Source organism: Mytilus californianus, unplaced genomic scaffold (genome assembly GCF_021869535.1).
Source record: "Mytilus californianus isolate M0D057914Y unplaced genomic scaffold, xbMytCali1.0.p SCAF_22, whole genome shotgun sequence".
In the NCBI taxonomy this organism is placed as follows: domain Eukaryota; kingdom Metazoa; phylum Mollusca; class Bivalvia; order Mytilida; family Mytilidae; genus Mytilus; species Mytilus californianus.
The window spans coordinates 1,319,107-1,463,285 of record NW_026262671.1 but is presented as its reverse complement, the minus strand read 5'-3'; the positions used below and the strand labels follow the sequence as shown (position 1 = coordinate 1,463,285).

At 31.7% G+C, this 144,179-nt stretch overlaps 1 protein-coding gene and 1 long non-coding RNA gene across 2 annotated transcripts; one reads left to right on the top strand and one right to left on the bottom strand.

Moving 5' to 3' along the window:
* Positions 1–40,552: 40,552 nt before the first annotated feature.
* On the bottom strand, positions 40,553–83,950 carry LOC127732233 (uncharacterized). The gene is made up of 9 exons (XM_052241314.1): positions 83,935–83,950; positions 83,116–83,175; positions 81,191–81,250; positions 62,156–62,215; positions 58,336–58,395; positions 56,229–56,288; positions 48,204–48,263; positions 44,016–44,063; positions 40,553–40,807 (listed from the first exon to the last, which is right to left on the bottom strand). The coding sequence occupies exons 1-9, from the start codon at positions 83,948–83,950 to the stop codon at positions 40,797–40,799; spliced, it is 435 nt and encodes a 144-aa protein (XP_052097274.1). The 3' UTR covers positions 40,553–40,796.
* A 13,524-nt stretch (positions 83,951–97,474) lies between these two features.
* Positions 97,475–112,433, top strand: LOC127732078 (uncharacterized). Its single transcript, XR_007996049.1, has 8 exons — positions 97,475–97,568; positions 98,913–98,990; positions 99,816–99,864; positions 103,427–103,494; positions 104,582–104,662; positions 107,171–107,224; positions 108,695–108,744; positions 112,261–112,433. It is a non-coding gene; the product is annotated as an uncharacterized LOC127732078 (long non-coding RNA).
* The last annotated feature ends 31,746 nt before the right edge of the window (positions 112,434–144,179 follow it).

Genomic DNA, 144,179 nt, shown 5'->3' with positions numbered 1-144,179 from the left:
GAAGAGTGTACAATGGACCAAAAGTATGGAATGCTCTTCCTAATTCAATTAAAAAATCAAACACAGTATTAGAATTTAAACATAACTACAAATCTATGTACTTTTAACATTACCATGATATTTGTACTGTAATGCCATATATAATAATTGTTTATTGTATTTAAATTGTATTACATCTTTATTTATCATTATTATTGAATATGTATTGTTTATTTTTAATGTAATTATTATTGTATTAAGAGAGCCTTATTGAAAATTGGTGTAATCCAAATGAGTTACTCTCTCTAAATAAAGATATTATTATTTAATTATTATTAGTGTGTGAACGCGATTAGCGAATTCGATTCGCATTCGATTCGAGTTCAATTCGAATTAAATGTACGTGTGAACGAGGCACTAGACTACCATTAGAAAATGGGGGAATATTGGATAGGGACAGAAATTTCGCAACAGGCCACCTTCTGACCCCTCAAAGAGTTATAACAAGGGTTCTTAGTGTGTAAAAAGCGTGTTTGATTGATTGTTTGGTGTTTAACGCTACTTTCAGCACTATTGTGCTATTTCGTAGCGGTCAGCTTTTATTGGTGTAGGAAGCCGGAGTGCCCGGCGAGAACCACCGACATTCGGTAGGAAAACTAACAATACTAGCCAATTAAGATTGCAGTCGAACGCACCTGCCACGTGCCGGATTCGAACTCACAACCTCAGTATTGACAGGCTAGTGATACAGTAGTTCAACTACTAAAACAACTCGGACAACAAGACCCCTGCAAACAAAGACAAACAACAACGAACAAGAAATAGTCAAGAATCCATTGGATGTTGGATGCGTACTGATTGATATGTTAGTCTTAGATGCATGCTTTTTTTATTAGTTGTTATTGGCTTTGAACTAGCTGTCAGTAACTGCGAGAACTCTCAGATCTGTAATTAGTGTCTTTTCGTTGTGGGGATGTATAAGTAACCTGCCCCGTCCACTCTGTGTTTTTGTTAGATGTATTTCTATTTGTACCCATCTGATGAGTTAAGCCTTTGTCAACTAATTTTTAAGTTTGTTCTTATGTTGTACCGTTATACCACTGTCCCATGTTAGGAATGGAAAGGGGGAGAGGTGGGGGGTTGCGCCCCGCCATATTCTGTATGTGCCTGTCCCAAGTCAGGAGCCTGTAATTCAGTGGTTGCTGTGTATCATATTTGTTCTTCGTTCGTTATTTTGTACATAAATTAGGCCGTTAATTTTCTCGTTTGAATTGTTTTACATTTGTCATTTCAGGGCCTTTTATAGCTGACTATGCGGTATAGGTTTTGCTCATTGTTGAAGGCCGTACGGTGACCTATAGTAGTCAATTTCTGTGTCACTTGGTCTCTTGTGGATAGTTGTCTCATTGGCAATCATACCACATCTTCTCATTTCTATAAGAACACCAGACATGGAACAAACACACAATGCTATTAAATCCGAGCATCCGAATCAGTTGTTAACTAAATTTCTAAACGACGTAATACGTATTGAAAATACTATTTATATGATCAATAAACATGGCGTAACATGAAACGCTTTATTTGAAAGTTTCTAAACAATAGTAAGGTTCGAAACAGTACAATCAATTGCAATATAATTAACCGCTAAAACGTTTAATTAGATGATTCTAATGAAAGGAGATACGCAATGTTTCCTCTATACTCTAACTGTAAAAGTGTATTTGTCTGATAAAAAGTACAAAATACAAATAGTAACAATATGATTAGAGCAATAGGAATATCATAACGATTGGTAGATTACAATATAAATGAGTAAAATCACATACTTTACATTCATTAATTTTCTTAGCTTTCTTTTCATACATTTATAGTATATTAGTAAAGGTTCATAACGATCTATTAGAGATATTCACTTTAGATTTTTTTTCAATTGAAGCTTAATGTTTAGGTATATGAGTATAATTTGTCTTTTTTATGGTTAGTTATTGACTACTGCAATGTGTCATTGAATAATCTGAAAATGTACATTCGTTGCTATCTTCGAAGTTTATCGATGATTCAAAGTTGATTGAAGTCATGTTTTGAGATTTGCACTTCATGTACTAGTGTACTGGTATTTGTCCGTCAAAGCACTTAGGTCATTTAGATCTGTTCATTAGTAATTATCGAAAGATGATTATGTCTTTTTTCTTTTTTAGACTGAAAACGTATATATTTTCACAACTTCTTCGCATTAACATTTCTAAGTAAAGCATTCTTAATTTCATTTATCAAAATAACATAGGAAATTACATTAACGATCCAAATATTTACAGCTAAATGACATGGAAATAACTATGATGCCGTATATCCAATAGTATGTCAATTTAATATTTTATATAGGAACAAACTCCCACATCTTTCATTATCATTATCAGATTAACTAGTACAAATGAACTTTTTTGCCAGGTTGTGGTCGCTGTTCGATTGACTTCTTCTACTGCAGAGAGTTGGACATTTGTTATCAGTTTGGACCAACGATTCAAGCAATTGATGCTCATAATACTTCAGTATGTCCAGGAAATGATCTCCTACGCATAGATTCAAAGAAAAAGAAAGATTATATTAAGCTTGTCACAGGTAATAAAAGGAATCGTTTAGAATAATGTGTATAGGAGTAACAAAATAGAGACGAAAGATAACAAAGAGATAATCAAACTCGTAATTCGAAAACAAACTAACAAGATCAAAGCAAATAAAAGAGAAGAAAACCGACCAAAAAGACAAACAACAGTGTACAAAACTCGACACAATTAGATATCAACCATTATCTATTCTATGTGTTTGTCACACTGAGTTAAATTTTTGTCGTTCATTTTCTTTAACCATATTTTGTTTTGTTTAATATTACACATTCAACTCAATACGGTTTTCTCGGGGCTAGGATGAAATTTTGAAAAAAAAGGCAGGACAGGAGTTTTGAGTAAACAGTAAAAAGAAGTCAGGATAAACTAATAAAAAAAAAAAGGCAGGACCGAATAGAGTGAAAAATAAAAAAGGCAGGACAGAGATTACAACTAAAAAAAATGCAGGACAAAATTTTTCATCCTAGCTTACGGCCTTATGTATGTACAAAACAATGACGAGAAACAATTATGATATACAGCAACAAACGACAACCACCAAATATAAACATAAATGAATTAAAAGTTTTCAAAGATATCTATAATCGAAAACAGAAGGACACATACATTATCGATCTTTAAACATTTACTAGAATTCGTAACTTTAATTATCTTTAATATTTTACATTAGCCATTACTTTATAATGAAGAAGAACAAAACATTCCGGATAATTCTTTAGTTAAACACATTTTGTTCTTCAGAAAATGTCAATTTAAATGTTACTATGACGTCTAACAAATATGGGACTTAAAATCCCATTTTACACATAGTTTTGGACCATACAACCAATCAACTAAAGAATGACATTTTATGCACAGTAACATTTTGGAATAAAACATCCTGTAGCAAAAATATATTTTTTTTGTTAAGGCCTCAACTCAAATCTTAAGAAATACAAATGAAAATAGACCTAACAGGCTATTTGAGCAGTTGCTGGTAGTTTTGCATTTTATAAAAGAAGTCTGAAGCCTTTCACGCAAATAATCAAGACATAATGCCAATTTATAAATACTGGCAAAGAAAAACAAACGACAAACAATAGTCTACAAAACTCAACATAGAAAACAAAAGCCTGAGCAACATGAACCCCACCAAAAACCGAGGATGATCTCAGATGCTTATTAAGGGTGAGCAGATCCTGCTCCACATTTGGAACCCGTCGTGTTGCTCAGTTAAGTACACTTTGGTGATAAAACTCATTAGGTGTTGTCACATTCGAAAAAAATAGGACGGAATTTTCGTTACGACAAATGAAACATATCCGCCGTTATCTCTAACAGATATTAGATAATGGTCAACCAGCTCATGATGGTGTCCTTGACATTTTCGAAGAGATGACTTCAACTTCATCGCAATGTTTGATAGCTTCCTTGTCAGCAGCAACCTTTTATCAAGGAAATCATGATTGGAAATGTAAGCTCTGAAATATCTTATCAACTGGGAGATATAAACTCCATATGCAGGCGTTGATGGAATGTTGCTACATAGCAATGGTAAATTCACAATAGTGAAGTTGAAATTACTGTATTTTGCATTCTTTTAGTTGCATGTTTGACTCACTGCTCCTGTTTCATAGATTTGCTTGCATGCATCACAAATTGCAATGTCAAATAAACTTTCGACGTTGCAAATATTATTTGTCAGATAACGTTTATTTTATCATTGAATACATATAGAATTTTTGACATTACTTGTTCCAAATTATTTTTCAAAGAAACTGACAACTTTATGAAAACCTCGTGGAACTGAAGTTCCAACCCATCACGCGAGAAGCTGAATTTGTATACGTACTGCGTAATTCCCATTATTGTAGAATCAACCATTTTGAAATATAATGTAGTCTGCGTAATATTATCAAAATAAGTGATGTTTAACCAACTGCTAGACGTTATTTTCATTGTGGAATTTCCAATTGTCTTTAGATTCTAAACTGGTGATTTGTTATCCGTTTTATATAGCAATTACATTAATTACAGCTGATATTGGATTAGTGTATCGTGCTGGAATTTGCATACAAGGCAAAAACACAGGAACAGGATGGGTGTACAACGATGGTTCTCCAATGGAGTATTTTGATTGGCTGAGATCTGAACCTAGTGGATTATCTAACGTCATCATGGTGCATCGGTATGTAAACTACCAATGGGCCGTACCTGGTCATGATAGCGTGTGTAGCTATATTTGTGAGCACATTTGAAAGACTTTACTGCTGTGCCGTTATTGATGTTTCAAGACAAATTCTTTAACGGATATTCACATTCCATATTGATTAAACATATCATGAAATGATTGTAAAATGTATACATTCTATACTGAAAATAAAAAGAACTTCGAAGCTGTTTAAAAAAACATATGGTGTTATTAACTTTTCTATAAGTTCTTCTACTGGAACAATTCAACTATTTAACACTTCAACACAATGTCACCATTTGGTTTAACTGTTCATATTTCGAAGAAGAACATGCAGACACAGGGATATTAAAACCTGAAAAGACGAACACAAACTAAATTAGGTGTTTCGGTATAAATGTACTGTTTGTGAATAATTCATTTTGAGTTTAAAATACTCGAAACAGCATCTAGAAGCAATTAATCGTGTCCTACCGTTTCATCACTTATTTTATAATTTAACACTTATTTGGGCATTAAACATGCTTAAGAAAAAAGGAAATTAACAAAAATACCGAACTCCAAGGAAAATTCAAATCGGAAAGTCCCTTATCAAATGGCAAAATCAAAAGCTCAAACACATCAAACGAATGCAAAACAACTGTTATATTCCTGACTTGGTACAGGCATTTCTTTATGAAGAAAATGGTGGATTTAACCTGGTTTTATAGCTAGCTAAACCTCTCACTTGTATGACAGTCGCATAAATTTCCATTATATTGACAACAATATGTGCACAAAACAAACAGAAATAATAAGTAAAAATGTCAAAAATAGGGATACAGCAGCCAACATTGTGTTTTAATCTTACTCACTACTAAAAACATAATTAAAGTCCAGGCTTAAACAAAAATAACGTACACTTATCACGCATTTACAACAAAGTATTGATTTCTTTAGCCTACGGGTTCATATTTCTGTGTAATGTTATGTGGATTGTTGTCTGTTCGGCTGTTTTCTGTTGGTCGTGTTATAGACGCTAATCGTTTTCTTGGACCATTAGCATCTCCTCTAATTTTTCGTCATAGATTATTTGGAAGTATGTCAGGGTACGTGTTTTTAAATTCATAAGTAACAATAGAGATTTCCAATAAAATGACATACTTACGTAACTCGAAGTACGGACCTAATGGGACTAGTTATTGCCAACCATTGAATTTGATTAAATACTTTGCTCAAGTTCAAACAAAGTATTCCAAGACTTTCAAAATTACACACTAGAATTTTCGTCCATAAAAAATAATTTTATCATGACAAAAATGATAGAAATCTAGCATGTTTATTTATCACGTGGTTTTCTAGATTCCCGCCTTTATTTTCACTGACATAAGATCACGTATTAACACACGTATCCAATACCTATCATACGTAAGTTTTGAATGGTTTTAAATATGACAATTATTTTTCAATATACTTTGCAGGTGAACGCCCCATTATATTTTTTTTTCTGTCTTTCTTTATAGTTTATCTTATTTTTATTATATTTGTTGTGGGGAAAATTTTTTAGAAGGATATTTTCTGACAATTTCAGATATATCGAAACTAAAAGTATGTCAGAATCTGTCTCTCTATAAAAGTTGAAAATTGAGATAAAACAATCACTTCCGTTCAATGTTCAATCAAAAGTATTTTTCATTTATGATAAACTGTATTGATAAAAAAAAATCCCTATATATGTTTTTTATTTTAGAACTAAGGTGTGTTCGATTATGGATTGTTCTGTTCTGCTTTGTTTATCGGGAATGCTATCGGAGTCCAAATACAAAAGACATTCCCAGGAAAATTTGTATGTATCCCTTGAAGTAAATTAAATTATAGTATGTTCATTTCATTGATAAACAATTAAAAGAGGGGGTCACCGAATTCATTGTACTGAATAAATCATTAACGGAAATATGTAAGGTAAGTAACATTGAACAACATAATATACTAGTAATAAGATATCCTTACCAGATGCTGATTTACGATTTTGAAAGGGGGAGTGGTATAGGCAACGTTAGAAGTGGAACACAAAATAGAAGTATTTATAGGATGTAGGGCCATATATATCCGGTTCGTTGCATATGTATTTAACATATACATATTTAGGACGAGAAGATGAATATGAACCATACTTTGTATTATACCGCAGGAAGACATGGCATCCTACCCGGACACATAATTTTGACCCCGGACCAATCTTTGCTCTAACTCCTAAATATTGCGTGCTTGGCAGATAGGCAGCAAATCTTCGATTTGAAACGGCCGAGGATAGAGCCCAGTACTTCTCGCACTCGAGCAGTGGTGTAGCTTTGATTGACACAATGAGGCAACCGCCTCACCAAATTTTTGACCATTAAAAAAAGAGATAAATTGAATTATATACCATTTAGGTCATAGTATAAAGTATACTGAGTGACGACTGTTCAAAACGTTGACTGCTTTACTCTTTACTCACTCATTCCTCATTACGAAAGTCTTGAAAAATTTCTTTCATAAAATGAACACGGTAGATGCAAATATCTTTTTTAAGTAAAAAGACAAAGTTTACCTCGCAAAAAACTGATTCAAACAAGAGGTCATAACTGTGAAACTGATATGATGCTTGTTTTGTTTTTGAAAACGAACTTGTTACTTTTGGTGGACACAGTTTTCAACAGACACTTGGCATTACAACAATTTATAAAGTACTCTTCTACATATGAATATATCAGGAATACTTCATAGTTCACCCAGTTATTATCATCCATACAATTTGACAAAATATTAACGTATAAAATTAAAAGACATAGTGGATCCTAAACTTACTATCCCCAAATCTGTACAAAAGCATTATAGAGGAGGCTACACATATAATTATGTCAATTATTTTGGTTTTGATCAGGACCTGAATACTGAGAATTTAACCTTTAACCAGCAGTTTCATCGAAATACGTTGATTACATGCGCACTAGAAATGTTATTTCAGGATGATATTGCACATATCTGGATTTCTCATAGACCGGATCATTTTGAAAGTGTGTGACCTATCAAGAGCATGATCACATACACCTATTTGCCGATTCGCATTTTCAATTAACCGTCCATTCCCTATTGGCATTGGCGTCTTTTAACCAAGCGAGGCTTTACTGCCAAGATTCAGATCATTTGCCTCGCCAGAAATAAAATTCAAGCTACGCTATTGTCGATTGATTGATGATAATTGGTTGATTAACGTCCAGTGGCAAATATTTCATGCATTATTAACGTGCAGAGAGCTTGGCATTATCTCTACAAGGTGCATCTGATTACACGTCCCCTCTCTGACCGGACTGGACTGCGTACTTGTACATCCCGCACAATCAAACGGACTCCCCACTTTTGCCATGGTTAAACTGCCGATCGGAAAAAGACCAATCGTGACCATATTTCTATTCCCCAGATCACCTCTGAGGGGTGTATTACTGTCGAGGCGATCGCGCGACAAAAAGATACAAATATGAATATGGAAGATACATATACATGTACGTGTATTACCTAAACCATTTGCAACAGGAATGTGTAGCCTAAAGACACCGTGCCCCGTCACATGATTATATCTCCATGTTCAGTGTACCACTTAACCCGGATCAAATTCTAATTTGGTATAATTTTCAACGTTTTATAGTTTGTACGGGCTCTTCTGATAATCCATGCATCATTATAATTAAAGACAAGATATAAAAAAAAATATGATTCAGTAAAGTGTATCATATTTTTTCTTGAAGATGCGTCCTCATAAATTCCATTTAATAAAATTCAACGGAAAGGTGACAAAGTATTATCGGAAAGATACATCAGTGATCTGAATTTTACCTTTGTCAAAGTATCTTGAAATAAAATATAGAAATATGCAAAAAACAAAGAAGAAGCAAGGCGGGTACACCTTTTACTTTCCGGCGTGTATGAAACTCTGGTTTTATCTTATAACTTTTAAATCAAAAATGAGAATATGATCTCGCTTCAGATTCCATTATTTTTATTTTTTCAAACTTAATATCGTTTTAGTGGCTTTAAGAATTCATCGTTTTAGTGATAAATGTATGGGTCAATTGAAATGACGAAGTAATGATCGGTGCTTTTGAACTAAATATTCCCTTTAAATGTTGTTGTCTAAGAAATCATCTCATATTTATTAACAAAATATGTAAAGAATTAAAATAGTAGTTTGTGATAATTTTTAAACAGCATCTATTCCAACAAGTATGTATATTCAACGAGCCAAAAATCAATGCAGTCTATGCTCCCCTCCGTCGTCCTTCACTGCAATAGTTGAGATACGGTCAGATAGGTTGGTTATGTCGAGTAATGTCATTTTATTGGAAATCTCTAGTATGACGTAACTTTAATGTAAAGACCATCGAAAAGATAGCAGTAAAAACTACTTTTATATTAAAGTCACACATGGAAACTTGATCCTATAATGGAAAGTTCGCATATAAAACTAAATTCCCTCATCTTATAAGCACGCCCCTCTTGAATATATCAAAGATGATTTTTGAAGATCAAATATAAATTACATCTTGAGAAGAAACAAAAAAATCATCGATTGATGAAATCAAATGAATAATATGTCACTTTCATATTGTTACTTTGTTATTCTTTTAAAACTGTTAAGTTTATTCCCAGCAACAGAATGATTTAATTTGACTTGACCAGTTTTTGGTGGGGTCTTTAGCATGTTTAGTTTTCTATGTTGTGTTTTGCGTACTGTTGTTAAGGGATCTGACTCTGAAAATCCAACAATCTTATCTTCCAAAAACTCCTTTAATTCTGACGCGTTGTAAATCTGGGCGTCCGACATGGAACCCTATTCTCATACATCTATCCATAAAGATTTATAGTCTGCATCCACCAAGACAAGGACATTAACGAAAAAAAACACCTCTATAGGTATGAAACAAGGATCCGCGATTAGGCCCGGCTTCTAATAGCAACATGCTTTCCATCGAGTGCGCCACAAGCGTGTGGCACGTTCCATCTTCACTGAAATTCTTTGGCAATAGCTGGCCGTTCATTTGGTTCTGTTGGACAGGATATAACTTCATCTTTATATTCCTGTACAATTGCCTGGCAAACCTCAGGAGTAAAAGTACTTATAGTACTGCGCGCGACTCTGAAATCGTACTGAAGGGTTGGATACCTATCGGCAGAAGCTAAGTGCCTAAAGGTAATAGTAACTTTCAGACCGGGATCTAGTGCCTTTCTGAATCGGGTGTCAATCTTCTGAATTCGAGGACTTAATCTGTTAAAAGTTCATCAAACATTTCTGAAGAAATCCTTAAAAAATTAAAGAATGACTGTTTTCTCTATCCTAATATGCATGAAACATTTGCCACTGGATGTTAAGCAACCAACAATCAATCAATCTATCCTAATTAATTCTTTCATTTCGGTCGTAATGCCCAAACTGAAGTTAGAAAGCCAAAGGCGCATCCAACAGGACCTACGCTGTCTAGTATGTCTTCTCCTTCTTATAACTTAAAGTGTAGCCTGATCAGCCAAATCGATACAGTGCAGCTGAATTAAAGACTGCAGAAGTAGGTTTTGCTCATGTGTGTCCATGGTTGAACAACAGGTAGAAGTTATTGCATCCTTTTTTTATATCAACAGAATGAGGTCGTGCAATTGTCGTGTCTAGAACGTATTAAGGTCGTACTAAGGACGGCAAGCGTGTAGTAGCAGCGTACTATTGTCTTCCTCATTGTAGTATAATCGTATCAATATCGTAATAGAAGCGTAATAAAGACGTCGTGTAATCGGGATAGTCGCAGAGAAATCGTAGTAAGGTCGCAGCGAAATTTTTTCCATTTACTTCCCGATTGCACCACGATTTCCAAAACAATGCTTCTACGCCCATCCCGATCTTGCTACGTCCTTACTTCGACCTACCTACGCTTCTACTACGACTAGTGTTGGCCACGACTGCACTACGAATGTTTTGAGCATGTTCAAAGTTGGTCATGGACCTCCACGATCATGAAGACCTAGACACGTCCTTACCACGACCACCACGATCTTACTACGACTATCAAATTTTTTCATAATTTCTGAGGTCGTAGCGGGATCGTGGTCCTAGTGATGGGGGTATTATATAAAATGGTTTATGTTTTTCTCATAATGCCTTATCATTCAGTGATGAAATTCTATAGAAGCCAAATACACTATTTAATTGCTTATGCATTACCTGTGCTGTAGCTGCTTGCAGTCTTTTGTATGTGCTTTATAGTGTTTAATTTTGCATGTGCTACTTGGATACACATATTGTGTGTTACTATGTGCTAATATTTGACATTTGGTTTAATATATATCTTTCTTAGCTTTTATTTTGCATGTGCTATCTATGTATTAATACATGTATGTGCTGTCTGTATGTTTGTGTTGTATATGAATCGGATGTTATTACATGTATGTTTTGTTTATTAATATCAGTCGGTTAAAGAGCTCTTAAGAGCTCATGTTCCTTGTTATTATGTATATCTGCAACCCGACTTTAAATAAAGATTACTTACTTACTTACTTACTTACTTACTAAATCTGAATAATTTTACAAAGTAAGAACAGTTACCTATCATATGAAAGCAACACAACTTTTACGTTGCTTTCAATGTCGTAAAAAACATCTTTTTTGAATTTTTTGTATGGTAAGACCAATCAAAATAATCAAGGTAGTTAAAATTCAAACAGTTAGGTCTAAGTTATGTCTCTTTGTTCGATAGCCATCACTGTTAAAAACTAAGACTGATGAGAAATGACAAATCGCATTGGGACAACATGAACATGATGAAGAATGCTTATCTTAGCAAACATGGTAGAACAATTAAAAATAATCCACTTAATACACTAATATCGATAAAAGAGCTTTCACTCTTCCTTGAATGATCTATACTTGGATTTTCTACATGACTACGAGGGTCTTTGTAAAATTAATGAGATGTAGCATAATTGCAAAATTAGACAATTATCCACCAGAACCAACGTGCATATATGTAATACGTCTTTACCTTAAATTTGTTGAATCTGTTCTGGTTGATATTTTAGTCCAAGAACGAATAGTTGTAACAAAAAGTCGACTCGCTTCGTGCAGGCATAAAAGTGATAAGTGTTATTTGAAACTCTCGTACAAAAGAAAATGCCAGTCCTGGTATTAACTATCCAACTAAAAATGTAATAGATAATCAACAGATATGGTGTATATATCCATGACACAAAATCAGTGCATGCACAGCAAAATAAAAAATCACAAAAACACAAAGGACCAGCGAGCGCTTTTATTGCTGTTCTTCATCATCCATAATGCTTATTTAAGATACTGATCACAGTGGATATTTTATAGGTACATGTCTTTTACTATATCGTCTAAGATATAAAGTGGTATCAATAATTAGAAGTATGATTGTTTTACATAAATATTGTAGGCATACATTTTCTGTGTAACTTGACCTTCATCGTTGTTGATAATCTTTGCATAACCTAGTTACTGTTGTATTCGTGTTTGTCCTGTAAATGCATGTAATATTTCCAACATACTAAAAAAAGTGAACAAAAAGAATGTTGCCTATTGTCTAAATTACCATAAAGTGGTACCAGTAAAAATAAATGTGTGTGTTACATGGACAAAGGACTAAAATGTTTCTAACATTTTATGTATAACTTGCCCTTTCATCCTTGTTGACAAACTTTGCAGACCCTATCGGACCGAGCTACAGTTTCATTCGTGTTTTTTCCCTGATAATACATGTATAATGTTCAGCCATGCATTATGATAACGCCATAACATAGAGAAATGTTACATGATAGCCATTGAGGAACTAGGACGTATATGTAAGCAACGATAGGCCAATGTACGGCCTTCATTAATAAGCAAAAACGCATACAGCAATGTAAGCTTTAAAAAAAAAAAACAAGACAAAAGACAGGACAAAATGTAAAACGATATAAACTAGAAAGCTAACATATCAAGAAATGGGTAATTTGATGTGTATTATTGTCAAGAACATACATAAAAAAGTCACAATTTAAGTATCAAATTACAATATATGATTTTTTAAATTTGCACAGTAAACGTTTTTTTTCTCAAAAGAATCGTGTTGTTACTAAATCTGAAATATTATTCTATAAGTTTTAATGTTTAATGAGGAAAAAAGGACGAGAAAATCATCGAACAAGTCAAGCAACAAATAACGCTAGAAAAAAATCCAACATGAATTGATTCCTGTATCGCAACTGACCAATTAGTATTGACACAAACACGTGATAAGTCAATGCCACGCTTCTGACCAATCAGTATTGACACAACCACGTGATTAGTCATTGCCTCGCTTCTGACCAATCAGTATTGACACAAACACGTGATAAGTCAATGCTTCGCTTCTGACCAATCAGTATTGACACAAACACGTGATAAGTCAATGCCTCGCTTCTGACCAATCAGTATTGACACAAACACGTGATAAGTCAATTCCTCGCTTCACGTCCAAAGAACGATAGATTTATCATTATAGTATAACAGATAATGTACACATTCAGAATTCCATGATGAAAATATATTTACCGTTTTGTATTCTCTACATCCAAACCGCATTCATATCGGCAATCGGGGAATCTGCGATCAGGCTGATCTCAGCAGACTATATGCCCGAACATGACAACTACTATGAAGAAATGAATTCCGTTGGAATATACAATGACAGTTCCTTCTTTGAATGCGCTTTGAAATGTTCTTCAGATGAGCATTGTATATCGTTTTTTTACAATAACCTGACAGGATTATGCGTCCTGCACCAAGATCCATTTACTTATACTGTCATGTCATTGAGAGGGAATGGATGGAAATTTTACCTGACGCAGGAACGTAAGTTCAAATTTTCCCTAATACGGAAACGTAATTTCAAATTTTATCTGAAGCGGGAACTTAAGTTCAAATTTTACCTGACGCAGGAATGTAAGTTCAAATTTTACCTGACGCGTGCATGTAAGTTCAAATTTTACCTAACACGGGAACGTAAGTTCAAATTTGCCCTAACACGGGAACGTAAGTATAAATTTTACCTGACGCGGGAACGTGAGTTAAAATTTTACCTAACACGGAAACGTAATTTCAAATTTTATCTGAAGCGGGAACATAAGTTCAAATTTTACCTTACATCGGAACGTAAGTTCAAATTTTACCTAACACGGGAACGTAATTTCAAATTTTACCTGACGCGGGAATGTAAGTTTATATATTTTTCAGAACTGTAAACATTGTTTCCCACCTTAATAACTAAGGTTTCAACTCCCTCAAGCAAAGTTGACCTTAAATTGATTTGGCTATTTTTTAATGTCCTTTTTGGCCATATAGCTCCTCAACTGTTTCGATTCTTATAGATCTTTGGCTTTCAAATATTCGGCATTGAGCGTTCCTGGTGAAGGTAAATCCAGAACGTTATGGTTTATTTGTCCATAGTGTATTCAGTGTAATTATAACAATATGCGTAACCGATAACATAAAATAAAACAACAAAATCAAAACATTTACCACAAGCAAAACCAACGCAGACAAAGAAAAAAAGAGAAAGGAAGTAATACATAGAAATTATATATTTTAAAGAAATATAGAGAATTTGTGTGAATTTGGAATTTATATGATAGAAAATTATCTGAGCAAATGATTCAATATTTATTTAAACATGAAGTTAACGAATGACAGAGTCAATATTCAGATGCCATCGCTCTATTCAATGTTTTAATTATTCTCCTAGAAACTATGAAGTGGATTACAAATATGATGTTGAAATGGTCAGTCAAAATTAGGAAATAAAGAATCTGCACTATTATGATAACATTGTGCAGAACTAGAATATGTGGAGAGGGTGCCGGGGTTAGAATAAGCCTCACTTTCCACAAGCAAGTTAATGTCAGCCATTATCATAATCTTCTAAGGAACACATGTAGAGATTGCTGCTACTCTATTTTACAGGATGAGATAACAAGCAACGAGTATATGGTTTTTACATACGTATTTCTTGTGTAAGAGTTATCTCACTCAATTGAGATCTACCCTTTTGATCTAAGAATTCATTGTACAATGTTTGTACTCCATATTTTTGACAAAGTGTAAATCATATTTTACAGGTTGTGGTCGCTGTTTGGTTAATTTTCTTTGCTACAGACAGCTTGACCTTTGTTATCAGTTTGGTCCTGTAGTTCAATCGAATGATGCAATGTGCATAACAAGTAATCTCCTTCGTATTGATTCAATAGAAAGACACCAGTACATTCGACTTGTAACAGGTAATGAAGAATCGTAATCTTGAAAGCTGAAACCACATTTTTAAGCCTATTTGTCCCGATAGATTGGACACAAAATAAAACAAAAAATAAGATGACACCATTCTTGGCTACATATTAAACCTGCTTAAAATACACCTGTGACGTAAATCTTTTGTTCAAACTCTCCATTATTTTTCAGGAATGGAGAGTTATTTTGTATAGTTCGTCTTCATTCATCCGGACGTTTTGCCCTTTGGATATTTCCATGAGCAATTTCTTAAAAAGTGATCACCCATGGAAATAATTCTAAAGGACGTAAGGCGATATTGAATGAAGATGAAATCTTACTAAAACGACTGACACTGGATTTTTTAAAATTGGGATCGTAGTAATACAATGAACACTAAATATCTCATTATTAACAAACAGCTTTTATTTGCGAGTTGTAATTCCATCGTGTAAATATAGTATCATATTCACTAAAACTCAACAATATAATCCACAATTTGTTTTTCCGATGCAAATCTTGACTGAATTTTTGTCACGGATAGTATCCAAGTGGGTAAAAACGAATATTTTCTCTTGAGTCCCATTCCTCTTCTGTGCATCTACAAAATATCAAATGTGTTTACTGTGTGTGTGAGTCAGTGAATTTTATTGTAATATTGAACACATCAACATTAATTAATAATGAAATTAAGATTGATTGATTGATTGATTGATTGTTGGTTGCTTAACGATGAAAATAAAAGAAAAACATATTTCACATAAAGATTTGATTTTAATTTTAGCGTTTAAGATATCATTTCCTTGAGATATTTTTATTTTGTACAGCAAAAATCGTTTGTTGCATTTTTATATATAAATTAAAAACACAAAAATTACTCGAATAGTTTCTACAATAATATTGTGGTTTAATAGGATAATCAGATAAATAGTTCAAGAAACTCAAATGGTCAAAATGGCGTATTCGGTATTTTATTTGATTGTTCGTTGTTATAATTTAGATATAGTACTAATGAATAAAATTGGAGGGGTATGGATAACATTTAAATAAGGATTGTGTTAAATATTGGAAGGGTTTTTTATTCAATTTTCAACAGAAACGCGTAACATAATCGAATCCATTCACTGTTGTTATATGTCCAGTGGAAAATATAACAGTTATATCGGCAGTGCAAATAAACGGCGTTAAGCTTGAAATAAATGTTTAAATGAAATGAAAAGGTAGTTGTCTTCTTAAGTTAAATACATACAAAACGGAATCTAGAAAATCTTTTAATCATGCGGATTTTTGTTTCTAAAACTTTTTTGCTTCCTTTCTAATAATAGAGAAGAATGAAAAATACTTTCAGTTTGCTTGTATTGCTATTTTAAGAAAATGCATAAAAGTTTTGTTCGTTGTAATTAGCAAAGGGAAAGACAAAATATTGGGTTGTGCATGAAATACTGTTTTCTTGTTTTATTTTATTTCGTCGAATAAAATGGTTTGAAATATAGAATCACATTTTGTTTTCGATATAACTTAAAATCGAGCACACCGTTATTAGTTAAATAATCTATACTAGAGTGTTACATACCTGGAAATTCATTCTAGTTGTACCATTTCACTTTTCTTAGACGATTCTACATCCAATATTTATCAATCGAAAAACACACATAATCCATTAACATCTATGCATATATTCTTCTCTCTCGAAATACCACTTACAGACACAAATAAATATCCTTTCAATCCCACTACAAGAAAGACGTGCGTATCCAATGAATTTAAACATAAATCTGAAAGAACTTTGTTCAAGATCTTTTTATAGTAATTTTTCTACTGTTCATAAATACTTCATTAAGTGAGTAGATGGTCAACCTGATCTTAAATTTTGCCTGTGGATTCTTGGGTACAACACGGGGAAAATGAAAAGAAAACCATTACAAAATTAAATAAAATTCTTTAAAATGTTTTAATCTGAAGATTCGTTTTTAATATTTAAGGTGTATTTTAAGTTAGCGAAAGTCCTAATAACTGTCCATTCCTGGAAAATAATGCGCGTCGGCCCTACGGGCCTCCGCTCCATTATTTCCCAGGAATGGACAGTTATTTGGACTTTCTCTATAACTAAAAATAGGCTTTTACCATAAATTTGTGCTTTCATTTTCTCCATGAGTTAAACATGTTAAAAAAATAAAGTGTTTTGATTTGTCATATTTTAATGTTTTGAATATTTTTATTTGATCTTTCAGATAACCAAATAAAAAAAAAATTAAGCAGGACAAAAGAAAGACTACTTCTACTTGACTAAAAGGTGTAACGGGAGTTGTGACAAAAAGATAGAATTATTTGTATTTATGTTAAATATAGTTCATTTTATTGTAAGGAATTCACATTTAAACGCTGTTTCAAGATTGTCTGTTTATCTTCTATAATTAAAAATACATTCATTGCAGCTCACATAGGGTTAGTGTATGATGCTGGAATTTGCATACAAGGCAAAAACACAGGTGCAGGGTGGATGTACATTGATGGTTCTCGAATTAAGTTTAACAGATGGATTCAAGATGAACCAAATGGATTATCCAACGTCATCATGGTGTATCGGTTTCCACACAACGGATGGGCAGTCCCTAAGAATGATAGTGTGTGTAGCTATATTTGTGAATACTGATGATTAACTGTACACAATGGGTTTGACAAACTCTCATATTTTATTGTAAATATTCTGAATGAATAAAAAATTGTGAAGATAATCATGATAATTGAAACCTTAATAATAAAGCATTGACATAGAATGTAACTCAAAATAATAGAAAAGAAAGAAAAAGCTCTTATAATTAGATATTTTCAGTAAACAGAAGAAAAATGGCACGATCCTACTATATTCTAGTCACATTAAAAAAAATGATCATTTCTATCTATCTTTCAAAACTTTGCCTATCATAAGCAATAAATGAGGGGAAAACCATAATTCTATACAACCTTTTAGTTTTGATTTGTAGTTAAAGGTCTTTTTTGTGTCTTCAAATTTCTCCTATTCCTTTAGACCTTCTAATTATTTTTGTTTCGAGGTTTTTTTAAAGAATATAATCACATTGCAAAATCCAGGAACACTGAATTGACTTTGCCATGAAATAAAAATATTGTCATTATTAGAAACATTTTTATTACATGAAAGTAAAGAGAATGAAAACAAACTCTTCATGAGGAGTAGAATTGCGTTTTATTTATTCCTCATACTTTAATTGTCAAGATTTAATTTATATGAATAATGTCCTTGAGTCACTTGTTTCTGGATTTCCTCTTTCTATTTAATTATGATTACAGAAATATATTAAGTTTAGTTAAAATTGGTTAGTGTATCAAGCTGTATTCAGCCTACTTTAAATTCAGAAAATATTGCATGCATTTATTATTTCGATTTTTTGAAGAATGGACAAATGCGAGATTACTTATAGCGATTTCAGAAAAATCTACATACAGATATATGTATCAGATATCAGAGTGCGAGTTCTTATTATTGCAATACTTACACAGTCGCTTTATTCGCATTAATAAAAACCTCGCAATAATTTCTGAATTGACATTATATAGTAAAAACACAAGAGAAGGATGGATCACAACGATGGTTTTCCGATGAAGAATTTCATTTTGATGAACTCTGAACCAGTGGGATTATCAAACTTTATCGTGATGCATCGGTATGCAAACAACAGATGAGCTGTACCTTATTATGATAGTATGTGTAGCTTTGTTTACAGAAAATGATGTTGGACTGATGTTATTCGAGATGTAAAGATTGTTTTTCTCAAATCTTAGACTTAAGTTGCCTTTCAATTGTCGGACCACATACCGACTGTTTTCGGGGTTGTCCGTTTTGATCAATTTTTTGTGTTCTTTGTAGTATTTGATTTTTCGTTTTGCGTGGCAAATGTTGGTGTCTATCTCTTCGATGTATACTGTTTTTGATTCTCCTCTTATGATCTTCTTATAAAAATAAGAAGATGTGGTATAATTGCCGATGAGACAACTCTCCACCAGAGACCAAATGACATAGACGTTAACAACAATAGGTCACCGTACGGCTTTCAGCAACGAGGAAAACCTAAACCGCATAGTCAGCTATAAAAAGCCACGAAATGACCAATGTAAAACAATTCAAACGAGAAAACTAACGGCCTGGTTTATGTAAAAAAAAACAAGGAACGAAATACAAATATGATATACAGCAACGAACGACAACCACTGAATTACAGGATCCTGACTTAGGACAGGCACATACAGAATGTGGCGGGGTTTAAGAAGTTAGCGGGCGCCCAACCCTTCCACTAACCTGGAACAGTGGTGTAACAGTGCAATTTATGAAAAAATATAAAAACCGGTTGAAAGGTGCTCAATTCATCAGATCGATACAAAGCGGGAAAACAAGTAACAAAAACACAGACCGGACGTGGCAGGGTATTTACATCCCTACAACAAAAAAAGACACTAAGTAGAGATCTGAGAGTACTCGCATTTACTGAGAGTTACTTTAAAGCCAATAACAACTAATAAAAAAAATCATCTATCTAAGAATAAAGTATCAGTTCGGGTGCATTTGTAACTAATCGAGAGATACATACAAATACATACAGTTTAATGCAAATTGTAAACCATACTTTTCTATATGACTAGAAGTGTCTTTATACAATTAATGAGATGTAGCATAATACAAAATTAGACAATTATCCATCATAGACCATGTGTATGTATATGTAATACCTCTTTACCTTACATTTATTGACTGTGTCCCGGTTGATATTTAAATCGAAGAACGAATACTAGTATTTGTAACTAAATGTCGATTCGCTTCGTGTAGGCATCAAAGTAAAGGGCTTTTTAAACTCTCAAACAAAAGAAAATGCCAGTCCTTATATTGGATATCGAACCGAAAATGTTATAGCAAAACAAACGATATTAGGTATCCAGCCATGACTCAAAATCAGAACATGCACACCAAAAAAAAAAACCGAACAAACAAAAAGTAAAGAAACAGCTCTTTTATTGCTGTTCTTCATCATCTATAATCTTTAGTTAAGATACTGATCCCAGTGGATATTTCATAGGTACATATCTTTTGCTATATCGTCTAAGATATAAAGTGGAATCAATAATTAGTAGTATGTTTGTTTAACATAAATATTATAGGCATACATTTTCTGTGTAACTTTACCTTCGCCGTTGTCGATAATCGTTGCATAACCTTGTTGCTGTGGGATTCGTGTTTGTGCTGTAAATGCATGTAGTATTTCAACCATACTCATAAAAGTGGAGTTGCCTATTTTTCGAAATTACTATAAAGTGGTACCAATAAAAAAAGAATGTGTGTGTTACAAGGACAAAGGACTAAAATGTTTCTCACAGCATGTACAGTTTATATATAACTTATTATTATATAATCGTCCCTTCATCCTTGTTGACAAACCTCTGCAGACCCTATCGAACCGAGTTACCGTTTCATCCATGTTTTCCCTGATAATAAATGCATTAGGTTCTGACATATATTATGCTAACGCCATAAAATAGAGAAATATTACATGATAGCCATTTGAGACACGGCCTTCAATAATAAGCAAAAACTCATACAATATTGTAAGCTATAAAAAAACAACGACAGGACAAAATGTAAAACGATATAAACTAGAAAGTTAACAATTCAAGAAAGAGAAAATTTGATGTGTATTATTTTCAAGAACATACATAAAAAAGTTAAAATTTAAGTATCAAATTACAATATATAACTTTTAAAATTTGCACAGACATTTTTTCTCTCGAAAATATCCTGTTGTTACTATATCTGAAATATAATTCTATAAGTTTTAATGTTTAATGAGGAAAAATGGACGAGAAAATGATCGAACTAGTCTAGCAACAAATACCACTTGAAAAAAATCCAAAATCAATTGATTCCTGTATCGCTTCTGACCAATCAGTATTGACACAAACACGTGATAAGTCAATGCCTCGCTTCTGACCAATCAGTATTGACACAAACACGTGATAAGTCAATGCCTCGCTTCTGACCAATCAGTATTGACACAAATACCTGATAAGTCAATGCCTCGCTTCTGATCAATCAGTATTGACACAAACACGTGATAAGTCAATGCATGCTTCTGACCAATCAGTATTGACACAAACACGTGATAAGTCAATGCCTCGCTTCTGACCAATCAGTATTGACACAAACACGTGATAAGTCAATGCCTCGCTTCTGATCAATCAGTATTGACACAAATACGTGATAAGTCAATGCCTCGCTTCTGACCAATCAGTATTGACACAAACACGTGATAAGTCAACGCCTCGCTTCTGACCAATCAGTATTGACACAAACACGTGATAAGTCAATGCACGCTTCTGACCAATCAGTATTGACACAAACACGTGATAAGTCAATGCACTCTTCTGACAAATCAGTATTGACACAAACACGTGATTAGTCAATGTCTCGCTTCTGACCAATCAGTATTGACACAAACACGTGATAAGTCAATGCCTCGCTTCTGACCAATCAGTATTGACACAAACACGTGATAAGTCAATGCACGCTTCTGACCAATCAGTATTGACACAAATACGTGATAAGCCAATGCACGCTTCTGACCAATCAGTATTGACACAAACACGTGATAAGTCAATGCCTCTCTTCTGACCAATCAGTTTTGACACAAACACGTGATAAGTCAATGCACGCTTCTGATCAATCAGAATTGACACAAACACGTGATAAGTCAATGCCTCGCTTCCCGTCCACAGAACTATATATTTATCATTATTATATAACAGATAATATACACATTCAGCATTCCACATGTTCCATGATGAAAGTATTTTTACCATTTTGTATTCTCTACATCCAAACCGCATTCATACCGGCAATCGGGGAATCTGTTATCAGGCTTATCTGAGCAGACTATATGCCCGAGCATGACAACAAATACAAAGAAATGAATTCCGTTGGAATATACAATGAAAGTTCCTTCATTGAATGCGCTTTGAAATGTTCTTTAGATGAGCGTTGTTTATCGTTTTTCTACAATAACCTTACTGGATAATGCGTCCTGCACCAAGATTCATTTACTTATACTGTCATGTCATTGAGAGTAATCGGATGGAAATTTTACCTAACATGGAAACGTAAGTTCATATTTTACCTAACGCGGGAAAATAAATTCCAACTTTACCTGTCGCAGGAATGAAAGTTTATATATTTTTCAGAACTGCAAACATTGTTTCCCACCTTAATAACTAAGGTTTTAACTCCCTGACCTTAAAAACCAAACAGCCTATTGTTTATGCTCATTAGCTAACGCAGCTTGACTGTGACGTGAAAGCTCTATCACGTGTCCAGCTCGGCAAAATGCGGCAGATAAGAATGTCACATTTTGCGAATCCAATATGATGTATGCGTCAAAATACGAAGAAAAATGAAATTTAGCAGCCTCAAATATTTAGTAAAAATCAAACAAAAATGAACACAAAAGACTAACGCTTAGAATTTCGAACTTTTGTGATTGCACAATTAAGCTTTTAAAAGTTTAGGCCGTTCGATCTACTAGCACCAAATTAATTTTGACTTTAACTGATTCCCGCAAAACATTGTTCGATCTAGTATTGATGTTCAATTTTGTTTAAACTGAACTGACAAAATCTTTGAAAGCAAAAAAATATATATGCATTGCATTATTGCCATTGCCGATAATTGGTATAAGGGGAAAAATTATAAAGATTTCGCTTGCTCTCGCTAATGTATAAGGCAAAAAATTTAAGAAATCAATAATTGAATGTGAATTAAAATTAAATTTAAAGTTTATTAACTTATTAAGTAAAAATGACCCAGGAATAAAGTCAACATTAAATGCTCACTTTGAAAAAGCTACAATGACCGGAAAGATTGAAAACAAATTTCGGTACGTTGTCATTCTTTAAAATTTCCAAAATACTAATCTTTCACATTTATTCTGTTTTGAGAAATACTTTATAGTTTCCAACAGAAAATTATTTCTTTCAGTTCAACTGAAAACTGTTTTTTTCTTATCTAGACTTCTTTTCCGTCAGCACTCTATAGGCTTATGAGAAGATGTGGTATGATTGCCCAGGGCGGGTCCAGAACCTTGATGTCTGGAGGGGGACCATGAAATCAAAATTAGTAATTGTCTGGATGTATATGGATTTATATGTATCTGCAAGTGTGGGTTGTAGTGGTTGGGGTTGTGGGAAAAAAAGGGTGGGGGGGGGGGGGGGGGGGGGTCGGATCTTCATTTCTGTACTTCTATATCCTTTATATTTTTTAAAACTTTTCCCTCTACACCCCTTTATTCTGTTTTCTACATATTTCCGTCTTGTTTTTTCTTCTTCTGATCTTTACTTGTTTGCCCATTATTCTCCAATTTGTAAACCCCTTTCACACCCTCATACCTGGTAACCCATTCAAACCCTAATATATTGCAACTGAAACAAGAAAACTATACACACAGTACTGTTTTATGTTGTGAAGCAGGTCTTATAAAAATGCAATATCATTTAATTAAATATTTAGATTTAGGGGGGACGTGCCCCCTGTGTCCCCGATAAATCCGCTATTGGGCATTGCCAATGAGACAACTCTCCATCAGAGACCAAATGACGCAGAAGTTAACCGTACGACCTTTAACAAGTAGCAAAACTATAATACTAATAAAACTAATAGTCTAGATTTAGCCAGTGTCATCTTTCATTTTCAATTTTTGATTTCCAATAATTCAAAGAGAGGGAGGGAAAAAACTTACTTTCCTTTTTAGAGCGGAGATAAGAACAATATCACAACCTACGGGCGGTGTTTCTGAAAGCTGAGATTAACAGTTTTGTGAGGCAACAGAATGAGGTCAGACAAATACTGATGCATAAAATGTGATATCTTGTATTATAGATAATAAAGAAGATGTAAATTGTTGCTATTATTGGAAATTTGAATGTGTGTTTGAAATGTCCAATTTGCAATATTTGCGAAAATTACGGGAAACTTGTATTATGACGTCAGATTCAGTGTTCTATAGAATTCAAAGACAACTCTTTTCTAAAAAACAATGAGTAAAAAAACATGAAAATTACTCATAACCATTTTGAAAGTCCGGTGACATATAGTGTTTTGGGCTTTATTTTGAAATAGAACACAAAGCAATTCCTTTCTTGAAATTTTTAAGAAGAAATGAATGGTAGATATTTTTTAATACTGATAACTTTTTTCATTCTTATGTATTATTTTTGGCGGGAATTGAGAAAAAAATCATTCTTTTTAAGATCAAAACACCAAGAATCTTTAACTCTAGAATCTTAAATTGATAGATACAAATCTACTGTTAAATCCGAAAAAAAGAAATATGCTTCTAGGTTCGGTATTATTGGATCATTTGAAATTTTAAATAACAACCAAATAATGTTCATATTGCGGAAAAACACGAAACTGAGGTCGCTATAATGACGAAACGAAGTCGGTGACCCCCAATTTTTTTCATCCTATTTTATTTCCAAAATAATGAAATACCTTCACACAAAATTTAAAGCAAAAATCAATGGTAGAAATTAATAGGCTGCTTGGTCTTTAAATTGATTTCGCTATTTTTTAATGTCCTTTTTGCTTTTCAAATGTTTCGATTCTTATAGATCTTTGGCTTTCAAATATTCGGCATTGAGCGTTCGTATTGAAGGTAAATCCAGAAAAGCGCTTCGGAAGCATGAAATTTATAACGTAATGGTTTATTTGTCAATAGTGTATTCAGTGTAATTATAACAATGTGCGTTACCGATAACATAGTATAAAACAACAATATCAAAACATTTACCACAAGCAAAACCAACGCAGACAAAGAAAAAAAAAGAAAAAAAAAAAAGAAAGGAAGTAATACATAGAAATTGGATATTATAAAGAAATAAAAAAGAATTTGTGTGAAACTGGAATTTATGTGATAGATAACTATCTGAGCAAATGATTCAATATTTATTTAAACATGAAGTTAATGAATGATTCAATATTCAAAATACCATAGCTCTATTCAATGTTTAAAGTATTCTCCTAGAAATTATGAATTGGATTACAAATATGATGTTGAAATGGGCAGTCAAAATTATGACATAAAGAATCTGCACTAGTATGATAAAATTCTGCAGTGCTAAAATGTATGGAGAGGGTGCCGGGTGAAAGAATAAACCTCACGTTCCACAAGCACGTTTATGTCAGCCATTATAATAATCTTCTAAGAAACACATGTACAGATTATTGCTACTCTATTGTACATGAATGCATGAAAAGCCACTATGACCTGGTTTTAACATACGTATTTCTTGTATAAGAGTTATCTCCCTCAATGGAGATCTACCCTTTTGATCTAAGAATTCATTGTACAACGTTTGTTCTCCATACTCATGATATTTGTGTAAATCATATTTTGCAGGTTGTGGTCGCTGTTTGGTTGATTTTGTTTACTACAGAGAGCTTGAACTTTGTTATCAATTTGGTCCTGTAGTTCATTCGAATGATGCAATGTGCCTAACAAGTAATCTCCTTCGTATTGATTCAATAGAAAGACACCAGTACATTCGACTTGTAACAGGTAATGAAAAATCGTAATCTTGAAGCCACATTTTAATGCCTGTTTGCCCCGATAGATTGGCCACAAAATAAACAAAAAATAGATGACACCATTTTTGGTTACATATTAAACCTGCAAAATATAGGCTTTTACCATAAATTTGTGCTTTCATTTTCTCCATCAGTTAAAAAAGATAAAGTGTTTTTGACATATTTCAATGTTTTGAATAATTTTATTGGATCTTTCATATAACCAAATAAAAAAAAAAATAGACAGGATAAAAGAAAAACTACTTCTACTTGACTAAAAGGTTTAATGGGAGTTGTGAATAAATGATAGAATTTGTATTTATGTCAAACGTTGTTGCAAAATTGTCTGTTTATCTTTTATAATAAATATAGAAATACATTCATTGCAGCTCACATAGGGTTAGTGTATGATGCTGCAATTTGCATACAAGGCAAAAACACAGGAGCAGGGTGGATGTACAATGATGGTACTCCAATTAGGTTTAACAGATGGCTTCAAGATGAACCAAATGGATTATCGAACGTCATCATGATGTTTCGGTTTGCACACAACGAATGGGCAGTCCCTAAAAATGATAGTGTATGTAGCTTTATTTGTGAATACTGATGATTGACTGAAAAACTCTCATTTTTTGTTGTAAATATTCTGAATAAATAAAAAAATTGTGAAAATTATCATGATAATTGAAACTTTAATAGTAAAGCATAGACATATAATATAACACAAAACAATAGCAAAATGAGAAAGCTCTTACAATAAGACACTTTCAGTAAACAGAAGAAAAATGGCACGATCCTACTCTACTCTTGGCACATTGAATAATTGGTCATTTCTATCTATCTTTCAAAACTTTGCCTATCATAAGCAATTAATGTTTATATTCTTTACAACCCTTGAGTTTTGATTTGTAGCTAACAGTTTTTTTTGTATCGTCAACTTTCTCCTATTCCTAGACCTTATTAAATTTTATAATTTTTGTTTTAAATAAAATTGAGAATGGAAATGGGGAATGTGTCAAAGAGACAACAACCCGACCATAGAACAGACAACAGCAGAAGGTCACTAACAGGTCTTCAATGCAGCGAGAAATTCCCGCACCCGGAGGCGTCCTTCAGCTGGCCCCTAAACAAATATATATACTAGTTCAGTGATAATGAACGCCATACTAAACTCCAAATTGTACACAAGAAACTAAAATTAAAAATAATACAAGACTAACAAAGGCCAGAGGCTCCTGACTTGGGACAGGCGCAAAAATGCGGCGGGGTTAAACATGTTTATGAGATCTCAACCCTCCCCCTATACCTCTAGCCAATGTAGAAAAGTAAACGCATAACAATACGCACATTAAAATTCAGTTTAAGAGAAGTCCGAGTCTGATGTCAGAAGATGTAACCAAAGAAAATAAACAAAATGACAATAAGACATAAATAACAACAGACTACTAGCAGTTAACTGACATGCCAGCTCCAGACTTCAATTAAACTGATTGAAAGATTATGTCTTCATCATATGAATATCAGGCACAATCCTTCCCGTTAGGGGTTTAGTATCATACCATCATAACATATATGAGAAGAACATAACCCGTGTATGCCAACAACTGGTTTTTAAATAAATGTGTTTAGTGCCGATGCAAAGACCCTATAAGTGAATCAATATTAACGCCAAAATATGCAATCTTTAATGACCTGACAACAGTATCGTAACTATATCCCTTCTTAATAAGTCTATTTAAAGGTTTTGTTAGCTTCAGAGGTGAATACTGACATTTTTGCGCTTTATAAAGAATATTTCCATAAAAAATTGGATGTGAAATACCTGAACGTATAAGAAGTCTGCATGTTGAGCTATATTTACGAATGATGTCCCTATACCGATGATAAAATTTAGTAAAAGTTTTGACTAGTTTGTGATATCGAAAACCCTGGTGTAATAATTTTTCAGTAATACATAAATTTCTCTCGTTAAAATCTAAAACATTGTTACATACACGAGCGAATCGTACAAGTTGAGATATATAAACACCGTAAGATGGTGACATGGTCACCATCTTAAAATGGATAATTAACGATAGGAAATGAAAAATCATCTCTTTTATCATATATTTTAGTATTAAGCTTTCCATTAATGATATAGATATCAAGATCGAGGAAAGGACAGTGGTCATTGTTAGTATTAGCTTTATTTAAAGTAAGTTCAACAGGATTAATTTCTTTAGTATACATACTGAAGTCGTCATTATTGAGAGCCAAAATATCATCCAAATATCTAAAAGTATTATTAAATTTGTGTATCAGATGTTGTTTCGATGGGTCTTTGCTGATTTTTGTCATAAATTGTAACTCATAGCAATACAAAAAAAGGTCCGCAATAAGTGGTGCACAGTTAGTCCCCATTGGAATTCCGATAACCTGACTATATACGGAATCTCCAAATCGAACAAAAATGTTGTCTAGTAAAAATTCAAGGGCATATATAGTATCAAAGCATGTCCAATTGACATAGTTTTTTTTGTTTATTGCTACTAAAAAATGACCTTAAAGAGTTTGAACATATATATTCACATTCTGACTTTTTAAATGCCCATTTAATTAGGTGTGTGAATTTTTTCTTAATGAGAATGTGAGGCAATGTGGTACATAGGGTAGAAAAATCAAAACTTTGAACAGATTCAAAATCACCAATATATGCATGTAATTTATCAAGTACTTCCAACGAGTTCTTGACACTCCAAAAGTAATAAATTCCACTATTTTCGAAGGCCTTATTTGAACAATTTATTATCAGGTTTTTGATTGTACCAAGTGTACTGGTAAGAAGAATAGACAATTTAGTAGTGGAACAATGGCTTGAAGACGAAATGAATCTATATTTGTAAGGTGTTTTGTGTAGCTTCGGAAGCCAATACATAGTTGGGACTTTCATTGTATTTGGTTCTGCTTGTAAAGCGATAGCTAAAAGTTTATGTTTGTTACAGATGTCGTTTTCTGAAAATGGAGTCAGTTGGAATGTTGGTGAATTGGTGATTTCTTTTTTCAGAACCTCAATGTAAAATTTACGTCAGACAATAATAATAATATTAGCAGCTTTATCGGCCGGGACAAAAACAAATTCCTTGGCTAGTTCTTTTAGTTTATGTTTGATACGAGAAATAGGTTTATTGTGGTTATTGTTAAGAGTAAAATGTTCTTTAAAATGTTGAATACGTATATCAACTATGTTCATTACTGAATTAAAAAAGAGTCCAAAGATTTTTTGTCAGCTTTTTCCCGTTTTATCCATTTCAAACAGTAAGTATGGAGTGAGTCGTGGATGATATTACGACACAAATTCCAATTAATAATTGACGGGGGACGATATTTAGGTCCTTTACTGAGGAATGATGTTAACTCTTGGTCTTGAACGATGTTAAGATCTCCTGTTATAACATGGGAAATGGATCCATAAATGTATTCGGAATTACTGCAATTACATGAAGTAGGTGTATTTTCACTGATATTAACATCTTTACACAATTGGCTATAATTAAACACAAATTTCCGGGTAGATTTCTTGTAAATATAACAAATAAGAGGGAGCTCAGTATTATCAAAATATCCCGGAATTTGTTCTGAATGGTCGTTTAAAAATCCTGCAATATTTGCAAAATCAAAACCTTTATTGACATACTTTATTTTAATAAACTGTTTTTTATGATCTTCAGGGCGATCAATTTTGGGAAACAGTTTAGAATAACAATATACCATTATAATTTGAACGATTTCATACTAAGGACTGCTATATGAAATTGTGTTGCAATCCTCTTAAATTTTATTTAACTTATTAACCGGTAATGAACAGAGCTTTGTTAACAGATAATGTCTGCCGTTGTTTTTTGAAATAGAAATTAGGTCCGAAATATTGGTATGATTGGTCCGAAATTTTCTTTGATTGCGATTTTTTCTACGACCATGAGAACGGTTTTTACGAACAGTTTTAGAAACTATATCCAAAATGTTAACAGAATCGGTTCTTGATATATTACCAATTCCCATGATATTATCATTAAGACCGAGAGGGTAGACTGTCTGTAATTTTTTAATCCAATTTAATTCAATTATTTTCCGTGATCGTACAAACTTTGAATGAGATTCACCAGGCTGCTTATTTACTACTTCTAACGGTTGAACTGCTAAATATTTAATAGGGTGATTGTGCTTCTTAAGGTGTTGATAAATGATACTTTTGAATTTATTGGGTCTTTTAAAACGATACAGATGTTCTTGAGTGCGTTTAGATAAATATAATCGCATTCAAAAATTGTCTTTGGAATTACTTGCATGTCCTCTTGTTGTTGAAACTGAAATGCCCCTCTTAATGATACGGAGCAATTAGACAATTGTTTCACTTTTCGAACCTGAGTCTCGATATGATTTTTTAATATACTTCATCAAGCCATGTCGTGTTTCAACAATTGGCCGTTTCAGAATCTGAAGGACTATGGGTAATTTTATTTTTCGTACCCCAAAACGAGACTAACGTCACGTCATTGGTTGAATTTCAATTGTTTAGGATGTTTTTAACCAATCACGACGCTTTGGTGTACACTTTTGAAAATATTACCCAGAATGCATTAGATTCTGAAAGGGCGAATTATTCAAAATAGTTGAAAATTATAGGTGGGTTCTATATACAGAAAGTCGTTCACTCTCCTTTAAATTATATTCAGCTGTTTGTAACTACACTGTAGCATTGAAAAGATATTTGTCTTTTCTTTGTGACTAAAAAAGTATAACACAAATACCGAACTCCAAGGTAAATGAAAAAAGGTGCATAAAAACTGACAGAAGCTAACTTGATCAATCAACGGAACGAGGGGAAAACAACTTCGTACAGGCATTATCCAACGAAAATGGTGGGTTAAACTTGGTTTTAAACATGTTAAAGCTAGCTAAACCTCCCACTAGTAAAGTCTATGTATTATTGAGTACACAAGTAATCAACTGTGAACAACTGTCTAATACATGTCGGAGGTGTAATATTTTGCATTGATTTTGTTTCAACGAAAGAGTCAAATATGATAGTCGGTGAAAATTACTCGAATACATTAAAACTCTTTATATGGTTTTCATAATGAAAATAATAAATACAAATATCCAGCGCTGAATGGAGTTTATTTCTAGCAATATAGAACACAAATTTGTTTTGCATTAAGGGACATGCTGACACAAATGTTTACCTGTAGTGAATAAAAGAAAATAAAACATAAATTTCGAAAGAAAATTGACAAAATTATAAATTTTGATTTACTTTGATTGTTTTGATTGAAAACATCGAACCCGGACATTGGTATATGGCAATTTCAGGATTGTTCATTCCGACAGTTAAACCCATGCAAAACAGGGGCTTCTGTTTCGCTGTGCAAGCTTAATAAATATGCAGCCTAATGCGGGCAGAATGGAGACATACAATTTGATGACTCATGTTTGAAGGATGTCATACACTCTGCACGTTAAAAAACACTGGAAAAAATTCTTTCATGAACCCGTATATCGCCAATTGCAAGGCCATATTTCTGCCAATTTCTAGCGTACTCTTATTTTCTTGAAGTCTTTATTTCTGCTTTACCACGCGGTCAAACCGCTTTGCTGTAAGTTTGCATTGAATATGTTGTAAAGGAATATCGTCTTGTTTATGCATGATATATTCGCCCTTGATCTAAATTTCGATTCAATTATTAAATATCTATTACACGAGTCTCAATTATTACCGTTATGCGGCATTCTCGGGACCACATACAAGGTTAATTTTACATTGTACACTTAGTTTTACCAAATAATGAATTCATAGTAAACCATAGTCAGCCTGTCAAGTGTTTTAAGGTGGTATATAGCACTACATGGAGATAACTCTGTAAAAAATCAGCTGAAAGTTTATGTAAGAAATAAAATATACCAGCAGAGTGTGATGTTCTTAAAAACTGGAATGAATAAAAGTCTAAATGCGAACTTTTATTGATTTTTTTTTTAAACTTCCGATTTCGATATGATTCCTTAAGTAAAACCCTAAATCTGATTAAACATTATAATAAGTTTTGAATGACTAAGATTTCTATCTGCTGACGTGATAAATCTTTCGTGGTTGACGAATATATGTTCTTACATTTTTTTTTCTAAATTTGGATTATACAACATTTTAAAATGTACAGATAGGCGATGAGTTACAGTGGTATATTATTCATTCAGATGAAATATATTTTTTAATTTTGAAAATTTTTATTGCTGTCAAGTTTCTCGATTCATTTTTATATAAATTAAAAAACCTGTTCACAACATTTTTTTAATACTGATAAATGTCTACGTTTTAGTTTTTTTGTTTTCATGCATTTCTGTTGATTTCCGATAAAATATGTGCACTCTGATGAGTATATTATGCATCAAAAGATAACAACTAGAAGTTAGAAACCTTGTGTTGAATCAATTGGTCATTTTGAAATTAAAAAAAATATGTCAAAACGTATTTTTTTCTCTTTTCCTTCGAGCAAAATATAGTGTTTGTTACTCTGTGTGTATGGACATTTTCTCATCAGAGAAAAGACATTGCATGTTTTCTGGAAATAAGCTGAAGTTTTGCCATGCCAAACTAAATGTATAGAAATGATGTAAGACAATAAATAGCAGTGCTAGAAATTAGGATACAAATCATTGTATGTATTTAACATTGTAGAAAGGTTTAAGTGATAAACAAATTATTTGACTTAATGATTTACCCGTTATACAGATAATGTGTTCATTAATCTTTTTTAAACAGTTATTATTAAAAAAAAAACCAACTAAGTTTAAATAAAGCATGACTACATTTGTTCATAATGTTCTGTTGCTTAATTATGGACACAAACATCACAATATAGTCACAATAAAAGCTACTTTCTTTTCGAACATATCTAATTCTTTCTAACAGAAATTACACAAGTAAGACACAAACGAACAAAAAACCCTGGAAAAACAAACTAAGTTTGACTAAGGTATGACTACATTTGTTCTGCATATGCTATTGCGTAAGAATGGACACAAACATTACTATACAATAACCATAAAAGCTACTATCTTTTCAAGCATATCTTATTATTTCTACCGGAAATTACACAAGAAAACTACAAACGAAAGAAAAACGGTAAAAATAAATGATTATAAAATGAACTACCTCAGTGATATAGCGAGATGAAATTAATGTATAGCATTACAAAGATGTTGAAATTTGTCTTGATGTAATTTTTTGTAACTGCTTATTTTTAAATGGGAATCGAGTGTGGATTGAAAATACAAAGTTATGGGAAGTTAATAATTCATCATGAGGATTTCAGATAATATGCTAACGTTAAAAAATAGGACAAGAAAACACAAGAAAAATAAAGTAACAATGCCAGAATATACAGTGAATACGCTGTACGTTAGGAGTTCTATGATATAATTAACTAATTTATCAAAGGGGAATTTTAGGTAGGTATTTGTTATAAATAATGTCAGTTCCGTAGCAGAGAATACTTAGCTAATGATACTATTGGGGACTAACAGTTCACCAGCAGAGATAAATACTCAGTGCTAGTAAATAAAATAAATACTTCACAAATTTTGTGCTTTCAAAGCGTTTTTCTTGCATTTACCTTCATCAGACAGGCACGCCCCAACTGAAACATTTGAATGCCAGGGATGCGTAAATACGCTGTAACATTAGGAGCTTTATGTGTATCATCAAAAAGGATAAATTATGGGATATACGCATTGTAGAGGGAACCCAACGGCAGAAAATAAAATATAAAGAAAGTAAGAGGTTTCAATTTTCAAAAATAGACAGATGTTTATAGAATATATACATGTACACATATTAGGCTTTCAATCACAAAGCGTATAACAAAATGACAGAAAAATCAGAGATCTACAACTTCTGAAAACAAGAACCTATCAATGACATGCCATCTATGTCAAATTAGCAAATATTGAGAAAACATAAAATTTAGATATGATTGAAGACAATCAATGACAGGTGCATGTCGATTCATAAACGATCTATGTCAAATTATCAACATTTAGATAAAATGAAATGAAGATATGACTTAAGACAATCACTGACAGGTGACATGCCATCTACAAAAAAATCTATGTCAAATTAGCAACATTTAACAAAAAAGAAATGAAGATATGACTTAAGAAAATAACTGACAGGTTATTTGCCATCTACACAATGATCTATGTCGAATTATCGATATTTAAAAAAATAAATAACATGAAGATGTGACTCAAAACAATCACTGACAGATGCATGCCGATACGAAAAAGTACCTAGTACACAGTACAATGGAACACCACAAGAAGATAATATACTTGCAATGCTATATAGCTAATGGCATATACCACATAAACTAGATAAACTACCCAATTCTTGAAATGAAATAACAAATACAAAAAACGATTTTCTTTGATTTCTTAATATTCATATTCATTTATCATTTTCTGACATTATATAATTTTTCATCAGATTTTCGCGCTCTGATTTTTTTCCAAATGAAAGAACCTGCAAATATGACAAACTTCAATAACAAAATACGAAAATCTGTACAGATATTAAGTTGTACATATATTAATTAACTTACCAGGATTTCGAATTCCGTCAAAACGTTTAAAGTACAAAAACAAGTCTTCCATAATCTGATAGGTAACTTTGAAATATGTTCGTTTCAGCAGTGGAGTGTTTCAAATATTCATCTTAATTATTAAAAAACTAAGGGTAATACTTCAGTAGGTTAAATGATGATCTACGCAATGCTGTTTCATAAAGCGTCAAGAGTTATTACAGGTAATCATACCAAATATTTCGAGGCCAAATAACTCTGTAAAATCAATTTACGCTGTAATTTGTTCACTGTAATTTTTATCGTTGTATCGTTTTATGGTTGTTACAATAATAAAAATAATAGTGTGCACTTGAATTGCGGTAAACTAACAAAAATTAAATAAGAAATTCAGAAACGACTTTGATTTTAATATGTATGCAAAGAAACTTGGTCGACCTAAAAATAATTTAAGTAGGGTGATTTGAATTTAAAAAAACCACAATAATCCCAGCACTTCATAGGTGGTACACAAACAGCAAATAAAAAAAGAACACTTATTAGCCGAAATAAAATACCGTGTGTCTGATACTTTTCTTGCTTGTTTAATTTTGGCTATTCTCGCGGAAGAGATTTTCACTTTTGAATTTCCTCAAGGTCCTATGCGAGGATTCAAGAGTTGGAAATGGTATGTCATGAATTTTAAAAATATGTGGTCACATTAAAGGTCCACTCGAACAATATAAAAAGCGGCAACATTATTTTGCAAAAAAACATGGAAAAAATAAGACATTTTCTATGTAATTATCTAGTTCATCAATTTTGTGTTTTTTCCTGTATTTTACATTGCATTACATTGCTTTGCTTATTATTTTTTACACCAAACAATGATGCATGCATATAAAAATATCTGATTTCAATTTCCTGTCCAACATTATTGTCAACATATTTGCGTTTCAGCTTGTTTTTACAGCTGAACAGATCTTAATGAATCAAATCCTTACCAATTTAACCATCTTATCTTTTCAAAATGCAGTGTACAATTTTTCAGAAATTTTAATATACTTTATTTGGAATGTATTTGGTTATTTATCAAAAACTCGGAATGGATATTTTTGATACAACAAAGATATTTGAGGTGTAAAATCGGTCAATATGCCATCTAGAAATCTTTTGTTGAGAAAAGGGTAAACCCACATGAAATTTTTGGACAAGGGTTATCTCTCTTTTTACCCAGAGTGTAGTTCTCCTAAAAAGGAGGTATGTGAAAAACTAAAACATCTGTACAATATTGTTAGCAAACGACTTTTGACTTTGCTACTATGCTGCAGTAATATATAGGATTTGTTTTACCTCGTGGAGCCCCATCACGTAAGTATTTTCGGGTTGTGTTAATTTTCGGAAAAATTAATCTCACTTCGTACCCCGAAAATTTAGCCACATATGTGAAAATGTCTCAGTTTCGAAACGAGCCATCATTCATATCCAAGTTTACGATATGAGCAGAGGAATTGAGGAAAAGGCTACCATTACCACGTACTTGAAATTAATTACGCATCTGTGTCAATATAGTAAATAATAACCATAAAACATAAAAAACGAGAATAATGAAGACAGCGAATATTTTACTGTCCCATCTAATGCCCAAACCGCGAAAAAAAACCGACGCGAAAATAACACGATTTGTGGTATAATTTTCACGAATAAAAACAACTGCGGAGAAACCTTTTCCCAAGTGTAAAACGAACGAATCGTATTGGTTCATATGACATAGCTGATACGGTCCTTATAAATTTATGTTGTTAATCAATTCTTTTGACAGCGGGATATTGTCTCCCCGAGAGTGGCAAAAGAGAATCATGGGAAGTTTCCTGTACAACATTAAACACATGATTAGGCACAAGACAGCCATAATCATGTGGTACATGTACAAAGGATTATAAAACTTTAATACGAAAAACAGATATGACAGACATGAACCAACGACAACTACTGAACTACTGGCTCCTGACTTGGGACTGGAACATAAACAATGTGGCGGGGTTAAACATGTTTGTGAGCGCTCAAACCTCCTCTAACCTGGGACAGTGGTTTGACAGTACAACAAAAGAACAAACTATAAAAATCATATGATAAGGGCTTAACTCAACTGATCAATACAAGGCAAAAATAATTTACAAAAAGCACAGATCGGACGTTGCAGGATATTTATACATCCCCTCAAGTATGTTGATTTGTCAATATTTATTTTGAAAAGTTGTTTATGAATGCCAGCACATTCATATATTGTTCGTTTATATATGTTATATATCGGTACATGCTTCGAATATCCTTAGGACAAGAAAAGACATGTGTATAACTTATTCATCTTAAGCGCATACAAACAGCTCCTCGTGCAATAAAATCACTTGAACTTCCTTCTAAAATTTACGTCACATATTTTTCCGTGTAGTTATGCGTGACTAAAAAGAAAGGTAATATTATGTTACATTGTAAACAAATATTGTTAGGGACATAGAAGTGTTTTTGGAAAGACGTCCGGTAAGACCTCTTGTTGGCTCCAAAATATAACATTTTTACCAATTTCTTGAGAATGTAAACTTTAAGCTTTTTATTTGCAAGTAGAACACTTTTGTGACATACATATGGGCTTTTTTTTACAATACAATGTACACGCATCAGGTACTACCATCAATATTGCATGCAATATTACTGAACTCTTCACAATTTTGGCATTTGTGCTATTGTTTAGACAATTTTGGTCTAAAATGAAAGTGGTCGCACTTGTGTTCAGTCTTATTATATAAATATATGTTGTATTTGATGATAATACATGCACATAACATATATAAAGGTTTAGACTGAACACGAATGCGGTCACTTACATTTTAGACAAAAAACATTTAAAAAGTGACGTTTTATTGCATATTTGATAGATTTTTCATATTCAAGGTTTAATCTGAGCGTCTTTAATGACCAAATAAGTTCAATTGTAAAACAAAAACCAATTGAATCGACACATGTGATTTAAGAAATATTATAAACATCTTTCATCAGATGAACTTCGAATTTAAGGCCAAAATAAGCCCTTATCGGACCTTCTACTTCTTTACCTTTATCAATTAATTATGCTAATGAAATATTATGATAATAAGCTGCACTGTGCATTTTAGCTTCATACATAAGATACAAACTAGTAAAGTCAACCTTTTAGTTGAAGAAATGATACTGAAAACACATATCCCCACACAAAGAGTTAAAGGTAATTTTTCAGCGAAGAAAAAGAGATACGCCATGACTTCATAATCAAAATGCAACACTTGACATGTTTGTTTACTGGAAGTGTATTAATTTTAAATTAAAGATGTAAAAACAATTATGGTCAAATAAAAAAAATAAAAAACTCAATGCATAAGCTACTGAAAGTCGGATGGCTTACAAAATATAATAAACACGTTGATAATGCATGATGCTAACATTTACATTGACTTTTTTACCAAGTGAATTGAACGAAGAGGTAAACAAATGGTAGTTGAAAGGTCTATCTTAGAATGAATTTGTAGTCAGAGGCTGACAACTTCCTAATACCAAAGTTTTACGTTCTTTGTTTATCGATGTCATTCATATGTCACTTATTTTAGAAAGTGTGCTCGATTTAGATTGTTCTGTGTTGTTATGTGAATGCTATAATTGAGTCCGAATAAAAAGAAACATCCCAAGGCATAATATTGTTTATCCTTTGAAGTAAACTAACTTATAGTATTTTATTCCTTTTATTGATAAACAACTTATAAAGGGTCACCTAAAAAATTTCCATCCATCAAACATATATGCAGCTCAATGAATGCACAATCGTTTCAACTGCATAGCAAACATCCGCTTTTGGATGCGCTATGCAGTTGAAACGGCACACACATGTTTTCCTGTTCAATGTTTTATTCCCAATGCAGTGCAGGAAATCATGATTTTGCGCAATGCCAAAATATAAGCATCAACAGGATTGATGACCTTATATATATATATATATATAGTAGTATATTGCATATGTTGTTTTGATAGGCATATGAAGGACCAGATGATTAATATGAATTTGTACTAGACGACACACTGTTCCAAATTTTGAAACGTGCTAGTTTACAAAGTCAGCAAGAAGACATGTCAACCTACCCGGACACATTATTCTTACTCCGGACCAACCAATCTTTACTCTTACGAAATGTCGCATGCATAGCATAGAGGCAGCCAATCTTTGATTTGACCCTTGCGAGGATCGAACACAAGATATCCCGCACTCAAGCAGTGGTTTAGCTTCAATTGGGACAATAAGGCAACAGCTTCATCAAATATGGAATAGGATCCCAGTTGCGAGACACCTGTACCGACGAATGAAGTCCCTTAATAAATCTTCCATCTTTTAAATGGGATATTGTACCGAGATGAAAATTATGTAAAGATGCTTAAATTTGTAGTATATTCATAGGGTATTCATTAAACCTCCAACTTCTATTAATTTGTAAGTGATTCTAAAATGTATAGGGTAGATGATAGTCTGAATAAATGGTTCAAATTTTATTTTCGATTTTAACCAGAAAGTTAATAAAATTACCTTCCTTTTACTCGAAATAGTATTGCTCTCTTAAACTCCTGTCAGCAGCACCTGCATACGGAATATATATTTCCAAATTGATACGATATTCCAGGGCTTATATTTCCTATCATGATTTCCTTCATAGAGAGTTGCTGCTCACAAGGAAGCTATTAAATCAAGAGTTCCAAATGGTGAAGTTGAAATAATCTCTTCGTAAATTTTACCTACGCCATCAAGAGTTGGTTGATCGTTATGGAATATCCGTTTCACAGATGACAGCTGACATGTTCCTAATGTCGTACCTACAATCCCGTTCATTTTTCACGAATGTGACCTAATGTGAATTAGACTTATTACCGGGTTTGTACTAACATGAGCACCACGACGGCTGCCACATGTGGAGCGTGATCTACTTACCCTTCCGGAGCAGCTGAGATCACCAAGTTTTTGGTTGGGTTCGTTTTGCTCAGTCTTTAAGTTTTGTTTTATGTACTATTATTTGTCTGTTGGTCATGGCGTTGTCAATTTTTTTTCGACTTATGAATTTGAATGTCCCTCTGGTATCTTTCGCCTATCGTTTGGAACGTATCCGTCATCATCTGTGGAACAGATATTCCATAACGGTCAACCAACTTGTGATGGCGTCCGTTAAATTTACGAAGGGATGATATTAATGAGTGTAAGCGGTCTAAGGCACGTCTTAGCGGTGTTTAGATTCCAGTCCGTAAGTCGTGAAAGTTGTCACGGATAGAGTAAACTATTGGCCTTATAAAGCTTGTTTGCATCAACAATGAATACGCCCAAAACCTAAAAAGAGGGAAAATTGTAATGTACTAGAAAGGGCAATACTTCCGATAGAGAGTCCACTAGATATTAATATATAATTCAACAAATTTGTAGATCTTTCCTTTCAGATATTTTTTGTGAATAAAGTGTCCTTCTATCTTATATAGTTTTCAAAATAATAGCAAAAGAGCAACAAAAAAAATCGCCTAGATGAAATAAAAAGTAAATGGAGATTAATGACCAAAATGATGATTATATATAACTATAAAAACAAATCTTTCACGTAGCTTCCCGATCCCCAAATTACATTATAAATCGAAACGAAAAAACGGAAGGAAGTCGATATCCACGGACAGGAAGATTCAAATAGATAACGTTTTGATTATTTTGTGTTATCAAAATAAACACCCTTTCTTTTGTAGAGCATGCATCAGTATCTACCTAAGTATTTTCATTGAAATGTGTTTAACATTTCTATAAATTTACAAAAGTAGGTGATTTTATTTTTCTTCGGATGGTTTCATAATTACATAAACGATTTTTTGGTTGATTGTTTCAAATGCAGTTATATTTTGCATTTAATGCACAATCGAGAAATGCTTGAAAAAAATAAACGTGCACACCTTTCTCTAAATATACAGGGTTCATTTTGTTTTGTTGGCTAGTCATTGCTCAGAGAAACACATGTTTAGTTTGCATGCATTTGATGAGATGAAATACTCAATGGAATTAAATAAAACATCTATGTTATCATGATGTTATAAATATCTAGACATGGACAACTGCATTTAATTAATATTAAAGAAATAAATATAACATGTGTAACTATAAACGAAGTCAAACCGGGAGTAGCAAGACCACAAATAATAAAAGCAAGAAGCGCAATGATTATTTATTAAAAGTTCATAGTTGCCAACATTGAAGTCGATATCTTTCATGCAGGTGAACAATGTTCTGATTTCCGTCACTGTCTGCGCTGTAACTTCGTTTAGTATATTCAAATTTTAATGATTCAAAAGATACTGATAGAAACATTTTACACCATGTGAATCTTTTTGCAATATATCCAAAAAGTTAATATAAACATAATAAATGTGTAAAAATCTGGGGTGATGAAAAATGGCTCAACAGATCAGCTTAGTTTTCAACTGAAAAATAAAGAAAATCATGATTGACCAACATTGTTATGAATGAGTTAACACCCACCAAACAAATGAATGTTTATCTTTAGTAACAGACAATTTAATCATAATTTATTAGAACAATCTTATTGATTAATATTGGATTGGGACATTTTGTAAGGGAAACACTAATCGAACAAGAACTAATCAGTGGTTATAACAAAGTACAAGCATTTTACTTTCTTTGATCTACCTATGATAGCACGAAATGTCATCAGTTATACCATTCTGATAATTGTGTTTGGCACTACCAATACTCATTAGTAGTTCTCAAACTTAAAAAATGTATCGAGTCCAAACCATATATATATATTTTAGCACAAAAATGTTCAATGGTAAATCTGCAAATTTGCGGATGCACATTTTTGTTCTTCCCTGCTTCCGCAAATTTGCAGATTAAACATTGTTGTGCTGATATTTAGAGTAATTATGAATATAATATGTGTTTTCAGTCGTGTATCACCTTCACTGGTGATCCGATTGATGGATCTGTCGTACAGTTGTCAGTTGTTTAGACGTACTTACATATTTATATATATGTAGGACTCTAAAGTGCGACGGGGACGCTAAAACGCGATGGTCAAGCTAAAGTGCGATGGCCTACGCTAAAGTGCGATGGTTTGATACGCTAAAGTGCGATGGTCTGTGCTATTCATTTGAACACGCTAAAGTGCGTTTTTCCGCAAAAGTATCGACGTTAGCAACATTCGACAGCATTATGACGAGATTGTTTGTCCAGATTAAGGATTTGTATTACACAAGAAAAGAAAGAAGAGAGAAAGAAATGATCACAATCTGGAACTATTTTGGTCGTTGCTGGAAGAGGTTAACTTAATTTGTAAAATTGTAAAGAGAGCTTTAATCAAAACAGTTACTTTTTTATTGAATAATTCTATAAAAAAAAATTACAATATGGTTTGTTATTTCTGTTAAATAATGAATATACTTCAACTAGACAGCAACCTGACGAGTAGATGTGTAGTATCATCATAAAATATGATTGCCAATACGACAACTCTCTATCCACGACCTAATGTCATTGATGTATGCAACGTTAGGTATGACCTTTAACGCGGAGCATTGTCTTACACAACATATTATTTTTATTAAAAAACGACTTCTACTAAATTCCGGATATACTAACTATATTGCAGTTTAACCATTACATTTTTTGGACAACTATCGTACTTTAAATAAAAATAAGAAGATGTAGTATAAACTATCAATCCAACCCAAAATGTCGTTTATGTATGCAACTAATAATCATACGGCCGTCAACGTAAAGCCTTGGCCCATGCCGCATAACAAGCTATATAGGGTTATAAAATGACCAGTGTAAAACAATTCAAAAGAGAAAGACTACGGTTTGATATATAAATAAAACAATAAACGAAAATGTAATAGGAACTCCATAGGTGGATCCAGGGGGGCCCGGGAGGAGGGGGGGGGGGCGGGCCCCCCTTTCGTTGGAAAAATTTGGTTGATTATATAGGGAATCACTGAAGCATGACTGGAGTGCCCCCCCCCCCCTTTAGGTCAGTCAGCGCCCCCCCCCCCCTTATGAAAAGTTCTGGATCCGCCACTGAAATTTACTCAGCAACAAACGAAAACCATTGCCTGAACCACATTACCGTTACACCATCGGACTTTAGCGTGTCATACCATCGCACTTTAGCGTTATACCTGATCGCACTTAAAAAAAAAAAAACAACCATCGCACTTTAGCGTCTGACACCATCGCACTTTAGAATAGACCATCGTACTTTCGCGTGACCATCGCACTTTAGAATAGACCATCGTACTTTAGCGTGACCATCGCACTTTAGAGTACCATCGCACTTTAGAGTCCTACATATATATATCTTTGTTTTCGTAAACAAATAGGACATTTAAAGTGCAGTGAAAACGAAAAGCTATGATAAATGCAAACAATTCCTGCTGGAAGAAAAACCTTAGTATTTCGAATGTTCTTAAAAATTTTATAAACAGTGAATTAACGGAATGTATACTGGGCTGGTGAGACCTTCGGAAACGAAATACTCAATAGCAGACGCTTTAACGAGTTATTGAAAAACTGCGTTCAATTTTGTTCGTTAAACGCAAATTTTGTCTTCATAAGTTTCATCAGTGGCAAATTATTCCAAGAATTACTGATTTAGTTTTTGTATTAAAGAGTATTTCAATTTAAGTGTGTCAGGTTATATGTATAAGTTTGACTTTCTTGACGACATACTGGTCACCAACATGACCAAGGCGGTACGAGGACAACATTTTCATCCGGAATTCCGTACATTTTTCAGATCGTAACATTTTATTGTTAATTTGGAGTTCTTTGATCTGTGATAGTAACTACCAACTTTGTTTACATTTGTCATAGATATATGGTATGAGTGCCAATGCGACAACTCTCCATCCAAGTCTCAACTTGAATATATTGATTATAACCCTCATTTTTGGCAACGACTTTACGTTGACCACATTATCTTTTAATCAACATCTCCTTTTATTCATATTTACAAAAATGTTTCCATTTAAAAGCAAGCAAAGTTTTTGACGATTTGTATAATATCATTTTATATCCATTATAAATACACACATATATGAATAAAGGGAGATGATACAGCAATTCAATGATTCAAATCGAGTGCGAGAAAGTTGTTTTATGATCGCTCTCGTTTATTTACTGGACATTCTGGGGAAAGTTCCTTAAATGCTTTTTTTGCTGGTTAGTAGTCAGTGTTTTTGTCCGTTTTTATTCATAGCATTGCCTGCCAATTTATACATGTGATTTTTTACCGCTTAATATATCTTATTGTTATTAATATTTTTGTCAGTTCGATTACTGCATATGCTGTGAATTCTTCCCTGGAGGTAACAGTTAGACAAGCACAAATAAACGAATTTTGATGTGAAATTCTTTTATTTTGCTTTTGCAATTATTTTCTTTTTTACTTTGGATCGACAGTATCTCTGGTTTATCTCATTTATTAAGTTTAACAAATATGACAGGTTAACATATATTTATTGAGTTTGAAACTTAATATCTCGGGACCATACCAACGGGACACTCTTACATAATCAAATTTAAACCGAAAATGTTAAACACCCTTCCAGTTATCAGTACTTAAACCTTTAGACATAACACGTATCCATAACTTAGTATGCTTATACTTACGATCGAGAAGACGTTGGGCGAGTCTATCAAGGAAGAATCTTTTTGCAACTGAAAGAAAAAAAATCATAACAATAAAGAAATTCAATGTTATAAAAATATTTTAATAAGTCGAAGCAAAGAGGGCTCGAAAAAAAACGATGACAAAGAAAACTAAAAGAGACTATAATACATTGAAAATACTTACGAAAATTCATAGCAAACTATAGAAAGAGCAACACGAACCCCGGCAGAAAATAGGGGCGATCTAAGGTGCTCCGAGAGAAAGGGCCGATTCTGCTCAACAACATCCCTAAAGGAGTAGGGCCACGAAGGGTTAAAAACAAATATTTATTCTGGTGAATATCACGGACAGTATACACCATGCCCTCTCATGGCGTCGTAATTTTTATTTTAATTAAAGAAATATTGAAAAAGCTTATTTAACCACTGTGCAATATGAAATACAAATTCTCACGTGGTTTCGTCTTATGTCCTACGATTTTCTATGTATGCTATTGTTCACAGTTCTGTAATTTATTTACACCATCCGTAGTAATTATTTAAAATGTTAACTTGGCATGCCATACATGATAGAAAATGCGGACGTGAAGGAAAGCATTTCATCAAAGCGTCAACATAAGATTACAATGCGCGGGTTACCTTTCGACGATTTCGTCTTTAAAAAAGATACGTGTATCTAAAAGTAAATTTGTATTGATTTTTTTATGTTGACACCCATATCAACCTGCTGGATATAAAATTTTACGGAAAAAAACTACGGCTCTAATTTAAAACTGTCATATTTTTGTTTGCAAGGCACAGACCGGGCTAATTATTACAAAATAACGGGGAAATGAACTTTAAAATAACTTGCAAATTCATAATTTTTATTTCTACTCATATTTGTTTTGTTTTCTAATAAAAACAGTTATGAGGACGTATCTTTCCGTGTTTAAAAACCTCGCCGGATCGGCGGTTAACGAAGTTTCGCTGAAAACAAAGACTTGTTATTCCTTTTTCTTCTTTTTTGTTTGTTATAAATAAGAAAATGATAAATTATAGAATTTATTTTATTTATAGCAATTGTACAAGTTCTTGGTACAGTTATTTCGTCACAGAATCTATCCTACCTCGGAAATGGCGGCGTTGAATCAGGATTTGCTTGTTAGCAAAAGTTAAATTTTCTATGTGGCCACAGGCCTCGACCACGCTAAATATTGTTGCAAACTGAATCAAAGTGTCAAACAATCAAAATAAGAGTACAATTACTTTGGTCGAGGCCTGTGGCCAACGCGAAATTTAAGAATAAATGCTAATGCGTCGCCAGTAAACTTAATTTGTGATCATCAAATCACCAATTGATGCCGTCGGAGCTTAAAATACAATACAGTTATCTCCAAAACTTGCATTTTGAAAATTGTTCACCAATTATTAAAGTAAATGATGAGTAAAAGTTTTATTGATAAATTTCCATGAAAAAAATGAACGATGAGAAAATGTATATTTGAGTGCACAATAATCAATTTTAACTGAAAATAAACACTTACATTCATTTACTCTTTCTACAGACACTGTGCCTGTTTGCGGATAGGCATATCTGTCCTCCACTGTAATGTGAAAAGAGGCTAAATTATACCTTGACACTACTTTTAATGTGATTATGATTTTAACTAGCAATAACAAGAAACAAAAATGTTTACTAACTGACTATCCTTGATTATAAAAAAGTCAATATCATAATACTGTTTGCATTGCTGCCTAAATTTTTAAGGACTTTGACAATCACCTACTTTTGAGAAAGATTTTGATGTAATAAGTCGTTAATTTGACAATAATCAACATTGTTTTTGGTAATATGTAAGTAGTTTTCATTTCTACAGAAACATTGTCCGTTTGTGGTTAAGCACTTCTCTGACCCCCCCCCCCCCCCCTGATTAATGACAATATAAAGACATTATACACCAACAGGGTACTTTTCATTTCAAAATTTCTCCTGTAACTGGTATTACTGAACATGTCCGATATTGGAATAAAGAAGTTAGAAGATGCCTAACCCGTCGAGGTTTAATTTGTTCCCCTTTCTGAACTTTATGGATTCATGATTGTTTTACTGTTTTATGTTAGTCCTGACTTTCCTTGATTATAAAAAAATCAATATCAAAATAATGTCTGCATTGCCTTCTACATTTTTCAGGACTTTGACTTTAACCTTAATTTGATGTACAAAGTAGATAGTTTTACAATCATCAAATTTGTTTGTGTTTATATAAAAATGGTATTTTCTACAAAAACAGTGTCCGTGTGTGGGTAGGCACTTCTCTGGCCCAGTGCTAAATTACAATATAAAGAAATTAAACACCGACCATTTACTCTTCCTTCCAATGCAATTTGTTTGTTGACAAGTATTTTGAAGGGTAAGATTTCACGTTCTACTAGTCCGTAACTAAGAAAGACACTGTTCTAATTCCAAATGTTTTGGGTATATAATTTCGCCAAAAAAACATAAGCAAGAAAGTCATTTTTGTGCCTCAAAACCTTTTTTGTCAATATTGAAACCATTCAAAAGCGTACGAAAAGTATAAATTTCTCCTCTGACTGGTATAACTGAAAATGTCCGATGGATTCATTATTGTTTTCTGTTTTAAGTTAGTCCTGGTTTTAACGGTACTATGACTTTGACAATCTTTCTGAACAAAGATACCAATTAACTATTAAAAACGCAATATCAAGAAGAAGGCCCAACATTTTCATTCAACACATTATTCCTAAATATTTGAATTGAGAAAGGGACAATATAAACATAAGTTTATTCATATATATTGTATAACTGCCAATGAAACTACTCTCCACATATGAATTTGATATTTTATGGCGGCCATCTTTGAAAATGCCACCATTTTGAAATTTCAAGGTGGATCAATAGCTAATATTATTTGAAAAATCAAGAACTACTACCATTCCAAATTTGGTGCTGTTATCATCAAACCCACATTTTTTTCATCGATCTGCCGGACTAACAAGACACCAAATGAAACAGAAATTAACAAATACAGGTCTCCGAACGGTCTTCAAAAATGAGCAACACCCATACCGTATAGTCAGCTATGAAAGGCCCCGAAATGAAAAATTTAAAGCAATTTAAACGAGAAAACTAACTGCATAATTTATGTACAAAATAATGAACGAAAAACAAATATGATACACAGAAAACAAACTACAACCACTGAATTACAGGTTTCTGACTTAGAACATACACATACATAATGTGGCGGCGTTAAACATATTAGCGGGCGCCCAAAGTTTCCCTAACCTGGGACAGTGGTGTAACAGTTCAACATAAGCACAAACTATACCAATCAGTTGAAAAGGGCTTTGGCGGTATGGGCTTTGCTCATTGTCGAAGGCTGTACGGTGACCTATAGTTGTTAATTTCTGTGTCATTTGGTGTCTTGTGAAGAGTTTTATCATTGGCAATCATACACCATCTTCTTTTTTTATATTAACTCATCGGATGGATTTAAACAGAACTATATATAACAAAAGCACAGTGTTGACGTTAAATGGTACAGTTGTCATTTAATGAATGATTTGTCTACTTTAAAATAAAGAAACCATATTTTGCTAGTCGAAAATATGAGATTACTTTAGTAAGGCTAAAGAACTGTGTCTGGGATATGAATGAACCTTAAAATTGTGTAAGTTATTAACTATAAGGGTAGTTGTTAAGTAAATGTACACGTATATTATAGTTTGTAATTATATAGGCATATTCACCTTTATTAGCGGGGAAGTATGGAGTTATCTGGTACATTATACATACGGCCTTGACCATTGTTCGGCTATATTTTATATGTTGTGTTTTAGATTTGACATTCTAAGGTTTTTCTTATGTTTCGTTTTAAAAGAGATTTTGAAAACCATTCTTTCATTGTATGGAGCGTGAATCTAATAACGACGTTATAATTTCAATTGCCTTTAGAAAATGAATCAACACTTATTATATTCTATGTTGCATAAGGCTTATTCGTAGCGATGCCAAAAGCGTTAACTATGATGAAAAAGGTCGAGGGAAAGTGTTAACTCTCTATAATAAGAAATAATGAAATATTATAGTATAAATGAATTTTACAATAATTTCACAAGAATTATCTACTAAAGAAGACCAAATCTATAACAATTAATTACAATATAGAATAAAACAAAACTTACATTCGTGCACTTTCTCTGCAGAAACCGTGCCTGTTTGTGGGTAAATATACCGTTTATTTACTGTAATAAGACAATAGAAGATTATGAATACACTTATTTATCATCGATTATATCATGCAACAAAGTTAATATTTCAGACTCAATATAACATATTTGATCACTGTGACATTTGAAGCAGGAGATACATACTTTATTGAGGTATAATATTTACTCCTTTTACAAATGATCCATTTGCAAATGTTTGCAGTTGACTTTTGATTCTTAAATGAACATCAGTTTGAATGATTTATGAACAAATGTATACATATATATCTATATATATATTCGGCCGTTGTCTGCTCTGTGGTCGGGCTGTTGTCTCGTTGACATAGTCCCCATTTCCATTCTCAATTTTATATAACATATATAGGTATAAATCGTCTCAAATATAGCCCAACAATAATTGATCTTCAAATTTTAGTTATCAAACTTTTGGTCTTCCCTCAGCTGGACTGGAACCCTAGCTGTGACAACATGGCAACACTGCCTGTACGTTCTAAACTGTTTGAACTTCTCCTTTTTAATTATCTTATACAGCTTAAGAGGTCTCATGATTAATTTTGTTAATAGTCGCGCGACTTGCGAGTAGCCTTAGTGTTGTGAGGAGATCTCAAATTTTGACAGAGAAGTCTTAGTGATTAATGATTATAGAGATAATGATAGCAGAAAAGACTTTATGAAATAGCTGTCCTGACTCATCCGTATTATTATGACCATATTTACTCTATTGTAATTACATAATACTTGACGTCCTGCAAGAAACATGATTCAAATTTTTGCATATAATTATCTAAAGTTCTCCATCTTTTACCAATACCTTTGACATGTTTACCTTGTTTAAGAAATTGATTGTGGTAAGATTAACAAGCTGCAGATTTGTTTGTGGTACTGTAACTTCATACAATTTTGCGAAATTACGACGGAATATGGTTCGCAAAAATTGAAACTCGAATTTTAAGTTTAGTATAGCATTTTATGTGTGTTATATTTCTTGAAATCACTATTAAGCATCTCATAAATATGTCCATCGATCAAAAATAACAATCATAGTCAACGTTTTAGTTTTTACACATTTATCAATTTTAAATGAAGATTAACACTTACATTCATTTAATCTTTCTACAGAGACTGTGCCTGTTTGTGGATAGGGATATCTGACCTTTACTGTAATGTGACAAATAGGCAAAATTATATCTTGACACTTATACCATCGTGATTATGATTTCTACTCGTAGTAACACGTTCCACAAAAATGTGTACTTACTGACTATCCTTGTTTATGAAAAATAATTAAAGTACTATATGCATTGCCATTTGATAAGGAATCTTTCCGTTTTGATTTTTTTGTGGATATTCTTTTTATTCTACTTTTTTTGTTAGAACTTTGAAAGTAACCACTTACACAAAAGATGTTGATATAATAAGGTGGTAGTGTCACAACTATTAAAAATCAAATTTGTTTGTGTAAATATGTAAAGAGGTTCTAATTTCTACATATTCAATATCCGTTTTTTGGGAATGCACTTCTCTGTCCAACAGCACTTTGACAATATAAAGAAATTATTAACCAACACGTTACTTGTCATGTTATGTTTCTGCTCTGACTAATATTACTGGAAATGTTCGATATTGGAATGAAATAATAGGTTAAATATCAAAAGCAGATAGAAGATGCCTACCTAGTCGAGTTTTTATTTGTTTCTCTTTCTGAACTTTATAAAATTTTTCAGTTTTTCATTAGACCTGTTGATAACTTGTACTATGAGTTTGATATGCACACTGAACATAGACATTTCTTAATCATGTGCTAGTATTTAAAAAAATCCTATATCAAGAAGAAAGCACAACGTCTTCATTTAACATATTATTCCTAAATATTTGAATCGAGAAAGTGACAATCTATAATTGTCCTTCTATGACTGATATGTCTACTTTAAAGTAAGATAATCATCTTTCATATGACGAAAATAGGTGATTATTATTTTCATATGACTTAAGAACAGTGTTTGGTATATGAATTATGACATAGTTTTAACCATAAGGAATGTTGTTAAGTAAATGTGTAAGCATACTATAGGCATACAGTATTTAGGAAGATACTAGGAAGCATGCAGTTATCTGGTATCTGGTATGATATACATATACCTTGACCAGTCTTTGGTTTAAATATCTACCTTGTTTTTTTTAGATCTGACATTCTAGGTTTTTTTCTTTTGTTGCATGCATACGAGATTTCGAAAATAAATCAAAAATCATATAACGATGACACGATCTCATGTGCCTTTTGACAATACATCAACTGTGATGTTTTCCTGTGCTGTATCAAGCTTTATCAAATACTTGTAGAAAATAATGGTATAATTGTACCCCTTGATAAAACTAATGTATACATATATTTCTTCATTAAATTTGACGAATTGTCTTAGCCGTGTGATATGACTTTTGTTATCAACTGCTTCCGGTATATATCAACTGTTTCCAACAGTTTAACAAATATGACAGGTTAACATATATTTATTGAGTTTGAAACTTAATATCTCGGGACCATACCAACGGGACACTCTTACATAATCAAATTTAAACCGAAAATGTTAAACACCCTTCCAGTTATCAGTACTTAAACCTTTAGACATAACACGTATCCATAACTTAGTATGCTTATACTTACGATCGAGAAGACGTTGGGCGAGTCTATCAAGGAAGAATCTTTTTGCAACTGAAAGAAAAAAAATCATAACAATAAAGAAATTCAATGTTATAAAAATATTTTAATAAGTCGAAGCAAAGAGGGCTCGAAAAAAAACGATGACAAAGAAAACTAAAAGAGACTATAATACATTGAAAATACTTACGAAAATTCATAGCAAACTATAGAAAGAGCAACACGAACCCCGGCAGAAAATAGGGGCGATCTAAGGTGCTCCGAGAGAAAGGGCCGATTCTGCTCAACAACATCCCTAAAGGAGTAGGGCCACGAAGGGTTAAAAACAAATATTTATTCTGGTGAATATCACGGACAGTATACACCATGCCCTCTCATGGCGTCGTAATTTTTATTTTAATTAAAGAAATATTGAAAAAGCTTATTTAACCACTGTGCAATATGAAATACAAATTCTCACGTGGTTTCGTCTTATGTCCTACGATTTTCTATGTATGCTATTGTTCACAGTTCTGTAATTTATTTACACCATCCGTAGTAATTATTTAAAATGTTAACTTGGCATGCCATACATGATAGAAAATGCGGACGTGAAGGAAAGCATTTCATCAAAGCGTCAACATAAGATTACAATGCGCGGGTTACCTTTCGACGATTTCGTCTTTAAAAAAGATACGTGTATCTAAAAGTAAATTTGTATTGATTTTTTTATGTTGACACCCATATCAACCTGCTGGATATAAAATTTTACGGAAAAAAACTACGGCTCTAATTTAAAACTGTCATATTTTTGTTTGCAAGGCACAGACCGGGCTAATTATTACAAAATAACGGGGAAATGAACTTTAAAATAACTTGCAAATTCATAATTTTTATTTCTACTCATATTTGTTTTGTTTTCTAATAAAAACAGTTATGAGGACGTATCTTTCCGTGTTTAAAAACCTCGCCGGATCGGCGGTTAACGAAGTTTCGCTGAAAACAAAGACTTGTTATTCCTTTTTCTTCTTTTTTGTTTGTTATAAATAAGAAAATGATAAATTATAGAATTTATTTTATTTATAGCAATTGTACAAGTTCTTGGTACAGTTATTTCGTCACAGAATCTATCCTACCTCGGAAATGGCGGCGTTGAATCAGGATTTGCTTGTTAGCAAAAGTTAAATTTTCTATGTGGCCACAGGCCTCGACCACGCTAAATATTGTTGCAAACTGAATCAAAGTGTCAAACAATCAAAATAAGAGTACAATTACTTTGGTCGAGGCCTGTGGCCAACGCGAAATTTAAGAATAAATGCTAATGCGTCGCCAGTAAACTTAATTTGTGATCATCAAATCACCAATTGATGCCGTCGGAGCTTAAAATACAATACAGTTATCTCCAAAACTTGCATTTTGAAAATTGTTCACCAATTATTAAAGTAAATGATGAGTAAAAGTTTTATTGATAAATTTCCATGAAAAAAATGAACGATGAGAAAATGTATATTTGAGTGCACAATAATCAATTTTAACTGAAAATAAACACTTACATTCATTTACTCTTTCTACAGACACTGTGCCTGTTTGCGGATAGGCATATCTGTCCTCCACTGTAATGTGAAAAGAGGCTAAATTATACCTTGACACTACTTTTAATGTGATTATGATTTTAACTAGCAATAACAAGAAACAAAAATGTTTACTAACTGACTATCCTTGATTATAAAAAAGTCAATATCATAATACTGTTTGCATTGCTGCCTAAATTTTTAAGGACTTTGACAATCACCTACTTTTGAGAAAGATTTTGATGTAATAAGTCGTTAATTTGACAATAATCAACATTGTTTTTGGTAATATGTAAGTAGTTTTCATTTCTACAGAAACATTGTCCGTTTGTGGTTAAGCACTTCTCTGACCCCCCCCCCCCCCCCCTGATTAATGACAATATAAAGACATTATACACCAACAGGGTACTTTTCATTTCAAAATTTCTCCTGTAACTGGTATTACTGAACATGTCCGATATTGGAATAAAGAAGTTAGAAGATGCCTAACCCGTCGAGGTTTAATTTGTTCCCCTTTCTGAACTTTATGGATTCATGATTGTTTTACTGTTTTATGTTAGTCCTGACTTTCCTTGATTATAAAAAAATCAATATCAAAATAATGTCTGCATTGCCTTCTACATTTTTCAGGACTTTGACTTTAACCTTAATTTGATGTACAAAGTAGATAGTTTTACAATCATCAAATTTGTTTGTGTTTATATAAAAATGGTATTTTCTACAAAAACAGTGTCCGTGTGTGGGTAGGCACTTCTCTGGCCCAGTGCTAAATTACAATATAAAGAAATTAAACACCGACCATTTACTCTTCCTTCCAATGCAATTTGTTTGTTGACAAGTATTTTGAAGGGTAAGATTTCACGTTCTACTAGTCCGTAACTAAGAAAGACACTGTTCTAATTCCAAATGTTTTGGGTATATAATTTCGCCAAAAAAACATAAGCAAGAAAGTCATTTTTGTGCCTCAAAACCTTTTTTGTCAATATTGAAACCATTCAAAAGCGTACGAAAAGTATAAATTTCTCCTCTGACTGGTATAACTGAAAATGTCCGATGGATTCATTATTGTTTTCTGTTTTAAGTTAGTCCTGGTTTTAACGGTACTATGACTTTGACAATCTTTCTGAACAAAGATACCAATTAACTATTAAAAACGCAATATCAAGAAGAAGGCCCAACATTTTCATTCAACACATTATTCCTAAATATTTGAATTGAGAAAGGGACAATATAAACATAAGTTTATTCATATATATTGTATAACTGCCAATGAAACTACTCTCCACATATGAATTTGATATTTTATGGCGGCCATCTTTGAAAATGCCACCATTTTGAAATTTCAAGGTGGATCAATAGCTAATATTATTTGAAAAATCAAGAACTACTACCATTCCAAATTTGGTGCTGTTATCATCAAACCCACATTTTTTTCATCGATCTGCCGGACTAACAAGACACCAAATGAAACAGAAATTAACAAATACAGGTCTCCGAACGGTCTTCAAAAATGAGCAACACCCATACCGTATAGTCAGCTATGAAAGGCCCCGAAATGAAAAATTTAAAGCAATTTAAACGAGAAAACTAACTGCATAATTTATGTACAAAATAATGAACGAAAAACAAATATGATACACAGAAAACAAACTACAACCACTGAATTACAGGTTTCTGACTTAGAACATACACATACATAATGTGGCGGCGTTAAACATATTAGCGGGCGCCCAAAGTTTCCCTAACCTGGGACAGTGGTGTAACAGTTCAACATAAGCACAAACTATACCAATCAGTTGAAAAGGGCTTTGGCGGTATGGGCTTTGCTCATTGTCGAAGGCTGTACGGTGACCTATAGTTGTTAATTTCTGTGTCATTTGGTGTCTTGTGAAGAGTTTTATCATTGGCAATCATACACCATCTTCTTTTTTTATATTAACTCATCGGATGGATTTAAACAGAACTATATATAACAAAAGCACAGTGTTGACGTTAAATGGTACAGTTGTCATTTAATGAATGATTTGTCTACTTTAAAATAAAGAAACCATATTTTGCTAGTCGAAAATATGAGATTACTTTAGTAAGGCTAAAGAACTGTGTCTGGGATATGAATGAACCTTAAAATTGTGTAAGTTATTAACTATAAGGGTAGTTGTTAAGTAAATGTACACGTATATTATAGTTTGTAATTATATAGGCATATTCACCTTTATTAGCGGGGAAGTATGGAGTTATCTGGTACATTATACATACGGCCTTGACCATTGTTCGGCTATATTTTATATGTTGTGTTTTAGATTTGACATTCTAAGGTTTTTCTTATGTTTCGTTTTAAAAGAGATTTTGAAAACCATTCTTTCATTGTATGGAGCGTGAATCTAATAACGACGTTATAATTTCAATTGCCTTTAGAAAATGAATCAACACTTATTATATTCTATGTTGCATAAGGCTTATTCGTAGCGATGCCAAAAGCGTTAACTATGATGAAAAAGGTCGAGGGAAAGTGTTAACTCTCTATAATAAGAAATAATGAAATATTATAGTATAAATGAATTTTACAATAATTTCACAAGAATTATCTACTAAAGAAGACCAAATCTATAACAATTAATTACAATATAGAATAAAACAAAACTTACATTCGTGCACTTTCTCTGCAGAAACCGTGCCTGTTTGTGGGTAAATATACCGTTTATTTACTGTAATAAGACAATAGAAGATTACGAATACACTTATTTATCATCGATTATATCATGCAACAAAGTTAATATTTCAGACTCAATATAACATATTTGATCACTGTGACATTTGAAGCAGGAGATACATACTTTATTGAGGTATAATATTTACTCCTTTTACAAATGATCCATTTGCAAATGTTTGCAGTTGACTTTTGATTCTTAAATGAACATCAGTTTGAATGATTTATGAACAAATGTATACATATATATCTATATATATATTCGGCCGTTGTCTGCTCTGTGGTCGGGCTGTTGTCTCGTTGACATAGTCCCCATTTCCATTCTCAATTTTATATAACATATATAGGTATAAATCGTCTCAAATATAGCCCAACAATAATTGATCTTCAAATTTTTGGTCTTCCCTCAGCTGGACTGGAACCCTAGCTGTGACAACATGGCAACACTGCCTGTACGTTCTAAACTGTTTGAACTTCTCCTTTTTAATTATCTTATACAGCTTAAGAGGTCTCATGATTAATTTTGTTAATAGTCGCGCGACTTGCGAGTAGCCTTAGTGTTGTGAGGAGATCTCAAATTTTGACAGAGAAGTCTTAGTGATTAATGATTATAGAGATAATGATAGCAGAAAAGACTTTATGAAATAGCTGTCCTGACTCATCCGTATTATTATGACCATATTTACTCTATTGTAATTACATAATACTTGACGTCCTGCAAGAAACATGATTCAAATTTTTGCATATAATTATCTAAAGTTCTCCATCTTTTACCAATACCTTTGACATGTTTACCTTGTTTAAGAAATTGATTGTGGTAAGATTAACAAGCTGCAGATTTGTTTGTGGTACTGTAACTTCATACAATTTTGCGAAATTACGACGGAATATGGTTCGCAAAAATTGAAACTCGAATTTTAAGTTTAGTATAGCATTTTATGTGTGTTATATTTCTTGAAATCACTATTAAGCATCTCATAAATATGTCCATCGATCAAAAATAACAATCATAGTCAACGTTTTAGTTTTTACACATTTATCAATTTTAAATGAAGATTAACACTTACATTCATTTAATCTTTCTACAGAGACTGTGCCTGTTTGTGGATAGGGATATCTGACCTTTACTGTAATGTGACAAATAGGCAAAATTATATCTTGACACTTATACCATCGTGATTATGATTTCTACTCGTAGTAACACGTTCCACAAAAATGTGTACTTACTGACTATCCTTGTTTATGAAAAATAATTAAAGTACTATATGCATTGCCATTTGATAAGGAATCTTTCCGTTTTGATTTTTTTGTGGATATTCTTTTTATTCTACTTTTTTTGTTAGAACTTTGAAAGTAACCACTTACACAAAAGATGTTGATATAATAAGGTGGTAGTGTCACAACTATTAAAAATCAAATTTGTTTGTGTAAATATGTAAAGAGGTTCTAATTTCTACATATTCAATATCCGTTTTTTGGGAATGCACTTCTCTGTCCAACAGCACTTTGACAATATAAAGAAATTATTAACCAACACGTTACTTGTCATGTTATGTTTCTGCTCTGACTAATATTACTGGAAATGTTCGATATTGGAATGAAATAATAGGTTAAATATCAAAAGCAGATAGAAGATGCCTACCTAGTCGAGTTTTTATTTGTTTCTCTTTCTGAACTTTATAAAATTTTTCAGTTTTTCATTAGACCTGTTGATAACTTGTACTATGAGTTTGATATGCACACTGAACATAGACATTTCTTAATCATGTGCTAGTATTTAAAAAAATCCTATATCAAGAAGAAAGCACAACGTCTTCATTTAACATATTATTCCTAAATATTTGAATCGAGAAAGTGACAATCTATAATTGTCCTTCTATGACTGATATGTCTACTTTAAAGTAAGATAATCATCTTTCATATGACGAAAATAGGTGATTATTATTTTCATATGACTTAAGAACAGTGTTTGGTATATGAATTATGACATAGTTTTAACCATAAGGAATGTTGTTAAGTAAATGTGTAAGCATACTATAGGCATACAGTATTTAGGAAGATACTAGGAAGCATGCAGTTATCTGGTATCTGGTATGATATACATATACCTTGACCAGTCTTTGGTTTAAATATCTACCTTGTTTTTTTTAGATCTGACATTCTAGGTTTTTTTCTTTTGTTGCATGCATACGAGATTTCGAAAATAAATCAAAAATCATATAACGATGACACGATCTCATGTGCCTTTTGACAATACATCAACTGTGATGTTTTCCTGTGCTGTATCAAGCTTTATCAAATACTTGTAGAAAATAATGGTATAATTGTACCCCTTGATAAAACTAATGTATACATATATTTCTTCATTAAATTTGACGAATTGTCTTAGCCGTGTGATATGACTTTTGTTATCAACTGCTTCCGGTATATATCAACTGTTTCCGGTTTATAACAACTGCTTCCGGTTATTATCGCAAACCTTTCTTTAACGTAAACGCAAAGCATTTCGACGTCATTCGGTAAATTCCGGAAAATAAACCTCAGTGATAAATTTTAGTGAAAAACGTAGCTAAGTAGTTTAAAAGAAGGAATATTAGGAAACAGGAAAATATATAATTAAAAAATGCAAAACAAATAAAACAATAAATGAATTTTATAAAGTTTTAAAACAAGTTGTCTGTATGGCTTCTGCTGAAGTATATGATAAAAAGCCTGTCGGCTCTGGGGCTGATATCATGACCTAGGGCTGATAAGGGGTCTGATATGAAAAACGTCATGTTATAATCTATATATATCGACACACAAGTGATAAATATGACAGAGGAACAGAGTAAGCAAACCCCCCCCCCCCCCCCCCGATGATCAATAGTTAAGCGACTGAGATCACCCCCAGTTTTGGGTGGGGTTCGTGTTGCTTAGTCTTTAGTTTTCTATGTTGTGTCATCTGTACTATTATTTGTCTGTTTGTCTTTTTATTTTTGGCCATGACGTTGTCAGTTTGTTTTCGATCTATGAATTTGACTGTCCCTCTGGTATCTTTCGTCCCTCTTTTAAGAAATATGATAGTACACATGCTTTTACAATAAGTACTTAGTAAGGACGAACAGGAGCTACTGTTTTATCAAATCCATAAGAAATAACTACAAACTACAAACTAAAAAAAATTAAACTTACATTCGTGCACTTTTTCTGCCGAAACTGTGCCTGTTTGAGGGTAAATATACCTTTTAAGTACTGTAATAAAAAATAACTGTTGTTTTAAATATATTTGGGATGGTAAAAATGACAAAGTAAAGAGAAATGTAATTATCGGCGAAAATCAAAGAGGGGGATTAAAATGGTTGATTTAGATAACTATTTTATGGCACTGAAAGATTCATGGATTTTCAGATTAACAACCAGATCTGAGTAAAATTTTTCTTGTCTTTAACATGAATTTAGATAATGTGAAATCACTGATAAAAATTAAGAAAAACACAGGAATTTTATATGCAGGTAGTTTCAAGTCGGGTGAAAACAGGAGGAGGTTTGATGAAATTTAAAGATCATTTTTCAAATATCAGAAAAATATGGGGAAATAGACACACTAAACATTGCAACAAAAGCTTGTTCTTTCAAAACTGGGTAAAAAAGTGGATTGATAAATATTAAGGACATACTGGATCGTGAGGAAAAGCTATCACAGGCTTTTATATTAGAAAAGTTAAACGATAAGTCAAATTGGTTTGTAGGCGTTAAGACATTAACATCCCCCATCCCGAAGGAATGGCAGCAAGTTTTAATTAGAAAAATTCTATAAAGGTTCAAATCAGTATTTATAAGGATAAAGTGAGATGTGAAAATAAACAAATCCAAAACAAAAGATATCTATAATAAAATGTTAGTAGATGAACACAATTTACACATCTAATTGGTATCTATAGTTGGATAAGTTATTTAAAGTTAAATTACAGTCCATATATAATATTCTTGAGTGAGAGAAAAAGATGAAAGTTTTTAAATGGAAACTGCTTTTGTATATTATTGCTACAAAGCAGTTTCTATTTAGATGGAACATTTCTAACGAAAATACATGTTTTTTGTACAACAGAAGAGGAAACTAATTTACCTTTATTTATTTCATGTTCATTTTAAAGAGATTTTTGGGCGGAAGAAGAAAATCTTGAAACCAAACTCAATTTTAAAATCAAGATATCAGAAAAAATGTATTTTTCATTAATTTCAAGAAATTAATATCATAGAATAATAAGGATATATTGTCATACTTTATGTAATGTTTTTTATGATTATTTTCTGAGTATTTTCCTGGCCACTCAGAAAGTATTGCACAGGAATACTCCCCTAGCGTTCTGACAGTGAAGTAGAATAGAAACAAGCAATCTAAATGATTAAGAACATATCTTTGTTGTTCAAAAAAAGAGAAAAAAAAACTCATTACCTATACACTTCACTATCATCGATTATATCATGCAACAAAGATTATAATTCAAACTCGAAATAAAATACATGATTAATGTTAACGGGGGAGACATGCAAAGCAGGAGATATATAACCTATCAAAGTACTGTGATAGCTCAGTTTAGAATTGGTCCATATGCATGATATATCATTATTGATATGTTATATTTGTTGAAAAAGCTCTAAATCATCTTGCAATTTTGTCCTTTTTTAGAAACTGAAATGGTAGTTTAAATATTGCATTCTCAAAATTATTTAACATCTTTTATATCATATGATGATTAATCGTTTAAATGATTGCACAAATGTCAATTTTAAAGGAAAATTAACACTAACATTCATTTACCCTTTCTACAGAGACTGTGCCTGGTTGTGGATAGGGATATCTGACCTTTACTGTAGTGTGACACATAGGCAAAATTAAACCTTGACACTATTTCTAATGTGATTATGATTTTAACTAGCAATAACAAGAAACAAAAATGTTTACTAACTGACTATCCTTGATTATAAAAAAAATAATATCAAAGTATGGTTTGCATTCCAGTCTATAATTTAAGGACTTTGACTATAACCTAATTTTGATGTACTAAGTAGATAAATTTACAATTATCAAATTTGTTTGTGTAAATATACAAGTGGTTTTAATTTCTATAAAAAATCAGTGTCCACTTCTCTTGCCAAGTGCTACATGACAATATAAAAACATTAAACACCGACACGTTATGGACAGTTGTTGTCCATTCGTTTGATGTGTTTTGCGATTGAATTTTCCTCGGAGTTCAGTATTTTTGTGATTTTACTTTTTACTCTCCATTCTAATGCAATTTGTTTGTAACGATAATTTTCATTGGATGTTGACAAGTATTTTGAAGGGTAAGATTCCACGATCTACCAGTCCGAAACTAAGAAAGCCATCATTTTGATATCCGAATTTTTTTGATATGCAGTTTTCTATCTAAGTAAGCAAGAAAGTCAAATTTTGTGCCTCAAAATCTTCTTTTTGTCAATACTGAAACCAATTCAGAAGCGTACGAAAAGTATAAATTTCTCCTCTGACTGGTATTACTGAAAATGTCCGATATTGGAATCATGTAATGGGTTATATATCCAATCCCAGTTCTGAACTTGATGGATTCATTATTGTTTTCTGTTTTATCATGTTTATGTTAGTCCTTCTTTTAACGGTAATATAACTTTGACAATCTCTCTGAACATAGATACCGTTTGAATATTAAAAAAACAATATTTAGAAGAAAGCACAACATTCACATTCAACACAATATTCCTAAATATTAGAATCGAGAAAGTGACAATATAAAAATAAGTTTGATTATATATAGTGTATGATTGCCAATGAAAAAAATCTTCGCATATGATTTTGATATTTATGTCGGCCATCTTGGAAAATGCCACCTTTTTGAAATTTTGAGGTTGGTCAATATCTTATATTAATTAAAAAATCAAGAACTACTATCATTCACAATTTGGTGCTTATATCATCGAACCGACAATTTTTTCACCGATCTGCCGGACTAGCAAGAAACCAAATGAAACAGAAATTAACAAATACAGGTCTCTGAACGGTCTTCAAAAATGAGCATCACCCATACCGTATAGTCAGCTATAAAAGGCCCCGAAAAGACAAATGTAAAAAAAATTAAGAGAAAAGTTTGACAGTATAGGCTTTGCTCATCGTTGAATGCCGTTCAGTGACCTATAGTTTTTAATTTCTGTGTCATTTGGTCTCTTGTGAAGATTTGTCTCATTGGCAATCATACCGCATCTTCTTTTTTTAACTCATCCGATAGATATAAACAGATTTACATATAACAGAAACACAAGATAGACGGGAAATGGTACAGTTGTCCTTTAATGAATGATTTGTCTGCTTTAAAGTAAAGCAACCATCTTTTTCTAGAAGAAAATAGGAGATTACTTTCGTAAGGCTAAAGAACTGTGTCTAGTATATGAACGAACCTTAAAATTGTGTAAGTTATTAACCATAAGGGTTGCTGTTAAGTATATTTGAACGTATATTATAATTATTAAGTATTTAGGAAAAATCAACTTTCTTTACGGGGAAACATGGACATATCTGATATATTATACATACGGCCTTCATCACTGTTAGACTATAGTCTACATGTTCTATATGTTGTGTTTTAGATTTGACATTCTAATGTTTTTTTTTTTGTTTCTTTTTAAAAGAGATTTTGAAAACCATTTATTCATTGTATGGAGCGTGGATCTAATAACGACGTTATAATCCTAATGGCCTTTTTAAAATGAATCAACAATTATTTTATCCTATGTTGTATGAGGCTTATATGTAGCGATACCAAACGCGTTAACTATGATGAAAAAGGTCGAGGGAAAGTGTTAACAAATCTCTAAAATAAGAAATAATGAAATGTTATAGTATAAATGAATTTTACAATAATTTCACAATAAATACCTACTAAAGAAGTTAAAGAGTTAATATTTCAGCAAATCTATAACAATTAATTGCAACTTAAAATAATACACAACTTACATTCGTGCACTTTCTCTGCAGAAACCGTGCCTGTTTGTGGGTAAATATACCGTTTATTTACTGTAATAAGACAATAAAAGATTATGAATGTACTTACTTATCATCGATTAAGTCATGCAATAAAGTTTATAACCGTAACTTGATATAGCATACATTATAATTTTTGACGGGTGTGGCAGGATATATATACTCTATCGAGGTATTGTGTTTACTAAGTTTGGAGTTGATCCAATGGTGAAAGTTCGCAGTTGACCTTTGATACAACATTGAATATCAGTTTGCATTATTCATAAATGCTTGTACTTATATATACTATAAACTATGTATTGATATACGTCGAAAAGTTGTTATAAAAAGCAACACAAAAATAGTACAATTATCAATCATTATCAGTTGATGATTGATGCGTAATTGAATATTAGTTTGTATTATTGATAAACGTATGTATTTATATATATTACGGATTGCAAATGTGTCGAATTTTGTGATTGGATAACAACACAGAGATGTCAGAATATATCCATGAAAGTGCCGGGGTATATACCACGTTTTTTTTTATACCGTTTGAAACCTCAACAACGTCAACATAATACCTGTACTATGTGACGTAGTCTAAAGCTATACAGAACACTTAAAGAATTTAGAGGCTCTTAGAGGAAAAATAGTGACGTGCATCCGTCAATAATACATGTTTAATTCCAAATCACGCAATTTACACTCCAAATACTAAAAATTAATGTTTTAAAGTGTTTTTATAAATTATTACATACACGATAATATTTTTTTTACAAAATCCTTCACGTATGCGGAAAATATCAGGTTGGAGTTCTATGTGGTTGTTACAAAAATAGTCAAACAAACATACAAACAGTAAACATGAAATCTAAAACCTTTGATGAAAATATCTTCTGAACGAAAAAAATTGTTGTCAAGACGAAGAAAGAGCATTTATATGAATATCTCAAAACATTAAGAAAAAAAAAAAACAAAACAAAAACATGTAAGAAAATATATTCTGTATTGTGAATGTTTAACAAGTCTTACAAATACCTGGTACAGAAAAAAACATGAATGCAGGGGTAATCCGTAATATATGTAAAATTCAAGTCTCAGTCAAGGTATATAATGTGACATTCCCGGCTTAAGGTTTATATCCCTTATATAATGTATTGGTTTACGCCAAAAAAGTGTAAAGAAAAGCATCACAAAACTATCAAGTAAAAACGTACAATTATCAATAAATATATTGGATACCCGATATTCTGTAGGATGAAAAGTGGAGTTCTTTATTGATTTTTATACTTATAGAAAAGTTATTTGTAAAATCCTAGTTCATGTTCTTAAGCATTTGGAATATATGGGACTGCGTAATTGTACATCCGAAATAACACTCATCTAGCTGTTGTTTTTAGCACTGCAGTCTTTGAACTACACTTGTTTTTACTAGATTGAGTCTCTACTACCTAGACCAAAGCTTTATTGTGATTAACGTAATAAATAGTCAGGCAATTGTGATATCTCTTAGTGTTGTCAAAAGCTCTAAAATGTCGACTAAAAGACAATCTTGCTGACTTTTCTTACGAATTCTATTCTTCGTTCAAAAATAGCAATTATAAATGCACGACATATTTCAATTGTACAGTATTAATAAAGTCTGGTATGAAAATGCATTTCGTCGTTATAAGTAAAAGAATGTACTTGTATGCATATGTCAAGGAAGCAAGCTGTTATTTTGTGTAATGCAAATAACACCCCGATTCTGCGTCCGCTAAAATCAGCACGTAAAGTTGGCAAGTTTCTTTTGTATTCAATTCTCAAGAAACTGACATTTAAAATTAAATCTTGCATTCTGAAAATTATTTAACAAATATTGTTTTCCATGAAAAAAATGAACGATGAGAAAATGTATTAATGATTGCACAAATGTCAATTTTAACTGACGATTAACACTAACATGCATTTACTCTTTCTACAGAGACAGTGCCTGTTTGTGGATGGGTATATCTGTCCTCCACTGTAATGTGAATAGAGGCAAAATTATACCTTGACACTTTTCTAATGTGATTATGATTTTCACTAGCTATAACAAGAAACAAAAATGTTTACTAACTGACTATCCTTGATTATAAAACTTTAATACAAATGTACTGTTTGCATTGCTGCCTAAATATTTAAGGTCTTTGGCAATAACCTACTTTTGATGTACTTAGTAGGTAGTTTTATAATTATCAAAGCTGTTTGTACAATATCAATATAAAAGTAGTTTTAATTGTAACATAGACCGTGTCCGTTTTTAGGTTTGCACTTATGTGGCCCAGTACTAAATGACAATTTAAAGAAAATGATACACCGAAACGTAACTCTTAATTTCAAAATGTCTGACAAGTATTACTGCAAATATCTGATATTGGAAATCAGTGATGGATTAAATATCCAAAGCAGATAGAAGACATGAAATATGTCTACTCAGTCGAGTTTTAGTTTTTTCTTTCTTTCTGTAGTTGATGCATTCATAATTGTTTTCAGGTTTATGGTTGACCTGTTTTTAACTTATACGAAGACGATGACATGCTAATTAAATAAATGACTTGATATTAAAAATTCAATATAAAAAATAAAGCCCAACCTTTTCATTCAACTTATTATTCCTACATATTTGAATCTTAAAAGTGAAAATGTACAATTGCTTTTCATTAACTCCTTCTATGACTTATATGTTTGCTTTAAAGTAAGGAGACCATTTATTATGAGGCAAAACTTGAAAGTTATTTTACTACGACTAAACAACTGTGTTTGGCATATAAATGAACATTACAATTGTGCAAGCTTTGACCTAGTATTAACCATAAGAGACGTTGTTAAGTAAAAGAGAGGCCACAAATAAGTGCCTACGGCTCAAGGAATTTAAACTCTAAGCCGAGAATGTCACATTATATACCCTGTGTGAGACCTGAATAACATATAATATAATGTATTGGTATACGCCAAAAAAGTGTAAAGAAAAGCAACCCAAAAATATCAAGTAAAAAGTACAATTATCAATAAATATATTGGATACCCGATATTCTGTAGGATGGAAAGTGGAGTCTTATAAATCTTTATTGATTTTCATACTTATAGAAAAGTTATTTGGAATCACATTTCATGATGTTATTAAGCATTTGAAATATTTGGGACTGCGTAATTGTACATCCCAAATAACACTCATCTAGCTGTTGTTTTCAGCACTGCAGTCTTTGAACTACACTTGTTTTTACTAGATTGAGTCTCTACTACCTAGACCAAGGTTTTATTGTGATTAACGTAATAAATAGTCAGTCGATTGTGATATCTTTTAGTGTTGTCAGAAGATCTCAAATGTCGACTAAAAGACAATCTTGCTGACTTTTCTTACGAATTCTATTCTTCGTTCAAATATAGCAATTATAAATGCACGACATATTTCAATTGTACAGTATTAATTAAGTCTGGTATGAAAATGCATTTCGTCGTTATAAGTAAAAGAATGTACTTGTATGCATATGTCAAGGAAGCAAGCTGTTATTTTGTTTAATGCAAATAACATCCCGATTCTGCGTCTGCTAAAATCAGCACGGGACTTTTCAAATGTAAAGTTGGCAGGTTTCTTTCGTATTCAATTCTGAAGAAACTGACATTTAAAATTAAATCTTGCATTCTGAAAATTATTTAACAAATATTGTTTTCCATGAAAAAAATGAACGATGAGAAAATGTATTAATGATTGCACAAATGTCAATTTTAACTGACGATTAACACTAACATTCATTTACTCTTTCTACAGAGACTATGCCTGTTTGTGGATGGGGATATCTGTCCTCCACTGTAATGTGAATAGAGGCAAAATTATACCTTGACACTATTTCTAATGTGATTATGAGTTTAACTAGCAATAACAAGAAACAAAAATGTTTACTAACTGACTATCCTTGATTATAAACACTTCAATACCAATGTACTGTTTGCATTGCTGCCTAAATATTTAAGGTCTTTGGCAATAACCTACTTTTGATGTACTGAGTAGGTAGTTTTATCAAAGCTGTTTGTTCTAATATAAAAGTAGTTTTAATTTTAACATAGACCGTGTCTGTTTTTAGGTTTGCACTTCTGTGGCACAGTACTAAATGACAATTTAAAGAAAATGATACACCGACACGTAACTCTTAATTTCAAAATGTCTGACAAGTATTACTGCAAATATCTGATATTGGAAATCAGTGATGGATTAAATATCCAAAGCAGATAGAAGACATGAAATATGTCTACGTAGTCGAGTTTTAGTTTTTTCTGACTTTCTGTAGCTGATGCATTCATAATTGTTTTCAGGTTTATGGTTGACCTGTTTTTAACTGATACCAAGATGATGACATGCTATTAAATAAATGACTTGATATTAAAAATTCAATATAAAAAATAAAGCCCAACCTTTCCATTCAACTAAATATTCCTACATATTTGAATCTTAAAAGTGAAAATGTACAATTGCTTTTCATTAACTCCTTCTATGACTTATACGCTTGCTTTAAAGTAAGGAGACCATTTATTATAAGGCAAAACTTGAAGGTTGTTTTACTACGACTAAACAACTGTGTTTGGCAGATAAATGAACCTTACAATTGTGCAAGCTTTGACCTAGTATTAACCATAAGAGACGTTGTTAAGTAAAAGAGAGGCCACAAATACCAAACAGACATTAAAACTCATAAGTAAAAAATGACCTGACAACATCTAGTTGTATGTGTAAGTAATGTCATATGTGTTAACTATAAATGAAGATGCGACTTTTGTAAGGCCCTAATTACCCCCTTGATTTCTATCTTGTGTTTAAGATTTGACATTGTCATGGTTTTCTAGTGTTACATTTATAAAACATTTAAAAAATTAAACAACCATTCCTTCATTGGATGGAACGTGAATCTTATAACGATATTACATTTATAATCTCAATTCCCTTTGGGAAATGGATCAACAATTATTTTATCCTCTGTTGCATGAGACTTATAGTGATGCCACAAGCATGAAATATGGTGAAAAATGATAAAGGATTGTGTAGTATAAATTATACAAAAAGTTAAAGTATAAATGAATTTGACAATTCTTTTACAATAATTACCTCCTAAGGAAGATCAAGAGTTAGTGTTTTAACAAATCTATAACAAGTAACTTAGATTAAAACAAAACTTACATTCGTGCACTTTTTCTGCAGAAACCGTGCCTGTTTGTGGGTAAATATACCGTTTATTTACTGTAACAAGACAATAAAAGATTATGAATGCACTTACTAATCATCAATTATATCATGCAACAAAGTTAATATTTCAGACTCAATATAACATATATGATAAACGTTGACGGTTGTGACATGTGAAGCAGGAGATACATACTCTATTGAGGTATTATATTTACTCCTTTTACAGTTGATCCTTTTGCAAATGCTCGCAGTCGACTATTGATACGTAAATGAACATCAGTTTAAATTACTTATAAATAGTATTGTCAACGGTTAACCGTCGGAAGAATCGAATATCGAATACCAATAACGTTAACCGGTTTACCGGATTTTTTTTCCAATTTTAATCGATTTGATATTAATGTGTATTGAAATCAGTACATAATTTTGTTCTATTTAAAAATGATCGTCGTGGTAAATAATTTGACAGATCAATAATGTCCAGTATATTGATTGCTATTGCTAATCTAAAAAATTAAAATTAATTACAACTTAGACAACTTGTCTATCAGCTCTGGACAAGATCATGAGTAAACATAATTAGTATACATGTTTTTTTAAAGAGAAACTTTTAACCAGTAATCCGATTAGATTTTACGATTTACTTCATTATTTTATTTTTGATCTAATATTGCTTAGACCTTCATCTGAATGTGCAAACTCCATCGTGCAAGGCTTTGTCATACTTTAAACAAAATGCCAACTCAAAAATCATAGTGTGAAATGCAAATCAACGTGAATATAATTAATGTATAACTGATGGTACGAGTAACAGGCTTAATCATTTCAAATTGAAACACCCCACATTATTTTCTGAGACATCAAGAGAAAATGAAAGAATCATCGGTTTCAGACATTTTCAATTCGACGAGATCAAGAAGGTTTTTTATTTTTCGATCTGAAGTTGTTACAAACGCCATAGTAGATACGGTGGTATTGGATTATTAAAAGTCAAACTTCGCCAGGAATATTCACAGACAAGCCTTTAATGCCAAAGGACAAACTTCAATTCATCGTATTATAACAACGTACATTTGTAGGGTACTACAGATAAGGCCTTCAAACATAACTTCTAAAACTACCGGTAAACCGGTTAATCGGTCGAACGAATATCCGAGTAACCGGTTAGGCAAAACTATACGATTTGACAACACTACTTATAAATATATGTATATATATATATATATAAATATATAAAAAAAATGCTTCCGCAAATTTACAGATCTAACATTTTAGAGCTGATATTTAGACGAATTATAGATATGAAATATATAGGTATAATTCGTCTCAAATATAGCCCAACAATAATTGATCTTCAAATTTGAGTTAGAAACTTTTATTCTTCCCTCATGATCAGCTGGACTGGAACCCTAGCTTCTTTGCCAAAATGGCAACACTGCCTGCTCAGTGTCCAGTAACCTCGACCACTCGACCACATAGGCTACATAAAAATATAGCTTTCGGTGGTCGATGTTATGCCTTTCCTCGTCAGCTTTATCCTAGATAACAGTGGAACGTTCTGAACTGTATGAACCTTTTATCCCAAGAGTAATTATCTTATACAGATTAAGAGGTCTCATGATTAATTTTGTTAATAGTCGCGCGACTTAGTGTTGTGAGGAGATCTCAAATTTCGACTGAGAAGTCTTTGTGATTAACGGTTATAGAGATAATGATACCAGAAAAGACTTTATGAAATAGATGTCCTGACTCATCAATATTTTTATGACCATATTTACTCTATTCTGTTTACATAATATTTGACGTCCTGCAAGAAACATGATTCAAATTTTTTGCATATAATTATCTAAAGTTTTCCATCTTGTTAATGCCTTAACCATGTTGACCTTGATTAAGATATTGATTGTGGTAAGATAAACAAGTTGTATATTTGTTTGCGGTACTGTAACTTCATACATTGTTTTGCGAAATTACGACGGAAAAGGGTTTGCAAAAATGAAAACGCGCATTTAAAGTTTAGTATAGCATTTTCTGTGTGTTATATTTCTTGAAATTGCTATTAAGCATCCCGTCCATCGATCAAAAATAACAATGATAGCCAACTTTTAAGTTTTTACACATTTATCAATTTTAAATGAAGATTAACACTTACATTCATTCAATCTTTCTACAGAGACTGTACCTGTTTGTGGATAGGGATATCTGACCTTTACTGTAATGTGACAAATAGGCAAAATTATATCTTGACACTTATACTATCGTGATTTTGATTTCTACTATAAGTAACACGACACAAAAATGTGTACTAACTGACTATCCTTGTCTATAAAAATAATTTAAAAGTACTGTATACATTGCCATTTGATAAGGAACTTTCCGTTTTAATTTTTTTGTGGATTTTGTTTTTGTTTTTTTTATTCTACTTGTTTTTGTAAGAACTTTGAAAATAACCACTTTCTAATAAGATGTTGATATAATAAGTAGGTAGTTTCACGATTATTAACTATCAAATTTGTTTGTGTGTAAATATGTAAAGAGATTTTAAATTCTACAAATGCCATGTCCGTTTTCTGGGAATGCACTTCTCTGTACAACAGCACTTTGACAATATAAAGACATTGTTCACCAACACGTTATTCGTCATTTCATGTTTCTACTCTGACTAGTACTACTGGAAATATTCGATATTAGAATGAAATGATAGGTTAAATATCAAAAGCAGATAGAAGATGCCTACCTAGTCGAGTATTCGTTTATTTCTCTTTCTAAACTTGATAATATTTTTCAGTTATTTATTTGACCTGTTGATAACTTGTACTATGAGTTTGATACGCTCACTGAACATAGACCTAACTTAATCATGTGCTGGTATTTAAAAAATCCAATATCAAGAAGAAAGCACAACGTCTTCATTTAACATATTATGCCTACATATTTGAATCGAGAAAGTGACAATCTATAATTGTCCTTCTATGACTGATATGTCTGCTTTAAAGTAAGATAATCATCTTTTATATGACGAAAATAGAGATTATTATTTTCAAATGACTAAAGAACAGTGTTTGGTATATGAATTATGACATAGTATTAACCATAAGGAATGTTGTTAAGTAAATGTGTAAGCATACTTTAGGCATAAACTATTGAGGAAGATACTGGGAAGCATGCAGTTATCTGGTATCTGGTATAATATACAGAACGCCTTGACCAGTCTTTGGTTTAAATATCTACCTTGTTTTCTTTTAAATCTGACATTCTAGGTTTTTTTTCTTTTGTTGCATGCATACGATATTTGGAAAATAATTCAAAAATTTTATAACGATGACACGATCCCATGTGCCTTTTTCAAATAAATCATCTGTGATGTTTTCCTGTGCTGTATCAAGCTTTATCATATACTTGTAGAAAATAATGGTATAATTGTACCCCTTGATAAAACTAATGTATACATATATTTATTCATCAAATTTGAAGAATTGTCTTAGCCGTGTAATATGACTTTTGTTCTCAACTGCTTCTGGTATTTATCAACTGTTACCGTTTTGTATTAACTGCTTCCGGTTATTATTGCAAACCTTTCTTTAACGTTAACGCAAAGCATTTCGACGTCATTCGGCAAATTCCGGAAAATAAACCTCAGTGATAAATTTTAGTGAAAAACGTAGCTAAGTAGTTTAAAAGAAGGAATATTAGGAAACAGGAAAATATATTATTAAAAAATCCAAAACAAATAATACAATAAATGAATTTTATAAAGTTTTAAAAAAAAGTTGTCTGTATGGCTTCTGCTGAAGTATATGATAAAAAGCCTGTCGGATCTCGGGCTGATAAGGGGTCTGATATGAAAAACGTCATGTTATAATCTATATATATCGACACACAAGTGATAAATATGATAAAAAACAGACAGACAGAGGAACAGTGTAAGCAAACCCCCCATGACCAATAATAAAGAAATATGATAGTACACATGGTTTTACAATAAGTACTTACTAAGGACGATCAAGAGCTACTGTTTTAACAAATCCATAAGAAATAACTACAAACTACAAACTGCAAACTACAAACTAAAAGAAATTAAACTTACATTCGTGCACTTTTTCTGCCGAAACTGTGCCTGTTTGAGGGTAAATATACCTTTTAAGTACTGTAATAAAAAATAACTGTTGTTTTAAATATATTTGGGATGGTAAAAATGACAAAGTTAAGAGAAATATAATTATCGGCGAATATCAAAGAGGGGGATTAAAATGGTTAATTTAGATAACTATTTTAAGGCACTGAAAGATTCATGGATTTTCAGATTAACAACCAGATTATCTGCCTAATATTTTAAGAATCTAAGGACAATTTTTCTTGTCTTTAACATGAATTTAGATAATGTGAAATCACTGATAAAAATTAAGAAAAACACAGGAATTTTATATGCAGGTAATTTCAAGTCGGGTGAAAACAGGAGGAGGTTTGATGAAATTTAAAGATCATTCTTCAAATATCAGAAAAATATGGGGAAATAGACACATTAAACATTACATCAAAATCTTGTTCTATCAAAACTTGGTGAAAAGTGGATTGATGAATATTAACGACATACTGGATAGCGAGGTAAAGCTATCACAGGTTTATATTTTAGAAAAAATAAACTATAAGTCAAATTGGTTTGTAGACGTTAAGACATTAACATCCTCCATCCCGAAGGAATGGCAGCAAGTTTTGATTAAAAAATACTATAAAGGTTCAAATCAGTATTTATAAGTATAAAGTGAGATGAGAAAATAAACAAATCCAAAACAAAAGATATCTATGACAAAATGGTATACAATAGATAAGCATGTTAAGTAGATAAACACAATTTACACATCTAATTGGTATCTATAGTCGAATAAGTTATTTAAAGTTAAATTACAGTCCACATATATCATTCGTAAACGATTTTATATTCAAATTTTTAAGAGAGAACAACATGAAAATTTTTAAATGGAAACTGCTTCAGTCATGTTAGTATATTATTGCTACAAAGCAGTCTCTGTTTAGATGGAAAATTTCTACCAATATTACATTTGATTTTTGTTAAACAGAATGGAAGAAGATAATTTACCTGTTTTTATTCCATGTTCATTTTTAAAAGACTTTTGGGCGGTAGTAGAAAATCTTGAAACCAAACTCAATTTTAAAATCAACATATCAGAAAAAATGTATTTTTCATTAATTTCAAGAAATTAATATCATAGAATAATAAGAATATAATGTCATACAAAGCAGTCTCTGTTTAGATGGAAAATTTCTACCGATATTACATGTGATTTTTGCTAAACAGAATCGAAGAAGATAATTTACCTGTTTTTATTCCATGTTCATTTTTAAAAGACTTTTGGGCGGTAGTAGAAAATCTTGAAACCAAACTCAATTTTAAAATCAACATATCAGAAAAAATGTATTTTTCATTAATTTCAAGAAATTAATATCATAGAATAATAAGAATATAATGTCATACAAAGCAGTCTCTGTTTAGATGGAAAATTTCTACCGATATTACATGTGATTTTTGTTAAACAGATTGGAAGAAGATAATTTACCTGTTTTTATTCCATGTTCATTTTTAAAAGACTTTTGGGCGGTAGTAGAAAATCTTGAAACCAAACTCAATTTTAAAATCAAGATATCAGAAAAAATGTATTTTTCATTAATTTCAAGAAATTAATATCATAGAATAATAAGGATATAATGTCATACTTTATGTAATGTTTTTTATGATTATATTCTGAGTATTTTCCTGGCCACTCAGAAAGTATTACACAGGAATACTCCCCTAGCGTTCTGACAGTGAAGTAGAATTGAAACAAGCAATCTAAATGATTAAGAACATATCTTTGTTGTTAAAAAAAAAGAGAAAAAATACCTCATTTCCAATACACTGCACTATCATCGATTATATCATGCAACAAAGATTATAATTCAAACTCGAAATAGAATACATGATTAATGTTGACGGGGGAGACATGCAAAGCAGGAGATATATAACCTATCAAAGTACTGTGATAGCTCAGTTTAGAATTGGTTCATATGCATGATATATCATTATTGATATGTTATATTTGTTGAAAACGCTCTAAATCATCTTGCAATTTTGTCCTTTTTTAGAAACTGAAATGTTAGTTTAAATCTTGCATTCTCAAAATTATTTAACATCTTTTATATCAAATGATGATTAATCGTTTAAATGATTGCACAAATGTCAATTTTAAAGGACGATTAACACTAACATTCATTTACTCTTTCTACAGAGACTGTGCCTGATTGTAGATGGGGATATCTGACCTTTACTGTAGTGTATCATTCAAAATTTGGTGCTTATATCATCGAACCGACAATTTTTTCACCAATCTGCCGGACTAGCAAGAAACCATATATCAAATGATGATTAATCGTTTAAATGATTGCACAAATGTCAATTTTAAAGGAAGATTAACACTAACATTCATTTACTCTTTCTACAGAGACTGTGCCTGATTGTAGATGGGGATATCTGACCTTTACTGTAGTGTATCATTCAAAATTTGGTGCTTATATCATCGAACCGACAATTTTTTTCACCAATCTGCCGGACTAGCAAGAAACCAAATGAAACAGAAATTAACAAATACAGGTCTCCGAACGGCCTTCAAAAATGAGCATCACCCATACCGTATAAACAGCTATAGTAGGCCCCGAATAGACAAATGTAAAAAAATTAAAAGAGAAAAGTTTAACAGTATGGGCTTTGCTCATCGTTGACTGCCGTTCGGCGATCTATAGTTTTTAATATCTGTGTCATTTGGTCTCTTGTGAAGAGTTGTCTCATTGGCAATCACACCGCATCTTCTTTTTTTTATAATAACTCATCAGATGGATATAAACAAATTTACATATAACAAAAACACAAGATAGACGGGAAATGGTACAGTTGTCCTTTAATGAATGATTTGTCTGCTTTAAAGTAAAGCAACCATCTTTTGCTAGAAGGAAATAGGAGATTACTTTCGTAAGGCTAAAGAACTGTGTCTGGTATATGAATGAACCTTAAAATTGTGCAAGTTATTAACCATAAGGGTTGCTGTAAAGTAAATGTGAACGTATTTTATAATTATTAACTATTTAGGAAGATTCAACTTTCTTTACGGGGAAACATGGTTATATCTGGTATATTATACATACGGCCTTCATCACTGTTAGACTATATTCTACATGTTCTATATCTTGTGTTTTAGATTTGACATTCTAATGTTTTTCTTTTGTTTCTTTTTAAAAGAGATTTTGAAAACCATTCTTTCATTGTATGGAGCGTGGATCTAATAACGACGTTATAGCCATAATGGCCTTTTTAAAATGAATCAACAATTACTTTATCCTATGTTGTATGAGGCTTATATGTAGCGATGCCAAACGCGTTAACTATGATGAAAAGGTCGAGGGAAAGTGTTAACAAATGTCTATAATAAGAAATAATGAAATGTTATAGTATAAATGAATTTTACAATAATTTCACAATAATTACCTACTAAAGGTAATTCAAGAGTTAATATGTTAGCAAATCTATAACAATTAATTGCAATTTAAAATAAAACACAACTTACATTCGTGCACTTTCTCTGCAGAAACCGTGCCTGTTTGTGGGTAAATATACCGTTTATTTACTGTAATAAGACAATAAAAGATTACGAATGTACTTACTTATTATCGATTATGTCATACAATAAAGTTTATAACCGTAACTTGATATAGCATACATTATAATTTTTGACGGGTGTGGCAGGATATATATACTCTATCGAGGTATTGTGTTTACTAAGTTTGGAGTTGATCCACTGGTAAAAGTTCGCAGTTGACCTTTGATACATCATTGAATATCAGTTTGCATTATTCATAAATGCTTGTACTTATATATACTATAAACTAAGTATTGATATACGTCGAAAAGGTGTTACAAAATGCAACACAAAAATAGTACAATTATCAATCATTATCAGTTGACGATTGATACGTAATTGAATATTAGTCTGCATTATTGATAAACGTATGTATTTATATATATTACGGATTACAAATGTGTCGAATTTTGTGATTGGATAACAACACAGAGATGTCAGTTTATATCAAGGAAAGTGCCGGGGTATATACGACGTTTTTTTTTATACCGTTTGAAACCTCAACAACGTCATCATAATACCTGTTACTATGTGACGTAGTCTAAAGCTATACAGAACACTTAAAGAATTTAGAGGCTCATAGAGGAAAAATAGTGACGTGCATCCGTCAATAATACATTTTTAATTCCAAATCACGCAATTTACACTCCAAATACTAAAAATTAATGTTTTAAAGTGTTTTTATAAATTATTACATACACGATAATATTATTTTTTCAGCAAATTACAAAATCCTTCACGTATGCGGAAAATATCAGGTTGGAGTTCTATGTGGTTGTTACAAAAATAGTCAAACAAACATACAAACAGTAAACATGAAATCTAAAACCTTTGTTGAAAATATATTCTGAACGAAAAAAATGTTTGTCAAGATGAAGAAAGAGCATTTATATGAATATCTCAAAACATTAAGAAAAAAAAACATGTAAGAAAATATATTCTGCATTGTGAATGTTTAACAAGTCTTACAAATACCTGGGACAGAAAAAACACGAAGGCAGGGGTAATCCGTAATATATGTAAAATTCAGGTCTCAGTCAAGGTATATAATGTGACATTCCCGGCTTAAGGTTTATATCCCCTTCGACTACGACTGAGGGAATTTAACCTCTAAGCCGGGAATTTCACATTAGGTAGTTTTATAATTATCAAAGCTGTTTGTTCTAATATAAAAGTAGTTTTAATTTTAACGTAGACCGTGTCCATTTTTAGGTTTGCACTTCTGTGACCCAGTACTAAATGACAATTTAAAGAAAATGATACACCGACACGTAACTCTTAATTTCAAAATGTCTGACAAGTATTACTGCAAATATCTGATATTGGAAATCAGTGATCGATTAAATATCCAAAGCAGATAGAAGACATAAAATATGTCTACTCAGTCGAGTTTTAGTTATTTCTTTCTTTCTGTAGTTGATGCATTCATAATTGTTTTCAGGTTTATGGTTGACCTGTTTTTAATTTATACCAAGACGTTGACATGCTAATTAAATAAATGACTTGATATTATAAATTCAATATAAAAAATAAAGCCCAACCTTTTCATTCATCTTATTATTCCTAAATATTTGAATCTTAAAAGTGAAAATGTACAATTGTTTTTAATTAACTCCTTCTATGACTGATATGTTTGCTTTAAAGTAAGGAGACCATTTATTATGAGGCAAAACTTGAAGGTTATTTTACTACGAATAAACAACTGTGTTTGGCAGATAAATGAACCTTACAATTGTGCAAGCTTTGACCTAGTATTAACCATAAGAGACGTTGTTAAGTAAAAGAGAGGCCACAAATAAGTGCCTACGGCTCAAGGCATTTAAACTCTAAGCCGAGAATGTCACATTATATACCCTGTGTGAGACCTGAATAACATATAATATAATGTATTGGTATACGCCAAAAAAGTGTAAAGAAAAACAACACAAAAATATCAAGTAAAAAGTACAATTATCAATAAATGTATTGGATACCCGATATTTTGTAGGATGAAAAGTGGAGTTTTATAAATCTTTATTGATTTTCATACTTATAGAAAAGTTTTTGGTGGAATCCTAGTTCATGTAATTAAGCATTTGAAATATATGGGACTGCGAAATTTTACATCCCAAATAACACTCATCTAGCTGTTGTTTTTAGCACTGCAGTCTTTGAACTACACTTGTTTTTACTAGATTGATTCTCTACTACCTAGACCAAAGCTTTATTGTGATTAACGTAATAAATAGTCAGGCGATTGTGATATCTCTTAGTTTTGTCAGAAGATCTCAAATGTCGACTAAAAGACAATCTTGCTGACTTTTCTTACGAATTCTATTCTTCGTTCAAAAATAGCAATTATAAATGCACGACACATTTCAATTGTACAGTATTAACTCCTTCTATGACTTATATGTTTGCTTTAAAGTAAGGAGACCATTTATTATGAGGCAAAACTTGAAGGTTATTTTACTACGACTAAACAACTGTGTTTGGCATATCAATGAACATTTCAATTGTGCAAGCTTTGACCTAGTATTAACCATACGAGTCGTTGTTTAGTAAAAGAGAGACCACAAATACCAAACAGACATGTAAGAAAATATATTCTGCATTGTGAATGTTTAACAAGTCTTACAAATACCTGGTACAGAAAAAAAACGTGGAGGCAGGGGTAAACCGTAATATATGTAACATTCAGGTCTCAGTCAAGGTATATAATGTGACATTCCCGGCTTAAGGTTTATATCCCCTTCGCCTACGGCTGAGGGAATTGAAACTCTAAGCCGGGAATGTCACATTAGGTAGTTTTATAATTATCAAAGCTGTTTGTTCTAATATAAAAGTTGTTTTAATTTTAACATAGACCGTGTCCATTTTTAGGTTTGCACTTCTGTAGCCCAGTACTAAATGACAACTTAAAGAAAATGATACACCGACACGTAACACTTAATTTCAAAATGTCTGACAAGTATTACTGCAAATATCTGATATTGGAAATCAGTGATCGATTAAATATCCAAAGCAGATAGAAGACATGAAATATGTCTACTCAGTCGAGTTTTAGTTTTTTCTTTTCTATCTGTAGTTGATGCATTCATAATTGTTTTTCAGGTTTATGGTTGACCTGTTTTTAACGATACCAAGACGTTGACATGCTAATTAAATAAATGACTTGATATCAAAAATTCAATATAAAAAATATAGCCCAACCTTTTCAATCAACATCGTTCAACTTATTATTCCTAAATATTTGAATCTTGAAAGTGAAAATGTACAATTGCTTTTCATTAACTCCTTCTATGACTTATATGTTTGCTTTAAAGTAAGGAGACCATTTATTATGAGGCAAAACTTGAAGGTTGTTTTACTACGACTAAACAACTGTGTTTGGCATATAAATGAACCTTACAATTGTGCAAGCTTTGACCTAGTATTAACCATAAGAGACGTTGTTAAGTAAAAGAGAGGCCACAAATACCAAACAGATATAAAAAATCATAAGTGAAAAACGACCTGACAACATCTAGTTGTATGTGTAAATAATGTCATTTGTGTTAACTATAAACGAAGATGCGACTTTTGTAAGGCCTTAATTACCCCCTTGATTTTTATCTTGTGTTTAAGATTTGACATTCTTATGGTTTTCTAGTGTTACATTTATAAGACATTTAAAACACTAAACAACCATTCCTTCAATTGATGGAACGTGAATCTTATAACGATATTACATGTATAATCTCAATTGCCTTTGGGAAATGGATCAACAATTATTTTATCCTCTGTTGCGTGAGACTTATAGCGATGCCACAAGCATGAAATATGGTGAAAAATGATCGAGGATTGTGTAGCAAAAATTATACAAAAAGTTATAGTATAAATGAATTAGACAATACTTTCACAATAATTACCTCCTAAGGAAGATCAAGAGTTAGTGTTTTAACAAATCTATAACAAATAACTTAGATTAAAACAAAAGTTACATTCGTTCACTTTTTCTGCAGAAACCGTGCCTGTTTTTGGGTGAATGTACCGTTTATTTACTGTAATAAGACAATAAAAGATTATGAATGCACTTACTAATCATCAATTATATCATGCAACAAATTTAATATATCAGACTCAATAAAGCATATATGATAAACGTTGACGGTTGTGACATGTGAAGCAGGAGATAATACTCTATTGAGGTATTATATTTACTCCTTTTACAGTTGATCCATTTGCAAATATTCGCAGTCGACTATTGATACGTAAATGAACATCAATTTGAATTACTTATAAATAGTGTTGTCAACGGTTAACCGGTTAACCGGTTAACCGTCGGAAGAACCGAATATCGAATATCGAAAACGTTAACAGGTTAACCGGATTTTTTTGAATTTTAATCGATTTGATATTAATGTGTATTGAAATCATTACATAATTTTGTTTTATCTTAAAATTATCGTAGTGGTAATTAATTTGACAGATCAATTTTCCAGTATATTGATTGCTATTGTTAATCCGAAAAATTAGAATTAATTAGAACGTAGACAACTTGTCTCAGCTCTGGGCAAGTTCTTAAATAAACATAATTAGTATACATGTCTTTTTAAACAGTAACTTTTAACCAGTAATCCGATTAGATTTTACGATTTACTTCATTATTTTATTTTTGATCTAATATTGCTTAGACCTTCATCTGAATGTGCAAACTCCATCGTGCAAGGCTTTGTCATACTTTAAACAAAATGCCAACTCAAAAATCATAGTGTGAAATGCAAATCAACGTGAATGAAATTAATGTATACTTGATGGTACGAGTAACAGGCTTAATCATTTAAAAAAAAAAGGCCCCACATTATTTTCTGAGACATCAATAGAAAATGAAAGAATCATCGGTTTCAGACATTTTCAATTCGACGAGATCATGAAGGTTTTTTATTTTTCGATCTGAAGTTGTTACAAACGCCATAGTAGATACGGTGGTATTGGATTATTAAAAGTCAAACTTCGCCAGGAATATTCACAGACAAGCCTGATAATGCCAAAGGACAAACTTCAATTCATCGTATTACAAAAACGTACATTTGTAGGGTACTATAGATAAGGCCTTCAAACATATCTACTAAAACTACCGGTAAACCGGTTAATCGGTCGAACGAATATCCGAGTAACTGGTTAGGCAAAACTGTACGATTTGACAACACTACTTATAAATATATGTATATATATATATAAATATATAAAAAAAAAAATGCTTCCGCAAATTTACAGATCTAACATTTTAGGGCTGATAGTTAGACGAATTATAAATATAAAATATAAAAGTATAATTCGTCTCAAACATAGCCCAACAATAATTGATCTTCAAATTTGAGTTAGAAACTTTTATTCTTCCCTCAGCTGGACTGGAACCCTAGCTTCTTTGCCAAAATGGCAACACTGCCTGCACGTGTCCAGTACCCTCGACCACTCGACCACATAGGCTACATAAAAATATAGCTTTCGGTGGTCGATGTTATGCCTTTCCTCGTCAGCTTTATCCTAGATAACGGTGGTACGTTCTGAACTGTTTGAAACTTTTATCTCAAGAGTAATTATCTTATACAGATTAAGAGGTCTCATGATTAATTTTGTTAATAGTCGCGCGACTTGCGAGTAGCCTTAGTGTTGTGAGGAGATCTCAAATTTTGACAGAGAAGTCTTAGTGATTAATGATTATAGAGATAATGATAGCAGAAAAGACTTTATGAAATAGCTGTCCTGACTCATCCGTATTATTATGACCATATTTACTCTATTGTAATTACATAATATTTGATGTCTTTCAAGAAACATGATTCAAAGTTTTTGCATATAATTATCTAAAGTTCTCCATCTTGTTAATACCTTAACCATGTTTACGTTATTTAAGATATTGACTGTGGTAAGATAAACAAATTGCAGTTTTGTTTGCGGTACTGTTACTTAATACATGTTTTGCGAAATTACGACGGAATAGGGTTCGCAAATATGAAAACGCGCATTTAAAGTTTAGTATAGCATTTTCTGTGTGTTATATTTCTTTAAATTGCTATTAAGCATCTCGTAGCTATGTCCATCGATCAAAAATAAAAATCATAGCCAACTTTGAAGTTTGTACACATTTATCAATTTTAAATGAAGATTAACACTTACATTCATTCAATCTTTCTACAGAGACTGTGCCTGTTTGTGGATAGGGATATCTGACCTTTACTGTAATGTGACAAATAGGCCAAATTATATCTTGACACTTATACCATCGTGATTTTGATTTCTACTCGTAGTAACACGACACAAAAATGTGTACTAACTGACTATCCTTGTCTATAAAAAATAATTTAAAAGTACTGTATACATTGCCATTTGATAAGGAACTTTCCGCTTTGATTTTTTTGTGGATTTTGTTTTTGTTTTTTTTATTCTACTTGTTTTTGTAAGAACTTTGAAAATAACCACTTTCTAATAAGATGTTGATATAATAAGTAGGTAGTGTCACGATTATTAACTATCAAATTTGTTTGTGTGTAAATATGTAAAGAGATTTTAATTTCTACAAATGCCATGTTCGTTTTTGGGAATGTACTTCTCTGTCCAACAGCACTTTGACAATATAAAGAAATTATTCACCAACACGTTACTTGTAATTTCATGTTTCTAATCTGACTAGTACTACTGGAAATATTCGATATTGGAATGAAATGATAGGTCAAATATCAAAAGCAGATAGAAGATCGAGTTTTCGTTTGTTTCTCTTTCTGAACTTGATAATATTTTTCAGTTCTATATTTGACCTGTTGATAACTTGTACTATGAGTTTGATATGCTCACTGAACATAGACCTATCTTAATCATGTGCTAGTATTTAAAAAATCCAATATCAAGAAGAAAGCACAACGTCTTCATTTAACATATTATTCCTAAATATTTGAATCGAGAAAGTGACAATCTATAATTGTCCTTCTATGACTGATATGTCTGCTTTAAAGTAAGATAATCATCTTTTATATGACGAAAATAGGAGATTATTATTTTCAAATGACTAAAGAACAGTGTTTGGTATATGAATTATGACATAGTATTAACCATAAGGAATGTTGTTAAGTAAATGTGTAAGCATACTATAGGCATAAACTATTTAGGAAGATACTGGGAAGCATGCAGTTATCTGGTATCTGGTATAATATACAGAACGCCTTGACCAGTCTTTGGTTTAAATATCTACCTTGTTTTCTTTTAAATCTGACATTCTAGGTTTTTTTCTTTTGTTGCATGCATACGATATTTGGAAAATAATTCAAAAATTTTATAACGATGACACGATCCCACGTGCCTTTTTAAAATAAATCAAATGTGATGTTTTCCTGTGCTGTATCAAGCTTTATCATATACTTGTAGAAAATAATGGTATAATTGTACCCCTTGATAAAACTAATGTAAACACATATTTATTCATTAAATTTGAAGAATTGTCTTAGCCGTGTAATATGACTTTTGTTATCAACTGCTTCCGGTATATATCAGCTGTTACCGTTTTATATCAACTGCTTCCGGTTATTATTACAAACCTTTCTTTAACGTAAACGCAAAGCATTTCGACATCATTCGGCAAATTCCGGAAAATAAACCTCAGTGATAAATTTTAGTGAAAAACGTAGCTAAGTAGTTTAAAAGAAGGAATATTAGGAAACAGGAAATATATTATTAAAAAATGAAAAAAACAAATAATACAATAAATGAATTTGAGAAAGTTTTAAAAAAAGTTGTCTGTATGGCTTCTGCTGAAGTATATGATAAAAAGCCTGTTGGGTCTCGGGATGATATCATGACCTAGGACTGATAAGGGGTCTGATATGAAAAACGTCATGTTATAATCTATATATATCGACACACAAGTGATAAATATGATGAAAAACAGACAGAGGAACAGTGTAAGCAAACCCCCCATGATCAATAATTAAGAAATATATTAGAACACATGCTTTTACAATAAGTACTTACTAAGGACGATCAGGAGCTACTGTTTTAACAAATCCATAAGAAATAACTACAAACTACAAACTAAAGGAAATTAAACTTACATTCGTGCACTTTTTCTGCCGAAACTGTGCCTGTTTGAGGGTAAATATACCTTTTAAGTACTGTAATAAAAAATAACTGTTGTTTTAAATATATTTGGGATGGTAAAAATGACAAAGTAAAGAGAAATATAATTATCGGCGAATATCAAAGAGGGGGATTAAAATTGTTGATTTAGATAACTATTTTAAGGCCCTGAAAGATTCATGGATTTTCAAATTTACAACCAGATTATCTGCCTAATATTTTAAGAATCTAAGTCAAATTTTTCTTATCTTTAACATGAATTTAGATAATGTGAAATCACTGATAAAAATTAAGAAAAACACAGGAATTTTATATGCAGGTAGTTTCAAGTCGGGTGAAAACAGGAGGAGGTTTGATGAAATTTAAAGATCATTTTTTAAATATCAGAAAAATATGGGGAAATAGACACATTAAACATTGCAACAAAAGCTTGTTCTTTCAAAACTGGGTGAAAAGTGGATTGATAAATATTAACGACATACTGGATAGCGAGGTAAAGCTATCACAGGTTTATACTTTAGAAAAGTTAAACGATAAGTCAAATTGGTTTGTAGACGTTAAGACATTAACATCCCCCATCCCGAAGGAATGGCAGCAAGTTTTGATTAAAAAATACTATAAAGGTTCAAATCAGTATTTATAAGTATTAAGTGAGATGAGAAAATAAACAAATCCAAAACAAAAGATATCTATGATAAAATGTTATACAATAGTTTAGCATGTTTAGTAAATGAACACAATTTACACATCTAATTGGTATCTATAGTCGGATAAGTTATTTAAAGTTAAATTACAGTCCACATATATCATTCGTAAACGATTTTATATTCAAATTTTTAAGAGGGAACAACATGAAAATTTTTAAATGGAACTGCTTCAGTCATGTTAGTATATTATTGCTACAAAGCAGTCTCTGTTTAGATGGAAAATTTCTAACGATAGTACATGTGATTTTTGTAAAACAGAATGGAAGAAGATAATTTACCTTGTTTTATTCCATGTTCATTTTTAAAAGATTTTGGGCGGTAGTAGAAAATCTTGAAACCAAACTCAATTTTAAAAACAAGATATCAGAAAAAAATGTATTTTTCATTAATTTAAAGAAATTAATATCATAGAATAATAAGGATATGTTGTCATACTTTATGTAATGTTTTTTATGATTATATTCTGAGTATTTTCCTGGCCACTCAGAAAGTATTACACAGGAATACTCCCCTAGCGTTCTGACAGTGAAGTAGAATTGAAACAAGCAATCTAAAGGATTAAGAACATATCTTTATTGTTAAAAAAAGAGAAAAATACCTCATTTCCAATACACTTGACTATCATCGATTATATCATGCAACAAAGATTATAATTCAAACTCGAAATAGAATACATGATTAATGTTGACGGGGGAGGCATGCAAAGCAGGATATATATAACCTATCAAAGTACTGTGATAGCTCAGTTTAGAATTGGTTCATATCCATGATATATCGTTATTTATTATTATATATCTTGAAATCGCTATAAATCATCTTGCAATTTGTCCTTTCTTTGGAAACTGAAATGTTAGTTTAAATCTTGCATTCTCAAAATTATTTAAAAACTATCATATCAAATGATGAGTAAACGTTTTATTGTCAATTTTAAAGGAAGATTAACACTTACATTCATTTAATCTTTCTACAGAGACTGTGCCTGTTTGTGGATGGGGATATATGACCTTTACAGTAGTGTGACACAGAGGCAAATCATACCTTGACACTACTTCTAATGTGATTATGATTTTAACTAGCAATAAAAAGAAATAAAAATGTTTTCCAACTGACTATCCTTGATTATAAAAAAATAATATCAAAGTATGGTTTGCATTGCTGTGTAAAATTTAAGGACTTTGACAATTGCCTACTTTTGATGTACTAAGTAGATAGTTTTACAATTGTCAAATTTGTTTGTGTAAATATACAAGTGGTTTTAATTTATACAAAAATCAGTGTCCACTTCTCTGGCCAAGTGCTACATGACAATATAAAGACACTAAACGGCGACACGTCATTATTGTTTTCTGTTTTATGAAAGTCTTGCTTTTAACGGTACTATGACTTTGACAATCTCTCTGAACAAAGATACCATTTGAATACTAAAAACCCAATATCCAGAAGAAAGCCCAGCATTTTCATTCAACATATTATTCTTAAATATTTGAATCGAGAAAGTGACAATATAAAAAATGATGAATTATATATATTGTATGATTGCTAATGAAAAAACTCTCCACATATGATTTTGACATTTAAAACGGCCATCTTGAAAAATGCCGCCTTTTTGAAATTTCAAAATTGGTCAATAGCTTATATTATTTATATAATCAAGGACTACTCGATTCCAAATTTGGTGCATTTATCATCAAACCCACACATTTTCTGCCGGACTAACAAGAGACCAAATGAAACAGAAATTAACAACTACATGTCTCCGAACGGCCTTCAAAAATGAGCAACATCCATACCGTATAGTCAGCTATAAAAGGCTCCGAAAAGACAAATGTAAAACGATTTATAAGAGAAAACTAACTGCATAATTTATGCATAAAATAATGAACGAAAAACAAATATAATACACAGAAAACAAACGACACTGAATTACAGGCTCCTGACTTAGAACTGGCACATATAGAATGTGGCGGGATTAAACATGTCAGCGGGCGCCTAAACCTTCCCTTATTTAAGACAGTGGCGTAACAGTTCAACATAAGCACAAACTGTGAAATCAGTTGAAAAAGGCTTTGAAGGTATGGGCTTTGCTCATCGTTGAAGGCCGTATAGTGACCTTTAGTTTTTAATTTCTATATCATTAGGTCTTTTGTGAAGAGTTGTCTCATTGGCAATCATACTCCATCTTCTTTTTTTTATATAAACTCATCAGATGGATATAAACAGTTTTACATATAACTAAAACGCAAGGTAGACGGGAAATGGTACAGTTGGCCTTTAATGAATGATTTGTCTGCTTTAAAGTAAAACAACCATCTTTTGCTAGAAGAAAATAGGAGATTACTTAGGTAAGGCTAAAGAACTGTGTCTGGTATATGAATGAACCTTACAATTGTGTAAATTATTAACCATACGGGTTGTTGTTAAGTAAATGTCGTGTATATCATAATTATTAATATATTAGGAAGATTCAACTTTCTTAACGGGGAATAAGGGAGCTATCTGGTATATTACACATACGGCCTTGACCACTGTTTGGCTATATTTTATATGTTGTGTTTTAGATTTGATATTTTAAGATTTGTCTTATATATTGTTTTAAAAAAGATTTTGAAAACCATTCTTTCATTGTAAGAAGCTTGAATCTAATAACAAAGTTATAATCCTAATTGCCTTTTTAAAATGAATCAACAATTATTTTATCCTATGTTGCATAAGGCTTATATGTAGCGATGCCAAAAGCGTTAACTATGATGAAAAAAGTCGAGGGAAAGTGTATATAAATCTCAATTATCAAATAATAAAGAAAGTTAATGTATAAATGGATGTTACAATAATTTCACAATAATTACTTACTAAGGAAGATCAAAATTTAATGTTTAAACAAATATATAACAAAAAATTACGATATACTTTAAAACAAAACTTACATTCGTGCACTTTTTCTGCAGACACCGTGCCTGTTTGTGGGTAAATATACCGTTCATTTACTGTAATAAGACAATATCATATTACGAATACACTTAACTATCATCGATTATATCATACAACAGAGTTAATATTTGAGACAAAATATAACATACATGAAATTTTTTGACGAGTGTGGCATGTGAAGCAGGAGATGTACTCTATCGAGGTATTGTGTTTACTCAATTTACAATTGATTCATTTGCACTTGACTATTAATACGTAAATGAATATCACTTTGAATTATTTAAAAATATTGTTTATATCTATATTATGTATTGGTATACGTCGAAAATGTGTAAAACAACATCACAAAAATATAAATGCATTAAAAAAATATCAATAATTATATCGGATAACTGATATCCTACATTAGTACGATAAACAATGAGTCGTAATAATCTTTATTCATTTTCGAAACAATCTGGAATGTAATATAAATTCAAAACCTAACAAAGCTGATAAAGCTGATAAAAAAGCTATTTGTGTAATTCTAGATCATGTGATTAATCATTTAAAAAAGATGGGAATGCGTAATTGTACATTCCAAATGACTCACATGTAGCTGATATGGTTAGCACTGTACTGTTTGAACTACACCTTTGATCCCAGAGTGATTTTCTACTACTAAGACCAAGCTGTATTGTAATTAATGTTAATAATAGCCACAATATTGAGACCTCTCTTTGTGTTGTCAAGAGGTCCTAAATGTCGACCGAAAAGACGGTCTTGCTTTTTGGTTATATACTACGATAGTCCTAAAGGCGTTCTTGAAATGGCTGTTGACCACATTGTCTCTATAGAAAGTACATAGTATTTGATGTCTTTCAGACACATGATATAACGTTTTGCATATATTTATCTAAAGTTCGTCATCTTGTTAATAGTTTTACCATGTCTAACATATCTATGTTTATCTATGGGTAACATCCATTATAAAACAAAAAAGCTGCAATTGTGTTTCTGGTACTGAAAATTCAGAAACGTTTGCGAGAAATGGGACAGTATTGGGTTCACAAAAAACAATCTCGAATTAAAGTTGCTATAGTATTATTCATATGTTATATATCTCGAAATCGCTATGAATCATTTCGCAATTGTGTCAATCCTTCAAAAATAACAATCATAAATATACAACTTTTTTAGATTAATCGTATAAAAGAACTTGTATATCAGACATGGGGCGAATTACATTGCAATGTATTGCATAACATTACCATTACTTGGACAAAACCATCATTATATTACATTTACAATTACATGTATTTTGGAAAGTAATGCATTAAATTACAATTACTTTTACCAAAGTAATGCATTATATTACACATTTCATTTGATTTTTCTTGTTTTCAAACGAAACATATAAACAACTTTTTATACTGCAATCTTGATAACTATTAAATAGGTATTATTAAAGTTCTTTCTTTTCCCTATGAGACCAAATGACAACAGTCAAACAAATGTGATGAGCTTCCTGAAGGTTCTACAGTTTTTGACATACATGGTCTGTATCAATTTAGATGAGAGATGTTTCCGGCTTGGAATTTGAAACTTTTGACTTTCAACCGTTGAAAATGGGAGTAAATCACTTCTAGCAATATACTGAAAAGTAAATCTACACCTTTACTTTGCTTTAAGTCATTTAATCAATATTTCTGAATACCAGATGGATTTACAAAGTTTGCCAAGGTAAAATGGTTTTTCTGGGTCAGGCTTATATATATTTCTTGGTATACATCTCTGTGTTTTCTCAAAAAAGAAATAACAGAAAGGTTGTCATGAATTCATTCTTCCATTATGTTTTTTGATCATATTGATAAATTAGTCTCAATATTAATTTACTACTTTAAAATCACAAATTCACTTGCCAAAAGAAAGGAATTGATTGCTATACAAACTAATAAGTGTTTTTTGTCAGATGTCAATTATTAATCATTCAACTTATTACTTTCATCTTTAAATGTATATGTATAGGTTTTTCAATTACTATAGTGGCGTATAAAAATGACTGCAAATAAAAAACAATAATTATATAAAATAGATCTGTTTTGATTATAAGTATAAATGTTTTAGTATCAAGGTAAGATGAAGAAAATCGTTATTTGTACTACAGTTCAAATTTAAATTTTTGTTAATTATCTATTTAGACATTAATTTGAGTTTTATATTTTCTTAAATAAAGCATAAAACAGAAGTACCCGTGAATTTATATTGGGTCTACAAGTCAGTTCATATAATTATGAATTAAAACATGTATGGTTTCTGGTTACTTTATAAAAAATAGAGTAATTGCTAAGCGCTTATGACATGATCTTGACATTTGACCCTTAACATTGGTGCCAAATAGTTGTGTTAATAATTTCTCCATTAGATATATGTTTTTATTCATAATCAGTTCTTATAAAATCAAATTAAAAGACTCGAGAATAAAGGTCATGTTAATCAAATCATTTATGTTCCCATAGCAACCATTATAGCAACCTGAATCCCAAACAATTCTTTGCAGATTTTTACTAGGCAATCGTGGTATTTTAAATTGATAACAACAACATGAATGGGTTGGGATGCAAAAGTATGTAACCATTGACGTAAAATACGTTTAATTTGTCTTTTGAACAGTTTGAAAACTCTCTTGTTGCCACCTTTTCCCCGTTTTAACAAAGTGTTTGTTCATCTTTGAATGGACATTTGTTACAATAGTCATCACAATTGAAATATTTCCACGAAAATTGCATGGCGAATGGAACTTTTGTACTAGTAAGCAATTTTGAAAATCTAAAAAAAAAAACCGTTTACACATGGCAGCGAAAAATTCTATTATGTTAATCAGGTGTTATCATTAAATGAAGTTTTCAGAAAATCTGCAGTGATATACATATAGTGGGTGTTTACGACGAATTGCTTCAAAACAATAAACAATGTGAAAGTAAGACAACAGTAGTTTACTGATGTTCAAATCTCGAAAATTGATAAAGAATAGACAAATCAAGGTAACAAACAAAACTAAAGGAATTGCATAATCTGCAACAAAAAAAACCAAAAAAAAACACCAGAATACCAGGCTTTTATTTTCACACCAGACGCACGTTTCGTCTCCATAAGACTCATCATTCAGTGACAATCGAATAAAAATGTTGAAAGGGCAAATAGAGTCCAAAGTTGAAGAAAATTTAGGATAAAAAATTCCAAAAGGTTTTATCGAATACTGCTTAGGTAATCTATTCGTGGGGTTCGTTTTTCGAACAACTCAAAGTTTTGTAAACATTGAATTTATAATTTTGAAAATAACAGAATGAGCGAGTGTGGTTGCAACAACAAGGTAAGCTTCTCCTACCACGACTCTGTTGGAGCAGTTTTGTATAAGGAGCGCTGCGCTGTTAACGGAGTCAGCATAGTATGAACGTGCACGATCGTAACGTATTAAGTATATAGTATAAGGCGACTGCAGTTTACAGATGTTACAATTAATTATGTGAGTCATATTCTGAGTTTCGATTATTATCAATCAACAGAGTGTCAATTATAAATAATAAACCAATGAAAACAGTTTATAACAATGATTACGAGAAAGGAAATCTGGTTTACTATATTATTAACGTTTGCTAGTTTAAAAATTGAAAAGCATCAAATGATTAAGTTTGAAGTTGATATTTAAAAAGAAAAGATATTGGTATTTTACTGCTCAAATTCAATATCGAGCAAATCACAGTGCAATATACATAATCAACCTTGTTTTATATTTCGCATAATCTTTAACGTATTGTGTAAGTTTGGATTATACACATGCACACATATATATATATAAGGTTAACAAAGCATTTGAATCACGAATCTTAAATGTTGTTAAAAGATGTGACTTTTTGTTTCCTCAAAAATCAACTAATGAACAACACGGTACAATAATCAGATAATATAAAAAAAATGCTCTTGGATTCATAAGTAAAGAAACGACAAAAACAAAACATACAACAAAACTCATGCTTATTTAATTCATATATTATTGTGATAATTTCTATATCCAATAATTTTTTGTCTTAAGTTGTCATTTCCTTCATTATATTCTATATTAAGATTTAAACAAAAAAAATTGTAAAAATCTCCTTGTAATCCAATCAATGACCGGCCAGAATATGTATTATAATTTAAAAAAGTATAACTTGTGAAGGATTCTACAATATTGTAAACATGAACTGCACCAAGCCAATATGCAAATTGATCTTAATGTCTGATAAGCTTATTCTGGTTTTATAATACTTCCGCAGACACGTTTTGAGTCAATATGGTTGAATGCATGGTTGAGTACAAATATTAAGAGCAAATCTTCTAGGAAAAAGATTTTTTTTTTGTGTCAGCATTCTTATGACTATATATGTATGCCTTACTTTTTTAAAAGATAAATGAAGCTTTGTTTGTCAGAAACTGTTCTGAACAAAATGCAAAAAGATCACTATTTATAGATTTCATATATTGCAGTCGTAAATGTCAACTTGCAGTCTGATTTTCATTTATATGCAATTTGATTGTTTATTTATTTATTGTTCTCTTTCCGTAAAGTATCAAACTTTTCTATCATGTTCAGCAGAGAAAAAGGTTAACATTTTGCTCAATATTTAAGTTGGTTTTATTTAGATACGGGCAAAGAACATCATGTTTACTTGACAATTGTTATGGTGAGCAAGGGCAACACAAATATCCTAGCAAAATTTCATATACAAACTACATTTATAAGACCGAGATTTTGCAAAAGTCAGGTTTGATACTGTTGTATTGATGAACTGTTATATAATGCGTGCATAGGGCGTATGATAAGGATCTTGCTTCAACAAAAATGTTCTTAGAAATGTATGCGGCAAGTTAGAAATGTGTCACCTATTATTTATTCATCTCATATACCCTTCTTTTAAGGGCATTTGATTTCCCATTTTTTTTAAGAATTTTTTGAGAAACGATTAATGTACATCAGTTCAAAGTTTCGATATTGGATTGTTTTTTGCCTGGTTAACATTTAATATATAAAAAAGGTCATTACAAGCAGGATACTACCTCTCATGAATGGTGTTTGTAAAGCCAAGATTACTGTATAGCTGATATTTGTTTGGATAGTTTATGGAATGCGATCAAGTTAAATTTATAAGATAGAGTAAATACACTTACAACCAATTGCCGACTGAAACACTGAAATTGATGAAGAAACAAAAATTAGGATTGTACATTGGTCTATACAGACTTAAATTCAATACGATTTTTAGCTTCCCGTTTAACTTTTAGACTTTAAGTGTCAACCATTGAAATAAGAAAGACACATAGGTAACTTGACAGATTAGTTTGTTATAAAAAAAATTAAGGATGTCGGATCTACTGGAACTTTTATATACGTTAAAACCAGAATAATCAGATGAACTTCAAAGATTAAAAAAATATGATTCACATATGCCTTATAAACCAAAAACAAACCAAACAATTAAACGAATAAACGAGCAAACACAACTTATTTTGTTGTCGCTTAATGCAATGTTGTATGAAGTTGTAACTTAATTTTTGTTTCAATGAACTTACCACTTATGCTCATATAAACCAAATAAAGAACGATCATGTTGAAATCTAGAAATAGCAAGTTATAAACAAATTACGCTGTACATCAGCTATATATACAACAGTTTAATCAGTGGAAGAACTGATAAAAGAATACCATATTTAAGTGAGTGGCATGCGCAGTAGAATATAACAAAGCCATGTAAAGTTCAAGGTATTGTTGCTTAAGGTTAATTTTAGCTTTACTAATAATTAATATGTATAATGTTCAACTTGATAAAGTAGGTAATTGAGAATGGTCGCGGTAATTGAAACCAATTTCAAAGTACTCAATCTGATGATAAGAAATCATGTCCTACACACTTATATTGGTCACACAATAAAGTAGAATACTTTTTTCTTGTACAAATGATATACTGTTTTTGCACTATTTTGCTACTTTGTTTAATATTTTTTTATTTACTCTTTTTTAGGATGTATATCTTTTTATATATATTCGCTTAAAATAACTTGTAACTGCAAGGTACCTGAGATTTTGCGCCGAAAGTGTTCCAATATTTAGCCTTATTAGGCATGCATATTATTCGTTCGTATCATGTAGATCAAGGTTAACATTGCTGACCGAATTACGTATTACATAAACAAGATTAATGTCGACGAAAGTTTGTTTTGAAATACTTTGTTTTAAGCGAGGGGAACACAACAGCTGTAAATCAACACTATTATAGTTCGTCGAGTATACTTTGATATCTTGAGAGGACAACACAATATATAGCAATATTTGGATTTATTTTCAGATCAATACTATTGAGATTGACATGTTTCACACGAATTCAATAATGTACTGTTTTATTTTTTTCGCTTTTCTGGCAATGATGCGCTCAACACATTCCAAAACTTTTACCGTAGAAATGCCTTCTATTGATACTTTAGAGGTAAGTGAAAAGAAACCACTTACATATGATAAAAAACCTAATGTGTTCATATTGATTTCTGTAGTTTTTCCTTGTAACTCTGTTTTTCATCACACCCTTGTTAATTAAAACCATACAGTGTGAACAGTGTTCTAATGAAATTCAGACAAGAAGTCAATATTTTCAGGAGGAAGCATATGTTTGTAGAGTTATTCCTTTCAGCGACTTTGAACGAGCTTATATTGGTGAGTCATAGATATTTGTTTCATTATGTCTCTTCAAACTTGACAAAAAATTAAGTAAATGAATTGATAGCTTAACTTAAGTGAAATAAATTCCGACATACTTTAAAATAGTTATAAAAAGTCTTCCAATTAAACTTAACCAGTATCATTATAGCATGTATATTTCTTCAAAGGAGGAATACGTTATTTGATCCCCAAGTCCGATTTCGAACTGCCTTTTGGATAAATCTTCTGTGCATAATTATATATAGTCTAAATTTAGGATAGACTCTTGAATTTTGAAGAGTCGAAATAGCCGAAATAGGATTCGGGTTTATATGATCCGTTCATCATATTTCGACTCTTCAAAATTCAAGAGTCTATCTAAAATTGAGGTAAATTATATGGCCTTCCAAATACCGTTTCGATTCCTAACATCACTGAAGAGACATTAATTGTCGAAATCCGGATACTGTGTACAAATTTTTACACCTCATGTTTGCGGTATACCATCTTTTCTGCAAGTTTATTGTTTTCTGTTTGGTATTAAATTAATAATATAGATCCATTTTGTTACATCTTGTGATCCGTTTATTTTGCAATCGCCAATGGCAGTCAGCAGGGTTTAAGAACATCCGTTGTTAGTCAAATGCGTTTTGTTATAATATACTTATATATATATATATATATATATATATATATATATATATCGATGGACGTAAGTGATTTTGAGGAAAGATTTACTTGTTTAAACTTAGAATACATTTAGATCGGTACTTAATGTCTTAAGGGATTGTGCTAATTTTTTTCCTGCTTCGTGTCGATCTAATGAGTTAAGTCCTTTTCAACTGATTTCTTTGGTTTTTTCCTACGCTATTTATGTCACCGTGACTGGTATTTTTGCGTGGTAATACGTTGAATTCCAAACCAGCAACATTAACATCGCCACATTCTGTTGAGCTGTTTTAAGGTAAGGTACCTGTTTTTAAAAGTTTGTCCATGGTTGTCATGGTTGCTGTCTACCTATATGATAGTTATTTTCTGACAATTGTACGTATCTTTTTTATTTGGTCATTAATTTGTTAGTTGTCTTTTTTTTTTAAATCGAGCTACAAATCCCTATACTTATTTTTGCGTTAATTTTGAAGTCTAACATAGCTTGAAAAAGTTATCATTATTTGAAAACACAAAGTTACATGTAAGGTAAACTTCAACGAGACAGCAACCAAAAACATAGAAAAAAAAAACAAATGTCAGCTTCAAGCCTTTAACAATATACATATGTTTATTATTCATATTGTACATAATTGATTTTGCAATATCAGTTGGACTTCACATGGATGTTGATCGTTCCCGAGTGCATCATTTGACCACAAGCGTTTGCGAAGAAGCAATATCAAAGGAAGAGATATGGTACTGATTTTTATTTAATCTTATGTATCTTTTAAATATTTGACAGACAGACTTAAATTGTACGCATACATAACAAACTTATTAGCTAGCAAAGAATTTTTATACATTTGTTACTTCTGTATAGTAGATGTTCTTTGTAACACGTATCATATGACGTTACGCACGATATTGCGTCTCAATTGGAAACGTCAAAATTTGACATTTTACGCCAATTATTGAGGATATGTTTTTATTTCGTTGCCAATTTTTTTTTTGCGCATCATTATGGATACTTCTAAATGTTTGGTTGCACTAAATATGTATGCAATATTTCCCACTAGAAGTAACGGCACAGTTGATGTATTTGGGTAAGATAATTGTCTATATAAAATATGAAGATATGGTATGAGTGCCAATAAGACAACTCTCTACCAGAAACCAAATGAAATAGAAAGTACTTAAATGCAATATTTCCCCATTTAAATTCAAAAAGGAAGAAGATATCCATTTTGTTTTAACAAAAAAAAGTTTGAAGGGAATTACAAGTTAAACGGGTCTTACTTATGAAGTACACTTTACTTTTTTAAATAACGGAACAATTGAATTAAGAAATGCAACGATTGTCAGACAAAAATAGTAATATTCATCCCATATATGTTTACAAGCTTTGTATGATATAGGAGTATATAGCCACAACAATTTTATTTTCACTTTCAAGTTCTATACATATGCATCTTATTGCAGAGAAATAACAAATTGCAGTTTAACGCTTCCCAAATTTGAAAATAAATTAACGATTTTTCATCCTTTCGTAATATAGCCTGTTCACAACTTTAGAACCTCATCTAAACTAACAACCCCAGTCATCGGATTTTTTTATACTTTGTGGTCTTGTTGCATGATACTACGGAAGAATTTCCAATATGAAATAACCACGGGGTCTAAAAGTTGCATCCAACACTAAAAAAAAACCAAACAATTTGATTTTGAAAGACATAGCGTCCAGAACCGACAACGTTGAAAACGTAAGAAAATCGTCCAGTGGACAAACTTGCGAGATATTGAATTTGTTTGAAAACGAAGTCGTTTCGCCTCTGCAAATTATCAAAAAGTATGCAACTGTTTTGTAGAGTTAAAGTGCAATAACGGAAAAGCACTATTTTGTATGCAACAAATCGAAATTTGCAATAAATAACGTCTCAAATGACAGTTTACTTGTAAAAAGCGGCGAAATTCGACCTGGGACATTCTTGCAAGATATTTGCCAGAAGCCGTTGCATTCTTATTTGTTAGGTGAGTGCAGCAAAAATTCGGTTTTAATATGACCTATCTAAGTAATTTTGTGAGCATAATTTATGAAAACGAAATTTTACATAATCTTATATTTTAAAAACCTATAAATTTTGATAATTTGCCATTTTCCTAAATCTGACCATATTGAAGACTATTTTGTTTTGTAAAAAAATAGCTTTGACAGTTACATCAACGCATATTCAGTAATATTGTAATACTTTATATATGAAGCATATCATTCATGCGAATTTTCGTGGATATAACACTGTTTCGAAGAGAACAAACACCCCTGTAAAAGTTATTATGCCTATAGTCTGTTACGTCTGACACGCATGTTTTTGACGTTTTGTCAATATGTTTGTCCTCATTTTAGACTTTTGTAAAATATGATAAAACTGTTTTTTTTTATTTTTTCGGAATATGAATTACCTGTCTAGTCTATTGATATACATTTTATATAGCTTTTGATTTGATAGAAAAGCTGTTTATTAGTATGGACTGGTTGATTTCACGGTATTGACGCAATAACGTGCGTAACGTCTATGCAAACTAAATTATATTTACGAATTTGAATTTGAATAGGTTACTAATGAAACCAAAGTAGTCATGTTATACCTAGAAAAGTATAACAATGAACTGAACTAAATATTGAATAAAAAATTATCAATAACATGGTATTTTTGTGAGATGTATTCCATAATACATCAATATTACTAAAAAGAAAAACAAAATAGGCTAGCGTGCTTGATTTGAACTCATAAATTATTCATGTTTTTAACTTTTAGCGAGAAAATTATGATTTTAAATTTCATGTATGTTGCCCCAATGAGGTATCACATGGCGTTTATTAACACAACAGGTAAAGCACACGTGAAGCTGGATCTGATTACCCTTCTGGAGAACCTGCGATGATTCTCGGCATCGATGGAGTTCGTGTTAGCTCTCTATGTCGTGTTTTGTATTCTGCTGTTTGTCTGTTTGTTTGTTGGTCGTTTATCTTTTTTTGTCATGGCATTGTCAGTTCCTTTTATTTCTTGGGATTGTGATTATCCCTTTAGGATCGATCTCTCGCTTCTTTTTTAATAAATAAATCAAATGAAATCCACGGTAAGGAAAAAATGTTAAAGATGTACAAATTCTAACAATTAGTGTAAAGAAAGGAAATATTGAAATATTAAGCAAACATGAGAATATTGACATTTTTTTATTGTATTGAAATTGACGTTTGTTTTTTGTGATACCCTTTTAACTTCATTTTTTTACTGTATAATACATATCACAGAGCTTAGTTCTTTTTATAGGGGATGTAAGATTACACAAGGCAGTAATTGTGTCGGCGCATCAGCTGGATTTGGAGGTTGGGATAAATACACAGTGGATAAACATGACTTTAAATTTCCAAACGGTTAGTATAAATTTCATTATCTAAAGTTTAGAAACCAAAATATTGCTTGCAAAATCAACCGACTTCAAAAAAAGTAAAACTAACAAATTTTATATCAGATTTAAAAAGTTGATAACTGGGTTTTGAACTTTTTCAAGTAATTTGTCTTTAAATTTCATTATGTACTTTAATTCGTTGCATAGAACACGATTGAATGATATAGAGTATCATAATTTTCTGAAATAAAAACAAAACATCTCTATAAGATTGGTATGAGACAAATTCAAATTAAATTCCTTGCTACTGAAAGGCTTCTGAAAAAGGAATGATACATAAGAAGCAATATCAATTGTTATCGGTGAACTTCAAGTAATAAAGGCCCCAAGGGTAACTGGGGAATAGAAATATTGTAACTTTTGGTCTTCTTCTGACCGGCAGTTTTAACCTTGACAAAGTTTGACGTCCGTTAGGCTTAGCGGGATTTACAAGTACGCAGCCGAAACCGGTCATAATGGGGACGTTAAATCCGATTCCTCGTAAAGAGAGAGTGTCACGCTCTTTTTTCATTAAGACACAATGTAACAACTCTTTGAGTGGTTCGTAGGTGGCCTGTTGCTAAGGATCACCTCTGTCCCTATCCAAATTACTCTCATTTCCATGGCAGTCAAAATTTCATCCAGAACGGCATCTTTTACAGGACCTACCTATTGTATTTTTCACAAAATGTGTTATTATTGTGTTTTCGTCTTGAACATGCACGAAACATTTGCCATTGGACGTTAAGCAACCGACGTCTGTTTCATAAATGGGACGCATAGTAACAGATAAGATCGGTATTCTTCTTTTCATTTTTGAAGAGAAAAAAAACCCATCTTCATATACAATATCATTTTCAAATTTGAGTAAATTGCATGTCTAACAAATAACGATTCCTTATGCTTTGTAGTGTATAAAAAAGACACAAGTACGGAACTTTGTTGTGATATCATGTGTATTGCGTGCATGTGCGTCATTGGCAACTAATCTCGGACAGTATAACAGTTGCTTTATATATGATCGGCTAGGTTAATATGCAATTCGTTGCATTTTAGTTGTGTCTATGTTGGTGATAAAAAGTCAATTAGAGAGATCGACCCATTACTGTACCATATACCCCGAAATGTGTTTTTTTTTTTATTTTTCATTCTCAGTGTCCGTAGCGTAGATATTATTGTTTCAAACATTCGATGAAAATCTAAGTTTCAACAGGAGTTGATGTGTAAACGCATGGTAATTACTGCCTTTTCTTTTTATCTTTGATGATTTTATTCATTACTTTGAAAAAAATCTATTTATGAAGGACTGCATTGTATATTTCAAATTTAGATTTGTCGATTGAGGTAGGCTCAAAAACCCGAATGAAACACTTGGTATTGCAGCTGCATTATACAACTAAGCAAACAAGTAAGCATGTAATATATATATATACAAAACATATGCACATTTATGGTTAGGTTTTTCAACACAAAATGTATGCTGTTTTGTTTGCAGACGATAGTGAATACTTACAATAAGTACTTTCTATTCTGCTTTGACTGCAATTTACTTCAAATTTAATCAATTGAAAAAGATATATTCAATGTATGATTTAAATAGAATGTCTGGTCTATACAATAAGTGGTGCACTAAAAAAAAATAATTAGAAAAGCAAATTAATAACGAATTGGTGGATGACTAAAATTTAAAATGTTCGAAACACAATTATGCCTTTTTTGCCAAAGCAATCTATGCCTGGGATTATAAACACCTTCGTGTTTTCTTTTTTCCACTTTGATTAGAATAGAATATAAAAAAAACCTTAAAGAATCAACGGTATTTCCTGTCAGCGTAGGAGTTGACAATACTGGGCTGGAAATATTCTCGAAAACCAAACCGCTAAAAAACAAAATCAATAACGTAATAAAAGAGTAAATAATACACAAAAGGGAAATATGTCTAGGATCATCAGTGCCTGTTGACATAAAAACCGAAGTTTTACATTTTATTAAAAGTGAACGTTCAAAACGCATCAATCATCTATCTGATTTATAAGTTATGACAGAAGCAAGCAACGCGTATAATCATACGAGGAAAAAGGGATTTAAACAAGGCCAAAAAAATTGTTTCCTTAGTAATAATAATTTTATTTCATTCCACAAGAATAACAATGAAATAACAGGTTAATATGTATAATGAATTAAATGAAAAATACCATTGGCTTAACATTTTTATATCAATGATTATTTCCAGACCAGACCAAACCTGCTGCCAAAGTTGTTTTCCAACTTTCTGATTATCCGTAAGTATATATTTCTTTCATCTTTCAATCTTGGTTACAAACGTCATTTTTAACTAATAAAAGATTTTGAATACCCTTTTTGATCACTCTCGGTTTTTATTGTTAACTTGCATTGTCCATTCTTAATCAATTTACGAGATTTCGAACATCGGTCAGGTTCTTGACCATACTCTATCTTAATTTTGCAGTTCAGTGTTTGTATTTTCGTTTTTTTTTTATTGTAGTGTACTGCCTGTTTTCTGTAACTTATGATTATGTTTTGTCGCTTTGGTATACATTGTGTCTTTTTTCAATTTAATTGTGACGTTTAATTGAACAATTAAATATCACCGTACGAATAAAACAGATAAACTCGTATGAGACAGCAACCCAAACGATCTCTAAGGCAATGCTCTAATATGTAATTGGTTTTGGAAAAAAATAACTAAATCAAAACTTTTATTTGGTTGAGGCTTTTTATAAAACTTAGATTTGTATTATATAGTCTTTGTTGTGTTTTTAGTATTATACCATTTCTATAAGATTTTAATAATTTTCTGCATATTTAAATTTTAGAACCCTTTCTATCAAAATCATACATTTAATCCAGTCGTTTCCTTTGGCCCCCACGTTCTGAAGTTGGCAGTTGATATTGACGGAGAGTCAATTCATTTTACCTTCCATCTCCTGTTTGTATACGCAATGTCTCCCTAAAAAAAATGTTCTGACATGATATTTTGTACTTTCAATTTAATTTCTTCTTTATAGGAATTTGTTTTGGAGGTTCACCTTTGATTGGCATGTACTTTGTTCATATTCGCACCCTACAGTTAACATGTGTATCAAGTTTTTCTGTTACTAGTATATTCTTATCGATAATCTTCCTTACGTAATCCAATTGTACACAAGTTTTTTTATTGAGTTATTATTGGCGTTTACTTTAGCCAAGTATGCATTTTACTATTGTTTTATCTGGCCTTCTTCTAAACGCGAGTTAAGAATGCATTGGAATTTGCCCAAAAGCGTGGATATATATAAGTCGTCTACTCTTTTGTGTTTTGATTTGAATTAATTTTTTTTCAATTACTTTACACGTTCATAATGTTTTGTTCACACGACAGTCACAACAAGTGGAGCATCTGCGTTAAAACTTTACTACTTGTTTTGTTGGGGTTCGTGTTGCTTTGTTCTTTGTTTTCAGTGTAATTAGTTATTTGACTTTTCGTCGTTTTTTTCACCATGATAACGTTGTCTGTTTTTATTTACGTTTTTTTTTATTTATCTTCTTGGTTTCTCTCTTTTTTTGAAATACAAATAACGCTGATTAAATATTAAATGAGTGACGACAAGTTTTTTCAGTTAATATTATAGCGTTATTAACTGGCTGTTTCTGTATTGGCCCTGTTATAGATTCGAGGTTAGGTGTATTAGACCCGATAATCGAAGAGTCGAGGGCCAATACAGCTGATCGAGAATCTATAACAGGGCCAATACAGGAACAGCCAGTTCATACCACTTTTATTAAATGATTTTAAATCTGCGTTTAAATTAAGAAACTTACCGTGAAGAAGATCATGAAGATACAGAAATTTCTCTCTGAACTTGTCATTTCGCATTCACGATGTCGATGGTTTTTTTGTCAACATTGTTTGATGTATTTCTGATTTCTCGTCCAAGTACTTAATCTTATGCTATTACAGTTAATTTTATCTAGTAAATATAAAGTAGCTGGGAAGAATAAATCAGACAGTTTAACTATTCTTGCTCTAGAATCGTCTGCATTCTGATGATTGATCAACGGAAATGAAACAGTAAAAATAATCGGAAGTCGTACTCGAAAAGACTGAGAAATATTTCCGTTTCAAGACGTTACAAAACACCAAGTGTCTCTAAGAGTCTTTTGTAGATGGAATTTGACCAAGAAAATTTTAAATCTGGTATATTTGATGATTTTTTTTCTACCAAACTACATGCATTCATAAGCTTTGAAATACCAGTTGATTCTATCACGCTTTAAATTCGCAATCTTATTGAAATGTAACATCCCGGTAATATCGCCGATATCAAATTACGCTTTCCGACAAACTTATGCAATTATTTCTTGTTTACCATTAGTAAACAAGATAAACAAAAATACTGAACTCCATATTAAATTTTGAAAGGGAAAGTCCATAACAAAATACAATAAACAAAATCAAACGCTATCAATCAAAGGAACAAAAGTAAAACTGCCATATTCCTGACTTGCTTCAAGCATTTTCCGAATAATATGTTTGGTTAAACCTAGTTTTATAGCCAGCATAACTCCCACCTTTATGTCAGTCGTTTTTAGTTCTGTTATTTTGACAAAAATTGGAATCCTGCAGCGATTTATGTAATACAACGCATATCAATGTTACCACATTTAAGGTAACCGAAAGTAGTATGATTGATTATCACTTCTGTTTTTTGAAATACTCGTTACATAAAAGAATGACTACATGACAAAGTATATTCACGAAACAGGTTCTAGAAATTCCCGCCCTCAAATCAGATTTATTTATTTTAAGGATCGAACAGACTATATACAAAAAATGTGATATGATTACCAATATAACAAATGTTCACAAAATACCAGATGAAGTTGAAGTGAGCCACTATTTGTCACCATACGGCGTTCAACATTGATGAAAATGAGCATTTAACAATAATTGGGAAATATTTTAAGATTAACTATTAATGGGTCTTTGTATTAAAATCACAGCTTAAATAAACCAGTTGAAATAACTACTACATTCCTGAATAATAATTTTCAAATCTTAATGTTGTGTTTACTAATTTTTTTACAGCCCTTAAACAGAAGTATAAAGTCAACAACTTTAAAATCTTTAATATATATGCATGAGCCAATTTTGATTTTGCACATACAGACTGAAATAATTTGAACATTGATTGCCGAACCATTTGGTAACCTGCAAACCTGCTAGTTTTTTTTAAATCGTTTATCGTGGTCACCGAATCAATATCTTATGTCCATAGTATAACGCGTAAACCAGTTCTAACTGTACATGCAGTAAATTTTGCATCCAGACACAATTACAGAAAAACATATTATCTTTCAATATTCGAACGCGCTAATGATTGTGTACTCAGTCATGTATGATTTAGTACGAATGTTTTTTTTCAGCTTTACCTTTCTTCAATCCGTTTAAAATGTTTGACTGTCTGAGTTATCTTGAAATGATATTGTTTCCCGATGAAAGAAAGGTTTTATATTGTGGAAGTAACAAAAAATCGTCTATTCAAATAAGTTTCTGACGATCAACTCCCTTTTTATCTTCTGTACATTATGGGGACCGTTTTGATCAATACCCTTTATCATACTCCTGTTTGATTCAGTGAAAAAAAAAAACACATTGGCTGATGAAAAAAGTACTTAGATTGATCATTGTTGATCTGTGATGACCACTTATTACGACCATTGGCCTTATACTTTCTGAAAGCATTTCTCATTTTATGCGTATATGAAAAACGTGAACATCAAATGTAGAATTTATCATCAAATGTGTCGATCCAAATATGAAATATTATCGATTCATTTTAGGACTCGGTATCAATTCCAATTGTATACGATTGGTAACAGAGGATATATCCCAAGTAACACATCTAAAGGTAAAAAGTAAAATCACAAAAATACTGAACTCCGAGGAAAATCCAAAAAGGAAAGTCCCTAATCAATGACAAAATCAAAACGCAAACACATCAAACGAATGGATAACAACAGTATGAGTTATAAAAATGGGACGGTGCAATATTATTGAACAATGAACTAAAGATATAGAAGAACACATATGCCAAACTCCAGAACAAATGCATGCCGTAGGAATAAAGTCTTACTGGATGCTGACATTAGTAAGGAACTTCACAAGAGAAAACTAATTAACGTAACGTAAAGGGGCAATAATCATCAATGTTGTGTGATTTTTATGACACCAATATAGTTTTTGAGATATTGCAGTGTGGCATTGAACAAGGTCATGCTTTACTAAAATGGTTAATGAATCCATCTTTTCAATGTTCTTTATTCATATTTTAGTTCATTTATTGAATGATTATTGCACTTTGTTCTTTTGCGGAACACAACGACACTTTCAAAATTTAAACTGTCATAAAGTGTTGCCATATTATACAGACAATATAGTTTAAAATAAATTCACAAATATGTATGACATCACAAATACATCACAAAGGATGCAAATCGTTGAAACAATTCTTAACTGAAAGAATTGGACATTATTACATATAAGTTTTCATCAAATTATTATTCTATTATCGAAGTTTAAAAAAATATTGATGTTAATGGCCAAAATTATGATTTAGTGAACTAACGAAACTGGCGTCTTGCGTTTGAAATTGAATGCCAGTTATCTTCGATCAGTGTTTTCAAGTGCATAATAACTGAATATATAAATTCATAAGACATTGTTTTTATCTCCGGAACTTATGAATACTAAGGGGGACGGAATCTTGATGAAACTCTCGTTACTGTAAATATCTATTAAAAAGTTCCTCGGAACAGTGTGTTTTCTCGGAAATAGAATCCTTGACCTATACCCATATTTTCTCTTATACGTTTTTTTTAGCCTTTTTCATACAGATTGTGTCTCTATTTTGCCCGATTAATAGGAAAAGTTGTACATTTTACAATATTATATTATATTATTCTTCAAATATGCTTGGCACTTATGTTCTATTTCAGGGTTTCTGACAAATGTTGCGTGTCGATGGGAATTGCCTAGTGCAAAAGCTTACCGTTATCGAGTACACACACATCATATAGGTTTGTATAGCATAAGCTAAGAAAAATGCATGCTATTCATTATGCAGTGTTCGTTTCACGTTTTGTTAACTTAATTTTCTGTGATCTACTTTCAATTAAATGTTACAGTATCTACTTTTTCATTGGTTGATTATCACAAAAGATCATAAAACATAAACAGTCTTGTATGTACACATTGGAATATTCTCAAATTTCTTACTAACTTTTTTTTGCCATAATTTAATTCCTTTTATGAAACGAAATAGACGGGTAAGATTAAACAATTTTGTGGCATTTGATAATGAATAGAATAAAAAATGCTTTCTTCTTTCTTCCGACAATATGTTAAGCCATTAGCTAGGATTCCGACAGTATAACAATGTATAAGTTCAAACATTTACGAAAACGGAATATTAAATAACAATTTACTTGGAAGTCAATACTGTGTTGACCTCATTTTTATAATATGCATGCAACTTATGAATTGACTTGAATTGAATACGATTGCACATGTGCGCAGAACGTTGATTAAAACATCAGCTGAAAGCATGTAACTAGAAATCCAAAAGGAGGAGATCGATCTTTTGACATATAAGACACGTTTAAGGTAAAACGATGATATTCATTATACTTAATATGTATTATATTAAATAAAACAGAACATCTCTCATTATACTTATATATATTTATTTCTCGACACATGTTTAACGGCAATTGTCGTGCAGATGGTTAATTCGATGGCGCTCACTCCGATGATTTTGATATTTGTACGCTATCATGCCATGTCAATGTTTCCAATGGAGCTTTTGTAATTCTGATAAATGTACACATATATTTTTAATCGAGCAGAAAGGGAAAATGGTCAAAATAATAGTGCAAATATAAGTAATCACGCATTATTTAAGACAGAGGGTGTTTAGAAAAAAAAATTCACATGCATTTGACAAGCTACAAAGTAAGTTAACTAAGTTAGATTCGCATAACATCAAAACTTACTTTTATTTAGAACTAATAGTAACGTTGAAATTTTTTGCATTGATCATGTTAAGGTTTTCATGTGGAGGCATTTCTAATAAGAAATGGAACGTGGATACTTCTAGGAAGTGCTCTATCTCAGGCTAAGACAAAGGTATTGTGTCAATTCTAATTATTTAGCTTGCATTCAAAGCAGCTAATTATTACAGATAATTGAAGAATTTAATGTTTGTTGGTACTTTTATTGTCGTGTGAAATTCCTGAATGTGCCAAAAGTTATATTGTTTTTGCTAAAGTTAAGGAGATAGATAAAGCTCTTCGCTTGTATTACATCCTCTATGTACATTGTTTACTTTTATTACAACTCTATAATGTACTTACGAACTTAAGCTACTTATTAACGTTCGTGTTTGATGCTGAAGTTTACCTGATCGTAACCTTGATATACAATCAACTCAAAATCATGGAGCACCTGGAAATCAAATGAGGTAATCGAGCGATTATTCAATTGCTATACGTTACCGAATGGTCTTCATACTTTGAATCAGTTTTCCCTGAACTATTTATGGAAGTTTTAATTTTTGCATTTCCGGTCTTTCCGCGATAATGTAGAAATTAAAACTCCTGCGAATAATTACATGTTTACTGTAACACTATTTACCTTCAAGAGCACGTTTGATTACATTCTTTAAACACGTTTAAATACATTTTGCTCTCGCATTGGTGCGGATGGCAAAGTTCTAACGAGGAATCTCGTGTCTAAGGTAACTTCATACGGAACATAATATTGCTGAATTAGAGAACATGAAGACGATAATTTGATAGCAGTACAGTTCTGAAGATTTAAATAAGATTAAGGATGTTTATTTATTTTTTGTAAAGTTCATTAATACTTGTTTAATAGTAAAACATAGCTATTCAGCTATATAAAACATATTCAACTTTTGAAAAAAAATCATATGACTTTATGTCATGTTTAGATATTTTCTTGTTTTAAATTCAATACGGGTTCAGACGTTTTGCTTACGGCCAATTCATCACTGTTCAGTACCTTTTCCGGCAAATCCAAATCTCGTTTTACACAGGTGACAAAGAAAAACCTACAGAACATCTGAACATAGAATTAACAGATCTAAAATTAACTGCAAGCGAAGTGTCTGACAAGTACTGAATTTACCAGAGTAGATTAGTCTTAAATAATAATTAAAGTCTGAAAATAACTTAATAATTAATTTTCAGTCTTTTCTGAGCTTTTAAAATCAAAATAACCGTTTTACTTAACAGACATTTATTGACGAAATGCGCATCTGGTGCAAAAACAATAGTACTGTTAATGTCATTTCAGTTAACAATTGATTTACAAGATCATGTTATTAATGTTAATGATTCGTAAAAGTTCGTTCTTAATATCAAAAAGAGAGAGAAAAAAACACTTTATATTACGCCTATTCCGAATTTTATAGTAATGATTAACTACATGCTGCAATACATTTGCGTAACTTTTCATCCTGTAATTACAACTTTCTTTGAATTTCTATTTTTTTATTTTTTAAGAACTGGTATGAAGTACTTGGAGGACCAAAACGATTAGAACATGGGGATATACTGGTTAGTAATATATGACGATTTCAAATATCGACTGACTTTCTATGGGGAGACTACAATTACCGCTGCGCCTTCATTTGATAGTTGCATATCACATGTATCATCAATCATATATCGACACCGATTCTCAAAGTTGGTGGTCTCTATTAGTTCGTTGATAAGATAACTCATGCATGGTCTCTTCAACATTTGTGAAAGGTAGCCCTGAGTTGTTTGCAACCACATGAAGGGTATGACATTTGTTTGGTCTTGTTTGTCCAAATGACAAAAAATAACATCTATTATAGGAATGACTAATTTACCCCCAAGATCACCCTAAGTTTTTTTGTGGGGTTCGTGTTGCTTAGTCAATTGTTTTCTATGTTGTTTTTTTGTGTACTATTGTATCTGTTTTTTTTTCTTTTTTAGCCTTGGCGTTGTCAGTTTTATGAGTTTGAATGTCCATCTGGTATCTTTCGCCACACTTTCACAAGAAGATGCAAACCGTTAAAATATTGATTTTAAAACAAGCACCCTTTTGATCATGTGACTAACTGCAAATTAAGCATAACTAGTTTTTAATTTGAAACCACTAAAATTCACGCGCTGAACCAAGATGCTATATAATCGACTTTAAATGATTGATAAAACTTGCAGTCTTTTTATCCATTTGCGAGAATATTTTAAACATTATATACATATACAGTTTAGGGGCCAGCTGAAGCCCGCCTCCGGGTGCGAGATGTTTTCGCTGTGTTGAAAACCCATTGGTGGCCTTAGGCTGTATTCTGCTCTTTGGTCGGGTTGTTTTCTCTTTGACACATTTCATATTTCCATTCTCAATTGTATATCCCCGTCGATACGATATTTTAGAACATACATTTCCTATTATGATTCATTGGTAGAGGATTGATGCTAACAAAGTAGCCTTAAACTTACGAAAATTTTACGGACGCCATCACAGATGATGGATATTTTACAAAATTCGTTATCACAACATGCACAACCCCGTCCTTTTTCCCTCAAAGCTGACCAACCGAATGAGAATTATCACCGGGGTTGCATTTATGTGACTAGCCCAAAGGGTTTCATATGTAGAACTGAATCTGCTTACCGTTCCAGATCCTCCGATATCACCAACGGTTTATGATGATCAATGATGCTAAATCAATGAATGTGTTCTGTTAAAACCTATTTTTGGTATTCTAAATAGTTTATTAATTCTGTCCACCAAATAAATTGTCTTTGAAAGTTCATATTCAAATTTATTCATAAAACACGTATCATTTGTCTTTTTCGTGCTGTATAATAACAGCTGTATACTATTATAAAGTCTAACAGTTATAAGGAATAATGAAAAATTAAAAATAATCTTACATTGAATTTTCAAGCATTTAGGAATGTCTTTTATCTTCTGGTTATGTTTTTTTTATTTAACTTTTTTTAACTAATGATTCTCATTTGTGTGCTTCATCTTTTTATATCTAATTTTAGGCTGCTAGATGTCTTTACATCAATTCAAATGCAAAGGATATTCATTTTGGGTAAGATTATACAAAAACAATCAATAACTTTTAAATGAATGGAAATTTGCATAATAACCGAAAATGCTGTTAGTCATATGTACATAGAAATTGTCTTTGTATATTTTTACCCTTTACTGTTTAGTCAATTTTTGGTATCATTCTTTTGGCATTGCTCGGTATTCATACATGCCACCTTTATAGTATTGTGCTATTGTCATTTTTTTATTCCTGTCTTTCATTTTTGCTTATCTGCTTTATAAAAATAAGAAGATGTGGTATGATTGTCAATGCGAAAACTATCCACCAAAGTTCAAATGAAGTGGATGTAAGCAATTACAGGCAACCGTACGGCCTTCGACAACGAGAAAAACCCATACCGTGTGGTCGGTTATAAAAGGCTCCGACATGAAACTTATGAAACAATTCAAATAAGAAAACTAACGGCCTTATTTATAACAAAAGTGTGTCTGAAAATCAAATATGACAGACATGAACCAGCGACAACCACTGAACTACAGGCTCCTGTTTTGGGACAGGCACATACATAATGTAGTGGGGTTAAACATGTATGTGAGCACTCAACCCTCCTCTAACCTGGGACAGGGGTGTCACAGTACAATATTTAAAACAAACTAAAAAAATCAGTTGAAAAAGGCTTAACTCATTAGATGGATACAAATAGAAATACAAAACACGACGTGAACGGGTACTTGTACATCCCAAAAACAAAAAGGCAATAAGTACAGATCTGAGAGTACAGTAACAGCTGTTTCAAAGTCAATAACAACTTATGAAAAAATCATGTATCTAAGACTAAAATTTCAAACAGTAAACATCCGACATCCATCCAATGGATTATGTATAAATATATTAATAACAGTCAGAGAAAAACATGAACGTGTGCAATGCCAATCTATAAGTATCGCCAGGTTGTAGCCCCGTGACAGTACATATGTGTAATATTTAGTATGGTTTTAATTTACTGATAACAAAATCAATATTTACACCAAATTTGAAAAAAAACAATATGCCAGGAATTAATTACAGTGTTGAATAGGTAACCTTTTAGAATAAGTTTATCTCAAGGATTTTTACGTTTACCGGGATCGTATCTGAATTTCCGGGCTCGTATTTCAGCATCACCATAAAAATTCGGATGTGCTTTTCCGTTTGAAATAAGTTGTCTACAGGTACAGCTAAGCTTGCAGACCAAATCTTTGTATCTTAGGATTAAGTAAAGGTTTTAATTATTTGTGGTAACGAAATCCCTGACTCAATCAAGTTAATAATTTACTAGTAATATATAGATTACACTCATTAAAATCCTAAACATAACTAAAGACATGGGCATATCGAACGAGTTGGAATATATAAACACGGTAAGACGGTCTTTAGAGTGTCTACAAGTCATTTAGTTTTTTCTTTGTTATAAAATTTTGATAGTGATAAAGATTATACCACGATATTGACTGCTTTACCCCTTTTATGAAATCTATACCTATTAATTATGTCTGATTGTTTTGGTCACAAGTTGCTGTCAGTATAATATAATTGTATTCGACTGTCATACAAGTGAGAGGTTCCGCTAGCTATAAACCTGGTTTAATCCACTTTTTTACATCAGGAAATGCCTTTAATAATTCAGAAATATGACAGTTGTTTTCCATTCGTTTGATTTGTTTGAGCTTGTAATTTTGCCATTTTTGAAGGCACTTTCGGTTTTCAGATTTCTTAGAGTTCGTCATTCATGGTATTTTGTTCATTTTACATTTTTTCCATAGATTCACATTTTGTATAAAGCGTTGAAGCACTTCGTACTAAGATATGTGGGAACGGTCAATGAATTCACGACCATATCAAATTACGAATAAGAATCATTCAGTTCTTCTATTTAATCATGTACTACAACCATGGCGTAACGCGTTATTTCAAGCTTTTCTTATTTTCACCTATGCATAATTGACGTCACGAGAAGCCTGAATGTTGCGTACTATTCATAAATAATCAAATTAATTGAACAGCTTTTTAAATCAATAACTGCCATCCACTCACAAGAGCGAACTGTTACAAAACATAAATTAATGTCCTGCATTAGGTTCAAGAACAAATATAACAACGTAACCTTTACAAATTTCAACAGTTTAGCTGTGTAGACGATAACTATGATGTCTATCTTGAAATATGATTAAAATTCTTGTCATTACAATAAATAGAAATTATAAGATCAGCATAAGATTCGTTTTTAAAAACAACATATTATTTAAGCAAGTGCTAACAACACTGTATATATTATCATGATTATGTTGTTAAGTGTTCTATATCTATGGTTTGTTCTTTGAATTTCTAATTTGCTGTCCATGTACAACTTGACAAAAATGCACATTTATGATTTTGAGTTATTATTATATCTGATTAATGTTTTATCACTTATGTCATTTCAAACATTTCATGTAATTAAGTCTACTTGTTGAACTTTTCTTAAATGTATGATTCCTTATAAAGGTTGGCAAATTTGATAAACGTTTGTAAACATAGTTTTTAGTGTAGCAACTATATGGATACATTTGTACACCTGAATGCACACTGGTTATTGTTTAAAGCATACTTGAATAAGTAAATACATGTCAATGCAATTACCATATGAACCAACTTGTACAAAATACAAAGCCGTTCTTTAAATATGCCAGTTAAAAACCCAACATGGCTACATGTAAACAAATTCGCACATCCTATTTGAATACAAGGAATATCAAGACCACAACCCTCACACTAGATGCAAACACGTCACAAAAACAACAATGAGCTGGTTCTAAACCCAAGTTGGCATAGTTCAAAGATGTACTCCACTGCATTTACATTGGTAAAATACTGTGGATTCCTTTATTTCCGTGGAAATCAATTTTCGTTGATTACTGAAAACTTGCATATTTGTGGATATTTGATTTCGTCGTTTTGCAAATCTCTGTATACAAAGCTAATTGCAAATATGTTATTCGTTGAACATTTGAATTCGTGGTTCACCTGTACTCACGAAACCCACGAAAATTGGTATCCAACGAATAATAATAAATCCACAGTATATTGAATATTCAATTTGTATGTCATAATATTTATCCGAATATGAATATGTTGTTGGAGATTCATTAAAATCCAGTAATATACTTGTACGAAAATATGGGTTTACAAATTTTCACGTTTCTATTAAATACCAGTAATGGCGAAATACAAATCTACCCATAACACTTCTATATCACAGAATGTGTTCACAGAATTTGACAGACATATTTCTTTCAGTACATACTTATTACATAGGGTATACATTTATTTGTTTTATGTGTCAGCATACCCCTTGGAATCTAGTAGCGTACAACAATTATATGTCAGTTTTGTTAAAAACGTTGATTTTTAGTTCGAATGTTAGAATCACATTTAGGAGGATAAGAATTATCGATGTTTGTTTGATATTTTACATCAATAATTGCCGCTGAGAATGAGTATACTGATTGACAGTCGAAAATTAAATTTCATTTACAGAATGGAAAACGACAACGAGATGTGTTCCTTCAGTCTGGAACTGGGGTATAGGAAGGAAGATCATTCACATTTTGGGAAACAATTTTACTGTGAAGCAGAATCGCCTACTTTCCGGTTCAGAAACTTTCCAAGTCTGAACTTTTTTTAATCAGTGATATAAATAAAGATATCAATGTCTTTCAAGATATTATATGAAATAAAAACAAAACTGGAGCATTATTTTGTAATCTTTTTACATTTTAGACTGTCTATTTATTTCTAGAAATTTAGCTGTGATAATATAAACGTCACAAAAAATACGTCTTTTTTTGTGGCGTTGAGTCATTCATGTGACGTGCAGTTAATACTTCGTTTGTGGTGTCCAGATGTGTCGTAAATTCAGGGGAGGTGTTCGTTGGTAATCTGCTGTTTACATGTTGTAATGTACTGTTATGCTATTTATTTATGTATTTCTGAGTCCTGAGTGTTTTTAAGATTATTTGTATTGTATTCCTATCACGTAGTGTTGTCATTTTAGCAGTTTTTTTACCATTGACATTTAAGCGGGAGGTTTGGCTAGCCATAAAACCAGGTTTAACCCATCATTTTTTCTTAAAATGTCGGGAAAATGCCAGTTGTTATCAAATAGTCCGTTTCTATATGTGTTGGCGTTTGTTTTGGTTGCAGTTCAGTGTTTCTGTTGTTCTGTTGTTTTCCTCTAATAGTTGATGTGTTTCCCTCGGTTTTAGTTTGTAACCCGGATTTGTTTTCGCTTAATCGATTTATGACTATTGAACAGCGGTATACTACTGTTGCCTTTATTTAGGTATCCAGGTATTGGTTGATTTGACATTGCATATATCTTTTAAATTGAAGGGTTCTTAGTTCTCATCAGAATTTGGGATTTCTCAAAGTTACCATCAAATATTCTTTACAAAGATTTTTATTTAAATTGGAAAGTCATATTTCCTATATAACGTTTGTCAATGAACGAAAACAACAAGATATTTAAGAGTGGCAATTATTTCACATGTTAAGCAGATTAGGTAATTTCAATCAACTCACATAAGATGCGATAAATCTGAACATATTTTTTATTGTACTTGTGTTTCCGTTATTCCACGAACTTATAGTTAAGCACTTTTCCTGTACTGTTTAATCTGCATGCTCTGTCTTATCTTCATCTACTAAAACAGTCATAAAGTTAGAAAACAAACCATTTCCTGCACATAGTCACGTGCATGTCTTATGCCTCTTGTTTTTTGGAAAACAAATATAGTGTTAATTACGAAGGATAAAAGACACAATACCACTGGAGCTACATGTATCAGAAGCCTTTTGAACAATTGAAATTAAAATGGCCAGGAAAAAAATGATTTATATAAATTTATAAAGCAAAAGAAAAAAAGGCTAAAGAACAAAGACCACAATACCATCGAAATCGGTGGTTAACCCAGGGGCTACGTAGGGTTTTCGGAGCTCAAGCTGCACCTGTGTCCCTTGTGTTTAAAATCTGTATTCTTACGTTCATATATCATATTAGCTGATACATGATCGTTTCGTTTGTTACCCAAAGAAATACTCAAATCTATTAAACATCTGTCAGGTATATTCTCGTATTCTAAACATACTAAATCTGAAAGTTTCAAGTAAAAACAATCGTGTTTATGACAAAAGACTGTAACTGCTAGAAAAACAAGAGGCTCTCAAGAGCCTGAATCGCTCACCTGTTATTTGTTTGCTTAAATCTTTCATCAATGATTATTTTTGCTTTTCAATATATATTAATGAGTTGCTTAAAAATGCCATTTAAATGTTCATTGTATCTGTCATATTTTCTTCAAAAGCAAATAAATACATTTTACCCATATGTTCCATTTTAGCCATAGTGTCTATGTTTCTTGACGTACAAGGAAATAAAATACAAAATTTATACTTAATTCATTTGAGAAGATTTTTAAAATAAAAAAACATAAACAACTTGTGTAAAATTGTCCTGAAAAAACTCCTTAAGGGGTCAATTGACAATTTTGGTCATACAAAACTTTTTTGTAGATCTTACTTTGCTGAACTTTTTTGCTGTTTACAGTTTATCTTTATCTCCAATAATATTCAAGATAATAACCAAAAACTGCAAAATTTCCTTAAAATAATCTATTTAGTGGCAGCAACCCAACAATGGGTTGTTCGGTTTGTCTGAAAATTTCAGGGCTGAAAGATCTTGACCTATTGAACATTTTAACCCTATGTCAGATTTGCTCTGAATGCTTTAGTTTCTGAGATATAAGCCAAAAACTGCATTTGCCCCTAAGTTCTTTTTTAAGCCATGGCGGTCATTTTGTTGATGAAACAAAAATTTGAATACAATTCATAAACTAGATTCCTAAAGGAACATTCCTTTAAAGTTAGGAAGTATTAGGCACAATAGTTTCAGAGGAGAAGATTTTTAAATGTTAGCAAACTTGATGAACAAATTGTGTAACATTGTCTTTCAAGGGCAATAACTCCTTAGGGGGCAATTGACAATTTTGGTCATATTAACTTTTATGTAGATCTTACTTTGCTGAACATTATTGCTGTTTGCAGTTTATATCTATCTATAATATTATTCAAGATAATAACAAAAAACTGTAAAATTTCCTTAAAACTACCAATTTAGTGGCAGCAACCCAACAATGGGTTGTTTGATTCGTCTAAAAACTTCAGAGCTGATGGATCTTGACCAATTGAACAATTTCATCCAAGTCAGATTTGCTCTTAAAGCTTTAGTTTTTGAGATATAAGCCAAAAACTGCATTTGAACCCTATGTTCTACTTTTAGCCATGGCGGACATGTTTGTTGATGAATCAAAACTTTGAATACAATTTATAAACTAGATACCCTAAGGAACATTTAGTTAAAGTTTGAAGGTATTTGTCCCAGAAGTTGCAGAGGAGAAGATTTTTTAAATAGTTTACGACGAGAGACGACGACAGACGTCGACAGACGACGGACGACGACGGACGCCAAGTAATGGCATAAGCTCATATAGGGCCCTTCGGGCCGCGATGAGCTAAAAACCACAGACATAAATAACAAATTTTGTCAATATAACGGAACTATAAACATATTTCATAAGTGGAAGGTTTAGGTAGCTATTAAACCATCTTTATCTCACCATTACCTTCGGGAGATGCCGGTACCTTATCATTGATACAAACATTTTTTTCCATTCGTTTCATTGGTTCATATAGTCTATTGATCGATTTTGTCAGGTTTTTTGGACTACCCTTTTTTGAAGTACCTTGGAGTTTGATATTTTGTTTATACTTAAAACCAACAAAACAAAATATATCATCGCAACCCTTTTTGAAAAAAGACAATGTATGTACTAAAATAATCATGAAGGGTTATCATTTCATGATTCACCAGTGCATGACATCAATTGTTTTATTGTCTCACGTGTTATCTGTGCTAAGTCGCAGCAGGTGATTTCACAATATGAGAAAAGATAACGAAAGGCTACTACGACAAGTGTAAGCATATCGTAGTCATCTGATATCCTAAAATTGTCAACAAACTCATTTTGGTGTCCGTGAAAGATTCGATCTGATGATTCAACTTGGATAATGCAATATTTTTAATAGGAATCTTTGCTTCATTCTGTACTGTCCGATTGATAAGATGATAAAAAGCCTTAAATATTGTAAAAGTACATGTCTATTGTTGATTATAACAATAAGAAAATATGATACGATTGCCAATTAGCCAATTTAACGGCATGTCTTTACTTTAAATATTTAAGTTGTTAGATTACTTTCCATTGATGGTACCCAGCAAATAATTTTATACGTGTTATTCCCATTTGCACATAATTCACAAAAGGCCGTTTTTATTTACTGTCAAACAAATATTTCAATTTTATAACGCAGATCATTTACTTCAAACGTACTTAACAATCGGACAACGTTTTTACTACATTGGCTAGAGGTATAGGGGGAGGGTTGAGATCTCAAAAAACATGTTTAACCCCGCCGCATTTTTGCGCCTGTCCCAAGTCAGGAGCCTCTGGCCTTTGTTAGTCTTGTATCATTTTTTAATTTTAGTTTCCTGTGTATAATTTGGAGTTTAGTATGACGTCCATTATCACTGAACTAGTATACATATTTGTTTAGGGGCCAGCTGAAGGACGCCTCCGGGTGCGGGAGTTTCTCGCTGCATTGAAGACCCATTGGTGGCCTTCGGCTGTTGTGTGCTCTATGGTCGGGTCGTTGTCTCTTTGACACATTCCCCATTTCCATTCTCAATTTTATTACAAATAGCACATATTTCATATACATTTTATGAGTTTCTTAAATCATTATTGGTATTAAACATTAATATAGGTGTATGCATTTTATGTTTGTGTACTCAAAAGATTTTACTCAAGGCATAACCTAATATACATAAATGTCATATAACCTGCTACATTTCGGCAACAATATGTTCAAACAAACACTCATAAGAGATACTGGACTTATACTTTGATATGTCATATTTGCGTATTTGAAAGGCAAAAATAAACACGATATTGAAGACCACTGCAAGCTTAAAGTCCTATCAATTGTGCAAAATCCAGTTAAATAATCTATACCAGAGGCTATGCCACTCCCAGATTTTGGTTGGGCTCTTGTTTCTCAGTCTCTAGCTTTGTATGTTGTGTTTTGTGTACTATTGTTTGTCTGTTGGTCTTTTTTTTTTAGCCATGGCGTTGACCGTTTATTTTCGACTTTTGGGTTTGAATGTCCCCTTTGGTATCTTTTACCTCTCTTCTATAAGTATATGATCCATCTTTTTTACCTGATAACTAAAAGAACATTTGTTTTTTTTAAATCAAAGTTCACACTTCATGGCAAACTATGTTCACCGAAAACTTTTACCAAAGAAAGTACTCATTCTAAACTTTCATATTTCCATCAACAGTGAATCGTGTTATAGGGGTCAAACACATTATCCGCCATATAATATGAAAAGTTCAAAATTAGTGTGTCAAATGATTTTCATTTTTACTTGAATCAAACTTTTGTCAATGTTCAATTATTTTCTACGATTGTTGTGAACTTGTGAATACATTGTAAGAAAAAAAGGAAAACAATTTTGTCCGCACTAGTTGAAATTTTCGATTCTCATTTTCACATTGAATGACTCTGAGTGACGTAGAGTTTACCACATTGTATATAACATAAAAATTGTCGCAGACTGTATGTTACGCTCTATATATATTCAAGTTTATTGTGGTGTTTGGTTGTTGTCTCCTTAGTTTATGACCCACATCTTAACGTAATAATTGGTTAGTTTATAATTAAGGTAAAAAGTCTCACAATAACAAGTGTGTCTTCATGTATAGCATGTACAGGGATCCCTAGTGTTCTTCAACGCTCTTTCCCACTTCGTACCTCATTTTTGCTTTAAACGTTGTTGATTTGAGCGTCATTGATGTCTCTTGACAAAACGCGCGTCTTGCGTACAAAACTTTAAGCCTGATATCTTTGATGAGTTTTTTTGTAAATGTCAATTGTTTTTTGTTGGGTTCATAATTAAGAAATACGTATTAGATAACGTTAACAGTTCAAACAGTACGAATAATTCTTAAAATAGGTCTTCATGCTCTGTTTTGTCGTACGAATATAGTAAACAATAACTGTTCAAAATATTGGTGTTCGATAGTTTTCATTTTTAATGGTTTGGTATGGTGAAAAAAGTTATTTGTTTTTAGTATCAGGAAGAAAGGATTTGTAAAAATTACACTGTGGCATATGAAATGTTAGATACGTCGGTAACGTTATAAATGACAAGTAATATCCTAGGTTCAGGGAGCGTTGATCGCACATAAACACAAATCCTTTCATATACTTATTTTACATGTTTTACATGTACAAAGTCAGACACCTATCATTCAGTGATTGTTGTCGATTCATGTCTGTCATATTTGTTTTCATTAGTTGTTTTGTTTTAAATTAAGCCGTTGATTTCCTCTTACGAATTTTGTCAAATATTGTCATGTCGGAGTCTTATATAGCGGTATGCGTTTTGTCTATTCTGCAAGGTTGTATGGTGACACATTCTGTCTAAGTGGTATTCTTTCCACATTTCCTTATCTTATTATAGGTTGCACTTTGTAAATACAGCTGTTTTTCAAACCACGCCTCTTTTGGGGAGATATATAATATTCATAGATAATTTGATTTGTTTACGTACTGGTTCCCAGATATGATCTCTATGATTTATCTCATAAAGATATAACTTGGTACTGTTACCAGTATAAAAACATATTTTGTTGCGGTGAAAATTGAATTCTGAAGTAGGCACAAAGTGAAGGTATGGGTAGTACATAATTTTAGTACAAGTTTAAACTCAAACAAGTTCGTGGCATATAAATATTGAAAATATGCCGCACAGCCTTATGTTTTGACCTTTGAATAAAATAATAGTGCATATCAACTTTCCATTCTAGAATATAATTTTTTACGAAACTTCATAGTAAAAGTTGAACAGTTTTAGCCGCAAAGGGAGTTCCTATGGGAAATTGCATTGTCTATATTTACAGAAATGCAACCTATAAACTGAGTTAAAAATGATTTAACAGTTATCAGTTCGAGATTTGTCGTACCAGTGTGTTACGGTTGTGAATTCATTGTCGTGAGGGGGTTCAGGATGAGTCATATTAAGCCAATACAAGAGTATCGCACACGAAACTGTAAGCCAGGATAAGCTTTTAGAAAAACTAAAGATTCCTTTGTTCGCAATATCATTAAGCTATGATGTCAGTACAGGAAGACTAATTGAAGACATATGATGTTCGTATACTGTTTGAATAATTTTAAATTGTTCGAGATACTAAGAAATTCTACCACAGGAATATATAATCTTCGCTGTATTAGGTAAACGTTTTGGAAACGTTGGCCCTTAATGCTCTTGAACTTCGTCCTTAATCTTACCTTTTTACTTTTTTGATTCGAGCGTCACTAATGAATGTTTTGTATACGAAAAAAAATATACGCTTGGTATCTTTATGAGTTTTGTCAAAGTTTAAGTAAATTTAAACAATACAAAGTGTCAACATACCTTTATTATTCTGGAAAAATGGCTGACGGATATGACTCTAAACCTTTACAATACAGTTAACCTAGATTGCAGTGAATGTTATTGACATTTAGAGGGTAAGTTCTAAACCACGCAGTTCATAAAGTATGTAGCATTACAGTGATAGACAACAGACAAGCAATGACCTCATCCTGATTCACTACTATTCGCAACAGTTAATCTTATTTACTTGTAAGATTTGATGGTATAATGTCTAATTCATGGTATTTTTTTCATTTAATTGTAATTTTAAATTGACATTGAAACCATATTTGAGACTTTTTGTGATTTAATCATAAGACAGTCATTACCAATAGAGGAATTTCTGTTGATTCTACATATACTTGAAGGTGTTAATCAAGAAAAATGCTATACAATTTAAATATTTGATACGTTTTACTTTTGGTCCTGTTTAGTTATCTTAGCTTTATTTAGTTTTAGACCTCGAGGGTCAATGAAGAAACATCAATTTTAGAAATGAGCATAGGATGCAGTAAAATGTGTACCTATAATGTTATAAATACCAAGCAGTGTTTATGATGTTCGTGTTGACCCTCATAGATAATGTGTTGTTATGCGAAGTACAAATGCATTGGATGTTTAATTCATTATCTGTTTAGATGTTTGAAAAAAAAAAATCATTTGTCTGCTCTTTCTTTTGCAGCTGTATTGTTTTTTGTCGATGAAATTATCATGTTGTATGTCAAATGCTTGAGGAACGAATGCTCCTTGTACATGTTTCCAAATGGGAACTATCGGACTTGATAACTCATTGCTGACCATGAAACCTACATAAAACATTCTAAACAGAATTTCGTTACCGAAGGCCATTTAACTCACCAGATATAATTCATCTAAGGCTACCAAATGGACTGAAAAAAGCCAAAATCTCTGATGTCATGGACATTTTTGATCTTTTTTTAATGCTTAGCTAAAAAATGTTCGTTTTATAAATATCTATATTTTAACATGGTAAATGACTAAATTCACGTTACAAATCAAGTGGCTATAATTTTGTAATACATATTCCGGACAAGAACATGATGATAATATATACATGTATGTGTTAGACTTTCATGCTGAGAATAAGTCGTAAAGCTTGGTGACAAGATACCACAGCAATAAACATTCGAGGTGAGCAGTCTACTGACATGACTAAAGGACCAACGATCTGGTTTCGTTTTATAATAAAAACAAAACTATCAATGTATATAAGAGACGTTGGTACATAATTTGTATATAATTTATACCTTTGTAAGAATTTAACTTGTAATGAATTTGTTTTGAGCTAGTAAACATGATGTGTATTTTTAGAATACATTTGTATAGGAATAAAATATCACATTGACATTTAGATTTAGTACAATGTTGTAGCATCTAGTGGATATATTTCTTACGTTCCTCTTATTCCTTGAATTTTAACACAAACAAAGCCACACCAGGAACCAATAATACATTATCTAAATGTATTTTGGTGTCCGATATCATTAGATTGCTGTCACAATAAAGTATACCCTCGTCTGATTATATTCATAATTTCGGATAGAGAATTTATAAATGTATATATATCTAGCAGCTAAAATTCTTATTCTCTCTTCATTTTGTTCATGCCTCGGATATTACTTATACGTTTTTTTTTGTCTACAACAACATTCATTTATGTACATATCACACAAACTTTGCCAAAACTAGCTAAACTTCATGCTTTCATCTCCAAATCGATATCTAAGAATGAGCAAAATACTCACCACCAAATAAGATATTCCAATCACTACATGATTTCTAGTGTAATATAAATGAAAAGATACAGGAAGTTAATTAAATCAATTATTTAATTAGGATGGAGGTCATTTACAAGATAACTAAAATTGGTGTCAAAAATTGCAAAATTGATATTTCTATATATGAGAGAGACATCTAAAATACATAAAAAATAAAGACTTTTCTTCGCTAAAATTGTATGGACTATATCATCCGAATTAGTAATGATAAAATTGACCTAATTTAGTTTACGATGCAAAATATTTGCACACGTAATGAACATCTTCTTTGTGCAGCTATTAGTTTTTGAAATCTATAATGAAAGCAATTTTTTAATTATATGATCCTGATATTCAGTCGTTTACAAACATAAAATCGAAAACATTATAAAAGTGAGGTTGGAATCTGTTTTTAATGGTTTCCGTAAAGTCTATTCTCTTTGCAAATCTAACAGCTGATGGTAGAACAAGTATACAACTGCAACCGGTGTACAAGTGCATTGTTGAAGTATTATTCCTGTAACAACAAATACAATATAATTATTACATTTTACCTATGTCTTAGTGCTACCTACTTGAGATGCCCGCGGTTTTTTGTAGGGTTCATGTTGCTCAGTCTTAAGTTGTTTTTATGTTGTATTATGTGTACAGTTGTTTTTTGTCGTTTTTCTTTTTTTGTTTTTGCCATGGTTTTGTTTTTGTTTTCGACTATTAGTTTGAATGTCCTTTTTGTATTTTTCTCATTTGATACTGTAACCAAGAAGTACATGCCTGGACAACGGATAACGAATTAAAACCAAAAACATATAACCAGTAAGAATGTGAAATTTCAACATGTTTAAAATTCAAATGCAAGAAAACGTCTTTCTCAAAGGGCAATTATAGATATTTTTGTGTATAAGTTGTTGTTTGTCAATCTTGAAATGCAATTTAAGTTTCTTTCTAAAAATCTGTTAATTACAACTAACCGTAACCTGACGATTCTTTCAAACAATTTGATGTGGACAGTTAAATGGAATTGCAGTAATAAGATAACTTTTCAGTTGCTTTTCTTCTTTTAAATATTCTTTTGTTTTGTAACAAAATCCTTGTTTTAGCCTTTTGAGATAATTTCAACTACACATGGTACGCATTTGATTATTTTAGCCGACAATAAATATGTCTATTTCCGTAAGCTTTAATAAGTATCATACAATCCAAAATTTGTTAAAACTTCAAAATAGGTCATATGAAGTATTTTTTACCAAATCATGATTGATCCTTATATCATTACTATTAATGCTTATGATACGTTTTTCTCTTAGAAAAATGCAATATCTGACTTACCTAGGTAATTGAAAATACAATATTTATTTAGCCGCACGAATTTCTAAAAGCGATATTTGAAACCCATAAATGACTTTTTAAAAATATGTTTTCTCCGATAAACAATTCTTTCAATCCGTACCCATACCCAAATCAGTAAAACATGTTTCGTTTCCATATTGACGAGACTGAGCAATGAAAATCTGAATAAGGCAAAACGAACATTGCAAGTGAGTATACGTGAAACTGCTATTGCAAGCTCAGGAAATTACACCTCATAAACTCCTCTAACTGTTCTTATAACAACGGTACAGGCAGATGTGATTCATGGATGACAACCCATGACCAGATCAATAGGTTCTGACAATGTAACGTCAATTAGAGTTAATTACCCAACTGCATTTACGAGAGATGTGTAGGGTCGTAACGTCAACACATCGCTAATCGAGTCTCGGCAGTCAAATTTGCTCCGTTAATGTTTCTCATATACGGTAATGACAAATAATCGACTACAGAAAGATATTCTAAGCCCTAAGGCTTAAATCGCATAATTGATAAAACGCACAGTAATAGGTGGGACAGAGCCCAAATCAAACAGAACATAAATCATTGCCTCCGACGGTGACACAAATCAATGGTTTAGAGGAAAAACAGCTTTTCTGGGCTTACCACATGATTTGAACATTAAATCATGCGTATTCAATTCAACTTTCGAACTGCAAACTTTATTTTAGATAACGAAGTCATGAGTGAAATTGATGATGATAAATTTACTCTACATGAATTGCATATATGAAAATTAAAATAAAAAGAATTATCTTGTTTTGCGTTTTTAAGTTCCGTCAGTATATTATTAGATACAATATTAAATTTTATGACTTAAAAAATGTAAAAAAAAATAATAGCTTTTCTACAAAGACAATATTGGGAGTATACAGCCCCGCATTTAACCGCTTTTCACAGAAAATATCGAAGGGTTTAAAAGTTAAAAATATTTTCTACCATATTTGACCACATTTATACATTGTTAAATAAATATTTTGAAAGTTTGTGTTAGAACTTGGTCAAACAGTAAATAATGTGATAACGTTTTTATCTATTTAAAAATACTATTTAAAAATAAGAAAGTACATCGATCGTTTGTGTAAATTTATATGGCATATTAAATTGAGGGAGGAGGATGTTATGGGTTTTTTCCCCCAAAAGAAATATTCTGATCCCCAATATAATTAAAAAAAAAACATTGTGGTCAAGAAGATGACAAAAAAAATATTCTAAATCCAGATTTTCTCCATACCTCATAGTGTTAAATTTTGAAACAATAATTTGATTGATAGCGTCGACAAAATAAAAAAAAATATTTACGCTATGAGAGAATTTTTTTTTTTGACTCAGACAAAAACCATAACCCCCCTGGAAGTTAAAAGGTTACTCCCCTATGATGACAAACAATTATATATTACGCGGTTTCATCTGATTAAGTGTATCAATAATGACATGTTTTGGAGTCATAGCGGCAGCGTTAATGGCTTTTCCTCACTAAATTGACAAGATGTATGGGTATTGATTTCTATGGATTATGTAAATATTGTACTTTCGTTGGGGATTGATTTCGTGGTTTTGACAAAACAGTGTATGGTCAAGTGCCAAATGTGGAAAAGGATCTGCTTACCTTTCCGGGGCACCTGAGATCAATCCCGTTTATAGGTAGGGTTTTGGTTGCTCAATTCTTATTTATCTATTTTGAGTTTTGTTTGCTGTTGTTTGCCTTTGACCGCTTTTCGTCATGGCATTGTAAGATTATTTTCGACTTATGAGTTTGAATATCTTTCGCCTCTCTTTTCGTGGTTACTAATCTCATGGTATTGTTTTAGCCATATTTGGCATAACTTTTAGGACTTTTTAAATTACATTGTTCTTTAACATGTTGTTAAGCAGTTGGTCTTTGTGGTGTTTCAATTCAAGTGCCACTAATGAAACAATAAGACAACACGCATGTCTGTTTGCATAATAGATAAATGTGTATGTGTGTGTTTGTGGACTCTTATGTATACACACATTGTGACACATGTATAATTTAATCAAAAAGACAGGAAAAACCACCACGCACCAGAAATTTTTCAAAATACACGTCGTACTAAAGACGAGAATATAAAAGACATACATATATTGTATGAATGGTTAAAGGTTCTAAGATAACAAATAAGAAACTGAAACAGTTAATGTATCCTTTTGTTAATATGGTGATCACTTGATGTGAAAGAAAATATTACCCAGTTTCTTATATGACGTTACGAGAACGACACGAGATTGTTGTTTTCAAAGGAGCGAAATTACTTTATATAAAGGAAAATGATATGAACGTGTCCAATATTGAAAAAAGTAAAAAAAAAAACAAAAATACCGAAATTCTAAACGGAAAGTCCCTAAGCAAATGGCAAAACCAAAGGCTCAAACACATCAAACGAACGTCTTTCGGGTATAATATTCCCAGGCTTATGAATGATCTTTGTTGTAACAGTTTTATTTGAAGCGAGAACCATTCTAACCAGGTTAATTATCTAATGTATATCGTTACAGTATGTGTTATTCTGTCAAACGATTTAACTTTTAACATTAAGTTTTATTCACCCGAACAAAAAAAAGAGAGCCCCTCGAAAGAAAAATACGATAACGTAGCAAGGGTTCAAAATTTCAAGTATATGCATGCATGACTCCAACGTCTATAAATGCATTTGTTAATGTACATTTTATATGTTCTTATTTATATTATTTACGTCACACCTCAGCCTAATTGTTTAAATGTGCTTGTACAAACATTTTCTCTTGCGCAAAGGCAAGAAGAGAATAACATGGACTGTTTGAATCCTAATGTGTATTATAGGCATTAATTACAACATATTTGAAATATTGTTAACACATAAAGAAAAAATATTGACAACTTCCCTAAAAAACTTAATAAACAGAATGGTTAACAATGTTCTGAGGTAATATTTTGCGTTGTATTTGTTTGAATATATTCCAAGGATTATAAAAGCTAAATGAAGTATTAATTGTTTTCAGAACAGGAAAGATTTGTAAACATTTACAGTGAATAAACTGGAGTATTTTGTGCGGCATACAGCGATATTGGGTAAATAGCGATCACTATGTTCAACGATCGCAAGTATCACCGACCCAATAACACACCTGACATTCTCCTTTATGCACAAAAGACACTGCGCCGGACGGAAAGAGCGATCACAACAGAAAGTGTTTGAAATATTAAAGTCTCTTTTTCCAGTTCACAATTGACATGAAATAAAAATAAGAACGTGTGGTATGACTACCAATGAAACAACTCTCCAACAGAGACAAACATTACGTTGAAGGTAGTAAATATAGGTCACCGTACATTTTTTTACGACTGCTTTGTAATATAATAAATAAATAAAACTGAACACGAACTTATCATAAATTTGTTGTTTGCTGTTTATTGCAAAAAACCCACTTTTGACTTTTATTACGCACAATAAGTTATAATTCAAATGATTTTCACTCCAAGAGGGAAACCTCAGTAGGTAAAAGATCTTCAACCCTAGTAGCATACTCAATTATTGGAGTGTTATTTTTTTACATGTTTGCTTTCTAGCTAGAGAGCCCTATCTAACCAACGCATATAGCTACCTGAGATTGCTTCCTGTAATAACATCCCTGTGTCGTTTTTATACATCCTCGTTCCAGATAATAGTCTTCTTCTTATTACTTACATGTGCAGACTTTATGTGTTTTTGTTCAATGCATACGATCTAGATAGGTAAAGGAAGATGTTTGTGGGCAAGATAGGATAGTTTTACCCTGTGTTTACGTTGTTCGTTGCATATGTTTTGGCATTGTTTGTACTAAGGTCTGTTAATTTTTTGGGAGAGCCGGGTGTTGGTTGGTTATGTGGTGTGTTCAGCTGTCCAGTATTAATGTCTTTTATCCTTTAATGTATAATTATCGTAACATTGATTGCAGTTACTTCTTTGAGAAACAAACAAACCGTGCATAACAATCTCAACATATTAAATGGTAAATTCCTTTGCTACATAGTACCATAAAAATGTTTCTTTGGGATATGGGTCCCGCAGGTTTTATTTATTATATATTTTTTTCTTCACACATAAAGAATAACCATACATTGTCTCGAAATATAGATTTTGTTTGTACAAGGCTTAGAAACAGGTATAAGGCGAGGCTTTGTCGAGTATTTCTATCCTGTTTTGATCCGAGTCCAAAAAATATTTCTAGATAGATAGATAGATAGATAGATAGATAGATAGATAGATAGATAGATAGATAGATAGATAGATGGATGAATGGACGGATGGATGGATGGATGGATGGATGGATGGATAGATAGATAGATATATAGATAGATAGATAGATAGATATATAGATAGATAGATAGATAGATAGATAGATAGATAGATAGATAGATAGATAGATAGATAGATAGATAGATAGATAGATAGATAGATAGATAGATAGATAGATAGATAGATAGATAGATAGATAGATAGATAGATAGATAGAAAACATCAGAAAACATGATCATGATGTTAAAAGATTAGAATAATTCTAATCTATCCTTGTAATTATAGGGGCAAAACAAGTACTCTTATCATATCTAGCTCCTTTGGTAATATAACAATACAGGATCAACTCTGATATCTCGCATATCAATTTACTCGTGTAATATAACATGTAAAAATTATTTTCTACAAATAGTAACAGGTGTTTAACAAAAAGAGGAAGGTAATAAGTAGAAGAAAAGTCGACAATACTACGACAACCACCCCTCCCGAAAAAGGCACTTATTGTCAATTTTTAAACTCAATTTAATAAATAAGCCAGACCTTTACCTGGTCGTGTTACATCTTAAAAAGTATACCTGAACTATTTTGCAAAGAATTCCGCTCAAACGGGTGCTTAAGGCCGTCTTAAACAGTGAGATGAGAGTTTTTTTCTCTCCGTGTTGAAAGCAACACTGTGACTTTGAGATAAAGCGCTAGGTAGCACAATACTTAAAGCGATGTTCCTTTGCTTTTTGTGTGTTTTTTCTGTGCATTTACTTATTTTCTGTCATGGATGGATACCACATATCGTTTGTGTTTCCTTCAACAGTATTTGTAGAATTCTCTATTTCAAATTCTATTTGTCTGCTCTATGGTCGGGTTGTTGTCTCTTTGAAATACTCCACATTTCCATTCTCAATTTTATCTATTAGATAGAAATGACAAAAAATAAAACAATTTAAAACGAGAAAACCAACGGCCTTATTTATATACATACCAAATAACGAAACAAAAGTTTTATATGATAGACAGCAACCGACGACAACCACTAAATTACAGACTCCTTACTTGGTTCAGGCACACATAATGTTGCGGGGTTAGATATGTTTGCAAGCGCACAATCCTGCCCTAACATGGGACAATGATGTATCAGGACAACATATGAACAAACTATAAAAATGTGTTGAAAAATCTTTACTCATCAGATCGATACAAAGCACAAAAAAAAAACTACAAAAAGTAATACAGACTTAAAGTACCGATCTATGAGAACTCGCAGTTACTGAAAGCAAGTATCAAAGCCAATAACAGATAACAAATAAACCATGTTTGCATGACTCAGATATCAATCAGTACACATCCAAAGGGTAAAGAGTAAAAACTTCATAAACAGGCTGATATCACACGACCTTGTGCAATGCCAAAACATAGGTATATTATCCCTGACTTGATAATTTACAAGTTATATTTAGGTTGCATTCATTGAAAACTTAACATCACTACGGAAACGAGTAAAGCGATCGAGTTTGGATATATAATCACCGTAAGATAGTGCAAAAGGAACATTACCGTCCAAAAATGAAAGGTTTACAATAACGAAGAAAAATTATCCTTTTTGTCGCAAAGTTTGGTATAGGGTATCCCATGTGAAACTGAAATATATAAATTGAGGAAAGGACAGTTATTGTCGTTTATTAAATTTACTTAAAGTAAGATCACTTTGGAAAATTTCAGCAGAATATTAAAAGAATCAGAGTTTATTTAACGATAAAAAATAGTATCAAATGAAAAAAAGTTTTGAAACAAAGCGTTTTAAATTGAAGACAGTTACAATATATTCTTATTTAATTTTGTTTTAATAAATCCCATTAATAAGGCTGGTAAAACTTATAAGAATGTATTGTTTTAATTCAATTCATTAGATCAGATATTATCTCCCTTATTCAAGGTTAAACATTAATCATCGATGATGAATTTTTCATTTGTAAGTGAATAATTCGACCTCATTGAATCCGTATTCATGTGAACTTCATTTTAAACCCTTAGCTAGAAGTAGATTACAGATTACGCATGAACTATGCGTGTTCAGTTATTAAAAGGAAAAGATTGTCAACATCGAAAGTGAAACAAGAGTAAACAATTTGATTAACTAATTCGATTCACAAAAACTCATTCTTATACAGCATGTACAGGTAAAAACGATGATTAACATATATCTTTAATCTATAATATGAAATCAAACAGACCTATTAAAATCCAATTGAACGAGTTCGCTATCTATTTATGTTTATATCGGGTTATATGACCGTCGGCAGTCTTCGGAGGTCACCTCGATATTTGATTAATATAGCATCTAGACTGAAATACACTCAAAATGCGGGTACATACTCGAGCCCTTGCATTGTAAATTGTTTATTTTAGACATTTTATGAATGAATATACGTTTTAGTATGTTTTATATAAAATAGGAGAATTTGAGTCAAATCGATGAACATGAATTTGACAGCTAATGCCCCTTTAAAAACTTTATAGAAAAAAAAAATATTGTGTGGAAGTGTTGTATAAAGCACTGAAAAGTCCAAACTGTCAACCGAGTTTAAGGGACTTTTAAAAGGACGTAATTCATCTAAACCATCCAAACAAATTCTTACTCTCCAAATACAGTTTTTTTTCCGTTTTGATATAAAAACCCAAAAATACGATCTATTTCGTTTGAAATCAATAACATGTTTCGTCCCCTCCTGGTTAAAATGCTTCTATGTAAAGGCAATTGATACAGACACGATATACCAAATGGATTATAAATGAAAATAAGGTAAAATATAAATCAAAGATTTCAATAAAATATCCGATTTTCATTTTAGTGCGAAATATCATCGAAAAAGAATAGTATAAAATGAAGGTTTTTGAAACAAAGCATTTTAAAATGAAGATAGTTACAATATATCCTTATTTGAAAGAAAAATATGAATAAATACCATTTATAAGGGAGGTAAAACATATAAGAATATATTTTTTAAAATCAATTTATTAGATTAGATATCATCTCTCATATGCTAGGTTTAGCATTTCTCATCGTTCTTTTTGTTAGGGTAAATATTTTTTTTATTAAACTAATCGGTTATGTATATTTCTGAATGGTCATATCATTTTAACGTAAAAACATATTAAAAGTTACGTATCAAATTACAATGAAAAATTTAAAGGGTTTGTACTGTAAAAAAAGAAAACAGAAAGAAAAAAATTAACGCTATTTGAAATGTATATGTTTATATCAATTTCTTGCTATAGCGAAATAGACCAATTGGCATATTAATATTTCGAATTACGTCATCAGTCAAACAACCATGTTATGTGTTCTAAAAGGCACATAGACATATGACAGAAAACGTGCTTGATCATACAAGAGCTAAAGAAAATGTTTTTAACCATCCGTGTTCTCTTTTTGCAAATGTTAATAATTCCTGTACAAAGTGAATCTTGAATCGAGTTGATCTCAGCGCACCATAGACCTGAATATGACAACAAATACGAGGAAATGAACGCCGTTGGAACCCGTCACGTTAAGTTTGTATTTTAATGCGCTGTAAAATGTTTGTCAAATAAGCGTTGTATTTCGTTCTTACACAACACTTTGACCGGAATGTGTATACTACACTCTGATCCGTTCGTTTATACTATTATGACATTGTCAGAGGAAGGATGGTCATTCTACGTGACGCGGGAACGTAAGTCTACATATAGTAATGGGTTGTTAACTTTGTTTTTGGTGAGTATTGCTATAATGATTATAAACAGCAGTTAAAGCAACATTCATTATCATCATTGTCTCTAAATCGACATCAGCCCACAATGTTATCTTTTACCAAACTTCTAAACAGCGGTGACGTTGCTTTGCTCAACTTAAAATGAAGTAATAGATGAGATTCCGAAGCAAACATCAACGTGAAACCACATTAACCTACCCGCGAATTCCAACGTGGTGGAAGTCAGCAGCGACGTCACCACTATTTCGGATTTCGATCTTATCTGTGTTATATTTAACTTCCGCTCAAACATCATCAGATAGAGAAGATGAGATTGTGCGAATGCGCATTATAGACAGAATGGCTGTAAAATTGAGAGGGTTATGGAAGAAGAAGTACAACTCTAATATTTTAAAACTGTTCTTTTTAGACATGTAAATAATCACAAGTCTACTTTCCCGCAAAAAAGATCTGCAAACAAAGACAAAGAACAACGAACAAACAAATAGGCAAGTACACCAGACATAGAAAAAAAAAAACCACAATGTTATAACATCCACCCAAGCATCCGAACCAGACTTGTTAAATGAATTTCTAAACGCCGTATTGAAGGTACTATTTACATTATATATAAAACTGACGTAGCATTACACGCTTTACTTGAAGGTTTATACACAAAAGTAAGATTCGGAACAGTACAATCAATTGCAATAGGATTTTCCGTTAAAAAGTTTCATTAGATGAATCTGATATCAAGATGTTATGCAGAAAAATAGGAAAAAAATTGCACTGCAATTAAAATGTATTAGCACTAGCAAACAAAAAATAAGCCAAGTTCATTTAAATAACAATGAAAGGAGATATGCTATTTTTCCTCTTAACTCTAACTGTGGAGGTATCTTTATCTAATATAAGTAAAATCACATACTTTAAATGTATTTATTTTCCCTAACTTTATTTTCATATTATGCATTTCGTATATTAGTTAAAGTTCATAACGTTTATTGGAGACATTGCATTTTAGATTTTTTTTAATCGAAGCTTAATGTTTAGGTATGTGTGTGTAATTTGTCTTTTTTTTATGGTTTGATACTGGCTACTGGAAATTGTCATTAAATAATCTGGAAATGTACATTCGTTACTACGAGGCTTATCGATGATATTCATAGTTGCTTAAAGTCACGTTTTTAGTTGCACGCCATGTACTAGTGTCCTGGTATTTGTCTGTCAAAGCACGAATGCCTTAGGTCATTTAGATCTGTTTTGTTGCTGTTTATTAGTAATCATCGAAGGATGAATTTCTTTATTGATGATTTTAGACTGAAAATGTATATATTTTCACAACTTCTTCACATTAACATTTCTAAGTAAAGTATTTTTAATTTTCTTTCATTAAATTACATTAACGATGCAAATACTCATCACTAAATGACATGGAAATAACTATGAAGCCGTATATCCATTAGTATTTCAACTTATTATTTTATATAGGAACACACTCCACATCTTTCATTATTAGTATCAGAATAACTAGTGCAAATGAATTTTTTTGCCAGGTCATGGTCGCATTTTAATATCAACCATTGACTATCTTATGAAGATGTTTGTCAGACAGAAGTTAATTTGTTTAATTTTATACACTTAACTCAATAAGATTTGTTTTTATTAATGTTTTACATTTTGTGACCCTTCGCCTTTAATATTTTACTACATTGTATGGGTTGTGAAGGTCGTAGTATAATCTGTAAGTTGATTACATCATTGTCCATGGTATATGGAAAGCTGTTTCATAGGCAATAATACAACATCCCTTTATCTTTATATTCTGGATTAACGTTTATCAGGAACTAAAGTACTTTTAGTAATTAAAGCGTATTTCCTTATTTCTACATACAAAACAACAAGTTGAATAAGCGGGGATATACAAAAGCAACTACCTTAAAGGGGTAATTAGCCTGGGATACCAATGGACAAACCCAAATCAAGGCATGGGATAATATAGCTATACGCAAAGTTCAAAAAACGAAGAATACATAGAGAAAAGGCAATATGATCGCCCACTTATACTGATACAGACAATATTGAAGGTCACGACATTTTAATTGACTGCTATCTATGTTGTTTTTCATTCGTTTGATGTGTTTGATGTTTTTGATTTTGCCATTTGTTAAGGAACTTTCTGTTTTTGATTTTCCTTGAAGTTCGGTATTTTTTTAATTTTCTTTTTATTGTCATTGGCGGGCTAAACAAGGTGACTTCATATATATTCTGCCGGCGCCAAATGTAAACACCGGACGTTTTCAGGCTTCTGTTACGCCTAAAACGTATTGAAACTATATAAAAAGAAAATTTTTAGGTGAAAAATGTTAGTTTTTTGTATTTATTATAGAAGATATAACATGTCATAACATTCCATTTTTCAAAATGTTGGCTTCCCTTGGCTACAGACAAGTAGATAGAGGATTTTATGCTTGTTGTCATCCAATCAGAACCATTGATACAAAATGATTGCATTAAAATTAAGATTATTTATTTTATTTGGAAATGGGAATTATAAAAAATAAAATAAAACGCAAGCACCGCTTCATACAAATATTAACACAAAATAATTTATTGCTATGAAAGATACCCATAATTCGATACAGAAGGACACATAAATTTTGTATCTTTAAACAGTTACCAGAATTCGTAACTTTATTTAACTTTAAAATTTAACATTAGCCGATACTTTACAATGACGATAGACAAAACATTCCGGATAACACTTTAGTTGAACACAATTTAGATGTTACTATAACAAATATGGGACTTAAAATGACACTTTACACATAATTTTGGACAAACCAAACAATCGACTGAAGAATGACTATTTATGCACAATAATATTATGGTATAAAACATCATGTAGCAAAAGTATATTTTTTTCAGTGAAGGCATCGACTTAAATCTTAAGAAATATAAATGACAACAGCCCTAACAGGTTATTTCAGCAGGTCTGGAAGTTTTGCATTTAATACAATAAGTTTGAAGCCCTAACACAAACAATCAAGACAAAATTCCGATTCATAAATACTCGCATCACCTCACCTCACCTCGCATCGCCTATCCTCTTAATGCCAGTCGGCATTTAAGGCCCGTATACATTGTTTTCTATTTTACACGGTCTTTATCAGTTTTCCTTGCTGTAGCTCACCTATTCTATTCAAGTGTTGTTCTTTCTGTCTCGACAGCGTCTCCAGGTGGTTTTGGGACGTCCAATCTTCCTTTTTTCCTCTGGTTTTTATGTCAGTGCCACTCAGTAAATACTCGCAGTCTTTTGAACATTTAAAAAAGTGGTCTTATGAAATATTTTCCTTTGTATATATTCTAAGGTTGTCGAAAATGTTACTTTAAAGAGAGGTGGAAGACATTAAAAGGAGATTTAAACTCATAAGTGGAAGATAAACTGACAACTCCATGGCAAAAAAACAAAACAAAAGACAAACAATAGTCTTCAAAACTCAACATACAAAACAACAGACTGAGCAACCAGAACCCCACCAAAACCAAGGGTAATCACAGATGCTTAATAAGGGTAATCGGATCCTACTCCCAATTGGAACCCTTCGTGTTGATCAGTCGAGTACACTTCAGTGAAAATCATCATTGGGTGTTGTCACGTTCGAGAAAAAAAGGACGGGAATTAAATAATTGTCAACCAGCTCATGATGGTGTCCATAAAATGTTCGAAGAGATGACTTCAACTTCACCGCTTGGAACCCTATGTTTAATAGCTTTCCTTGAAAGCAGCAGCCCTCTATCAAGAAAATCATGATTGGTAATAGAATTTCTGAAATATCGTATCAACTGGGAAATAGGGAAGCTGAAATAACTGTATTTTGCATTCTTTTAGTGGTATGTTTGGCTCACTTCTTCTCAACATTTGATACTATCATGTTTCATAGATTCGCTCGCATGCATCACTAATGATAAATAAACTTTCGACGTTGCAAATATTAATTGCCTGATTACGTTTATTTTGTCATTGAATGCATATATTATTTTTGACATTACTTTTTCCATATTATTTTACCAAAATAACTGACAAACAGTTCAAACCCATCACGTGAAAAGCAAACTTTGTATACATCCTGCGTATTTCTAATTGTTGCAGAAGTAACCATTTCAAAATATGATGTAGTCTGCTTAATACTATAAAAAACGTACACCAAGACTTTGTGATTTTTTTTTAACATCGTTCAAAATAAATAATGTTCAACTAATTGCGAAACGTTATATTTATTATGGGGTGTGAACTGTGGAATTTCTAATAGTCTTTAGATTCTAAAATGGCGATATTATTATTCGTTTTATTTTGAAATTACATTTATTACAGCTGACATTGGATTTGTGTATCCGTAGGGAATTTGCATACAAGGCAAAAACACAGGAGCAGAATGGAAGTACGACGATGGTTCTCCAATGGAGTATTTTCAGTGGATGAGATCTGAACCTAGTGGATTATCTGACGTCATTATGGTGAGTCGGTATGCTAACTACCAATGGGGTGTACCGTAGGGAATTTGCATACAAGGCAAAAACACAGGAGCAGAATGGAAGTACGACGATTGTTCTCCAATGGAGTATTTTCAGTGGATGAGATCTGAACCTAGTGGATTATCTGACGTCATTATGGTGAGTCGGTATGCTAACTACCAATGGGGTGTACCACGTCATGATATTGTGTGTAGCTATATTTGTGAGGACATTTGAAAGACTTTACTGCTGTGACGTAATTCATGTTTCAAGAAAATTTCTATACCGGATATAGACTGATTACACATATTATTTAATAATTGTAAAATGTATATATTCTTTACTGAAAATAAAATAACTTCGAAGCTTTTTTGAAAAAGAAAAATGATTTTTATTAACTTTCCTATAAGTTATTCTAGGTAAACATATCCTACTCGTTCCCCTTTACACAATTTACCCATTTAGTTTAACTATTTATTTTTAGAAGCAAATCATATTTCGAAGAAGGATAGACGGACGCATTTTACGCCAGAAAAGACGAACAAAAACTAATTTAGAAGTTTCGGTATCAATGTACTGTTTATGAATAACTTATTTTGTGTTCAAAACACTTGAAAGAGCATCTAGACGCATTTAATTATCTCCTTGCGCTGCTTCACTTATTATATGATTTAACACTAAATCGGATGTTAAACGTGTTTGAGAAAAAAAACATAATAAAGACCAGGCTTACACAGAAGTCACGTACACTTATCATGCATTTACAAAAAGTGTTGATTTGTTTAGCCTATGGAATCATCTGATCATTTACAGTTTTCTGTGTAGTGTTTTGTGGATTGTCTTTCTTCGACTAATCGGTTTCGTTAACCATTAGTATCTCCTCTCCTTATTCGTCAAAATTAATTGGATGTGAGTAATGGTACGTTTTTTGTAAATTCAAAAATTGCACGTTGACGACGTATCTTTAATGTAATGATCATCGGAAACATATCAGTTAAAAATACTTTTATACTGAAGTCCACACCTTGAAACATTATCTTACAATGGTATTTTCGCGTATTTTACTAAATTCCCTCGTCTTATTAGCACGTCCTTTGAATATTTTAACCTCATAAATACCAGATCTACTCAAGGTAGTATTTGAAAAGTTGCTGACAACAGGTCATATAATGGTTTAAAATAAAATCTTGTTCCCAGACATAAGTGGTATAATTGGACGTAAATACATCTGAAATTTTGATTCCATATTCATTAACTACTGCAGTTGCTTTTTTGTTAAGACAAAGATGACTGTTGACGGTAAGATATAAAGAAAATATGAGTAGAAGCAAAAATTTCAGCGATTTATAGAAACGAAGGAATAATATGCCACCTTTATATTTTTTTATAACTTTTAACAGTTTGTTTTTGTTTTGGTTGCACGTCGGTGTTTCTGTTGTTCCGTTGTTTTACACCTACAGTTGATGTATTTCCCTCGGTTTTAGTTTGTTACCCGGATTTGTTTTCTCTTAATCGACTTATGACTTTTGAACAGCGGTATACTACTGTTGCCTTTATTTAACCTCATTCCCAGCAACATTATTATTTAACTTGACTCCGTACCGTTAGTACGTACTTTGTTAAACAATTATCACTTGTATCTTTTGTTTTACTCATTATTTATATAGCACAAAAGAGGCGAATGATGCAAAAAGGGACATTCAAACTCATAAGTCGAAAATAAACTGACAACGCCATGGCTAAAGAAACCATTAGACAAACAGCAGTACACAAAACACAACATATAAAAAAAAAGACTCAGCAACACGAAACCAACCAAAAGCTGGGGGTGATCTCAGTTGCTCCGGAAGGGGATGCAGATCCTGCTCCACATGCGGCATCAATCGTGTTGCTCATCTGAAAGGGGAAAAGGGGACGGGATGTAGTAACAACTGACAATTGGAACATATCCATCATCACCTGTAAAACAGATATTCCATAATGGTTAAAATATGATAAATACTGTTTTCTAAATGTATTTACTCGATGATAATAATCAATCAATGTTATTAAAGTGATAAGGAAAGTCCACGTTTTATCAATCAGATGTCTTTGTTAAATAGCTTACAAGAAGAGCTTGAAAAGTTTAACGGTAAAACTTTTGATAGGTAAGAATACATTATTAAGAAAAAGGAGAAGCAGTAGGATCGCCAAAGAGACAACTATCCATCAGAGATAAAAATAAAATATATATACACATATTAAAACAATTTGTAAGCACTGTACGGCCTACATAAACAAAATTTAAACCTTTTTGTAAGTTATATCAGCTCCCACGCATTACAAAATGTGGACCAATTCAAAAGAGTAACCAACAGTCAAATTTTGGAAGAACAATTAAAGAGAAAAAAACAAATATGACATATAAATTCAGTTTGAAAAACAAATGGGAGTTCGCATAACATCTGATAACTGTTATTTCAGAATTTTTGCCAAGCTTTTATTATTGCAAAATGTACGAAAGGATATATCTCTCCAAAATAAAACTCGCATTTTTATCAATGTATCTATGTATGTTTTCCTATAAACCACACATTTTTATACACTGCTCAATTATCGCAAAACATTAATACATGCGAACATTTTACTGAATTAAAGCAGTTTTAGGTAATGCGATGTATTAGAAAAAATGTTAAGACAGTACTCCGATAGGTTTTTCGGGTGCATTGGTAACTTGGTAACGAAGGATACGTATAAATACATACAGTTTAATTCAGATTGTAAACCATACTTTTCTATATGACTACAAGTGTCTTTATACAATTAATGAGATGAAGCATACAACAAAATTAGACAATTATCCACCATAGACCACGTGTATTTATATGTAATACGCCTTTATCTTAAATTTATTGACTGTGTCCCGGTTGATATTCAAGTCGAAGAACGAATACTAGTAGTTATAACTAAATGTCGATTCGCTTCGTGTAGGCATAAAAGTGATAAGGGTCTTTTTAAACTCTCAAACAAATATATTGAATATCGAACTGAAAATGTTATAGCAAAACAAAGGATATTGAATGTACAGCCATGATTCAAAATCAGTACCAGCACAGCAAAAAAAAAAAAAAAAAAAAAAAAACACAAAAGGCAAAGAAACAACACTTTTGTTCCTGTTCTTCATCATCTATAATCTTTATTTAAGATACTAATACCAGTGGATATTTTATAGGTACATATCTTTTGCTCTATCGTCTAAGATATAAAGTGGAATCAATAATTAGTAGTATGTTTATTTTACATAAATAGTGTAGGCATACATTTTCTGTGTAACTTTACCTTCACCGTTGTTGATAATCGATGCATAACCTGGTTAAGGTTGGATTCGTGTTTGTGCTGTGAATGCATGTAGTATTTCAACCATACTCATAATAGTAGAGTTGTCTATTTTCTAAATTACTATAAAGTGGTACCATTAAAAAAAAAAGAATGTACGTGTACAAGGACAACGGACTCAAATGTTTCTTACAATTGATATATAACTTGCCCCTTCATCCTTGTTGACAAACTTTGCAGACCATATCGAACCTAGTTACCGTTTCATTCATGTTTTCCCTGATAATACATGCATTAGGTTCTGCCATATATTATGCTAACGCCATAAAATAGAGAAATATTACATGATAGCCATTTGAGACACGACCTTCAATAATAAGCAAAAACTCATACAATATTGTAAGCTATAAAAAAAAACAACGACAAGACAAAATGTAAAACGATATAAACTAGAAAGTTAACATTTCAAGAAATGGATAATTTGATGTGTATTATTGTCAAGAACATACATAAAAAAGAAAACATTTAAGTATCAAATTACAATATATAACTTTTAAAATTTGCACTGTAAACATTTTTTTCTCTCGAAAGTATCCTGTTACTATATCTGAAATATAATTCTATAAGTTTTAATGTTTAATGAGGAAAAATGGACGAGAAAATGATCGAACGAGTCAAGCAACAAATAACACTTGAAAATTCAACATCAATTGATTCCTGTATCACAACTGACCAATCAGTATTGACACAAACACGTGATAAGTCAATGCCTCGCTTCCCGTCCACAGAATGATAGATTTATCATTATTATATAACAGATAATGTACACATTCAGCATTCCATGATGAAAATGTATTTACTATTTTGTATTCTCTACATCCAAACCGCATGCATACCGGCAATCGGAGAATCTATGATCAGGCTGATCTCTGCAGACTATATGCCCGAACATGACAACAACTATGAAGAAATGAATTCCGTTGGAATATACAATGAAAGTTCCTTCTTTGAATGCACTATGAAATGTTCTTCAGGTGAGCGTTGTTTATCGTTTTTCTACAATAACCTTACTGGATTATGCGTCCTGCACCAAGATCCATTTACTTATACTGTCATGTCATTGAGAGCAAATGGATGGAAATTTTACCTAACACGGGAACGTAAGTTCATATTTTACCTAACGCAGGAAAGTAAGTTCCAACTTTACCTGTCGCATGAATGAAAGTTTATATATTTTTCAGAACTGTAAACATTATTTCCCATCTTAATAACTAAGGTTTCAACTCCCTGACCTTAAAGACCAAACATCCTATTGTTTATGCGCATTAGCTAACGCAGCCTGACTGTAACATGAAAGCTCTTTCACGTGTCCAGCTCGGAAAAATGCGGCAGATAAGAACGTCACATTTCGCGGATTCTAATATGATGTACGCGTCAAAATACGTTTTGTCAAGAAAAATGAAATTTAGCAGCCGCAAATATTTAGTAAAAATCAAACAAAAATGAACACAATAGACTAACGAATAGAATTTTGAACTTTTGTGATTTGCACAATTTAGCTTTTAAAAGTTTAGGCCGTTCGATCTACTAGCACCAAATTAATTTTGACTTTAACTGATTCCCACAAAACATTGTTCGATCTAGTATTGAAGTTCCATTTTATTTAAACTTAATTGACAAAATCTTTGAAAGCAAAAAAAAGAAAAAGAAAGATGCATTGCATTTTTGCCATTGCCGATAATTGGTATAAGGGGAAAAATTATAAAGATTTCGCTTGCTCTCGCTAATGTATTAGGCAAAAAATTTAAGAAATCAATATTTGAATGTTAATTGAAATTAAATTTAAAGTTTGTAAAACAAAACTTTTATTTATTAACTTATTAGATAACAATGACCCGGGAATAAAGTCAAAATTAAATGCTCACTTTTAAAAAGCTACAATGACCGGAAAGATTGAAAACAAATTTCGATACGTTGTCATTCTTTAATATTTCCAAAATACTAATCTTTCACATTTATTCTGTTTTGAGAAATACTTTATAGTTTCCAACTGAAAATTATTTCTTTCAGTTCAAACGAAAACTGTTTTTTTCTTATCTAGACTTCTTTACCGGCTTATTTGTAATTTGTACTTACTGTATATTCAAGACCCGTGAAAAAGTAATAACAGAAATCGTATTTCATAATAGGCCATATACATGTAACAATTTAGTTTTAATAACCTAATTCTACCTATCAATTCAAAAATCTTAGATTTTTAATATTTAGAAATTATGAATCTACAAATTAGATGGAATAGTTTTTATACGCTGGAACGTTGTATAGTATACACTTGTCCATCCGTCAGCACTCTATAGGCTTATGAGAAGATGTCGTATGATTGACCAGGGCGGGTCCAGAACCTTGATGTCTGGAGGGGGACCATGAAATCAAAGTTAGTAATTGTCTGGATGTATATGGATTTATATGTATCTGCGAGTGTGGTTTGTAGTGGTGGGGGTTGTGGGATAAAAAAGGGGGTGGGGGTCGGATCTTCATTTCTGTACCTTTATATCCTTTATATTTTTTTAACCTTTTCTCTCTACGCCCCTTTATTCTGTTTTCTACATATTTCCGTCTTGTTTTTTCTTCTTCTGATCTTTACTTGTTTGCCCATTATTCTCTAATTTGTAAAAACCTTTCACACCTTCATACCTTGCAACCCATTCAAACCCCTAATACATTGTAACTGAAACAAGAAAACTATACACACAGCACTGTATTATGTTGTAAAACAGGTCATATAAAAATGCAATATCATTTAATTAATCATTTAGATTTAGTAGCAATAAAATATGCTTATTAAGATTTTAGTGATCCCAACTGGTGTCACCTGTGTCCCCTGTGTCCCCGGTAAATCCGCTACAGGGCATTGTCAATGAGACAACTTTAAACCAGAGACCAAATGACGCAGAAGTTAACCGTACGACCTTCAACAAGTAGCAAAACTATGATACTAATAACACTAATAGTCTAGATTTAGCCAGTGTCATCTTTCATTTTCAATTTTTAATTTCCAATAATTCAAAGAGAGGGAGGGAAAAAAATAACGTTCTTTTTTAAAGCAGAGGTTTCGAACAATTTCACCATCTACGGGCGGTGTTTCTGAAAGCTGAGATTATCAGTTTTGTGAGGCAACAGAATGAGATCTGACAAATACTAATGCATAAATGTGATCTCTTGTATTATAGATAATAAAGAAGATGTATATTGTTGCTATTATTGGAAATTTGATTGTGTGTTTGAAATGTCCAATTTGCAATATTTGCAAAAATTACGGGAAACTTGTACTATGACGTCAGAAATAGTGTTCTATAGAATTCAAAGACAACTCTTTTCTAAAAGACAATGATTAAAAAAACATGAAAATTACTCATAACCATTCTGAAAGTCCGGTGACATATAGTTTTTTGGGGCTTTATTTTGAAAGAGAACACAAAGCAATTCCTTTCTTGAAATTTTTAAGAAGAAATGAATGGTAAATATTTTTTAATACTGATAACTTTTTTCATTCTTATGTATTATTTTTGGCGGGAATTGAAAAAATCATTTTTTTTAAAATCAAAACACCAAGAATCTTTCACTCTAGAATCTTAAATTGATAGATACAAATCTACTGTTAAATGTGAAAAAAGAAATATGCTTCTAGGTTCGGTATTATTGGATCATTTGAAATTTTAAATAACAACCAAATAATGTTCATATTGCGGAAAAACACGAAACTGAGGTCGCTATAGTGACGAAACGAAGTGGTTGACCCCCAATTTTATCCTCCTATTTTATATCCCAAAATCATGAAACACCTTCACACAAAATTTAAAGCAAAAGTCAATGGTAGAAATTAATAGGCTGTTTGGTCTTTAAATTGATTTCGCTATTTTTAAATGTCCTTTTTGGTCATATAGCTTTTCAAATGGTTCGATTCTTATAGATCTTTGGCTTTCAAATATACGGCATTGAGTGTTCGTATTGAAGGTAAATCCAGAAAAGCGCTTTGGAAGCATGAAATGTATAACGTAATGGTTTATTTGTCAATAGTGTATTCAGTGTAATTATAATAATGTGCGTAACCGATAACATAGTATAAAACAACAATATCAAAACATTTACCACAAGCAAAACATTTACCACAAGCAAAACTAACGCAGACAAAGAAAAAAGAAAGAAAAAAAAGAAAGGAAGTAATACATAGAAATTAGATATTATAAAGAAATAAAAACGAATTTGTGTGAAACTGGAATTTATGTGATAGATAACTATCTGAGCAAATGATTCAATATTTATTTAAACATGAAGTTAATGAATGACTCAATATTCAAAATACCTTCGCTCTATTCAATGTTGAAAGTATTCTCCTAGAAACTATGAATTGGATTACAAATATGATGTTGAAATGGGCAGTCAAAATTATGACATAAAGAATCTGCACTATTATGATAAAATTCTGCAGAGCTAAAATGTATGGAGAGGATGCCGGGTGAGAGAATAAACCTCACGTTCCACAAGCACGTTTATGTCAGCCATTATCATAATCTTCTAAGAAACACATGTACAGATTATTGCTACTCTATTGTACATGAATGCATGAAAAGCCACTATGACCTGGTTTTAACATACGTATTTCTTGTATAAGAGTTATCTCCCTCAATGGAGATCTACCCTTTTGATCTAAGAATTCATTGTACAACGTTTGTTCTCCATACTCATGATATTTGTGTAAATTATATTTTGCAGGTTGTGGTCGCTGTTTGACTGATTTTGTTTACTACAGAAAGCTTGACCTGTGTTATCAGTTCGGTCCTTTAGTTCAACCGGATGATGCAATGTGCTTAACAAGTAATCTCATTCGTATGAGAAAGACACCAGTACATTCGACTTGTAACAGGTAATGAAGAATCGTAATCTTGAAAGCTGAAACCACATTTTTAAGCCTATTTGTCCGGATAGATTGGACACAAAATAAACCAAAATATAAGATGACACCAATCATGGCTACATATTAAACCTGCAAAATATAGGCTTTTACCATAAATTTGTACTTTCATTTTCTCCACGAGTTAAAAAAAATGATGTGTTTTTGTCATATTTTAATGTTTTGAATACTTTTATTGGATCTTTCATATAACCAAATAAAAAAAAAAAAAATAAGCAGAATAGAAAAACTACCTCTACTTGACTAAAAGGTGTAACGGGAGTTTTGACAAAAAAATAGAATTATTTGTATTTATGTTAAATATAGTTCATTTCATTGTAAGGAATTCACATCTAAACGCTGTTGCAAGATTGTCTGTTTATCTTCTATAATTATTAAAGAAATACATTCATTGCAGCTCACATAGGGTTAGTGTATGATGCTGGAATTTGCATACAAGGCAAAAACACAGGTGCACGGTGGATGTACAATGATGGTTCTCGAATTAAGTTTAACAGATGGATTCAAGATGAACCAAATGGATTATCCAACGTCATCATGGTGTATCGGTTTGCACACAACGGATGGTCAGTCCCTAAGAATGATAGTGTGTGTAGCTATATTTGTGAATACTGATGATTGACTGTACACAATGGGTTTGACAAACTCTCATATTTTATTGTAAATATTCTGAATGAATAAAAAATTGTGAAGATAATCATGATAATTAAAACCTTAATAATTAAGCATTGACATAGAATGTAACTCAAAATAATAGAAAAGAAAGAAAAGGCTCTTATAATTAGATATTTTCAGTAAACAGAAGAAAAATGGCACGATCCTACTATATTCTAGCCACATTAAAAAAATGATCATTTCCATCTATCTTTCAAAACTTTGCCTATCATAAGCAATTAATGAGGGGAA

What these genes read in the sequence shown, in the direction of transcription:
- LOC127732233 (XM_052241314.1), bottom strand. An exon ending in GGCAGAAAAAGTGCACGAAT is followed by an intron (nt 81,251 to 83,115) that starts GTAAGTTTAATT and finishes GTCACATTACAG; the next exon opens with TAAAGGTCAGATATCCCTAT. An exon ending in GGCAGAAAAAGTGCACGAAT is followed by an intron (nt 56,289 to 58,335) that starts GTAAGTTTAATT and finishes GTCACATTACAG; the next exon opens with TAAAGGTCAGATATCCCTAT.